Below are 117,830 nucleotides of genomic sequence, written 5' to 3'. Positions count from 1 at the left end.
CTAGTCAATCAGCCAAAGCAGAATGATAAAGAGTGACCTTCCTCCGTGCCCAGGCTGAATACTAAGTAGCCGGTTGCTTTAATGTATTCTTGGAAAGACCAATTCTAGCTTCAGATACCGAACACAAGCTCTGGAAATTTCAGCGTGGTGTGGTTTTTGTTGTTGTTGTTGGGTTTTTTTGCAGGAAATTCTTTACTTATTCTTAAATAAGATTCCGTGAGAATTTAAGCATTCTTGCTTTTCTCCCAGCGGGACCAGAAGTCCTAAGATATTTGTGATGCTCCGGTGGGTGGAGCCACCATTTCGCCAACCAGTGACAATATATGGCTGTGTTCTCCTAACACTGCAAAACTATAAGCCCTGATTTGCAAAGTGTACAGGTAGTCCTTGACTTATAACCGTGCATTTAGCGATGGTTCGAAGCTACCATAGCACTGAAAAAACTGCTTACAATCGGTCCTCATCGCGGCATCCCCTTGGCTGTGTGATCGAAATCTAAACACTTGACAACCGGCATGTATTTACCACGGTTGTAGCATCCTGGGATCACGTAATCGTCTTGCGTGATCTTGCCAGCCGGCTTCTGGCAAGCCATGTCATAGGGGTAAACTGGACTCGCTTAACAACCACATGATCCCCTTAACAACCTTGAGCTTCGCTGAACCAGCATGGCCAAGAAAGGTCATAAAATTGGGTGAAATGAAATGAACCTTTATTGTCAAAGCACAACTATGTGTACATTGAGATTTTGTGCTCCCACCCCCCAACACACAGTGACAACAAACCCTCCATCTTACTACACCATGTAACCAACTACACCACACACCGGCCTCCCAAGTCAGTTCTGCATAAAATTCACAAAAGTTCACAAAAGTTATTTCTCATTCAAAAGCCTAACAGCCCACGGATAGAAGCTGTTTTTCAGCCTGTTGGTGCGGCTGGCTTAAGAACTGCACTTGCTTAGCCACAGGAATTCTGGCTCCACGTGTGGCCACAAATAGAGGACCAGCTGCATTAAGTCAATCAGCTAAGCCACAAGTGTTGATGCCCAGAGGTGGTTTTTTTAGGAGGCAACAGGAATTTCTTTGTTTTTCTTTGAAGACCATTTCGCTTCTCATCCAAGAAGCTTCTTCAGCTCCGACTGAATGGTGGAGAATGGAAGGATTTATATTCCTCGCAATCATCGGGTCGTTAGTACTCATTCTGTTGAGGCTACTTGGCGGTTTATTGCGACACATTAGGACACAGATTAACCTCCAAGTGGCTTCAACAACTCTCTAAAACAGGGGTCTTCAAACTTGGCCCTTTTATGACTTGTGGACTTCAACTCCCAGTGTTGCTGGCTGAGGAATTTTGGGAGTTGAAGCCCACAAGTCATAAAAGGGCCACGTTTGAAGACCCCTGCTCTACAAGAATGCAAATGACCAGATGACTGCAAGGAGTATAAATCCTTTCATTCCCCACCATCCAGTCAGAGCTGAAGAAGCTTCTCGGATGAAAAGGGAAACCTCTTCAAAGAAAAACAAAGAAAGTCCAGTTGCCTCCTGAAAAAGCTACTTTTGGGACACTTTTGGGACCTGGATGACTGAGAATCTCCGTAGACACAAGTGTTGGTGCCACAGCACCAGATGGCAAATCTGGGCCTATGACTTAGTTAGTGGCATATAGAACAATCCACGTTGAGGTCATAGACCATAACATATGTTCCGTTACATCACTGGGTAAAATGAAGCACGGAGGCAAACTGCCTCATGAAGTCAGACACAAGTGTGTAAGGGGACGTATGAGTACAAACGTGTGTCATATTTGATGACACATTATGACAATGCGATGCCCGTAGCAGAAAAAATTGAAATCCAGCCCACTTCAAGGCATCTAGTTAATCCATGATTCTCTAGGCAGTGAGCCACGTTTGAAGCACAAAACTGAGTTTTCCTGATGAGACAAACTCAGGAGCTTGTGAGTTTGTGATCTGATCAAAAGCCTTCTCGCTTTATTATATATATAGATTTTATTAGTTTTTATAGGGTTAAGAATAAGGTGGGGTCGGGGTTAGGGTTAGGGTTGGGATTAGGTTTAGGGTTAGGGTAAAAGGGACGCGGTGGCTCAGTGGGTTAGGACGCTGAGCCTGTCGATCAGAAGGTCGGCAGTTTGGCGGGTCGAATCCCGTGTGCCGCGTAACAGAGTGAGCGCCTGTTACTCGTCCCAGCTTCTGCCAACCTAGCAGTTCGAAAGCACGTAAAAAATGCAAGTAGAAAAATAGGGACCACTCCGGTGGGAAGGTAACAGTGTTCCGTGCGCCTTTGGCGTCTAGTCATGCTGGCCACATGACCATGGAGACATCGTCGGACAAGCACTGGCTCTTTGGCTTTGAAATGGAGATGAGCACCGGCCCCTAGAGTCGGAAACGACTAGCACACATGTGCGGGGGAACCTTTACCTTTACCTTTAGGGTTAGGGTTAGGGTTGGGGTTGGGGTTTTCCCACATAACATTTTCAATATTTATCAAACAGCGTAATGTCTGGGTTCATGTGTTTAACAAACAACAATAGACAATAGTTAATTATCATAAACAATATGTTAATTAATCACTCAATAGCCTTCTTCTTGCTAATCTATGTTCAAAATTACATATCAGATCCTTTTCTCTCTTAACTCGCTTTCCTAGCCATTGATAGGAATTTATCCCATGTTCTAAAGTACACCCAGTCTTCTTTCTCTTTCATCTTTAAAGTCAATCTATCCATTTCTGCACACTCTAGAATTTTCTTAATTAGCACTTCTTCAGCTGGTAAGTTTTCATTTTTCCAGTGCTGGGCAGTTCTAAGGTTTCTCTATATTAATCCACATTAAAAAAGAGACTTAGGCCCGTTTCTCACACTTATGTGACCGTTGCAGCATCCCCGTGGGCGTGTGACTGACATTCGGACGCTTGACAACCGACTCACATTGATGTGTGCTTGCAGCACCCCAGGGATTCACGCAATCCCTGGTTGCGATCTTCTGACGAGCAAAGTCAATGGGAGGCACCAGATTCGCTTAAGGACCGTGTTATTCACTTAACGACTGCACTGATTTGCGTCACAACAGTGGCAAGAGAAGTCGTAAAATGGGGCAGAACTCACTTAGCCCGTGTCTTGCTCAGCAGCATAAATATTTGGGCTCAAGGGCGGTAATAAATAGAGGAGTCCCTGCACAAAATAATCTAGTGCTAAGTAAATGGTCTTTGAGGACTTCTCCTTTGTGACTCCTCTTTTAAGTGTGGCAAGAGTCCGATAACCAATATTCCCTCCCATTAGACCCCCCCACATTCCTTTTACTCATCTCCTTTTGGATTATCCTTTGAAAACGACCCAAATAGACAACTGTTTGTTACTGCTCCTATTATTATTATTATTATTATTTCAGAAACGGTCCAGGGCTGAAAGGAAATTATGTGTGTATTTGTTATGACGGGTGCTTCCCCGGCTTCTAACTGCCAGTTAGATCTTTTGCTTATAAAATCTGAAGTGTTTATTTTGGTGTAATAATACAGGAGGGAGACAAAGCAAGGGGGGGGAACCCAAACCCATCTCCGCCTTGTCAGGTGAGCTGAGGATTTCATTTCCACATCAAACTGTAGCATTTATTCCTTCACATCGCCCATTTTGAGCACGCTCTACTATAATGAAGCTGAAAAATTTTTTTTTATTGTCCTCGGTTGGAGCCGAGAGACGCCTGCGTTTGGAAGCACACACAGGAAGGAATATGTGGGGGAACGCAAGGCGGACACATGCCCGTGTACATAGGGACCCAAATTTGGTACTGTGCAAATAAAGTAAAATAAATCCCAGGCATCAGATATGTTCAAATACGTTGGTTTTTTTCCCCTGCCTGCACCATCCCCAGGTTGAAAATTGCCATGGTTTTAAGCCAGAGGTCTTTCAACTTGGCCCTTTGATGACTTGTGGACTTCAACTCCCAGAATTCCTCAGCCATGCTGGTTGAGGAATTCTGGGAGTTGAAGTCCACAAGTCATGAAGGGGCCATAGTTCCCCCATGCTGGCTGAAGAATTGAAGTCCACAAGTCATGAAGGGGCCAAAGTTCCCCCATGTTGGCTGAGGAATTCTGGGAGTTGAAGTCCACAAGTCATCAAAGGGCCAAGTTTGAAGACCCCTGCTCTACACGGCATTGCCTTAAAACCTTATCCATAAAGATCCAGCTTCTTCATTCCCGGGACCCAAGGGAAAGAGATTTGTCGCTAAGTCTGTGTTGGTTGGATGGGGCCTTGGATTACACAATTTTTTATTTTTATTTTTAGGCGATGATTGAAACCCTTTCCCCCACCCCCACCCCCGCTCTCCCCCCCCCCAGCAAAAATCCAGGGGAGGGAAGGCAAACGCTGAATGCAAAACACCCGTAAAAAAACCCCTGTCTTTCTCTTGTCTTGTAACTCGCTTGCGTTCCGTGTACTGGTGTGCATTGCATGGCAACTGCGTTCACACTTCTCTATAATAAAAGACTGAAGCAGATGGACCGACTATTAAAGTCTATCCCCATATTTGCATAATTATTATTCCTGCCAAGATGGAGCAGGGCTGATGTAAACTCAACAGGGTTGAGTTTTAAGGATAGGCAGAGAGGGAGGAGGAGGAGGAGGGCAGCGGTTCAATTGGCTTCCTCAGTTCCCCAATTCTTAAGCTAGGAACTGACAACGTCCCCCAGCGTTCTCTCGCTTTACCCCCAACTGAATTCCTTTCATTTCTTTTAAGGAAGATTTTAATTAAAGAACATAATGCAGGGAAGACGTCTGCTGCTGCAAAGCAAAACACCAGCTTTTAGCATGAGCTATGTCCCCACCAAGAGCCCAAGGCCGCGTCTAGACCCCTGTGGGCCCTTGCTAAAATGAAAATTACAGGGGACTTGGAAGTCACGGTTTTGTTTGAGAGGGGCCCCCACCTGTGGGAGAAGAGCACCTTGAGCCAGAAGGCTCAACCTGGGACCAGGTAGCCCCACGTAAGGCAAAGAGGAGGAGAAGGAGGCTTCCAACGAGGGCACTTAAGGTGCAAGGTCCAACTGAAAGGAGCAAGTCAAAACCTCCAGGATCAGAAAGAATTGCTTATGGTGCCCATCAAGCAACCTTGGAAAGGAGAGGAGAACCTTAGTGACATCTGGGGGAGTGGGAAGGAAGCCCTTGGAGTAGATCATACATTCTTGGGATTCTTAGCTGGTGCTTCTGAGTGTTCTCCAGGTTCTTGAGATTGGTTCTTCTTGAGACTGTTGGAGCTTGTTCTTGGGGTTCTTGAGGTTCTTGAGGTGGGTTCTTGAGGTTGTTGCAGTTTGTCCTTGGAGTTCTTGAGGTTCTTGAGGTTGGTTCTTCTTGAGGTTGTTGGAGTTTGTTCTTGGAGTTCTTGAGGTTCTTGAGGTTCTGGTGGTTCTTGAGGTTCTTGAGATTGGTTCTTCTTGAGGTTGTTGGAGTTTGTTCTTGGAGTTCTTCAGGTTCTTCTGGTGATTCTTGAGGTTCTTGAGGTTGGTTCCTCTTGAGGTTGTTGGAGTTTGTTCTTGGAGTTCTTGAGGTTCTTCTGGTGGTTCTTGAGGTTTTTGTGGTTGGTTCTTCTTGAATGTGTTGGGGTTTGTTCTTGGAGTTCTTCAGGTTCTTGAGGTTCTTCTGGTGGTTCTCGGGGTTTTTGAGGCTGGTTCTTCTTGAAGTTGGTCCTTGAGGTTCTTGAAATTGGTTGAGTTTTTGGGTTCTTGGGCTTCTCGGGATTGGCTGTGGGTTGATTTGAAGTTGGTTGGGGAAAACAAACTACGCTTGTTTTCCTGCAGACGTTGCATGATCAGGCTAGGCAACCTCATCAGTGTTCCCTGGGTGTTTATACAGGGTCGTTCTTCTCCACTCTAGATCAGTTCCTCCAATTCAGTTTGGAACATTCATGCCACTTGAATCGGATCCCTAAATCAAACCCTTGCGTCCATCCCCATTACACCGAATGTGATCTACATTGATTTGATTTAGTGACTCAGTTGGATTTGATGGCGAATCGAACCGTCGAAACGCCCTCCGTTCAGATCTGAAAATCAAACGCTGCCGCCACCAGCAACCTCCCCACTTTCTTGATCGTGAAATCTGCATTTCTCCGAACACTTGCCAGGACGGTGGCTTCCTTCCCAACACCACTCTGGAGACCCTCCTTCGTTTTTGCACGGGTGGGAGAAATAACTGTTTGAATTAACACCTTTACGGCTGCCGAAATTAAGTGAAGGCAACGTCAAGGAAAGACCTCGTCAAAGTCTCCATTTCTTTTCAGGGAGGCAGAGGGAGTTTGCCCGCATACACGGCAAGGAGATTGAAAATGAACCCAGGGCATTTCCAAGCAAGGCAATTTGCACGTTTTATTCCTTCTAGTTTTGACTTGCCATTAAATCTACTCTTTCCTCTCCAACGTACTAATGACATCCCTTCCATTCCGACGGCAAACGCCACCGAGTCTTTAACCAGTTAGGGAAAGGAGGGGAAAAACTCTTTTTTGTGGGACTATCGCTTTGGAAAGTACAAAAGCAGAAAAAGGCTGTGCTTTGATTCTTGCTTGTTCTCGTTGGGCTTGATTAAAAGAAAGGGGGGGGGGGAAACAAAATCCAGGAAAGAAAGATAGATGGTTTATGACTTCATCTGCAGAGGACAAGGGGATTTCAGTGGAGCTATGCTGAAGGTCTTATTATGGGGAATGTTACAAATGACGTCCAAATTGTTTCTTTGTTCGGTGGTGTTTAAATCATTTCTTTATTAAATGACATTTAAATCATTTCTTTATTAAATGACATTTAAATCATTTCTTTATTAAATGCTGTTTAAACCATTTCTTAGCCAAAGGGTTGGCTAAGAAGAAATTTATTGAGATGCTGTCTGAGTTAAGTTTAAGGCACCAGACTGGAAACCAAGAGACAGAGAGTTCTAGTCCCACTTTAGGCATGACAGCCAGCTGGGAGACTTTAGACCCATCACCAGGAGACGGTGAGTTCTAGTCCTGCCTTAGATATGAAAATTGGCTGGATGACTTTGGACCCATCACCAGGAGACGGTGAGTTCTAGTCCTGCCTTAGATATGAAAATTGGCTGGATGGCTTTGGACCCATCACCAGGAGACGGTGAGTTCTAGTCCTGCCTTAGGTATGAAAATTGGCTGGATGGCTTTGGACCCATCACCAGGAGACGGTGAGTTCTAGTCCTGTCTCAGGTACGAAAGCTGGCTGGGTGACTTTGGACCAATCACCAGGAGATGGTGTGTTCTAGACCTGCCTTAGGCATGAGAGCCAGCTGGCTGACTTTGGGCCAATCACCAGGAGACTGGGAATTCTAGTCCTGCCTTAGCTATGACAGCCAGCTGGGTGACTTTGGGCCAATCACCAGGCGACCACGAACTTGGAGTCCTGTGATTGTTTTCCTACAGATGTTTCATGATCCGGCCAGGCAACATCCTCAGTGTTTATTGGGTGTTTATATAGGATCGTTCTTCTCTGTTGTAGATCGCGTTCCTCTAATTCAGTTTGGAACATTCCTACAACTTGAACTGGGCTCCGTTGCGCCCGTCAGCGGAGCACTGACCTGCAGGGTTGCGGTGTAGCAAAGCAATTCTTCACTTTTTAGCTAGAATCAATCTGGGGCCTTGTTGTTGCCGTGAAGCTGAATTGAACCAAAAAGCCACACCGCCTTTCTTTAAGCAGTGACCTTTACCAAGTGGTGATTGGAAACAGTGTTCAATTTGATCATTTAAGGAAGGCCTTCTGTTGCTTACCATTTCCCAGCAAGCCTAAGGACGCTTCGCTTCACTGACGGGCGGGCGAGGCTGGGAAGACCACCCCTAGTCAGTTGGGGGAAGATGGTGCATGACTTCATCGGATTTGGAAGCGGCTTCTCTTCCAGAATCGTCGCTTTTCAGTCGCTGCGAATTCTTCCCCACGCTGATCCGATCCCTTCCCTCCCGGAGCAGAGTGTGAACTGAAGTCGCGTTCCAGGCCGGCCTCCTCACTTCCCATATGTTCAGATGCAGTTCTTGGCTTCCAAAGGGGAAGAAAAGGGCCGAGATACATTTTAAAAATGCTTATTTTGAGAGGAGACACGTGCCAAACTGCGATCCATATTTTGATCAAGAAGGCAGGCTGCTTTGAAATTTTTTATGCGCTGAAGAAAAATAAGGAGAAGAAGATGGGGAGGGAGGGAGGGAGGGAGGGAGGAAAGAAGGAAGGGAGAGAGGGAGGGAGGAAATGAGGGAGGGAGAGAGAGAGGAAGGAAGGGAGGGAGGGAGGAAAGAAGGAAGGGAGAGAGGGAGGGAGGGAGGAAAGGAGGGAGGGAGAGAGAGAGGAAGGAAGGGAGGGAGGGAGGAAAGAAGGAAGGGAGAGAGGGAGGGAGGGAGGGAGGAAAGGAGGGAGGGAGAGAGAGAGGAAGGAAGGGAGGGAGGGAGGAAAGAAGGAAGGGAGAGAGGGAGGGAGGGAGGAAAGGAGGGAGGGAGAGAGAGAGGAAGGAAGGGAGGGAGGGAGGAAAGAAGGAAGGGAGAGAGGGAGGGAGGGAGGGAGGGAGGGAGGAAAGGAGGGAGGGAGAGAGAGAGGAAGGGAGGGAGGGAGAGAGGGAGGGAGGGAGGAAAGGAGGGAGGGAGAGAGAAAGGAAGGGAGGGAGGGAAGGAGGAAGGAAGGAAAAGATGAAAGGAAGGAACATCACCAATGCTAGAAGGGAATGGGGGATGTGAGGAGGAGGAAGAGGAACAGGAGGAGGAGAAGAGCAGAGCCCTTGGTGCTCTTTGAGCTTGGCGGTTTCCTTGCAGATGTTTCATGACCCAACTAGGGAACGTCATCAGGGCTCAAAGGGAGCAGGTTGTGTGGAATGGAAGAGGAGGAGGAGGACTGTGGGGTCCTCGGTGCCCTCTGAGCTTGTTGGTTTTCATGCAGACGTTTCATGACCCAACTAGGTAACGTTATCAGTGCTAGAAGGGAGTGAGGTTTGGAGGAGGAGGAGGAGGAGGATTGTGGGGACCTTGGTGCTTGTTGAGCTTGGTGGTTTCCTTGCAGATGTCTCATGACCCAACTAGGCAACGTCATCAGTGCTAGAGGGGGGTCTGTTGAGTGGAGGAGGAGGAGGAGGACTGTGGGGACCTTAGTGCTCGTTGAGCTTGGTGGTTTTCCTGGAGATGTCTCATGACCCAACTAGGTAACATCATCGGTGCTAGAAGGGAGTGAGGTTTGGAGGAAGAGGAGGAGGATTGTGGGGACCTTGGTGCTCTTTGAGCTTGGCGGTTTCCTTGCAGATGTTTCATGACCCAACTAGGGAACGTCATCAGGGCTCAAAGGGAGCAGGTTGTGTGGAATGGAAGAGGAGGAGGAGGACTGTGGGGTCCTCGGTGCCCTCTGAGCTTGTTGGTTTTCATGCAGACGTTTCATGACCCAACTAGGTAACGTTATCAGTGCTAGAAGAGAGTGGGGTTTGCAAAGAGGAGGAGGAGTGGGATTCACTACCAGAACTGATGATATGACCTAGTTGGGTCATGAAACGTCTGCATGAAAACCACCAAGCTCAGAGAGCACCGAGGACCCCACAGTCCTCCTCCTCGTCTTCCTCCTTCTCAGCTATCATGTCACCCCCTAGTCCTTCTCTTCGTGAGACCAGACATAGCTGGTTTCCTCAACCGTTTATCCTATGGTTGAACCCCCAGACTCTTCGTCATCTTTCTGGCGGAGATCATAAAAGCCACGTGCATTAAAGAATGTGGCTAACTCAGTGACCGCTTCATTGTTCAGTAGCTCCGCTGAAAACAGGACCAAACAAAAACCATCCCTGCGTTGTTATTTCTTCGCGGCGGCCTGGAATCACGGCAGAGCCCTGAAATTGGATTAATGCTGCAATATCGGTTGTGAATCAAGAGTGAAGGACACAAGGTCATCCTTTATGGCTAGTTTATTTCCGGCTCGGTGTCAAAGAAGGGGGAGATAGAAAAGAAAATGTTTTTAAAAGGGAATATTTTTTTTCACACCAGGGAGGTGTGGCCCGTTGGACCAGCGCAGATTTTTCTTCATCTTCCATCAAAACAGGGAGAGAGAAAACATTTCAGTGGCTTGTGATCAAATTAGGAGGAGAGCTAAGTCGAGGCTTGGTAGCTCCGGCCCCAGATTTATTTGTTTACTTATTTCCCAATTTTATTTATTTTTTTAAAATCGATAAAGGCAAATGTACTTCATCCTCTTTCCTCCTCCTATTTTTTCCCCCCACAGCAACAAGCCTGTGAGCTGGGATGGGCTGCTAGAGAGTGACATGGTTTGAGGTCACCCAGCTGGCTTTCATGCCTAAGGCGGGACTAGAACTCACCGTCTCCTGGTGATTGGCCCAAAGTCACCCAGCTGGCTTTCATGCCTAAGGCAGGACTAGAACTCATCGTCTCCTGGTGTTTGGCCCAAAGTCACCCAGCTGGCTTTCATGCCTAAGGCAGGACTAGAACTCACCATCTCCTGGTGATTGGCCCAAAGTCAGCCAGTTGGTTTTCATGGCTAAGGCAGGACTAGAACTCACCGTCTCCTGGTGATTGGCCCAAAGTCACCCAGCATCTGGCTTTTGTGCCTAAGGCAGAACTAGAACTCCCCAACTCCCACTTTCTGGCCTGGTTCCTTCGACAGTAGACCAAACAAAAGTACATTTCCCACCAGTACTGGGGGGTGGGGTGGGGATGACAGAAGCTGTAGTCCATCTCCAGGGCCAGGCTCAAGAAGGCTAAATTGACAAAGTATCCCTTACACCTGAGCAACAGGTTAAAAGCAGAACTGGATCCCCATCAGCAGTCCTACACCCAAGAAACACAGTTTGAGACACCGTGCTGATTCAAACCCCCATCAAGCCATGCAGCAAACTACGTACCCTCAGCCCCCCGGTGCTTCGCCAAAACTCAGGTTTTAGGGATGCGAAGCCCACCTACTCCTGGGTGGTCCAACAAACCAGGATCAAGCAAACATGGCTAGAGGCGATCTCCCCTGCTGCTGCTTTTTTCTCTGAAGTCCTCTGCCCTTTGCCTAGTTGTTCCCTGACTCATTTCTCCTCTCCTGCAGCTCGAGACTGGCAGAAAACGAGGGCCAACAAAATATGGTAAAAAAAAAAAACGCCGCAAGAAACCGAGCGATGGGAGGCCTCTCCAGGCCCCCCCCTCCCCTCTCCTGCCGGCAATAGCGCTGGGATCTTTGCAGTCTTGTTAATATTCAGCAGACATATCGCCGAAACGTCAAGAGTTTAAAATATAGCACTGCAAACGGGCAAATTCGGGAAATTCGGTTCTTAATTGTGGGGAGGGAAGATGGCTAGCACTCCCCCCCCCCACACCCACACCCACACCAGATTTCCTTGGCCATCCAAAATGGCAAAGGGGAAGCTGGGCTTTGGGGTTAAAGCAAAGGCAATTTTTGGTTCCGTTTTGGCACGAGAGGTGTCGGGTTGCCTACGTCTGCAAGAACCCCAAGAAAGAGAGAAATCTGTCTGGTAAATAATCCCTTTCTCGCCTCCCTTGCCCTTGAGGATAGTGGCAAGCTTGGTGCCGGCGTTCTTGCATGTGTAGAGGGTTGCCAGGACCTGCCCAGGCCCCTTCCTCCTTCCCCCACCCCATTTTTATTTTCCTGGCAGAGTTGGGCCCCAATTCCATTTGAATGTCCCTCCAGGGTCTGCAAATGTGACATTACAGAACATTTAAATTCTAGGAAAGTGCACAGGCAAGCTTTACACATCAATAAACGGTTCTTTGCCGTCCTAACCAGATTCAAAGACTTGGGGATGAAGGAGAGTGGAGGGATGGAAGAGCAATAGTACCAAATCCATGCAGGTAGGCCACAATGGAGCCCGACATTTATGTTTATTTATTTAATCCCATTTATATCCCGCCCTTCTCCAAAGACTCAGGGCGGCTTACAATTTAAGCACAAACCAATGTGCTTAGCAATAGCCTTCATTCTATGTATATGCCTGCTTATTAGGGCTTTCGGGGGGGGCCCCAAGCGGCATTATTACAAAGTCAGCTTATTGCCCCCAACAATCTGGGTCCTCATTTTACCTACCTCAGAAGGATGGAAGGCTGAGTCAACCTTGAGCCTGGTGGGACTCGAACCTGCACTAATTGCAGGCAGCTGGTGTTACTTAAGGAGGCATTAGCCCACTGCTCCACCAAGGCTCAGTTGCTAAGCGAAACATTTGTTTAGTGAGTTTGGCCCCGTTCTACAACCGTCCTTGCCCTGGTTCTTAAGTGAATCTCTGCAGTTGTTAAATGAACAACGGGTTTGTTAGGATTCCCCAACCGGGTCTCTTCCGTACCTGTTTGCATTTTAATTCCCAGAATCCCCATGTCACCGAAGGATTCTGGGAACCAAAGTCCAACACCACTTGGAGCACATCATGCTGGGGTGAAGATGGTCCTGTGGATTGACTTCTCCATCAAAATGTTCGTCTCCTTTGAATTCCCATTCAGAGTCCGGTCATTTAGGGAAGGGATGCATTTTAAGTCCTTATTTAACAGCTACACTTCTTCTAAAGACAGAATTTCATCTCCATGCTCCATGCTCCATGAAGTCACCTTCTGTCCAAAACCCTATCCAAAATTGGAAGAACTTGAAGGCAGGAGAGCTGACTTTGGTGTTGTCACAACTTGGGTTAAGAGCTGCCAACTCCATCTCTTACCTAACTGGTTGTTTACACCAGAAATTAGGATGAGTGTCTCATATTTTGTTTCAATCCTAGCAACTGTATCTAAGTTTAACTGAATGCATATGGATAAGTAAAAAAGCAAATTGTATTTTTTTTTATTTTGCCAAATGTGGGCTGACACCCAAGAGAGCAAAGATGTAAAAGTTACCTTGGGTTACCTTACAATCTCCTTGGGGATGATCTGGTAGAATAGAATAGAATAGAATAGAATAGAATAGAATAGAATAGAATAGAATAGAATAGAATAGAATAGAATAGAATAGAATAGAATAGAATAGAATAGAATAGAATAATGGAATGGAATGGAATGGAACGGAATAGAAGAATAGAATAGAATAGAATAGAATAGAATAGAATAGAATAGAATAGAATAGAATAGAATAGAATAGAAAATAGACTATAGAATAGAATAGAGTAGAGTAGAGTAGAATAGAATAGAATAGAATATATACAGAATAGAATAGAATAGAATAGAAAATAGACTATAGAATAGAATAGAATAGAGTAGAGTAGAGTAGAGTAGAATAGAATAGAATAGAATAGAAAATAGACTATAGAATAGAGTAGAGTAGAGTAGAGTAGAGTAGAGTAGAATAGAATAGAATATATACAGAATAGAATAGAATAGAATAGAATAGAATAGAAAATAGACTATAGAATAGAATAGAGTAGAGTAGAGTAGAGTAGAATAGAATAGAATAGAATAGAATAGAATAGAATAGAATAGAATAGAATAGAAAAGAATAGAATAGAATAGAAAATAGACTATAGAGTAGAGTAGAGTAGAGTAGAGTAGAGTAGAGTAGAGTAGAATAGAATAGAATAGAATAGAATAGAATAGAATAGAATAGAATAGAATAGAATAGAATAGAATAGAATAGAATAGAATAGAGCTGGAAGGGACCTTGGAGGTCTTCTAGTCCAGCCCCCTGCTCAAGCAGGAGAACCTATACTGACTCAAACAGGTGAATATCTAGTCTCTTCTTAAAAATCTCCAGTGATGGAGCACCCAAACGTTGGGGGTGTAATCAAGTAGAAACTCAAGTAATCGTTCTGTTGATTAAATAGGCCTAGAACTCACAATCTCCCAGGTTCTAGCCTGGTGCTTTAACCATTAGGCCAAACCGCCTGTCCGGATTAAAATCTATCCAGCCAACACATGCAAGGAAAGGAAAACTTTGGAGACCTTGGGTTTTAGTGTCGAACTGCTTTTTCTTCCTAGGAACTTATTTGTGCACAGAAATTAGGGTAGACTTTTTTTTTTAAACCAGAGAGCTATCTTTATCGAGGAACAACTAATACTTTTTTTTTTTTAAAAAAAGGCTTTAAATACCAATCTTTGAAGGACACAAGTCCTTATTTCATGTTTCTTTTCTGCCAGAAGACTGCAGACTGCATTAGTTCTGAAAACCTGAAGGCTCAAAGACTGTGATCTTAAAGAACTGCCTGTTTGTAGCTGGGGAAAAAAAATATGTCTTTCCTGTTACTTGAGCATCGCACTTTGCTCCTTCCCCAATCCCAAGAGGAAGGCAACTCATAGTTCAATGTAAAGGATTCTTTGTTGTTTTACAGTAAATAATGGATTGCTAATGGTTTCAGAAGCGTTTGTTCCCACTCAAAAAAGAGCGATGGAAACCTGAGGCTAAGTTATTCTGAAAACATTTTGTGTAACATGGATTTCTTTCTTTCTTTCTTTTTTAAAGCTAGTTACAAAGTTTGCCTTGAGTCAAACTCAACTCCTGGTACCCAGAGGGCCCTAACTGTGTACTTTTCTCGGCACAATTATACAACCGCTTTGTCCTTAACTTGCTCCTAAGAAGTCTTCCAGGTTTGGGGCTGCAACTTATGAGAGGACTTTATTTATTTATTTTTTGCTGGTTTTTCCTTTCGGGAGCTAAAAGTAGGTCTGATCCCGCTCATCTTCCAAGCAAACGAGGTGGACCAAGTACAGGAAGTTTTCAACTTGTGACAGTTTGTTTAGTAATCCAAGTCACCCCGGGCGCTGAAAAAAGGTGACTTATGACCGTATTTCAACATTACGATTGGTTGCGTGATCAACATCCAGGCGTTGATTCGTATTTATGACGGTTGCAGTGTCCCAGGATCATGTCACACTTTTTCGTAACCTTCTGACGAGCAAAGTCAATATGGAACCAGATTCACTTAACAGTGGTGTTATTAATTTAAGAACCGCCGCGATTCTCTTAACCATTTTAGCAGCAGAGACGGCAAAACGGCGCAAAGCTCACTTAACAGCTGTCTCACTTAGTGACAGAAATTTGGGGCTCTACATGGAGGGCTGCCTGGAGCCTCCTGCTTGAAATCAATAAAACAATGTGTGCCTCTTTAACATTCCCTCACACACAGAGATGTTAACAGATGGAGTTTGGTTTGCTGGCTGTTGCCAACAACCCATTTATTCTTTCAAATTGACAGGAGGAATGTTGTAAAACTGAACTTCTCCAGGGAGGCAAAGTTTGGCTTTTAAACTGGATCTTACCCTTTTGCACTGCGAAGGAGAGATTGCTTCCATCTTAATCCCTGGAGGACCTTGGTACTGTTGTGATATCCGGGTGTGTTCTTATTCTTTTTAGCTTTCTGTTTAGAAGGCACGCTGCTCGGAGTGGGCTGGAATGGAGGGAATGCAGTCCTGGGAATGCAAAGAAAGGGCTAAAATTCTGCAGCCCGCAAATTAATCTGGCTGATGTTTTATTTTTTTTATTTTAGTTTATTTTTTAAAAAATTTTTACTGTAGTTGTATCCTGCTTTTATTAAGTTTACAAATAACTCAAGGCGGCGGACATAACCAACACACCTTCCTTGACCTGTTTTCCTCACAACAACCCTGTAAGGGTTGGGATGAGAGAGAGGGACTGGCCCAAAGTCACCCAGCTATCTTTTGTGCCTTGGGCAGGACTAGAACTCTCCATCTCCTGGTGATTGGCCCAAAGTCATCCAGCTGACTTTTGTGTCTAAGGCCAGACTAGATCTCACAGTCTCCTGGTGATTGGCCCAAAGTCACCCAGCTGACTTTTGTGTCTAAGGCAGGACTAGAACTCACTGTCTCCTGATGATTGGTCCAAAGTCACCCAGCAGACTTTTATGCCTAAGGCAGGACTAGAACTCACAGTCTCCTGGTGATTGGCCCAAAGTCACCCAGCAGACTTTTGTGTCTAAGGCAGGACTAGAACTCACTGTCTCCTGATGATTGGCCCAAAGTCACCCAGCCAGTTTTCATGCCTAAGGTGGGACTAGAACTCAATGACTCCCACTTTCTAGCCTGGTGCCTTAATCACTGTACTAAATTGGTCTCTATGCAACCTTAACCTTCTATGCAATGAACTTATTCTCAACCTGGTGTCTTTCTAATCTGTTGAATAGCTGCTATAATTCCCAAGCTGAGTGTTCCTTCTTGTTTACTAAGGTGGAAAGAAATTCTGGTTTGGAGGGGTTTTTTTATTGAATAATTTTGTGAGTTTTCTTTGTGTTGGATAAAAGCAAGGCTTGGCAAGATTTCATGAACAAAGCACACCTTGTAATCTGTATTTTCTGCCATCTGGTTTTTTCTTTAATCCATCATCATTTCCAACCAGCAACAATTCTGAGGTTTTTCCCCACCCCCCCTATGGTTCCTGATTTTTTTCTTCGTCTTGTTGCGGAATAACTATTTGTTACTTCTGTTATTTCTGCTATTTTTTAGTCCTTAAAAGGACTGTGGAGTTGTGTGTGAAGCCAGGAGATCCTTGCGGATGTCTGGCTACCAGTTCGTCTGTTACTCATTTAGCACCACCCAGGAGACACGTGTGGCTTAAGGTTTGCCACGGACGCGAGTAACTTTGCCCCCCCCCCGGAATAACTATAATTATACTTGAAGAAAATGGTGGGTTCAAATCCTGAATTCTCCGGCCCATGAGCTGACTTCAGGACCCTGGACAGCAGTACTCCCCAGTGCCCTGTTGGAACAGCAACCCAACACTTGATAAAAAAAATTATCTTTTAAAATTATAATATTTTACACGCTTTGGCTTTTAAAATTGTTTGCGTTCCACTCTTTTGTGGATCCATGAGTGTAATAAAGCTTTGATTGATCGGTTGATTAATTATAGCTTCTTAACATAAATTATAGGGTCGCGGTGACTCAGTGGTTTAGGACGCTGAGCTTGTCGATCAGAAGGTCGGCAGTTTGGCGGGTCGAATCCCGAGTGCCGCGTAACAGAGTGAGTGCCTGTTACTCGTCCCAGCTTCTGCTAACCTAGCAGTTCGAAAGCACATAAAAATGCAAGTAGAAAAATAGGGACCACTCCAGTGGGAAGGCAACAGCGTTCCGTGCGCCTTTGGCGTCTAGTCATGCCAGCCACATGACCACGAAGACGTCCTCGGACAAGCGCTGGCTCTTCAGCTTTGAAACGGAGATGAGCACCAGCCCCTAGAGTCGGAAACGACTAGCACGCATGTGTGGGGGAACCTTTACCTTTACCTTTAACATAAATTATAACATAACCTATATGTAGATTACAACACTTTTCTTGTTATGGGCCCATTCATAACTGGTTTGCTTCTCTGCAATCTTCAGTCAGTTTTATTTCTTTTAATGATGTAACCCAGTTTGCAAACAGGCAAACTGTATATTACTGGAAAGCCAAAAGTATATTATTGGATAGCCAAGCTGTGGTGTTACCAGCTATGATTTCTGAGCTAAACTATACTGGGTTAAATTCTGTAATCTTCTGTTTTCTCTAAGAAAGATAATCCTCTCTCTCTCTCTATTTTTTTTTAAAGAATCCTATTAAGCAGGGCATGTTACTTTCCTGAACTCTAAATGTTGAATTTGTTGCATCATGTCTTTTTATAACAAGCAGCTCTTGAGGGCTGTGCCACCAATCTCAGTTTCTCCATGTTACAATTACCCGGGCTTGTTTCTATATACTCGCGGAAGTGACCTTCTTTAAAAATAGCCCTTAAATTTTTTTAAGGTGAAAAAGTGAAACCAGGAACTGTGTAAGGCAAACACAGGTTAACATACTCCCTTCGTTTCTCCTAGCCTGAGTTTAAACTGGAGCTGAAGCGAGAGGTTTGCAAGTCCAGCTTCAGTCTGGGATTTGAGATTTACACAAAGTCCCCCGGCTTACGGCCACGATGGATCCCCAAATTATGGTGGCTACGACCTTTCTAGCCACAAGTTGTTACGTGAACCCCTGCAGTTGTTGTTCGTAACATGGCAGTTATGTGAATCTGGCTGCTCCGTTGACTTTGCTTGTCAGAAGGTCGCTGAAACGGACCGCGTGACCCCCCCTGGGACACTGCGACCATCATAAATATGAGTTTGTTGCCAAGCGTCCGAATTTTGATCACATGACTGTGGGGGATGCTGCAACCGTCGTCAATATACCGAGAAAGGAGAATCTTTGTAGCTAAGGGTTGAAATGAGGGGTCCTTGGTGCTCTCTGAGTTTCTTGCAGATGTTTCATGACCCAGCTAGGTGACATCATCAGTGCTAGAAGGGAGTGTGGGAGGAGGAGGAGGAGAAGAAGACTGGGGTCCTTGATGCTCTCTGAGCTTGGTGGTTTTCTTGCAGATGTTTCATTACCCAACTAGGGAAGATCATCAGTGCTAGAAGGGAGTGGGGTTTGGGAAGAGGATTGTGGGGTCCCTGGTGCTCTCTGAGCTGGGTGGTTTTCTTGCAGATGTTTCTGTGAGATGATCTCATGAGGTCGATGGATCGTTAAGGTGCTTCCAAGTAAAAGGCATCACGCAGAGATGCAATCATATTAGCTTTATTCAATGATAGATTAAAGAGAAAGAAATATTTGGCATGAAGGCATTCATGCCTGCATGTGAGAGAGAACAAAAGAAAAGAAAAAAGCTAGCATAGCATAACTGGAACAGAACCAGAACTAAACTGAAGAGAGACTAGAACAACGAGCAGCCCCTTTGAGCAGAGGTATTTATGGGGGGTCTGGGCCCCTCCCTAACCATAAAACTCTCTCGCCAATGGGGCTGTAGGGGTCTGAGACCCTTGGCTCATCAGTGGAAGCAAAGAAGCCTCTTTGCTTCCATCTGATGACCCTTTTGGGTAACTGCCATGGCTGGCACTAATCATCTAACAGTTTCATTACCCAACTAGGGAAGATCATCAGTGCTAGAAGGGAGGGGGGTTTGGGAAGAGGATTGTGGGGTCCTTGGTGCTCTCTGAGCTTGGTGGTTTTCTTGCAGACGTTTCATGACCCAGCTAGGTGACGTCATCAGTGCTAGAAGGGAGTGAGTGGGGTTTGTGAGAAGAGGAGGAGGAGGAGGACTGCGGAGTCCTTGATGGTCTCTGAGCTTGCTTATTTTCTTTCAGACATTTCATTACCCAACTTGGTAACATCATCAGTGCTAGAAGGGAGTAAGGTTTGCTGAGAGGAGGAGGAGGAGGAGGAGGAGGAGGAGGGAGAGATTGTGGGGTCCTTGGTACTCTCCAAGCTTGCTTTCTTTCTTTCAGACGTTTCATGATCCAACACTGGAGGTTTTGAAGAAGAGACTGGACAGCCATTTGTCTGAAATGGTATAGGGTGTCCTGCCTGAGCAGGGGGTTGGACTAGATGGCCTCCGAGGTCCCTTCCAACTTTATTATTATTATAACTAGGTAACATCAGTGCCAGTAAGGAGTGTGGTTTGTTCTCAGTTTATATCCCAATGTCTTGCCCTGTCAGTCTTGGTGGGGGAGGTCTTAGATATTCTTTGGTTGGGCTGTTTACTGTCGGCTCTTGGGCAGTTTCTTGAGTGTGGTATTGTTTACTTGATTGTTGGTCTGAAGTTAATCTATGCCGGGTGCTGATTGCTGGGGGAAAGGTGATTTTTGTTCCTTTTTTGGCTGGCCCATTGTCTCTTTTGCATAGTCTATAGATGTTGTTAATGTCTAGGTAAAGGTAAAGGTTCCCCCGCACGTGCGTGCTAGTCGTTTCCAACTCCAGGGGCCGGTGCTCATCTCCGTTTCAAAGCCGAAGAGCCAGCGCTTGTCCGAGGACGTCTCCGTGGTCACGTGGCCGGCATGACTAGATGCCAAAGGCACACGGAACGCTGTTCCCTTCCCACCGGAGCGGTCCCTATTTTTTACTTGCATTTTTACATGCTTTCAAACTGCTAGGTTGGCAGAAGCTGGGATGAGTAACAGGCGCTCACTCTGCTATGCGGCACTCAGGATTCGACCCGCCAAACTGCCGACCTTCTGATTGACAAGCTCAGCGTCCTAACCCACTGAGCCACCGCGTCCCCTGTTAATGTCTACGTGTGCCAGGCAAGGATGGTCACATGTTCCCAAATGAAACTTTGGTTAAAATATAAGTATTAGATAGATATAGAGAGATAGAGAGATAGATAGATGAGAGATAGATATAGATATTAAGAATATATAAATATATTCTTTCCTTCCAGCCATCTGTAGAGGCTGTCATGTGCTTGTTCTCCGTTATGTTTTTCAACAATTTCTCCAGGTTCTTCTGGCAGGCGTGTGTGCATATGCTGTACTCAGAGGGGAAAGAAAGGATTGCTACGGACTTATGCAACGTCAGAGGTACCGAGTGCCAAGGAATACTTATGAATTTTTATTTCCATGCAAATTCAAATCAAGCTCTCTTCCCATCCCGGCAGATAAAAATCTGGGCTCGTACAAAAGAACTTGCTACGTTATTAAATTTGGAAGTCATCCTCTGATTAGGGCACCCTTTCAACAACAACAAAAAAAAGTACATATTTCTGATTTATTTTTATTTTTTTTGGCAGAACCCTCTATTTTTAGCGGCAACAGTGGAAAACAGATATCGGGGAGAGGTGTTTCTTCTTCTTCTTATTGATAGCCCCAAACTTTTGGGGTGGGGTGGGGGACACAGAAATGCTGATGGGAGGGATTAGGCAGGAAATGAAAAGAGGAAAGTGAAATGAGCAATAGGAAATGAAAGGGATAGACATAATAATAATAATAATAATAATAATAATAATAATAATAATAATAATAATAATAATAATAATAATAATAATAATAATAATAATAATAAAAATAATAATAATTAATAATAATAATAATAATAATAATAATAATAATAATAATAATAATAATAATAATAAGAAGAAGAAGATAGAAGGGACCTTGGACGTCATCTAGTCCAACCCCCTGCTCAGGCAGGAAACCCTATACCATTTCAGGCAAATGGCTGTCCAGTCTCTTCTTCAAAACTTCCAGTGTTGGAGCATTCACCACCTCTGGAGGCAGGTTGTTCCACTGGTTAGTTGTTCTAACTGTCAGGAAGTTTCTCCTTAGTTCCAGGTTGCTTCTCTCCTTGACTAGTTTCCATCCGTTGCTTCTTGTCCTGCCTTCGGGCGCTTTGGAGAATAGCTTGACTCCCTCTTCTTTGGGGCAGCCCCTGAGATATTGGAACACTGCTATCATGTCACCCCTCACCCTTCTCTTCGTTAAACTACACATCCCCAATTCCAGCAACCGTTCCCTATATGTTTTAGCCTCCAGTCCCCTGATCATCTTTGTTGCTCTTCTCTGTACCCTTTCTAGAGTCTCGACATCTTTTTTACATCGTGGTGACCAAAACTGGATGCAGTATTCCAGGTGTGGCCTTACCAAGGCATTGTAAAGTGGTATTAGTACTTCACTTGATCTTGATTCTATCCCTCTGTAAGAAATAGTTGCCAACGATAGGATAGGCAAAGAGTTTTCAAAGACTGTCTTCCTGGAGTCCCACCTGCTTGGAGTTTCGCAGAAGGAGAAAAGAGAAGTTTGAAACAAATCAGCTAAAGCTGCCCTTACATATTTCGGCGAATTTGGAGAAGAATCGGTGTCAAAAAGTCCTATCTCTGATGCTGCTTCTCCCCCCCCACCCCCTCCCTTCTTCGCAAATACGTTGCTTTTTTGGATTCGACTCTGTTCTTGGCAGGATTCCCTTTGTGCAATCAATAGAAAGGGGAATAAATCTGGAGCGTTTACAAAGCACCGCTGGAAAATATTTTTGCTGCTTGAATACCAATTGTAACCCTGAAACCTTTCAGCGGATGAAAATATGGGCATCGGAGCTAAACGACGGGCCTGATTCTGGAGCTCTCCGATTATTTGGGGGGCTAGGTGTGCGATGTGAATAAATTTGTTTTTTTTAAAAAAAGCACTTTTTTTAAAACCAAATTTCATGAAACTGCACTGGTTTTTTTTTGCCAAGTTAGTTTTATGTTATTTCTGGCTTTCCCCGCCTTTATTGTTTTTGCAAATAATTATATATATATATATCCACGGCTGCCGATTATTTAATGGGAGTGGTCCCCAAACAGCCGAAGGGCAAAAAAATGAGTCGAAGCCCACCTCTTGATGGAACGAAGAACACATATGCTTCAGAGCCTTTGGGGGAAAAAAGCAGAAAAGCAATTCCCCCCCCCCCCACCCTCATTTGGGAGGGAGATAAGTAGATTGACTGCAGTTGGGATTTATATCCAGACCATCTGTGAGTTCTTTTTGCCTTCCCTCCCCCTCCTTCAAATGTCTTCACAGCTCTATTTTCAAGCGATTATTCCGCCTGGATAATAATAATAATAATAAAATATTTCACTCTTACGACGGGCTAGATTCTCTCTCCTAAATTCCAGAACAATTTGCTTATTCTTGCGCTTTTGGAGTTGTTGTTTTATTTTTTTCCCCTGGCAAACACCAAATCATTTTTATAATCCACTGCAGTCTGACCGTGAAACCAATTACCGCTGCCGATAAAAATGCCCAAATATTTGAGGACCGGGCCCTTTGCCTGCAGAAATAGTATGACAAATACTTCTTCGAAAGTCGGGCTATTTTTAAAACCAGCTCATCCCTCCTCGCGCGAGAGTGTCATCTGGAAAGGATAGGTGCGAAGCTTTTGCGGTGACTTCAGATGGCAAGGATTTGAGGCTCAAAGTAGTTGAGGGGGGGTGGAACCCCTGAAATTTCAAAGCTGTCCCTGAAAACGGACTTGCATCCGCCGGGGGTCTTCCCTAGCCATGACCGCTTTTGAATCATTCGATTTAGACCAGTTTTCTTACACATCGAAAGGCGGTGGGTTGCCGGGAACAGAAAGGGCGGAAAACAGAGGGCTAAGCCGGTGAAAGCCTTAAAGAGGGCTTTGCATATAATCTGCCTTTTTGGAAGGATAGACAGTCGCAACCTTAGCTGACATTGGAGGGAAAATATAAACAAGGCTAAGCAGGGATTGAGCTGGCCTTTGCATGGAAGAGAGACCGAGACAGTCCTCAAACTTACAACATTGAGTGACAGTTCGAAGTTACTCTTGTTGTTGTTGTTAGCTGCGAAGTCGTGTCCGACCCATCGCGACCCTATGGACAACATTCCTCCAGGCCTTTCTGTCCTCTACCATCTTCTGGAGTCCATTTAAGCTCATGCCTACTGCTTCAGTGACTCCATCCAGCCACCTCATTCTCTGTCGTCCCCTTCTTCTATTGCCCTCGATCTTTCCCAGCATTAGGCTTTTCTCCAGTGAGTCCTTCCTTCTCATTAGGTGGCCAAGTATTTGAGTTTTAGCTTCAGGATCGAAGTTACTCTAGCACCGGAAAAAAAGGACTTACGACCTTTTTTTCACCCTTATGACCGTTGGTCCCGTGATTTACACTCAGATGCTTGACCACTGACTCACATGTGTGACGGGGGCGGTGTCCCAGAGTCCCTTTTGCCACCTTCCGTCAAGTCAATGGGGAAGCCGGATTTGTGACTTAACAATTGAAGGGATCCCATTATCGACCGTAGCCAGAAAGGTGGAAAAACGGGGTGAAATTTCTCACTTAGCAACGTAAATTTTGGGCTTCGTTGTGTGGTCGTAAGTCGAGGAGCGCCTGTACAGATAGTCCTCGACTTACGAATGGTGGCTAGACATCCCCTTTGTGATGCTACAGTGAAGGTGCCCAAGAAACAGCAGGGAGATGTTGGATCCTATAAGCTCGGAGGGTGAATTTCGGCCCAGCTGTACTTTGACCCTTGATTTTGTGTCCCCAATATTTGCACATCTCCAGACCTTTTATCCCAGAGAATCACTTATCTATTTATTTTGTTTGTTTTTTGTTTGTTTTTATATACCGCCCTTCTCCCGAGGGACTCGGGGCGGTGTACAGAGCAAGGTAAGTATACAGTTGAACAATAGTAAAAAACAAATGAAACCCCAAGAGCTATCAGGCCAGGCCGGACTGCTGGAACAGGTAGGTTTTTAAGTCGCGCCGGAAGGTGCGAAGGTCGGGGGCCATCCGGATTTCGGTAGGCAAGCAGTTCCAGAGGGTTGGCGCACCCACTGAGAATGCTCTCCCCCTGGGGGTCACCAGCCGGCATTCTTTGAGCGGTGGCACCCTGAGGAGGCCTTCTCTGTGGGCGCGCACAGGACGGAGGGGTGTTGACGCCGGCAGTAGGTGCTCCCGTAGGTAATCCGGACCCACGCCATGTAGGGCTTTGTATGTCATCACTAGCACCTTGAATTTCACTCGGAAGGCAACTGGAAGCCAGTGCAGCTCACGGAGGAGAGGTGTGATATGGGAGTATCGGGAAGCCCCCAAAAGTGTTCGTGCAGCTGCACTCTGCACCAGCTGAAGCTTCCGAGTGGCTCTCAAGGGCAGCCCCATGTAGAGAGCGTTGCAGTAGTCAAGGCGAGAGGTCACAAGTGCATGGGTGACTGTACGCTCTCTATGCTCTCCTCTGTGTTTCTTAACAGGCAAAGACAACAGGCTGTGTAGGTATAACACAACAAGTCTTCTCATCTGCTCTACAGAATGTTGCCGGGAACTTTTGTTCCATCTGTTGTCATTCAGCGCAAGACTTTACAACCTTTTCCAGGTTTGCTTCTGCGGTAGTTTTTTTAAGATACAGGAATCGGCTGGCATCAATTCTGGGGTTTCCCAGAACGTGAAAATTAGACCTCCTTTTGGAAGTCAGGAATCAAATTGCTGAATTACTTCAGTAGAAATACTGGATTAGTAGTAGAATTATTAGTGGAGTCAGTTTGGCCCAGTGATTAAGGCACCAGGGTAGAAAGTGGGAGATGGTGAATTCTAGTCCCACCTTAGGCATGAAAGCTGGTTGGGTAACCTTGGACCAATCACTCTCTCTCTCTCTCTCAGCCCCCCCCCCTTAAGCAGGAGAACCTATCCCAGGGGTGTCAAACTCAATTTCACTGAGGGCCGCATCAGCATTGCGGTTGCCCTCAGGGGGCCGGGTGGGTATGGCCAGGGTGGGCATGGCCTACTGGGTGGGCGTGGCTAGAGTGCGTATGGCCTACTGGGTGGGCATGGCCAGCTCTACATCATTGGCATCAAGGGTGCCTATGGGGGCCTGGGCAGGAGTGGGACAGATCTGAGGGTCTCTGGCAGGAGGAGGGTCTCTGGGCCAGGGCCAAGGCATTGGGGGCCGTTCCCTCACTTTCCAGGATGACTTCGCGGGCCACATGAAACCACTTCGCGGGCCGGATCCGGCCCCCGGGCCTTGTGTTTGACATGTCTGACCTATACCATCTCAGACAGGTGACTGTCTAGTCACTTCTTAAAAACCTCCAGTGATGGGAGCGCCCACGATTTCTGGTGGCAAGCTGTTCCACTGGTTAATTGTCCCCACTGTCAAGAATTTTCTCCTTAATTCCAGGTTGCTTCTCTCTTTGATCAGTTTCCAACCGTTGTTTCTCGTCCTGCCTTCAGGTGCTTTGGAGAATAACTTGAGCCCCTCTTCTTTGTGGCAGCCCCTCAAATACTGGAACGCTGCTATCATGTCTCCCATATTTCTTCTTTTCTCTAGACTAGGCAAACCCAAGTCCCGTAGCAACTAAAGTAGCAAACCGGAAAAATTAAAAAAAAGGGCAAATACAAATGTTACGAGTGAAACCAAAATACAGATCGAGGAACTCCTTTATTTGAAAGTAACCAAGCTGAACACACCAGAAGTAACATAATTCCTGGAAGGAATAACAAGAAGAAAATGAAACAATCAATGCTGGGATAAGAAAATAAAAAGTCAAAGCAAGAAAGCAAGAGAGAGAACTGCAACTAAAGTGGCAAATTCAGGCAGAGGAAACAAAGTAGGGAGTGGATTGAGATGGCAATTTGAGCCCAAACAATGAAAATTAGAGGTAGGAAAGAGCAAATCATTAACAGCAAATAATTAAAGACATTAATTTAAGTTAATGCAGCTTTCTCAGAAGCAGCGTTCTTGTCTGCTGGGACCACTTTTTAGCATCGTAGCTTGAACAGGTTTAATTCTGTTTAATTTCCGAGGTTAACCAAAGTTGGTTAAGCACTGGTCCTTATTAAGAAGGCAGCAGAGTTAAAGCCACTTGAATCCAGCCAAATCCCTGCGATAAACCCAGCAATAAATCAAAATAAAGCAACAAATTCAGGAAGAGAGAGAGAGAGAGAGAGAGAGAGAGAGAGAGAGTCAACGTTAATTTCCCTAAAATGAATGGGAACCCCAAAGGCAGAAGCCAGGAGCACTTGTGCACTACATTTCCCGGCGGGCTCCGCGGTGGGCGAGGAAAAAAAAAAAAAAAAAGCCCTCCGCTGGCTCCCAGGCTGCTTTGCGCGACGGCCGCTTTCCCGCAGCGCGAGCCGCCCGCCTGGCTGGGCTGGCTGGCTGGCTGGCTTCCGCCGGAGGGACTACACTTCCCGGCGCTCCCCGCGGCTGGAGGGAGCCCTGGTTCAAGATGGCGGACGGGGTGCTGAGCGCCGGCGTGAACCTGGAGGCTTTCGCCCAGGCCATAGCCGCCATCCAGGCGCTGCGCTCGAGCGTGACGCGGGTCTTCGACTGCCTCAAGGACGGCCGGCGGCACAAGGAGGCCGTGGAAGGCCGCGAGAAGGGCTTCCTCGCCAGCTTCCAGGAGAGCCTCCACTCGGTCAGCCGAGACTTGGGGTGAGGAGGCAGCCCAGCGGGCGGGGCGGGGCGAGCAGGGAGGGCGGGGCGGACGGGCGGAGGCCACGCCCCTCCTTTCCTCTGCCTCAGCTGGGGGGGGCGTGGCCAGGTAGGGTAATCAGGGAAGGGGGCGGTGCTGGGGCTGCCTCGCCTGGTTCCTTGGCTACGCAGGTAGTGGGACCACGTGGCCCATCATCCTCTTCCCCCCCCCACTTTACTGGCAAGGTGTGGGAGCTCCGTGCTGCATTGCAGCAGAGGGCCTTGGTCGCTGGGCCTCGTTCTGGTGGTGGTGGAGGGGAGACCAGGCTGGTCTGTCCCTTGTAGAGCCTCCCCAGCCAGGCGCAGTGCAGCTGCGGTTGAACCCCAGTTGGCAAAGACGGGCTTTGCCCCGCTTTATTATTGTTGTTGTTGTTGTTAGCTGCGAAGTCGTGTCCGACCCATCGCGACCCTATGGACAGCGTTCCTCCAGGCCTTCCTGTCCTCTACCATCTTCTGGAGTCCATTTAAGCTCAGGCCTCCTGCTTCAGTGACTCCATCCAGCCACCTCATTCTCTGTCGTCCCCTTCTTCTCTTGCCCTCCATCTTTCCCAGCATGAGGCTCTTCTCCAGTGAGTCCTTCCTTCTCATTAGGTGGCCAAAGGATTTGAGTTTTAGCTTCAGGATCTGGCCTTCTAAAGAGCAGTCAGGGTGGATCTCCTCTAGGACTGACCGGTTTGATCGCCTTGCAGTCCAAGGGACTCGCAGGAGTCTTCTCCAGCACCATAGTTCAAAGGCTTCAATTCTTTGGCGCTCAGCCTTTCTTATGGTCCAACTTTCACTGCCATACATTGCAACTGGGAAGACCATAGCCTTGACTATACGCACTTTTGTGGACAGGGTGATGTCTCTGCTTTTTAGTGTGCTGTCTAGATTTGCCATTGCTTTCCTCCCGAGGAGCAAGCGTCTTTTAATTTCTTGGCTACAGTCCCCATCTGCAGTGATCTTGGAGCCCAGGAAAATAAAACCTGTTACTACCTCCATTTCTTCCCCATCTATTTGCCAGGAATTGAGAGGGCCGGATGCCATGATCTTGGTTTTCTTAATGTTTAGTTTCAACCCAACTTTTGCACTCTCCTTCTTCACCTGCAACAAGAGACTTTATTATTAATTATTATTATTAATTTTATTTGTATACCGCCCTTCTCCCGAGGACTCAGGGCTTGACGGCCTTCCTCGCCACGGTTGGTAAGTGAAACCCTGCAGTCGTTAAATTAGTCACCCGGTCGTTAAAGCTTGTCAGAAGGTCGCCAAAGGGGATCGCGTCACACATACACACGCGTGCGCACACACCCGGGGACGCTGCGACCGTCGTCAATGTGAATCGGTTGTCAAGCGCCCGGGTGTCGGATCGCGTGAGCCTGAGGAGGCTGCAATGGTCATAAGGGTGAAAAGTGCGAAAAACGGTCATTAAGTCACGGTTGTATCTTTGAACTGTCACTTAAATGAACGGTTGCAAGTCGAGGACGGCCTGTCTTGTAATTCCTGGTTGCCTTTGTACGTGGGGTGATTTGAACAGATTCCAAACAGAGAACAAGAATCTCCTTGATTTGAAAGGAACCAAACAAAACACAGCAAAAGTAACATAAGGGCTGGAAGAAATAACAATAAAATGAAACACTCAAGTGTTATGATAAGGAAATACAGGTCAGAGTGAAAAAGCAAAAAAAAAAAAAACAACGCAACGAAAGTAGCAAATACAGACACAGCAAATAAAATAGGAAGTGCTTTGAAAGAGCCAAAACAATAAAAATAGAGGTAGGAAAAAAGGAAAAGGGAGTAAGTTGACTCTTGATAATAATAGAACAGAATGCAGAATAGAATAGAATAGAATATATGGAATACAGTAGAACAGAATGCAGAATACAATAGAAAAAATGAAATAGAAATAGAATGCAGAATAGAATAGAATAGATTATATGGAATAGATTAGAATGCAGAATAGAATAGAAAGCGCAGCTGGATTATTTATCAAGTTACAGCGCAGATGAATTTCTGGGAAACGAAGGGTGTAAAGCTTCCTAACGATGGTTTTTCTCATTATTTGTTCTTAGTGAATTGGAACGCTTGAGTAACCTCGTGGGCAAACCGTCCGAAAACCATCCCCTGCACAACAGTGGTCTGTTGAGTCTCGATCCTGTCCAAGACAAAACACCCCTTTATAGCCAGCTGCTCCAGGCCTATAAATGGTCAAATAAGGTAAGTAATCCATGGCTTTATCTGTAAGGTGTCAATGTGAATTGTTACTGACATTCAGCAAACTAAAGAATATTTTGCCTTTGGCGTTTCTACAGGGAAGAGAAGGGAAAGGGAAAATGCCCTTTGAGAAATGTGTACACCTGTTCTAGGTTTTATTTAATTACATTTTGGGTGTTTATTTATACACACACACACACACACACACACGAGTACAGGTGGTCCTTGGCTTAACTCAGTGACCTCTGCAGTCATGTGGTCCTGATCTGGGCGCTTGGCAATGTGCCCTGTGATCACGTGATCACCTTTTGTGGACTTTTCCTGCCGGCTTCCCCAATGACTCATTGGGGAAGCCATGGGGAATGTTGCAAGTTGCTGGGGTGAGTCTGCCCCACTTGTGTGCCCTCCTCCAGCCCCTCTCCAGACAGGCTGTGCAGGCCACCCCTTTCTGCAGATGTTGGCCACGAGAAGATGATTTGCTAGGTATGGGTAGGATGTGATTCATTGGAATGGCCAAGGTGATTTTAATCGTTCCTTTGTTTCTCCTCAATCTGAAAGGTAGGAAACGTTTACACAAATATTACTATGTCATTAGGTATTTTCTGCCGATGTGTCTGTACGTGGTATAGTCATTCACTAGAAACCACACTCACTAGCACTGAGGATGTTAGCTAGCTGGGTAGTGAAACGTCTGCAAGAAAGCCACCAAACTCAGAGCTACTGTATAGAAACGGAGCAAGTCACATTCACTTGGACTGATGATATTACGTAGTTGGGTCATGAGACGTCTGCAAGGAAAGCACTAAGCCCAGAGAGCACCAAAGGACCCCACATTCATCCTCCTCCTCCTCCCCCTCCTCCCCCTCCATTCAACAGACCCCACTCCCTTCTAGCACTGATGATGTTACTTAGTTGGGTCATGAGACGTCTGCAAGGAAACCACCAGGCCCAGAGAGCACCGAGAGCCTTCTGGTGGTCAATGTATCAGCAAACCAAAGTCAAACGATGACTTAACCTCAACGATGGGCCCATTTGAAGCCTAACCTTGGCCAAGAGGCTTAAGTGTGTTTTACTTGATTTTAAATCCACCCCTACTTTGGGATTCCGTTAAGGCTCTCCCCCACCCACCCACCCCGCTCTTCCAGAGCTTGCCGGCAAAGCATTTCTCTCTGAAACTCCGAGATTTAACGTAGCCTCCTGGCTGGCTTTGGGCTTTGGCTGGGTTCACGATGCAGTTGCATGATGCAGCACTTTTGTGTGGCTCACGAGGTTGCGTCGCTTCTCCGCTCGCCTCGCCTTCAGCAGCTGCTTTAAATAAGAGCATCTGGAATAACAGAGCAGCCTTTTTTGAGACATGTTTGGCCCGGCAGCTCGCAACCGTTTGAAAGGACGGACCGGACCGGGGAAGTGCTTTCTGTACTTAATTTTTAATTTTCTAATCCTTCGTGGTCGGCTTCTTGTATTTTTGATGAGCTGAGGCAAGGCAATTTTGGCGCCTACAAACCGGGCCGATCTTCCGTTAACGATTGTATTTTTAAACACAGGGCTGAGATCAGACTGGGGCCGAGAGGGAAGGGGATAATTCTCTACAGATCTAATAATTTTGCCCTGGGAGGCGTCAGCGGATGGTTTTGATGTTTTGCATTACTGCCCAGGGAACAAAAGCCTCTGAGTAACACACAAGGGACCACAACCCAAAGCAAATTCACAAGCCGCTTCTATTTGCTAAGTTTGCGATATGTGAGTAATTGGAATTTGCAGTATTTTTATTTATTTTTTCCCATGCAACAACGTTGGGCAAAAAACCCCCTCAGTCTTCCTATCATTCACGAGAGATCTGGGGCAGCTCACCAAAACCTCTAAAAATTACTTTTGCCTTGCAATGTTTAACACAGGTAGTCTTCGCCTTAACAACTGCTCGTTTGAGGACCGTTCAACGTCACAACACTAGGAAAAAAGTGACCTAACTGGTCCTTACACTTATAACAATTGCAGCATCCTTTCGGTCATGTGACTTACAAACAATCCTCAGGGTTGGGGCTGTTGCAACGCCCCATGGAGACGTGATCAGAATTCGGGCTCTCGGCGACTGGCATTGAATTGATTCTGGCCCCAATCGTAGTTGTAAGTCGGGGACTATGTAAAATCGAAGAGGGTTGAAATTCTACAGAAGAGATTTGCATTTACTCCGTTGTTGAAACGAATCAATCGGAGACTTTGCCGTAGCCCCGCTCTTTTGAGGACGGTGGGCTGAAATCCCTCCTCGTTTGTGGTAAGACTAGTTCAGGAAGCAGATTACGGTACTAAAAGCTCTCTTTTATTATAGGGTGTGATAACAGAAATCCGGTAGAGATGCCACCAAAATCTAGATGTTATAAGGAGGGAGGTCTGGAAAACCGGTGGGGGTGATAAAAGAGATCACGGAGAGAAAGGGATTAGAAGAGAAATGGGAGGAGAGAGAGACAGAGAAAGAAAGGGAGGGAGGGTGACGGAGAAGGAAGGAAAGAGAAAAGAGAGGAAAGAAAAGAGGAAAGAAAAAGAAAAAGAAAGAAAGAGAAAGAAAGAAAAGAAGAAAGAAAGAAAGAAAGAAAGAAAGAAAGAAAGAAAGAAAGAAAGAAAGAAAGAAAGAAAGAAAGAAAAAGAAAGTAAAAGATGGCCAAGGATGGTGAAGAATGGGAAGAAGGATAATGATCTGGAACCATTGAAGGCTGTTGAAGCAGCCCATAGAACTCTGCTAAGCTTTGGATTCAGTTCCTGAGGATGATTTTGAACTGCATGAAAGCAGAGGCGTAGATTTCCCTCCCACCCTATAAAAGTCTTTTTAAGATGCAGCTGCTTTAAAGAGTTGCAGGCCGCTGCCACGCTCTCTCTCCGAATCCCTTTCCCACAGTTCCCTCCAGAGCACGGCACAGCTCCCGTGTACCCGCCCTGTTTCAACGTCCGTGTCTTGTTTGCAATCCGGCTGCTCCGTATGTTGGCCAGGTTGCCTGTCCTTATTTGGACCTGTTTGCCAACAGACCAAGCCCCACACGGATGCTTCTCCGTGGCACGCATGGAGCAAGCGCGTTAAATCGAAAGAGGGGAAGGACGAACCACCCGCTTTGCAGCAATTGCGTTGTGCCATTTGTTTAGCATGATAAAGGTACAGTGAGCTAATTGCTTCCCGAGCATATGGGAACAGCCATTTTATCGCTGGACTTCATTTCTAGATTTATTTATTTATTCCCCCACCCCACCACCACCACAAAGGAAAGCTACTTAATTTCAGCCGTAGTCGTCTTTCTCTTTCTATTCGGGGGCTTGGAATATCCCAAAGCAGAAGTGTAGAGTCTTTTTCACAGGCCAGGTAGCCTGTGACGATGTTGGGACCCGTCCTTAAGTGAGCAGCAAGGGGACGGAGGGACGCTGGATGTCGGTTTCCATTGAACTAAGAAGAAGCTTGTTAATTGCCGTCAATGTCATCGCTCCCGTACATTCAAGAATTCTCCCCCCCCCCCCGGTGGATCTTCTAGATCTGGCGACGTTGGTACAGAGGCAGCTGGCAGAGTTACTGTCCTTTAGCAGTAGTGATGAATATCTGTAGCTCAGCTGTAGGATGAGGAGTGGGGGGGGGAGTTAGTTCTCCGAGCTGGTGGGTTGGTTTCCGAACGTTACGTTTCCAGGCTAGGTAACATCTTCACTAAGGGATGTCAGTGAGTTTCTTTCTCTCTCTCTCTCTCTCTCTCTCTCTCTCTCTCTCTCTCTCTCTCTCTCTCTCTCCCCCCTTTTGAATTCAGGAGAGGGCTGTTTCTAAATGCCAGGCCGAGGGAGCGAAGGGAGGATCTCTCCAACTTATAATTTAAGCCATAAATTAGCATTGTGGGTAACGGGTGGATTTTAAACCTGCCAAGGCACCTTAGATTTATGTTTTCCCCCCAAAGCAACGTATCCTGCTGTTTGGGTTTCTCTGAAAGGCTTGGTAGACTCATAATAACAGATTCGGAGACTCTAAAGGTTGAATTTTTTAACATTTCTTTTTAGAAAATTCTGTTTATGCTCACGCGCTTTCTCCCCCCCCCCACCCCCCTTGAATGGAGAAGACGCCTCATCTCCTGAGACTTTTCCATTGTCAAGCAGCCTGTTGTTAGATAATCCATCCAAACTGACTTCCTTCTCATTAAAACCCATGATTTCCCACCTCGCTTTTAAGAATGTCTGGAGGGTGGTTTATAGCTTGCATTGATTAAGGTGGGTGTTGCCTCAAAGTGTTGTCATCCTAAGCATGTTTGGGGATGGGTACAGGCATCCTCAACTTAACGACCATAATTGAGAGCTGAATGGAGGCTGGACTAGAAGACCTCCAAGGTCCCTTCCAGCTGTATTCCATTTCTATTTCTATTCTGTTCTCTTATTTCTTGTATTGTATTGTATTGTATTGTATTGTATTGTATTGTATGATCTGATCTGATCCGATTCTGTTCTATTTTATTCTATTCTATTCCTGCAGTCATTAAATGAATCATGCAGTTGTTAAGTGAATCCAGCTCCCCCCTCCTTGACTGGGACAGTCACAAGGCAATCACATCACACACACACACACACACACACACACACACGGCTACTGCAACCGTTGTAAATACACGCTGGTTGTTGAGCGCACGAATTTTGATCCTGTGACCCTAAGGATGCTGTGACGGTCATAAGTCTGAGGACCGGTCGTAAGTCACTTTGTGTCATATTTATGACGGTTGGAGCATCCGACCTTCCGGCAAGCCGAGTCAACGGGGGGTGGAGGGAAATCCAGATTCCTCTTAATAACCGATTTACTAATTTAACAATGGCAGCGAGGTTCATTTAACAACTGTTGGAAGCAAGGTCGTAAAACGGGGCCAGGCTCACTTCGCAGAGGTAGGTCAGGCAGGAAAATCCCCCGAGGTTGTGCCCTCTTCTTCTTCAACCTCTTTTCTTCCTTTTCTGCCCTCGTTCTCTTCTGCTCGTGCGACGTTCCTGTGGATTTTTTTTCTTTCTTCGTTTTTTTTGGGGGGGGGCGGCGAAGGCCGTAGTCACAACACCTTCGTCGCTTCTCGCAGATCAGGGCGAAAGCCGGCTAATCGGATGTGAATAGTTAAGAGGGAGCTTTGCAGGGCGACCCCCCCCCTCTCTCCTCGGGAGCCTTGCGGCCTCTGCCACTTTCCGAAATGGATCCGTCACCCCGCCGCCTTCAAATTGGTTGTGACTGGCAGACGGAACAAGTTGTCCCTCGGCTGCTAAATGACTGAGAGAATTGACCGATCGGCTTTTCTCGGTTCCCAGTCAGCAGGATTTATTTATTTTTTCCAATTCCTGGGTGACTTTGCACCAAGGAAGGGAAAACTGCTTTATGTCGGCTTTCGGGAGGATCGTCGCTGGAGGAGGCTTCCTCTGGCTTACCTGGAGATGCCAGGGTGGGGTGGGGTGTATGTCTCCTGGCTGAAAAACCATCCCTTACGTCCTTGAGGGGATCCTCTTCGTGGCAGCACAAAATAACAACAACAACAACAATAATAATTTAGTTAATTCGCCATTAGTCAATTGCAAAAGGCGGCCTTACTAGGAACTGCTTCCATCCTGCGACGAGATCTGTAATACCATCAAACATCCACATCTGCCTATCCTAGGTCCTGGATAAGGACTCAATAGGCAGACAAAAATGCCAAATGCAGTCTGAACATCTGGTTGACTGTGCGACGATCAATAATAATAATAATAATAAAAGTGGGAAGGGACCTTGGAGGTCATCTAGTCCAACCCCCTGCTCAGGCAGGAAAACCTATACCATTTCAGACAAATGGCTGTCCAGTCTCTTCTTAAAAACCTCCACTGTTGGACTGTTCACAGCTTCTGGAGGCAGGTGGTTCCACTGGTTAACTGTTCTAACAGGAAATTTTCTCCTTAGTTCTAGCTTGCTTCTCTCTTTGATCACTTTCCATCCGTTGCTTCTTCTCCTGCCTTCTGGTGCTTTGGAGAAGAGGTTGACCCCCCCTCTCTTCTTTGGGGCAGCCCCTCAAATATTGGAAGACTGATAGTGGTGAATGTAGCTCAGGTATAGGATGAGGGTGTAAGTTAGTTCTCCGAGCTTGTGGGGTTGGTTTCCCAACGTTTCATTACCAGGCTGGGTAACATCTCCAGCGGAGTTTAGAGGACACCAGGGTTGGTATTCTTCTGTTTATAAGGGCCTGTGAATGGAGGGTCAACTCAGGTGGGGGGTGGGGTGTCTCCTGATGGGTCTTGTGATGGGTCTATAGATATCAGTCTTCCAATATTTGAGGGGCTGCCCCAAAGAAGAGGGGGGGGCTCAACCTATTCTCCAAAGCACCAGAAGGGCAGGACAAGAAGCAACGGATGGAAACTCATCAAGGAGAGCAGCAACCTGGAACTAAGGTGGAATTTCCCCGAGAGAACAATCCGTCAGCGGAACTACTTGCCTCCAGAAATTGTGGCCGCTCGCATCACTGGAGGTTTTTCGAAAAAACGAAGTCAGGGACTATCTGTATTCATGCACAAGGTGACGTAGCAGTGCCGCGACCTGAATTTCTGCATTGTAAACCGCCTCGACTTCCAGATCCTTTTCAAAGGCGCCCCCAGCCCCAAAACGCGCATCGCTCTTAAACAATATCTTGGATTTATTGGAGAAATTTCTACGTAGGTAGGGTTTGTTTGTTGTTTTTTTTTTAAATTATGGGGATCCAGCCCACCCTTTCATGAAAGCTCAACCTGTTTAATACGGTACTGGCAACGGATGAATTCAGAACGTGTTTTGAAGTTTGTTTTTGCCTTTTTGGGAGGGAAAGTTCAACTTTCCCCCGTTGCCTTGAAAATGTTTGCCTGGTTTTGGTGGAGACTAAATCCTCTTTCTTTGAACGTTCACATGCGTTGGCATATGGCGGCTTAAAACCACAACATAAACAGTGAGATGGAGCATCCTTTTCAAACAGCAGCGTGTTTATATGCAAATATTTACATTACATGTTGATTAATTGTGTTTGTTTGAGACTTTTGAATAGGCAATAGCCCTCTCTACCTTCCTATTTAGTTCCTTCTTGCAGCAGGTGTGCTTTCAGAAAGCGTGGGAGATTTGTGTGTGTGTGTGTGTGTGTCTGATTTCTTTAGGGAGAAGCTCCTGACCGGGCTGACCTTGGATTATGGAAGTTGTAGTCCCAGCACTAGGAGGTTGCCAAGCGGGGACAGTCTTTATGAATGTCCTAGGGTCAAAATTCAAATACGCCAATATATTAGGGCAGTGTTTCTCAGTCTTAGCAACTTTTAGATGGGCGGACTTCAACGCCCAGATTTCCCCAGCCAGCATGGTTGATTGACTGGGGAATTCTGGGAACTGAAGTCCACCCACTTTTAAAGTTCCCAAGCGGGAGAAGCACTGGATTAAAGGTTCTTGAATGATCTGCAAGAACCTTAGTCCATTCCAACTCCATTCTCTCCTATTTTGGATATGTTTGCCAATGTCACTCACAAGTCGCTTCCTTCTCCTGCTTTGCGTCGCTCGCACTTAATTTTGGACAACCCAGCCTTTGCCAGAAAAAGAAAACATTTGCAATTCTCCAAATGGAGGGGATGCCAGCAAGATGACAGGGTATTTGTAAGTTGTGAACCTTTGCAGACTTTCGTTTCCTGAGGGGGTCATTATCACAACAGGATTCCCCGACAGAGAGAGCCTGCAATGCTTGCAATTCATCTTCTTATCTTTGGGGACTGGGATTGTGGCTTTTGTTCACCACTGCCACAAACCTTTCCTTAATTGGAGCGCAAAGCTGGCGCAAAACAGGTGGGTGGACGCTTTTGTGAAAGGGAGCCGTGGGTAGTTAAAAAAAAACCTCACGCAAGGATCCGATGGCCTTCACCAAGTGGGTCAAGCTGCTTAGGCACAAAGCTTGGAGTTTAATGACAGTCACACCATACACAAAACCCTCTCCTTCCCCTCTGGGCCATTTTGGCCATTAATGGCGCCGTACTGTTTTTCACCGAAATTGGGTTTACAGGAGGCTGTTGTTCTCAGCCGCAACTGGCTAGGCGAGTGGACTGCTTTTGCGAAGAATCATCTTTGCCGAAGGCCAAACAAAAGCCTGCCGGGGTTGCCATTTTGGCCTCACGTGCATGCACCGTGTTTTTGGCTTCTGCCCAGCTTGCTTTGGCTTAATTTGAGCCTTTGTCTCCAGGTCACCCTCCAGATTTCAGCAATTTAGGACATTGGCTTTTTCCACCGAGGATAGAGGGGTGCGTGTGTGTGTGTGTGTGTGTGTGTGTGTGTGTGTGTGTGTGTGTGAGACTTGCAGGGTGTTGTTGTTTCTGTAGGTTAGCAACCTTTGCGTCTTAAATCACTGCACTTTTGTTACGATCGCATGGTCCAGGGTGGCGGAATGCGCAAAAAAAAAAGAAGCGGCAACTTAATTCGTCCGGATGAAACGACGTTTGAACGATGGACGGTTGTCATCTCCGCCAGATCGGCCCGTTTTCAGAGTTGTGATGATTTGGGATTGATCTTTTTTTTTTTTTTTTGGAGGGGGGGAGGTTTGGGGGAGAGAAACATCTGCATTTTTAGGTAGAAGGAAAATGCATTCTGGGCCTGAGTTTGCAAAACCTCGTCTGTTCCTTTTTCTAAGTCTTTCCCTTTTTTTTCTTTCAGCGTAAGCATTACTTGATTGAATTGCCATGTGTTCAACCATTTCAATTATCCTTTTTCAAATGGAAGCTTGAATTTTCTCGAGCAGGTTTCTGCTCTTCTGTACCAAACAGCCCCTTCTTCTAAAAAAATAATAATAATACATATTCATGGCTTAAAGTTTGGGCTTTGAGGAATCTCTCTTTTTTTTTTAAAGAAAAAAAAAAGGTTCTAAAATTAGCCTGCGCTCTTCCTTCTCAGCTGCACCAAGCTGCAACTTGGTGCTCAGGTATTCTTAAAAGTTGGAGAAAGGTGGGAATTGGCACTGGCGACGTTAACGCAAGTCGCCTGTCAGCGCTGCTAACATCGGATGTTTGTGCATTGACAACAGATGGAAATGTCGCCATCTTTCCCCTTTCGCTTTTAGAGTTAGATGATGCTGGGAGGGGGGGGGAATGCGAATGAGAGTCCAGCTAGACATAACAACACTAAATGTAGCCTGAGAATCAAGGTTACTGAGCCCAGAGCTGATAAAGAATTTGGCTAGCTGGAGAGGAAGCCCACGCTTCAAGCTAATTGGGGAATGTGATTTATGACTGTTAATTGGAGGAGGGAATTGTGCTTTGATACGACGTGCCCAGGGGAGGGGTAAATTCAGTTTTTGGCTTCGATTATGTAAGTGCCGACATTCTGCTACTCGAATAAAAGATCCTTTAAGGTCAACGATACCTCGAAGTTCTTTTGAAGAGTTTCATCTGTCGGAACCAGGACATCGCCTATGCATTTTGCGAAGTTTTGCCAACTTCAGTGGGGGACATTTGGGCGCCATTCTGCTCGTACCTGCACATCTACCCTTTTTAGCTGTAAAAGCCTCGAAGCAGAAAGCAGACATGTGATCAGGAAAGATCAAGTCTAGCTCTATATGGTACTACTCAGCTTTGATCTCATTCTTGCTGAGATTGCAAGCCGGGGCATTAAAAGAATCAATAAGGGGAGCTTTAAGATTTTTTTTTCTTCTTCTCACTTTTAGAGAACAATCTTTTTCTCTTTAAGCCTCGGATACCCTTCCTACATATTATGTAAAACGCAGCGTTGGTGGCGATGCACAGGAGAAGCTCGTCAACAAGAATCTAGGCAGATTTCGGGCCCAAAAGGGGTGGAAAATACTTCCTTTTTTGTCTCCAAAATTTTATCTGTACCCAGTCTCTCCCTCCCCCTTTCAGATAGCCCTCGACTTGAACAATTGTTCATTTAGTGACCATTCAAAGTTACAACGGCAATGTAAAAAGTGATCCCCGCGATCACGTGATCAAAATTCGGACGCTTGGCAACTGGCTCGTGTCCACGGGGTCCCTTTTGGCAACCTTCTGACCATCAAAGTCAACGGAGGAGGCCAAATTCGCTTAACGACCGTGTTAACTAACTTAAACGCCGCAGGGATTCGCTTACCAACCAAGGCAGGGAAGGTCGTAAAAGGGTCGCCCAGCTTTTCCTGCCTAAGACAGGACTAGAACTCCCCCTTCGCCACTAGACCAAACGGGCTAAAAATCAATTTCTTTTCTAAAGCAGGACTGTAAATTTTCCCAGGCTGCAGAGAGTGTCGATGAGCTTCTTTGATTTCCTCTTTTAAGGCTGACCGTTAACAATAAAAATGCCAAATACTGTAAAGTGGGGTTTTTTTGGTTTTTTGTTTTTTAAAATGCTTAAAACGTACCTGGTACTTGACAAGCTTATTTTTCGGTCGCCTAATTCCCTTAGAAGTGGCTGCTGTTTCTCCATAAAAGAGTAGATTTTTACGGAAATGGTGACGGTCGGCCTCGTCTTGCACGAAAAATACAGCAATCGGGGTTGTCTGGGTTTTTTTGCAAAATCGTTTCTCCTTTAAAATTCCACTTTGTTTCCCTCGATGGCCGAGTTACTTTCCAGCTCTTTCTCTTGCTGTAAATGAATTTTTTAGTTTTTTTGGGAGGGGGGTGTTTTTTTTTTAAGCTTAAATGCCTCCCTGATGTGGGTGCTCCATCACTGGAGGCTTTTAAGAAGAGACTGGACAGCCCTTTGCCTGAAATGGTATAGGGCAGACATATCAAACACAAGGCCCGGGGGCTGGATCCGGCCCGCGAAGCGGTTTCATGCGGCCCGCGAAGCCATCCTGGAAACAGGGAGGGAACGGCCCCCACTGCCTTGGCCCTGGCGCAGAGACCCTCCTTCTGCCAGAGACCCTCAGATCTGTCCCACTCCTGCCCAGGCCCCCATAGGCACCCTTGATGCGAACGATGTAGAGCTGGCCACGCCCACCCAGTAGGCCATACGCACTCTAGCCACGCCCACCCAGCAGGCCATACACACTCTAGCCACGCCCACCCAGTAGGCCACGCCCACCCTGGCCACACCCACCCGGCCCCCTGAGGGCAACCGCCATGCTGATGCGGCCCTCCATGAAATTGAGTTTGACACCCCTGGGTAGGGTCTCCTGCCTGAGCAGGGGGGTTGGACTAGAAGGCCTCCGAGGTCCCTTCCAACTCTGTTGTTCTGTGTTCAGTTGAAGACCCCCTCCCGTTATATTCTTACTATTCACATCTTAGAAGATGGTTTTAATATGGAGCCAGTTTTCTTTTTAAAAACAAAACAAAACCGTTTGACGAGAAGCCTGTTCAGCACCCTCCCCCTTGTCAGCCTGGTTCAGGTTTACGTTCCCTTCCATTCCCCCCCCCCCCAAGTTGGATCTCAACTTTTGCTGCTGAACCTGGGAATCCGAACAACAGATGGTGCTGTTCCGAATTAAAAGAATTCAAAGCAGGCTCCGTCAGCTGCCAACATGAAACACCCCTTTTTCTTTCTGAAGGAAAGGAGCTCATTATCTAGAGTATTTAAGCCGAGGAGGTATTTAATCTTCCTTAATCATTTGCATTCTTGAGGAGAAGGGAGACCAACGGGGCACCTGTCGTGCCCGGCCGAGGCCCATGGAACGCTCTGGCTTATCATTACTTTGACGAATCTATTTTAATTCCGCTCATGCTGAGCACAATCAAAAGCCCCAGTCCGAAAGTAAGAGAAAATGTTTTTGCAAGCTTCTTATATCTAATTAATTTGATGGCTTTTCCAGTCTTTGTTTTCTATTCCTTCCTCGTCCTGCGGTCGGGAAGGAATAGGAAAATTCTTACGAATCGGGTGTGAAATTCAAGAAGAAGTACAGTATATCCTCTTGCTAAGATGGTAGGGTGGATTTCTGTCCCTCACTTTTATACTGTGCATTATCCTGGAGCTTTTCACTTTCCTGAAACCATCAGCAGGATACAAATGATTGCATTTTTTCTATCTATCTATCTATCTATCATCTATCTCTATCTATCTATCTATCTATCTATCTATCTATCTATCTATCTATCTATCTATCTATCTATCTAATCTATTCTGACTTTGACTACCATTTATCATTTAATCTATCTATATCTATCTAATCATCTCTCTTTCTCTTGTCATTCTATCTTTCTATCTCCATCTATATCATCTCTCATCATCTATCTATCTATCTATCTATCTATCTATCTATCTATCTATCTATCTATCTATCTATCTATCTATCACTATCATCTCTTTCTCTTGTCATCCCATCTCTCATATCTCTCTTTCTCTTGTCCTTCCTATCTATCTATCTATCTCATGTCTCTTTTTCTCTCATCTTTCTCTTTCTCTGTCATTCTCTCATCTCTGATCTATCTATCAATCTATCATCTCTCTTTCTCTGTCATCTCATCTGTCTGTCTGTCTGTCTGTCTGTCTGTCTGTCTGTCTGTCTGTCTGTCTGTCTATCTATCTATCTATCTATCTATCTATCTATCTATCTATCTATCTATCTATCTATCTATCTATCTATCTATCTATCTATCTATCTATCTATCTATCTATCTATCTACAGTATCTATCTATCTATCTATATCTAATTTATTTGGCTGCTATCTCATTTCGAAGCCAGTCTGGGCATTTCAGCACTTATTCAGCTGAGGATCGTGGAGTTTCGTCTCAACCGTGTCAGTCCTACCGTAGGACGTACCCAGAAGTTTCAGCGCCTGGTTCTGAACAAGCAGAGTTGAACAAGCTCTGATGGCAGCAGAAAAGGAAGGGGAGGGTGGGGGAACCCATTAAGCATATTCCTGTTCTAAATCATACTTCTGTTGCCTACATCTAGATATCCTTAAATGCGATGCTGAAAGAGCTCTAATACTTCGTAAGCGTTTTACGTCGGGCCATATTTCAAGGCCTTCGTAAGGAGCCGGCTGGCCTGCCAAGATATAGGATGTGTTGGGAACTCTGCGATCGGTTTACAGCTAGTTCGTGACTTGTGACAATTTTACGCCAGGAAGGCCGTAAAATGGGGGCAAAACTCACTTAAGAAATGCCTCGCTTAGCAACCGAAATCTGGGGCTAGCTTGTGGTTGTAAATTGAGGACTACATATAAAACTCTAGTCTTTTGGTGCACCAAGTTGGGTAATCCCTTGGTTGACTTTGTGTTGAGGAACAAAAGAGACGCCCACCTTGCAAATTGGTGACACCATCCAGGTTAGGATGGTGAATCACCATAAGGTCTCCTTTTGGAGCTGAATTCCAAAAAAAGCATGGTTGATCCTCCTGAGAACTGACGGGAATGGCCCCAATTGGGATTTCTCCATGAATTCCAAGGAGGCCGAAGAGAGTATAGCTCCAAGCGAGGAATAAAAAAAAAAATTTAATAAAAAGGAGAGTATATCGGCATACATTTAACATTTATTCCGCATTTGTCACCGGTTGGAAGCCTTCATACCAGCTGTGGTGATTAAACAGTCTCCCGTTCTGCATTTCCAAGTAGGCATTAGAAATTTAGATAAATAGATTTATGGCTGAGAAAATAGGAAGGTGTTCTCATTTTGATAGCACCCCGCCATCCTACCCTCTGTGTAACCCGAAAGCTTTTTTATGTTAACTTCTTTTTTTTCCTTTCGCCAAACCTGAAATAAATGTATTTGAAATCATAACGTGCCAGGAAGAGCAGGATTTTATCTTTATTTATATCTTTTGGATCGTTATGGCTTCAGCCATTCCAACCGAGAGACTCTGGGTGTGAATAAATAGCACATTGCAAAAAAAAAAAAAAAATCCCGTGAAACTTACAACAGCTAGTACATTTTCGGTGTCAGCCTTAGCTTTGATCGTTTGGTGATGAAGACTGACCCAAACCGGCAGCTTTTAAATGATTCTTGGAAATGCTCAGATAACGATAAGAATATTGGCAACTTGTCTTTGATCAAAGTCAACATTGTCTAAACAATGGTTTGCAAAGGTTTTTACAGGAATCTGGGATTTACTTCCAGCTTCTAGCAAAACAAAACAAAACAAAAATGCCCGTGGGAACAATGGACTTGCTTAAAAATCGGGTGTGGTCATATGGTCACTGCTTAAGGACCAGCATGTGGGGTGAGAAAGGTCATAAAAACAGGGCAAAACTCACTTAAGGAATGCTTCGCTTGACAACGGAAATGTTGGGCTGCGTCGTGGGCCGTAAGGCGAGGACCGCCTGTATCTGCGGATTGTGTTTCACAATATTTGACAAGAGAGTAGTTAAAAGGGAGAAAAAAAGCCTCCCTAATTTGACCGGTTGCGTTGCGCACGACCGTGTTGTGTCACACATCGCTTGTCCATCTGTGACGGAACCAAATGAGCATCCAGTCACTCGTGGTCAGTGGGATTCCAGCCAGGATTTACATGGAAACCTGGCTAGTTACCGCACAACGTGGGAGGCATTTCATTAGCGCCTGGCATCATGGTGGGGGAAAAAAATGACTTACTGATTTCATTGTGGGGGGCCTTGTCCTTTGGGCCGCGTGCCGAACGCAGCGGCGAGGCCCGTCGCATTAATTGATATTTCCGTCCTCCTCGTAGTAGTCACTGCGGATACCTGCAGCAAAGACAAGTGTTCATTTCCTCCTAGTTCATGAATAATGAACCACGGAGCAGGATGCAAAGCATCACCACTTGCTCAGGATCCCAGCCTGACACGCTGAGGCAGCTCTCCTCTCTACTTCTCGCTTTGTGTCCACGGCTTAAAATTTACGAGTTATGTAATACTGGGTGGAGAACAGAGAAGGGAGGGGGGAAAAAACCCAGCCCAGCCTCTTACAGAGTTGCGGTCTACCGACTGGAAGAGATTTTAGTCACCATATTATAAAAAATCCAGAAAGTGGGCAGAGAAGAGCAACAAAGATGATCAGGAGGCTAAAACATAGGAAGGACGGCTGCAGGAATTGGGTATGTCTGGTTTAATACAAAGAAGGAGTAGGGGGGCCCATGATGGCAGCCTTCCAATATTTGAGGGGCTGCCCCAAAAGAAGAGGGGGTCAACTTATTCTCCAAAGCACCTGAATGCAGGACAAGAAACAACAGATGGAAACTAACCAAGGAGAGAAGCAACCTAGAACTAAGGGGAAACTCCCTAACAGTGAGAACAATCAGTCAGCGGAACGACTTGCCACCAGAAGTTGCGGGTGTTCCATCACTGGAGGTCTTTAAGAAGAGGTTGGAGTGCCATTTGTCTGAGATGGTGTAGGATCTCCTGCTCGAGCAAGGGGCTGGACTAGAAGACCTCCAAGGTCCCTTCCAGCTCCGAGGCCCTGTTATTCTACTATTTGCGTGCAGCTAGTCCTCGGTTTCCAAACACGATCACCATTCTGGTTCCAACAAGCAAAGCGGTTGCTAAGTGAGTCAGGCCCACCTCTTTGCCACGGTTGTTAAGCGACTCTCTGCAGTCCTTAAGTGAATCACATGGCCATTAAGAAAACCCAGCTTCCTCCGTCGACGTGGCTTGTCGAAAAGTTGGAAGTCCTCCGGGCCCTCTGCTACCTTGACCGTGGAATGCACGTTCCTTATTTTCCCCCCCCCCCAGACTTTTATTTTTAGGAATGACAGGGTTGGGTGCTTGCGGGGCATAAAATGAGAATTTAAATTGGCCTTTCCAGCTAAAGATCTCCTTTCCCCTTTCCCCGGCCTATTAAAGGCTCCGATAATATATACAATTTCATTTCCTTTCAGGCTGGCTTGTATCTGTTAATGTTACATTGCTGCTGTCCCTGAGACCTGTACTCTTTTATTATTAATAATATAGCAGAGCGATCCAAGAAAGCGTCTCGCAGTTTAGGACAGATGATTGGGGAGGTTTGAGCTGCCTTGTGGGAAAGTCTCAAACTGAAATTGAAGAGGGTATAAAAATTCTAACAGCGCCTGGTAGCTTTGGACGTGGGGCCTTCTGAAAAATAGCTGTAATTTGAGGCAGAAAGGCAGAATATATATATATATATATATATATATATTGAGGCAGAATATATATATATATATATATTGAGGCAGAATATGTATATATATTTAAAAGGGCGCGTCTTCTCCTCCCCATTGCCCGCGATTAAAATTACAGCATTATCTTTAGATGGTTGATTTAAATATGTTTTCTGTAGAGAGGTTGGCACAGCAAGCTAATTCCAAATGTACTTATCGTGGGCTTGTTGAATAAAGCACAAAAAACTGGATTCATTCCATGTTCAAACTCCTCGATATAAGAAAACAAAATTCTAGATTCCTCCTCCTCCTCCTCCTCCTCATTTCTTCACCTCCTCCATTCTTCTTTCTTCTTCTTCTTCTTCTTCTTCTTCTTCTTCTTCTTCTTCTTCTTCTTCTTCTTCTTCTTCTTCTTCTTCTTCATTCTTCTTCATTCTTCTTTCTTTGTCTTCTTCATTCTTCTTTCTTTGTCTTCTTCCTCCTCCTCCTTCCTCCTCCTCTTCCTCCCCCCCTCCTCCTCATGGTTGTAAGTCCAAGCGTACGGGACCTTGGATGGAACATCTGAGAAACCTTCCGAGTATTTCCTACCTCAACAGCATCTTCTTCCAACCAAGCTGTTTACGCCTTTTCTTTCCCAGCTAAATATTTGCCCTCTTGTACCGAAGGCGTAAGACTTATCGCCTTTTCCTAAAAAAAAAAAACTTGAACCAAGAAGGATTGTAAAAGGAACATCTACCCACCTGTTAATTGTTGACAGCTTATCGCAGGGTGTTGTTTTTTTTCCTTTTTTCTTTTTTTTAAAAAATTTCGAGTTTTGCTGCAATCGTTAAATGGCGGGTTTTTTGTGTTTTTTTTTATAACAAGAGCAGATGCCATTTCCTCCCACGTATCAATTAATTTGCGAAATGTTGCTCAGGTTCCCTGGATAATGAAAATGCCGAACGCTTTCTAGTGGCAAAGCAGAGCTGCGTGGAGGGAGCCACGAGTGTAGGCGACAGGCGGAAAAAAATTGCGCGGCCGCCAGCCCTGGCCATTAATTCCTTTAGAAACATTAAAAGGAGGGGGGGGACCCACAGCGGGGGGGGGAAAGACCCTTGAGTTTGCTCTTTGAGTTTGTTTCTTTGTTTTATTTCTAGTTTGTTTAATTTTTCTTTCTTTCTTATTATTTTTTAGACTTCGTTCCTTTTCATTTTAGTTCTTAATTTTTTTTTGGGGGGGGGGAACGATGGACACTTTTTTTTAAAAAAAAATATCCCAAGCCTGTTTTTAACTCAGTTACTGGATGACTTGACACCCCCCCCTTCCTCTGCTGGAAGTTGGTTCTAGGTTTCCGCTACATGCCGTCCTCGTTTTACGGCCGTTTCGCTTAGCAACTGAAGTCACAACGGCACTGAAAAAATGTGATTTCTGATCTTTTTTTCCCCCCACGGTTACAGCTGTGGCAGCATTGATCAAAATTCGGACGCTTGGCAACTGGGAAGTACTTACACGTACGTGTGTGTGTGTGTTTCCATTTGCTAGGACAGCCTTCATGTAAAGCCCCGATGCCAAACTCTTGGGCATTGCGATCCAGACCATGCCACCTGGTCTTTCGTATTTGGACCTTTGTTTTCTTAATCCGGTATATCGTTATTTCTCCAAAGTCATTGTGTTATTTCTGGCTTGGGTTACTTTCAAACAAAGTAGTTCCTTGATGATTGTTTTGGTTTCGCTCATTACAGTTGTACTGGCCTTTCTCCTCCAAGAAGCTTCAGAAGTGAAGAAGCTTCTTGTATGAGAAGCAAAATGTCTTCAAGGAAAAAAACCAAAGTTTTTGTTTTGGTCACCACGATGTAAAAAAGATGTCGAGACTCTAGAAAGAGTACAGAGAAGAGCAACAAAGAGGATTGGGGGACTGGAGGCTAAAACATATAGGGAACGGTTGCTGGAATTGGGGATGTCTAGTTTAATGAAGAGAAGGGTGAGGGGTGACATGATAGCAGTGTTACAGTATCTCAGGGGCTGCCCCAAAGAAGAGGGAGTCAAGCTATTCTCCAAAGCGCCCGAAGGCAGGACAAGAAGCAACGGATGGAAACTAGTCAAGGAGAGAAGCAACCTGGAACTAAGGAGGAATTTCCTGACAGTGAGGACAATTGATCAGTGGAACTACCTGCCTCCAGAAGTGGTGGATGCTCCAACACTGGAAGTTTTTAAGAAGAGACTGGCCAGCCACTTGTCTGAAATGGTATAGGGTTTCCTGCCTGAGCAGGGGGTTGGACTAGATGACCTCCAAGGTCCCTTCCATCATCATCATCATCATCATCATCATCATTATTATTATTATTATTATTATTATTATTATTATTATTATTATTATTATTATTATTATTATTATTATTATTATTAAACTGTCCAGTGGCCTTTTGAAACAAACAAACAAAGAAACCAACAAACTTTTAAGGCAACCGGGACTTGGATGACCGAGAATCTCCATTGCTAGTAGGGATTGATGCAACAAAGTTAGTACTACTTTGTAGTAATAGTAATGGTGGTGGTGGTGGAGGAGAAGGAGACTAAGAGGAGGTGATTGGGAACATCTGCATTTTGACGTCCTAATCTGCTTTTTAAAAGAAGAATATTTGCACCAAGAAATATTCTCTTCCGGGTTTGTAGCTTCTTATTAAAACATCCTGATGAGTTTGGTTGGTTTAATTCAGCCCCATTTGGACGGCAGAGAATCGCTTCTTAAATTTTTTTTTTAATCTCTCTCTTTTTTTTTTTTGGAGAGGCGGCTGTTTTCACATTGAGAATATTATGGATTCTGTAAATAATTTTGAAATGCCAGGTGGTGATATATGGTCTTCTAAGCACTTCTTTGATTTATGACCTCTACATTGGGGGCGGCCGTGTGTGTGTGTGTGTGTGTGTGTATGTGTGTGTGTGTGTGTGTGTGTGTGTGTAAGCAAGGGAAGCAAATTATAAAGAGCTGGGGGGGCATGTCACCTTTTCCCAGCAGTCCTTAAAACCTCTATTTCCCCCCCCCCAATCAAACTTGATGGATTTTTAAAACAAAAAAACAACGAAAGTCACCCGTTTTAACTCCTCCGAAGAGCTTGGTGCTAAATTTAGACCCGTTTCCGGCAGGCTCCTCTTTTGAACAAGTCTGCCAGGCAAATGGTATCCTGGAATTTGATAACGCTGAGATGGCTAAAAGAAAAGGAAAAAGAGTGATTTCCTCCCCCCCCCCCACACACACACACCAGTTTTCAGCAGCCTTGTGGGTTTTCTGTGCTGGGTCTAATCCAAGATGTTGTGTTTCTAGATAGATAGTCCCCGGCTTACAACAGTTTGTTTGGTAACAACAACAACAACAACAACAACAACAATAATGATGATGATGATGATGATGATGATGTTGGAAGGGACCTTGGAGGTCATCTAGCCCAACCCCCTGCTCAGGCAGGAAACCCTATACATTTCAGACAAATGGCTGTCCAGTCTCTTCTTAAAAACTTCCAGTGTCGGAGCATTCACCGCTTCTGGTGGCAGGCTGTTCCGCTGGTTAATTGTTCCAACTGTCAGGAACTTTCTCCTTAGTTCTAGGTTGCTTCTCTCCTTGGTCCATCCGTTGCTTGACTCCCTCTTCTTTTGAGCAGCCCCTGAGATATTGGAAGACTATTATCATGTCTCCTCTAGTCCTTTTCATCAAACTAGACCAGGGGTAGGCAACCTCGGCTCTTTTATGACTCATGGACTTCAACTCCCAGAATTCCAGCTAACTCAGGAATTCTGGGAGTTGAAGTCCATCAGTCATAAAAGAGCCGAGGTTGCCTACCCCTCAACTAGACCTACCCAATTCCTGCAAACCGTTCTTCATACGGTTTAGCCTCCAGTCCCCAAATCATCTTTGTTGCTCTTCTCTGCACTCTTTCCGGAGTCTCCTAAGCAACTCCTAAGGAATCAAACTACCAAATTTCCTTTGCCACAGGCCAGTTTCTCATTCACCTCGGGACTAAACGTTAAGCAGGACCTCAGCTTTGCAAAACCTGTGTTCCCAAGCAACCCTGTTATTTATTTTGTCCAAATAGGCTGCCTTCCTTTTAGCTGCAGTGTTTTTTCCGCTGGTTGATTGACGGTGGAAAAAGTGAACGTGAAGTTGGCGGAGTAACACGGGGTTGAAAGGTGCTGAGAGGAAGATAAAAACAACTCTGGGTCAAAGACACAGTTTGGAAAAACCTCTGCCTTGTCCTAACGGTGAGGGGTAAACTCATCTGTTCTACAGATTTTTTTTCCACTAGGATTCCAATAGCTTTTTTTTTTTAATCTACGTGCATGGATCTACGCCGCGATCTGAAAACATACTTGTTCGAGCAAGCCGGCCTGGCCTGAGGGGGGATTGGTGGGGTTTTTACTATTTTTATTGGGGTTTTTAGTATGTATTAACTGTATTTTTTAATTGGGCATGTATTTAATTATCTTTTATCTTTTGTAAATTTCTGTGTTTTATTCTTGCCCTGTACACCGCCCTGAGTCCTTCGGGAGAAGGGCGGTATAGAAATATTAATAAATTAAATTAAATTAAATTAAGATCCCCGTTGGCAGCCTCGTCTGCTTCTCCTTGTTTGCAGTTTGGCCCGTTCCCCACTTTTCCCAACATCTGCTAAACAAAAAATGTTGGTTACTGCAGAATTTTCTCTTCCCCCCCCCCCTTTTTCTGCAGATATCGCTCTTCTTTCCCTAAGCAGCTGTTCCCATCGACTGCTAAGTCTCGTTTTCCCAGTGTCGAATTTACACAACCGCCCCTTTGATCTCACGTTATTTTTTTTTTTAAAAAAAAATTGATTACAATTGTCACCCTAGACAAACGGCGGTCTTGTGAGCAGCACCTGAAAGAATTCCCCACCCAGTCCCACCAGCGGTGGAACATTTTGCTGAGTGAAAATGTAGCCTGTGGTAAAAATGACGTGAAAAGATGGTTGGGGAAGGAAAGTTTACAGCAAGGTCAGCTGCGCGTTCAAACCCTGGGGTCTTCCCACCCCAAAATAAGAACACTTTTCAAGATTTGACAAGAGTTGGGCATTTATATGTTTGCCCTGTTCACCGCCCTGAGTCCTTCGGGAGAAGGGCGGTATACAAATAAAATAATAATAATTATTATTATTATTTGCCAAAACTGTCCCCAAAAGTGCGTTTTTTCCCCAAAAGGCCATTGGACTTTGTTTTTCCTTGAAGGCCTTTTGCTTCTCATCCAAGAAGCTTCTTCAGTTCTGACTACGCTCTGTTGAGGATTTTATTGTATGGTGAGTCACCCAGAGTCGCTTTGGTTAGCGAGATGGGTGGCCTATATGGATATGGTGAAATAAAATCAACCAGGATCAGCCGTGGTTTAGACGGGGCATCTAACTGTAGTTAGAGGGGCATCTAACTGTAGTTCAGCTTCAGATGCTGGCTTGCTGCTTACATTTTCACACAGTCCTGCGAAGCTGCCTGAAGGGTGGAATATTAGCACTTGGGAAAGAAGAATAAGAATCATATCTTTATTGTCACTTTAGAAGAGAATAGGAGATGGAAGGGACCTTGGAGGTCTTCTAGTCCAGCCCCACCGCTTAAAGCCGGAGAAGCTACACCATCTCAGACAGGTGATTGTCTACTAGTCTCTTCTTAAAGATCCCCAGAGATGGGGCTCCGGTGTGTACACTAGTCGGGCATGCATTAAAATGAAATTTCGTTGCCTTCGGCTCCCCAAGGGTCACCACCTCTGATAGACACTACGCAACTATGACAATGAATGAATGAATGAATGAATGAATGAATGAATGAATGAATGAATGAATGAATGCAAAATGATGCACGTACCCACATATATATTATAGGACACAGAGGAAACAACAGTCTCGTTTGGGGCTGTTACGTCACGGGAATCTTTAATCAACCGCGAAATACAGCCCTGCAAAATATTTTCGACTCTTGCTCTCTGTACTTCACTTGTGTTTTACTGAATTGGCTGCAGTCTAGGGAATTTGCCTAGGTCCCCAGGGCTAAGAAAAAAAACGTCTCCAGCAGCAAAGGAAGGCCCCCATTCTCTAAACTACAGCACGTGCGGGGCGCTTAAAATAAGATATAAATCGGGTTGGACAAGAACTGCCCATCAGTTTTATTAACTTTGACCTTTTCCCCCCATTATAAAGATGGCTTGGTAAATATTTAATGGGCTCTTCCAGATCTTGACAATGGAATCTCTGTTCCTGGAAGCCCAAGTTGTTGTTGTTTGGGGGGGGGGTGTTCCTACATGATTAACAGACATTGTTTAATCAAGAGGGGTTGGCCACCCAACACCTTCTGTTTTTTAAATAGAAATAATAATAATAATAAAAAAGTTTGAAATCCTTCCACAGGAGAAATTCTGCGGCGACGACTTTAGGAAAGTTGTAGCCAAGTAGAGAGGATGTTAAAAAGCAGAGGTGTCCCCAAAGCTCCCTGCAGTCCAAGGTGTGGTTCCCCCAGTATATGTAATCCTCAACTAACGGGCCGAACGGAGCCCAAACTTTCTGTCACTAAGCGAGACACATGCTAAGTGAGCTTTGCCCCATTTTATGACCTGCCTCGCCACCGTTGTGAATCACGGCAGTGTTAAGTTAGTAAGTTAATAATCAGGCTTCTTCCCCATGGACTTGGCTTGTCAGGAGGGGGCAAAAGGGGATCAGCTGACCCCGGGCCGCTTCAACCGACACAAGCCCGCGCCAGTTGCCAAGCCTCCAATTTTGATCACGTGACCCTGGGGCCGTAAGCGTGGCAAACTGTCACGAATCCCCTCTCTCAGTGCGAGCCCGTGGCCAAGCCTCTTTGAGTTTTGATCGCGCGACCAGGGGGGATCGTGGCAAACGGGCGCGCGGGTGAAAAAAAAACGGTCCGAAGTCACGATTTTCGGTGTGCCGTTGTAACTTCGAACGGTCGTAAGTCGGGGACTGCCTGTCTTTCTTTCTCGTCACGAAGGACCAGAGCTAATCCTCGTCTTGCATCCGTTCGTTTAGCGCCCATTCTAAATTAAAAAGAGAGAGAGAGAGAGAGAGAGAGAGAGAGAGAGAGAGAGACTTAACGAGCGGTCCTCCTACTTAACAACCATCCCCGCATCCCCGCATTCCCGCAGTTGCGTTATCAAATTTCACGCAACTAGGCAACTGGAAAGCATTGTTGACCGTTGTGCGTCCAGGGTTAAGGGAATGACTGTTTGCAGCCTTCCCTGACAGCTTCCTTCCACCCTCTCCTGTTGTGGCATTCCTTTAAATCCCCTTTCCCGAGCCACTGTATGCCTAGGACTAATAACGATCCATTATTTTAATGGTCCAGTTACTTTCCTTCCTCTGCTCTCCAGCTCCAAATTATAATGGCAGACGTCTAATCCGCGCATTATCTTAATTGAGCTTCCGATTGTGAGGTACGTAGAGTTTCAGAAACCGGGACCGCTTAATTTATTGTTTTTAGATTGGTCCAATGGGCCTGCTCCAAGATGAGGGAGGCGCTTTTAGTGGCATATTTGCTGACCCTCGGAGTTGCAATGGGCTTGATTTTCTTCAAATTGGAAGAAAGAAAGACATCTTTGGTGGCGGTGTGGCTGTGTGCGCGCTAAATCTTTGGCCAACAAAATAAGGAATGCGGGGAGAACAAAGTTAGTCCGCTCTCTCCAAGGCATCTAAATTGCTGAGGGAAGAGTCGAGGTTAGCCAAAAAGAACCGGGCATTTCCACAAATGGGTTCGAACTTTGGCTTACGACCGGTCTTCCCAGAAAAAGCAGGCTTGATTTTTTCCTAAGGCGATTCAAGAGACAGAAAGGAAGATTCTTGACCTTCTCAAACCAGGTTTGGGATTGTGGTTAAGCCAACAGCGTTGGAAGCGAAGTTGGAAGGAAAGGGGGGGGGGAAAGTGACAAAATGTACAAGTGGGGAAAAAAAATGGGTCCCCTTGTTAAATTTAGATCTCACTTTGCGGCATGTTTTAGCCTGACACAAATAGCCCTTGACTTACAGCCACAATTGGCAGGACTAGAACTCACGGTCTCCTGGGGATTTGGCCCAAACTCATCCAGGGGAACTAGAACTCCCAGTTTCCCAGTTTCTAGTCTGGTGTCTTAACCAGTAGACCAAGCTAGCTATCCTACTGTTATACTATCATCTGTCCAATAGAAAGCGTTGTTGCTATTGCCAAATCCAAGATGAAAGCAGCCGGATTCTTTACTAGAACTTTGTCCGTCAACCTCATGAGATTCTAATGTTTTTATTCTTATTTCCAGCTACAGTATCACACCGGCCTGGCTTCTAGTCTTCTGAACCAGCAGTCTTTGAAGCGGTCAGCCAATCAGATGGGAGTTTCTGCCAAGCGAAGGCCGAAGGCTCAGCCCACCACCTTGGTGTTACCACCGCAGTAAGTGTCCAGCCTGTGCACGGGGGAAAGGCATTGGAGTGAAATCTGGTTTACAAAAGGAATCCTGATTTTTGTGAGGTCAGAGGTCCTGATGGCTTTCGTCCTGACAGCAGTACTAGAACTCACAGCCTCCTGGTGATTGGCCCAAAGTCACCTAGCTGGCTTTCGTGCCGAAGGCGGGACTAGAACTCACCGCCTCCTGGTGATTGGCGTTAAGTTACCCAGCCGGCTTTTGTGCCTAAGGCAGGACTAGAACTCACCGTCTCCTGGTGATTGGTGTTAAGTTACCCAGCTGGGCTTTCGTGCCTAAGGCAGGACTAGAACTCACCGTCTCCTGGTGATTGGCCCAAAGTTACCCAGTTGGCTCTCATGCCTAAGGGAGGACTAGAACTCACCATCTCTTGGTGATTGGCCCAAAGTCACCCAGCTGGCTTTCATGCCGAAGGCGGGACGAGAACTCACCGTCTCCTGGTGATTGGACGTTTACCTGTCATTGTATTAAAATAATTTAATGTATTTCTTGTGTCTTTTAATAGTATAACATGATAAAATGAATGAAAGAATGAATGAATGGGAGGGAGGGAGGGAGGAGGGAAAGATATGGGAGAAGAAAAGGAAGGAGGGAAAGAAGGAAGGAAGGAAGGAAGGAAGGAAGGAAGGAAGGTCTTAGGTTCTCAATCACTTTTAACACTATAAAGGGCTCCTTCCTTGTGGTGATTGCCTGTTGGGGCCCGAATGAAGACCATCGTCCAGAGGCTCCTGTTGCATTGTGGGATAGGATGGAGCCCCTGTTTGGAAGTAGCTTAGATGGGCAGAGTCTCCTGAGGGCATTCAAGGACACAGTTTCCATTCGTTTTCGGCTTTCCACCTAGCTGCCATCTTTTGCAGACTGACAGATTGCCATGGGTGTGTGTGTATACATCTGTGCACGCACACGCGTGTGTGAATTTTTCAGCCGTCCTCCCCACTCGACAAAGCCAGCTCCGTGCTCTGCTAGCAAGTTTCTCTCCATTGCTCATTATTCTCCATCAGGCTGACAAGAAAAATGGAACGATGGCTGAAATTAAATAATTGCTTAAAACCCCTCGTCTCCCGCCCCCCCCCCGGACTTTCCTACTATGTGAGGAAATAGGTTTTGTCTGGCTGAGAATCCTCCAGTCGGGATGCGATTTAACAAGGAGTCTTTGGCACTTTGCGGGGTGGGGGGGGGAGAGAGAGAGACCCGGAGAAGAGGGAATAAGAGGAAATTTTGTGGGATTGCTTTTTGGTTTCTAGCCCTCTCTTTCGGAGATTTTGGGAGCACCGTGGAAGGTGCGTGATTAGATCTTGAAATTTGACAGCTCACATAACCAGGTTTCATCATAGTTTGAAAACGGGGGGGGGGGGGAAATAGGGCAAGTGCTGCCCACATTTTACGATTAAACAATCTGATCCAGACAAGCAGATTTTCCAGATCTTTGGCTAGCCCCCTCCCTATCTTTTTTTTTTAAAAAAAATATTACGATCAAACATCTTTGTTGACCATCTCCCCGAGGTGACTCTAGCTGGCGTACTGCCATATGATTAAAACACAATATAAACAGTAAACAGAAATGTACATTTAAAATTCAGTTAAGTTTAAAATTCTTTTGGATGGACCGTGGGAGAATAAATTAGGCTCACGTTCACGGATGAGGACTAAATTCGGTCTCTACCATCTGAGATGGATGGATGACATGGAAGGATGGAGAAAGAGAGAGATGTTCAATGAATGAGAGAGGTGACATAAATGGATAGATGGGGGATGGATCAATGGATCAGTTGATCGATAAATGTGTGTGTAAGAGAAAGTAGATGGATGGATGGATGGATGGATGGATGGATAGATAGATAGATAGATAGATAGATAGATAGATAGATGATAGATAGATAGATAGATAGATAGATAGATAGATAGATAGATAGATAGATAGATAGATAGGATTGGTGTGAAGGACAGAGACAGACAGATAGATGGAGGAAGGAAGGAAGAGATGGATGGATGGACAAATAGATATCTCAATTCTGGATTTAAAATATATTTATGTACTTATTTATTTTTTATATAGCCACTAAAGGGCTTTATTTATGAAAGGCAAAATGGAGATTTCCCCTGGAATCAAAATTAATCAAACCTCAACACTGTCAGCTATGTTTAAATGTGTAATTCCTTGAAATGGGCTGAGTCTTCCCCCCCCCACTTCTTTGCTCTTCTCTCTTTCCCCCCCCCCCGCAAAACACACACACACACACACACACACACACACTTTTCTCTCTTTTTGTCTGCAGAGTGAGAGTCGGAAGCAACTTCCCCCTTCAGATTGTAAAAGCGTTTAGAGACCAAATCCACTGGAGAATAGATCCATCCTCTCTTGTTTTATGTCGCTATCCACCTTGAGCTGATAGCCTCCCACTTAATCAAATTTCCCAGTCATTCTGATCAGTTTTATATGCAACAGTCACTCGGATTCCAATAACTCTCTTTTTCAGAAGTGCCAAATTTAGTCATGTAATATGCAAGACGCGCAGCCGTTGGATTGACATGCTTAATTAATTTCGCAACTAATGCTCGTTTTATGTCTGTAATGTGTCATTGGCCGTAATAAAGAATCTCTCTGAGCTTTCCATGGTCATATCAGCCTGAAGTAGATTAATCTATACTGCTAGCAGGTTTTTTTTGCGGGGGGGGGGCAAAGTACAGTTGAGCATGTCAGTAGAAAATGGGAGAATTTCTTATGGATGGATGGAATGGACGGAATAGATAGATTGAAAGAGAGAGAGAGAGAGATGGAGAGAGAGAGAGATAGATAGATAGATAGATAGATAGATAGATAGATAGATAGATAGATAGATAGATAGATAGATAGATAGATAGATGGATGGATGGATGGATGGATGGATGGATGGATGGATGGATGGATGGATGGATGGATAGATAGATAGATAGATAGATAGATAGATAGATAGATAGATAGATAGATAGATATAGATGAGAGAGAGATGCATATAGATAGATGAGAGATATAGATGAATAGATATAGATGGTAAATGAGAGAGAGAGACAGACAGACAGACAGACAGACAGACAGAGATGGATGATAGATAAGATAGATATAAATAGATATAGATGATGGATGAGATAAATAGATATAGATGAAAGAGAAGGATATAGATAGATGATAAATATAGATGATATAGATATATAAGATAGAGATATAGATGACTGATAGATATAAATGATAGATAGATAAGATAAGATGGATAGATCTTAATTTATAGATAAAATTTGTCCTGTATCAAGCCTTTGTTGTCTTCCTCTATCTGTACAACTTTGTTGGAATTTTGCACAATCCTAGCTGTGGGTGCAAACAAGTCGCAAATGATATCTGACAAAGTAAAGGCTTCTATTCCAGAGAGACAGAGAAAGCTAAACTTTGAGTAATAACTTCTACTCTTCTAAATCTCTTTGCTACAACACTGATTTTGCCTTCTCTCTCTCTCTCTCTCTCTCTCTCCTCTCTCTCTGTCGCTCTCTTTCTCTCGCATTCACAGACCCTTACTGGCAAATGCTGCATTCTGTAACAATATTCATTAAGCACCGCCGAGATAATATGCAATAAAAGAATAATCCACAGGCCTGGGTCGCTGCTTCCTCCTGGAAGAGTTAATATAATTAAAGATTAAAATACTGTGTGCTTTTTTTCGAGACGATCCCTTTTTTATACAAAAGGGGAATTGCATTAATAAGGAAGAGATCATTTTCCAATAACGGGCGGTATGAAAGGAGATGTTTTTGATATCCGCTCGTGCGGCTTATCATGCCATTCCTCACAGATTGCATTTTTGGGACATTAAATTAGCCAGTGTTAAAAAAAACACAACAGAGTGGATTTTGGAGGAACGATACCAGCTGAGGGAAGATACCTCTGCGTTTTGTTCAAGTCGGTCTATAGAATCAACTTAGGGGGCTATCTGATGATGGGGTGGCCAGTAATTTAAATGATTTTCAGCAGGACTTTAGGCGTAAAGGTAGTCCTCGACTTACAGTGATGCATTTAGGGTCTGTTCGAAGATACAACCTTACTGGGGAAAAAAAGACACTTATGACCGTCTGTGTCTGCGGTCTTCTGTTTTTATTTATTTTTTTATATAAAATTGTTATTGATTTTTTTTTTCATACATTCAACAATACCTGTTCCAACAAACGTCTTGTCTGAGTTTTACATTCACTAACACAGATTTAATTCCTAATCCTTTATTCCTTGTCTCTAGCCATGGATAAAATAAGTCCCAAGTTGGATGATATTCTGTTTCTCCTTCTTTTCTTTCAACCTCAAAGTCAGTCTGTCTGTCTCCGCACATTCTAGTTTTGTTTTTTTTTAAAAAAATTATTTCTTTCTCTGACGGCATTTCTTCATTTTTCCAATATTGTGCAGATATTATTCTTACCGCCCATTATTACAGGCAAAATCAAATACGTGCTTTGTTTATCGGTCTTTTCTGGCATTATACCTAATTTTTTTTAAAAAAGTTCAGGTTTAAAATCTACAGGTTTTTCCCAACCTCTCTGCTAGGTCTTCTCCTTTTAATCTCGCTCCCGTTCAACCTGGTTTGGCCTCCTGTTCCGTGGAATCTTGCCGATTTGTTAGTAAACGTTTCATCTCCAAAAGTGTATCATCCATCGATAAATCGATTCCTTGAAGTATTAAGGCGTGTCCTATTGGGTCAGGCCTTCGGGGTGGGGGGGAGGAGAAAGCTGCAACACCCATCTTCCATCTTCTTTTATTTTTATTTTTATTTTTTTTAATTCCATTTATATCCCGCCCTTCTCCGAAGACTCAGGGCGGCCTACAAGCTTAGCAGTAGCCTTCATTCTATGTATATGCCTGCTTATTAGGGCTTTCACACACACACACCCAAGCGGCATTATTACAAAGTCAGCTTATTGCCCCCAACAATCTGGGTCCTCATTTTACCTACCTCGGAAGGATGGAAGGCTGAGTCAACCTTGAGCCTGGTGGGACTCGAACCTGCACTAATTGCAGGCAGCTGGTGTTACTTAAGGAGGCATTAGCCCACTGTTCCACCAAGGCTCTTATTTTATTCCCGAAGAGCACCCACCGTCTTCGGCTGCGTTCAGATTTCGCTTTGACACTTCTGCTCACGTACGGAGTGACTGCATATTTTCTTAGAAATACATTTTTCCCCCACCCCACCCTCCTAAAAGAACTGGAACCCATCGATCCACTATCGTCCGTTCATGGTGTCTCCACGAAAAAAGATTTGTCATTTGCCAGACGGTGTGTGTGTGTGTGAGAGAGAGAGAGAGAGAGAAGGGGAGGGGAGGGGAGGCAGAAAAAAAATCACTATAAGTATTTTGTTGTTGTTGCAATAAATAACCTAATGAATGCAGCGCCCGGATTAATGGTGGTGGGGGTGGGGGGGGTCTTCGACGGTGATGCCAACGTGAATGAACAGAAAAATGGGGTCTGATCATTCACGAAGGACAGGGATGAGAGAAGAGGGCGCGGCGCGCGAGGCAGCTGAAAGCAGAGAGAGGTTATGGATGGTTAAATGAAGGGAAGAAGGAAAAAGAATTCGAGAGGATGAATGGCGGGGAATAGCCACATCCATTAGAAAGCAAGGGAAAGAAACTTTACAAAAGGGATAGATGAAAGCCGTTTTTTCCACGAAAATGCCACTGTGTCAGATTTTATTAAACGGGAATCGCTGGCTTCTAAGAGGAAGATGGACGGTATTAGTGGCTCGGAAACTGGGAGACGTGAGTTCTAGTTCTGCCTTAGGCAGGAAAGCCGGCTGGGCGACTTAGGGCCAATCACCAGGAAACTGGGATTAGTGGGGAATTAAAGAGCCAGTTTGGTGTAGGGGCGAAGGCGCCCGGCTCGGGACTGGGAGACATGAGTTCTAGTTCTGCCTTAGGCAGGAAAGCTGGCTGGGTGACTTGGGGCCAATCACTAGGAAACTGGGATTAGTGGGGAATTAAAGAGCCAGTTTGGTGTAGGGGCGAAGGCGCCCGGCTCGAAACTGGGAGATGTGACTTCTAGGCCCACCTCAGGGATGTCTTTGAATTAATCTCCAGGAGAAACAGGATGGGGAGGCAGAGAAGAATTGGGATTTTTCGATTTCTACCAGGTTGCCTGGCAGGGCAACGCCAAGCAAGCGCCGAGGCTTTGCGGGTGCCACCCGAGTGTGCATAATAAGAGCAGGATTCTCCATGGAAAACTGCACTTTTCTCCTAGCCAGGAAGCATTCAAAATTCATGGGACATCAGAAGCCTACAAGGAAACACTCCTTCCTCTGTTTTTTAAAGACACTTGTTGGGAAGGCGATCTGCTCGCTGTCAGCTCTTCCTGATAAGTGCGGTATGATGTACGACTCTGTGTTCCTTGCCATTTCTCCGTAGCTACGATTTCAGAAACAGAAAGTCAGAGGGCAAACATAATCTTGATCCGGCAAACTTAGATGGAGCCTCCAGGTCTGGGTCCACCTTGACCCTGTAAATCACCTGTTCAGCTTGTCCCCTAAGTAAGTGTGGTTTACCCGCAGGGCTCTGTGCAGCTTAGTCCTCGACTTACGACTTAATGAGGCTTGGCAGAACTCCCTCGAAGGCAGAGAGCAATTCCACCAGGCCATTATATTAACTCACGCTATTTAAGATTGCAGTTAGAATTCAGGGCGAAAACATTGCTTGGCTGATGTACAAGCTGTTCTCGCTGTTGCTTCCTTAATGCATCCCCTGCAGAAAATTATGTAGCAATGATTTTAAAGAAGGCTGGGATGAGATGGTCTTTATTTGAGAAAAAAAAGTATTCTGTGGACAATTATTGCTAGCTGTCCAAAATTGTATTCTATTCTATTCTATTCGATTCGATTCTATCTACTCTACTCCTATTCTATTCTATTCTTCATTTCTTCTATTCTATTCTATTCTATTCTATTCTATTCTATTCTATTCTATTCTATCTACTCTACTCTACTCTACACTACTCTACTCTATTCTTCATTCCTTCTATTCTACTCTACTCTACTCTACTCTACTCTACTCTACTCTACTCTACTCTACTCTACTCTACTTTCACTCTACTCTACTCTACTCTACTCTACTCTACTCTACTCTACTCTTCATTCCTTCTATTCTACTCTACTCTACTTTCACTCTACTCTACTCTACTCTACTCTACTCTACTCTACTCTACTCTACTCTACTCTACTCTACTCTATTCTATTTGGTCCCTAAATGAACAGTCGCAAGTCGAGGACAAGTGTACAGCTTTGTTGACTCTTTACAGTTCCGTCCCACTCCGTTAGCTTTGTCCTTCTACTCTACTCTACTCTACTCTACTCTACTCTACTCTACTCTACTCTACTCTACTCTTCATTCCTTCTATTCTACTCTACTCTACTTTCACTCTACTCTACTCTACTCTACTCTACTCTACTCTACTCTACTCTACTCTACTCTACTCTACTCTACTCTACTCTATTCTATTTGGTCCCTAAATGAACAGTCGCAAGTCGAGGACAAGTGTACAGCTTTGTTGACTCTTTACAGTTCCGTCCCACTCCGTTAGCTTTGTCACAAGACAGATTCTCGTTCAGCTCTCACGGCCTCGGAAAGCATTACTACGGTAGCTTCTATTTATTTTGGATGGGCAAATATGTCTCTGAATTATGACTTATAAAATTGTTTGGCTGGCAGTTCCGGCTGCGTCAGCAATTTCCCAGGAACAAAATCATTCGTCTGGAGAGCCGAGTCTTTCTGTCTTAATAGAATCTTTTGGAATTGCAAATGGACTAATAGCATCTTTGGAGCAGGGAGGAGATTGGGGCTCTTGTGCAGGAGACATTTTTAATCTCTGAGCACTTGTGTCGAGTCTCACATTGGTAAGGAGACCAAGAGGTGCTGGAGGAAAATATGGGAGAGGCTTAAGACTGGTGGGGTGGGAAGGAGATGGAAGAATCAGGTAGATTTTTTTTATTTACTATCCTGTTTGTTTATCTATTTCTTTGTAACCCGCCTTTATTATTTTTATAAGGCACGGAACATGCCTAATGCTTCTTCCGCCTCCTATTTTCCGCACAAAAGCCCTGTAAGGTGGGCTGAGCTGAGGGAGAGCGGCTGGCCCAAAGTCACCCAGCTGGCTTTCATGCCTAAGGCAGGACTAGAACTCACTGTCTCCTGGTTGTTGACCTAGAGTTACCCAGCCAGCTTTTGTGCCTAAGACAGGACTACAACTCACCGTCTTCTGGTGACTGATCCAAAGTCACCCAGCTGACTTTAATGCCTAAGGTGGGACTAGGTAACATCATCAGGGCTAGTAAGCACTCTTTATCCTCCTTACTAGCACTCTCCTTACCAGCCCTGATGATGTTAGCTAGTTGGGTCATGAAACGTCTGCAAGAAAACCACCCAGCTCAGAGAGCACCAAGGACCCCATCTTTCAACCCCGAGCGACAAACAATTCTCCTTTATTCTTCAAAACTTTGCATCTCTTGTTCACTCATTAAAGCTGCCACATCCTTCTCGCAGAATTGCTTTTTTTTTCCCCCTCCCTCTGCAGCTGTTTTTCAGAAACAGGCTTGAACGAACTCACACAGCCTGAATTTCTAACTTAGCAAGATAATATTCTAACTGGATGGAATAAAGACTTTCAAAACTCAACGGTCAACAGGCGTTTGCAGCGGGCTTCTCCTCTGGCGTTAGCCTCAAGGAAAAACACCCGCACCCACGCACCCACAACTCCGATAACTTGTCATTTTCTCAGAAAAGGATGTCGTAATTGATAACGGCAGCTCTAAACCTTTTAAGCTGCTAAGACTGTTTTGCATTCTTGGGAGATTTTCCGACTTTTAAAGGTTACAGCCTGCTAACGTTTTTTTGGTTACGATTTGTTTTAAAAAAAAAAAAGCTTCTGGGGAAAAAATAATCAGAAAAGTATAAATTTTATTCTGCCGTATCGATTAACAGATGGTTGATGTGGCTTCTGGCAGAAGACGAGTTCCAGCTATGACAGTGTCCTTACAGATTTATCCTTAAAGTTATTTAATGGAAAGTTATGTAAACTTACAACTATTTGTAGACCCATTACGTAAGGGGAGGCGAATAAGCGAGGACCCAGATGGTTGGGGGCAATGCAAGCAGTCCTCGACTTACAAGGGTTTGTTTACTGACTGTTCGAAGGTGCAATGCAGGGGGTCTTCAAACTTGGCCCTGTTATAAGTTGTGGACTTCAACTCCCAGAATTCCACAGCCAGGCACGCTGAGGTCCAACGGCACTGAAAAAATTAATTTAAGACCATTTTTCACAGTTATGACCCTGGCCGCATTCCATGACCACGTGATTTACATTTAGATGCCTGACAACCGACTCACATTTATGACAGTCTTAGCATCCCGGGAGGGGGTGTGTCACATGATCCCCTTTTGCGGCCTTCTGACAAGCAAAGCCACGGGGGGTGTCAGATTCACTTAACAACCTTTATTACTAGCTTAACAGCTGCAACGATTCACCTGACGACCGGGGCAAAAAAAGGTCGTAAAACAGGGCCGAGCTCACTTAGCAAATGTCTCACTTAGCGACCTAAATTTTGGGGCTCAACTGTGGGCCTCACTCGAAGATCCACCTGTATGCCGACTCCGTAAAACCGCTGGTTCTCCTTCAACGACTCTTGAATCTCGATTAGGGTGGGATGTTAACTCTCTCCACGCGCCAGTCGGAGACGCTGGAAAAGCGGAGAGCTATTTTCGTCGGGTCTCCATGAGAACCAACACGACTCCTTTGTGGCGAAGTCGATTTGCAGACTTGTGCTCGGATCTCTCCGTTTGGCAGGAGAATGATTGGAAAACAATCTTAACATTTCGGAGAGCCGCTCCCCGAGGCCGTCGGCCTCTTCCCTTTTCCCAAATTGCGCTTGATCTAGGCAGTCTCCTTCTCCTCAATTTGATTCCTGCCCGCCTCGGCTCCGATGAACGCCGGGTTTTAAAGAAGCAAGTGAAGTACTAATACCACTTTACAATGCCTTGGTAAGGCCACACCTGGAATACTGCATCCAGTTTTGGTCACCACAATGTAAAAAAGATGTCGAGACTCTAGAAAGAGTACAGAGAAGAGCAACAAAGATGATTGGGGGACTGGAGGCTAAAACATATAGGGAACGGTTGCTGGAATTGGGGATGTGTAGTTTAATAAAGAGAAGGACAAGGGGGGACATGATAGCAGTGTTCCAGTATCTCAGGGGCTGCCCCAAAGAAGAGGGAGCCAAGCTATTCTCCAAAGCACCTGAAAGCAGGACAAGAAGCAACGGATAGAAACGAATCAAGGAGAGAAGAAAGCTAGAACTAAGGAGGAATTTCCTGACAGCGAGAACAATTAATCGGTGGAACAACCTGCCTCCAGAAGTGGTGAATGCTCCAACACTGGAAGTTTTTAAGAAGAGACTGGCCAGCCACTTGTCTGAAATGGTATAGGGTTTCCTGCCTTAGCGGGGTTGGGCTAGATGACCTCCAAGGTCCCTTCCAACTACTACTACTTCTTCTTCTTCTTCTTCTTCTTCTTCTTCTTCTTCTTCTTCTTCTTCTTCTTCTTCTTCTTCTTCTTCTTCTTCTTCTTCTTCTTTTCTTCTTCTTCTTTTCTTCTTCTTCTTCTTTTCTTCTTCTTCTTCTTCTTCTTCTTCTTCTTCTTCTTCTTCTCCTCCTCTTCTTCTTCTTCTTCTTCTTCTTCTTCTTCTTCTTCTTCTTCTTCTTCTTCTTCTTCTTCTTCTTCTTCTTCTTCTTCTTCTTCTTCTTCTTCTTCTTCTTCTTCTTCTTCTTCTTTGTAAATCTCTGTTGCAGGCTGCGGTGCCAAAGGAGTGAGTTTCTTCTCCCTTGCTCATCTCGGAGAAGCTGGACATGTGGGAGATTTTGAGGCCGATGCTGCGTTGAAGGGTGTGAAACCCTCCGCTGCGTTCTACCAAGTTCTACCAACGTCGTCGTCTTCTTCTTCTTCTTCTTCTTCTTCTTCTTCTTCTTCTTCTTCTTCTTCTTCTTATTATTATTATTATTATTATTATTATTATTATTATTATTATTATTATTATTATGTTTTCTCCCCCACCCCCACCCCGAAAGCCCCTTCCTTGACGTATCATTCTACCTGGTTGAAAAATCGCAACGTTCTTAGACACGGCTTCAAAAAGTTTGGGATTTCCGAAATTGTCCCGATTAAGCTTATATCCTCTTTCTCCCCCCCCCCCACCCCTAGGAGGGTGTTTTTCCTTTGTGCTGGATATTTTAACTCTCATAATCCGCTGAGTAATAATATGCCTTGGAGGATGGGGATGATGGGGGTCGACGTCCAGCAAATCTTGGAAAGAAGAACATCAGAGGCTAAAAAGGCAATTCCTTTGATCAGGTGGGTCGCCCTTCAATGTCTTCTCTTATTGGGCAGGAAGGAGGAAGAACATGGATATTTTTGGAGGCTTTTTGAGAAGAGACTGGACAGCCCTTGGTCTGAAATGGTGTAGGGTTTCCTGCCAGAGCAGGAGGTTGGACTAGATGACCTCCAAGGTCCCTTCCAACTCTGTTATTACTATATTCCGTGCAGAAAGGCAAGCATTTTTAAGCTCCGTTATTTACCCTGCTTTTTTTAAAAAATAAGAGGATGGGAACGTGCCAGGTATCTTCCAGTTGCTGAAGAAGAAGCTGAATCGAAAGCCGGCCTCGCAAAGACCGTGAAGAATGCCTGATTGATGGACGCCTCGACAAAAATCATCCTCTCCTCGTCTCTTCTTCCATTTTTGTTTCTCCCGGGAGGCATCAGCGACGCTGTTTGTTCCCCGCTGGGAACCGAATCGTCCAATTAGCCGTCTATCGCTTTAGAGGCTCGTGCCATTTTTCACCCTAATCGGATTGCACCTAAGCGCCAATTAATTACACTTCCTTTTATTAACCTTGATGCGATCGCTAGGCAGTCTCCTCGTCTTACGGCTGTCACTGAGCCCCGACGTTTCTGTTGCCAAGCGAAGCGCTCTTCGTTAAGGGAATGCTTGCCCCGTTTTGCGACCTTCCTTGCCCCACCCCCACCCCCTCGTTACGGGAATCCCTGCAGTGGGTTAAGTTGGCAGCACGGCCGTTAAGGGGAACCCGGCTTCCTTCCTTGACTTTGCTCGTCGGAAGGTCGCAAAAGGCATTGCGTGACCCCCGGGATACTGCAAACCGTCATAGATATGAGTTGTTAAGTGAAACTGGCTTTGTACAATGCCTTTAGTGGTTGAATGCAGAGGGGGCTCCTCAGTTTACAATCATTCATTTAGAGAGCAAAGTTACAAAGGAGTACAAGTCACCGTCTCCTGGTGATTGGCCCAAGATGGGACTAGAACTCACCGTCTCCTGGTGATTGGCCCAAAGTCACCCAGCCGGCTTTCATGACTAAGGCAGGACTAGAACTCACCGTCTCCTGGTGATTGGCCCAAAGTCACCCAGCCGGCTTTCATGTCTAATGCAGGACTAGAATTCGCCGTCTCCTGGTGATTGGCCTAGAGTCAGCTGCTCACCGTCTCCCATTTTCTAGCCTGGTGCCTGAACCACTAAACCAAACTGGCTCTCTTACCCTTTTTGTGAGTCAGTTCGGGGATTATGGGTGCTGTATTCCAACATGGATGTGGCATGCCATGGAAGAAGCGCGGACAAAGCTTAATGGGTAATTTCTCTTTCTCTCTTTCTCTCTCTCTGTCTCTCTCTCTCTCTCTCTCTCTCTCTCTCTCTCTCTCTCTCTCTCTCTTTTGTGCAAAGTTGCAGTCTGCAGAATTAACTCTTCTTTGTTCGAGTGCCAAGTTGCTAATAAGGAGTCCGGCTTCACCGGTCAGCACAATCCCTTCCCGTCCCCATCCGATCTGTCTGAAAGGGTTCATGACAGATGAGGGCCCTTCAGGCCACTATTAAATCCTCTTTCTCTTTAAATCAAGCGGCATTCTTATCGGTTTGGAAATTTCTGTCCTTGAGCAGTCTGGATTCCACCGATAGCCCTGCTCCTCGGCTTTAATGGGATCGATTTTCTAATTGGCGCTCATCAGATGGAGAGCCCCAATATCTTCTCATTTTTCTCTCTTCCTGCCTTCCCGCTAGGCTCCCAGCGGGTGCAAAGCTGCACGTTTGCGTTGCCTTGTGTCAAAAGCGGGCCTGGCCCTTCCTTAATGGGAATGCAGGATTTGTGTCATCAAACGAAGTAGTAGCCGGAAGGGAGACAACATCCTATATTTTCTGCTTATCCCCTGCCTTTGTTTGTCCTTGTGCTGTCCAAGAGCGTAATCAAGATTTATTCAGTTCCCTTTGTCAGCCACAGCTAGGAAGAGTTTTCCGGATGTGTGCCTTAAATGCTTGTGCTACAGAAATATGATCCCTTGCTGCGATCCAGGGATAAAGGAAGTCAGAGCTGGCACTGGCTTAGCAAACAGGAGCGTTGGGCGCAGTCCGAGCCAGCAACGAAATAATAATAATAATAATAATAATAATAATAATAATAATAATAATAATAATAATAATAATAATAATAATAATAAAAATGGCACTCGCAAGAGGTCGGAGGCAAAGGAGCCACGGCGCTCACAATTTAAGGTTAATTTTCGTGCTAACACTTTCAACCTTTAAAGGATTGCTCGCGTTTGTTTTAGGGATGGCAGATGAGTTTCATAATCAATCAGTAACAAATCGATAGAACTCGGCCCTCCGGGGGGGGGGCTACAGGGACACGTGGACGAAAGCTTTGGCAAGCTGTCCTCAACTTGCAGCCGTTGGTTTCGTCGCCATTCGAAGGTTGCCGCAGCTCTGGAGGAAAAAAAAGTGACCTTCCTAGGACGCCTTTTCCACAACTTCACAACCTTTGCAGCTGGCGTGATCAAAATTTGGACACTTGGCAACTTGGGCTCATATTTATATGACCCTTACAACTCTTTAGGGACGCGGTGGCTCAGTGGGTTAGGACTCTGAGCTTGTCGATCGGAAGGTCGGCAGTTTGGTGGGTCGAATCCCGAGTGCCGCGTAGCAGAGTGAGCACCTGTTACTCGTCCCAGCTTCTGCCAACCTAGCAGTTCGAAAGCACGTAAAAAAATGCAAGTAGAAAAATAGGGACCACTCCGGTGGGAAGGTAACAGCGTTCCGTGCGCCTTTGGCGTCTAGTCATGCCGGCCACATGACCATGGAGACGTCCTCGGACAAGCGCTGGCTCTTCGGCTTTGAAACGGAGATGAGCACCAGCCCCTAGAGTCGGAAACGACTAGCACGCGTGTGCGGGGGAACCTTTACCTTTACAGCTATTGGTAGGAAATGAGAAGGGGATGTATAAGGAAGACAGGGACTTCTGCAAAACTTTCAGTTGAATATCATAAAGAAAAACCCTCCTGGAATAAATAATATTTCAGTAAAGCAGATACGTTTTACTTGAGCCTGGGCCTTCTTTTGCTTTTTAAGATAACCGCGTTTAAATGTCGGCAGTCCAATTTTCCACTGGAAAATAAAACCAGGAAGGCTGAACTCGAACAACCGGCTGAATTGACAACGCCGGATTCAACCTCAGCCTTTCAGCTCTGCCTTTTGTTGGAATTACTGGGGATGGCTTTGCTGTGGATATTTTAATATTTAATGCGGTAATTTAATATTAATTGCGGACCGGGGCCCGTTTCCCATGCTTTGCTGCCGCTGACTTCTTAATTATCATTGTTATTGTTACTATCCTTGTCCGGAGCGGCCGCAAACTGTCTCGCTTCAGCGCTAGAACAATTAATGAATTTAAACCAGGCCATTTTTTTTTTTTTGCAATATCATTTCAAATGTTTTGGGGCCATAGCCTAGGGGCGTGAAAAGTCTCACTGAACTTGGTTAAGGCAACCTTAGAATTTTAACCTCTAGGTAAACCCAGCCAATAAATAAATAAATAAATAAACAAATAAATAAAATAAAGCAGGCTTGCTTTCCTATAATTTATTTATTTTTAAGTCAAATGTCACTGCGATCAGGAGTCAAGAAAGCATAACTTGTTCCGCAGGCATTACTGAAAACCCATCTGAGCGTGCAAAAACATTTTCGGCCCGTTGACAGAAAACTGACACTAAGAAATCGAAAAGGAACGCATCCTATCCTGAGCTCGGGGTGGTAATGGGATTTTAAGAGAACCAACTATTCGTGTTATATCAAACAGGCCTTTTTTTTCCCTTGAAGTGGGCTGAAATCGCCGGGGTGGGGGTGGGGGGGTAGAAAATCAATAAGCATTTTAGCTACAGGCAGTCCTCGACTTAACGACCAGAGCCAAGGCCAAAATTTCTGTTGCTAAGCGAGACATTTGTGAAGTGAGTTTTCTCCCCGTTTTACGACCTTCTTTGGCTCAGTTGTTAAGTGACTTTGCTTGTCGGAATGTCGCAAATGGGGATCACGTAAACAACCCCCCCCCCGGGCATTGGAACCGACATAGGTACACGCCGGTTGCCAAGCGTCCAATTTCGATCACGTGACCCTGAGGATGCTTCAATGGTCGTAAGTGTGAAAAAACAGTCACGAAGCACCAATCTCCAATGCCGGCGTAACTTTGGACAGTCACTAAATGAGCTGCTGTAAGTCAAGGATAGTGTCCTTATTCTGCTGCGCTATAAAGAGTCGGAAGTCAATGTTTTTCTTCCTCTCTCATCCCCCCTCCCTTTTCTCACTGTTTCTTTTGTATTTTATAGTTTGCTAAACTTTAAAAAAAAGGCCAAAAAAAAATAAAATAAATCTCCAACAAAACACGCGCCAGCCTCTTAGTGAAAGGACTTCAGATCCGACACATTTTGTTTTTTTGTTTTTATATATATATAAGTTCAGAGAAATTAAGTTTTATTTTTCTGCCTTTTAACACAACACCGTGAAGGACTTTGCGATCCCCAGGGCTGGTTTCGTGATGCTGTTGTGGAGTCAGATTTGACTCTGTTTTCCTCTGTTTGGGAATAAATTAAGGAGGTTCTTAAACTGGGGGTTTGGGTGTTCAAATCCTACAGAGAGAAAAAAAAATCTACCTAGCTAATGATTTACCTCTGAGCCAATTATGGTAGGTTAGCTTTGCAGGTCAGTATCTCGGTTCAATGTCCCGCGTAATATTTTCTCTCTAAACTTCAATGGCCCCTGAATCCTTGTTTGATGTCTGTTCTTTTCCTCCTCAACCTACCTTGCAGGAGCAATAACATCGGTGTCTTTTTTTTTCAAGAATGGAACGCATTTGAGGTTACAGCTCTTTGGGGGCATATTTAATTGTGACTTTGTATGGCTAGTTAGGCCCAACATTTCCTAGCTCTGGCCACAGTTCTTATCCTTGTTACATGTCGGCTGAAGGTGATTTGATGCATCTTCAGGGTATCCCATAACTGGATCAGCTCAATGAATGTTCACACGCGCTTTACCTTAATGCCTTACTAATAATCTAATAGTTTGGCTAGTTTAGGGAAAAGAAGGACCAGGGGTGACATGATAGCGGCGTTCCAAGGTTTGAGGGGCTGTCACAGAGAAGAAGGTGTGTGTGTGTGGGGGGGGGGGTCAGCCTCTATTCCAAAGCACCAGAAGGCAAGATGAGAAACCCTGGATGGAAACTCATCGAGGAGAGAAGCAACCTAGAATTCAGGAGAAATTTCCTGACAGTGGGAACAATTAATTGGTGGAATGGCTTGCCTCAAAAAAAAAATTGTGGCTGTTCCATCACTGGAGGTTTTTAAGAAGAGACTGGATAGCCATTTGTCCAGAGTGGTATTGGGTCTCCTGCTTGAGCAGGGGGGTTGGGCTAGATGACCTCTGATGGACCTTTCCAATTCTGTAATTCCGTAAACTCCTTGAAACCGCTTGGACCTTCTTCTTTTTTATGATAGGAAGTGGCATTGAAATGCCGTTTAAAAGCCTAATTGAACTAATTGAGCATATTCAACCACAAATGTATAGGGTTTTCCTTTTAAGATTCGAACGTTCTCCATTTTTTTTTTGTGGGGGTGGGTGGGTGGGGAATAGAATTGGAGGTGGCAAATAATTGGAAACAGTCTTTTGGCCCATGCAGTACAAATGGCCACGTAGGTATCTTAAAAAGCTAGTTGTGTTCCAAGTAACACCACGCTCTGTGCCGCTTTTTAACATTTCTTCTTCTTGTTGTTGTTCTTTTAATTAACCACGACAATCAAAAAATAATAATAATTGCTGGAGAGAGGGACAGGATGAGAGCCTTAGGATTCTCCCACCTCAATTTTTCCCTCCCCCCACTTTACCTTTCGGGGGGGGAAAAAAAGAAAAGACTTGAATTTATGTTACTGTTGTGGGGAGGAAGAAGGGATGTTGAGCTTCATGCGTGGAGTTTTAAAATGAACAGCATGTATCTTACAAACTTGTGTGGGAGAATGTGCTTTCCACGGCGCCTGGGCTGTTAAACATAATGCTCACACTGGATCCCTGGACGAGATCCAGTTTTTAAAACAGGTCAGGCTTGAGAACAGAGCCATCTGTCCAGTGTAAAACTCAAAACCATCAGCGGAGGGAGGGTGTTAGCTGCCTGCAATCAATTTATGGGCGCAGAGGCTGCCGTCTCTGCAGCGTTAACACACTTGCCCCAATAATAATAATAATAATAATAATAATAATAATAATAATAATAATAATAATAATTATTATTATTATTATTATTATTATTATTATTATTATTAATTTTATTTGTATACCGCCCTTCTCCCGAAGGACTCAGGGCGGTGAACAGGGCAATACATGTTGAAAGACAAAATACAAAAATTAAAAGAGATTAAACAAAATGCCCACAACTCTTACAATAAGTTAAAACACATTAAAAATATGTTAAAACAGACTAATAAAATAATGAAGGGGTTGGGAGCCTTTCTGCAAAAATACCTCGGCAAGACCGCACTTGAAGCTCTACATCCAGTTTTTGGTCACCGCGATGTTTAAAAAAAAAAAAAAGATGCTGGGACTCTAGCAAAGCGTGCGGAGAAGAGCAACAAAGACGATCAGGGGACTGGAGGCTTAAAATATTTCAGGAATTGGGTATGTCTAGTGTGATGAAAAGAAGGAGCTGGGGGGGGGGTGACAGGATAGCAGCGTTCCAATATTTGAGGGGGCTGCCACAAAGAAGAGGGGGGTCAACCTTTTCTCCAAAGCGCCTTCTGAAGGCAGGACAAGAAGCAACGGATGGAAACTTTCCAAGGAGAGGACCAATCTAGAACTAAGGAAAAACTTCCTGACAGCAAGAACAGTTAATTAATGGAATGACTTATCTCCAGAAATTGTGGGTGCTCCATCTCTGGGGGTGAGATTGGACAACCATTTGCCTTGCCTGAGCAGTGGGTTGGACTAGAAGACCTCCAAGGTCCCTTCCAACTCTGGTGCTTTCAGGGATACTACGTCAAGTCGGGCCAAGTGAAGCAGGTAATCCTCGACTTAACGACCAAAATTGGGAGCAGGATTTCCGTCGCTAAGCAAGGCAGCAAACTCTGAGGTGTGCCCGATTTTACGGGGTATTTTGTTTGTTTTTTGGCCGCAATTCTCAATCAAATCACGACAGTTACGTGAATCACATCGCTGTACCTCGGCTTTCGATCCCCTGGTTAAGCGAGCAAGGGCCTGGTTTTTACAACTTCGCTGGCTACGCTGCCGTCGGTTACATTTTTTTTTCCTTTTATGCGTAATGTAAATTGTTGAGTTGCTGCTGTCGCTCACCTGCAATGTGTTGTTTTTGTAGCTACGTGGACGACGTGATCAACCGCATTGACCGAATGTTTGCTGAGATGTCTATCCAGCTGTCTCGGCCCAACGGGACCTCGGCCATGTTGCTGGTGAGTTAAAAACTTTGTTGTTGCTGTTGTTATTGTTGCTTCTGCTGTTGTTGTTTATAAAGCTTAGAGGCCCGCTGGTGTTAACGGAAAGTACCCTTCCAAATGTGGGGGGACACCCTCTCCGTTGCTGCGAAATTTCAAACGCATCAGAATAATACATAAACTGGCAAATACTTTCATTTGTTTGCTTATTGCTTAAATTTATTTGCCAGCCATCTCACGGTGGAGCTACTCTGGGTGGCTTGCAACAATAGAATGGACGGGGAAAAAAAATACATAAAAATAAAAATACAGGTAGTGCTCAACTTACACAATTGAGCCCAGCCGTCTTAGGTGTAAAAAATGGTCCTAAGTCACATTTTCCAGTGCCGTTGTAGCTTTGAACGTCACGAAACAAACTGTGGCAAGTGGAGGACTGCCTATAGGAAAGGAATGAAAGAATAAAAAGAAGCAGAGTTTAATCAAATAAAAATGCCTATAAATGCCTATTTATATCTGTTTATTTCAACTCAAGGCCATTTCCAGGAATGTTTGTAATGGGCAGGAGATGTCTAGACTGCCTTGAATGCCTTTTTTCTCTCTTCAATATACGTAAAAAAGCTGAAAACATACAGTTATTCTCAGATTTCCCAAATCTCATTGATGCAAAGATTGCTCTTTGTGGGCAGTTTTGAAAATGAAACAGATTTTTTTCCCCTTTCTCAAGAAAACCATTGGCTGTCTCCTTCCTTCCTTCCTTCCTTCCTTCCTTCCTTCCTTCCTTCCTTCCTTCCTTCCTTCCTTCCTTCCTTCCTTTCTTTTTTCTTTCTTTCTTTCCTTCCTTCCTTCCTTCCTTTCCTTTCCTTCCTTCCTTCCTTCCTTCCTTCCTTCCTTCCTTCCTTCCTTCCTTCCTTTCTTTTTTCTTTCTTTCTTTCTTTCTTTCTTTCTTTCTTTCTTTCTTTCTTTCTTTCTTTCTTTCTTTCTTTCTTTCATATGGCCACCCCTTCACTTTAAGTGACTCTAGGCAGCTTACAAAAATAAAGAATTGATGTTTTTGGTCATTTACAATCTCAGAGCCATCAACCCCGGGGTTCAAACATTATAAGAGCCACAGTGGCCTCCAAGTTCACCTTGAAATGTTGATCTGTTGGAAACGGGTCAGAGATCAAACCGAACCATTTTTCCCTCTAAACTCTGCCTCAACATTGTGCTTGGGCGTCCCTTCTGCCCTTGCTTTGCTTTCTCTCCTGTCCTTGGATTTCATTGTCGGTTAATTATGTATTTTGCTTTGTCTTTTATTTATAAGCCACCCTGAGAATCCTGTTTATCGAAGGGTAGCGTATAAATTCTTAAGTTAAACCCAAAGTACCTGACTCCTTCGCTCTGGGGCTACATTTGCAATGTGACTTTTTTTTTCCTCCCACCAAAGTTTGTACTGGAGGAACAATTTACAGAAGCAGTTTCCCAGAAATAACTGACATGTAAGAGAGACACAATGTTTAAATCCTAAAGATCTGCTGAACTGCAGAATCTGTAAAGGTGGGATTGAATGCAGCGAATATTAAGAGGAGCCCTGGTGGTGCAATGGTTAGAATGCAGTATTGCAGGCAAACTCTGCCCCCAGCTAGGACTTAGATCCTAATGGGGCTTAAGGTTGACTTGGCCTTCTGAAGTTGATAAAATGAGGACCAGATTGTTGAGGGCAAGATGCAAATAATGCTTTGACACTGTAAACCACCCAGAGAGTGCGGTAAAGTGTTATGGGGTGGTATATAAGCCTAACTTCTGCATTTGGGCACTAGGGTTTAAATTGTTTTCAATTTCTGTATTTGGGCATTTTGATATTTATGTCTCTGTTCACCGCCCTGAGTCCTTCAGGAGAAGGGCGGTATACAAATAAAATAAATAAAATAAAATAAAATAAAATAAAATAAAATAAAATAAAATAATAATAAAATAATAAAATAAAATAAAATAAAATAAAATAAAATAAAATAAAATAAAATAAAATAAAATAAATAAATAAAATAAATTTATAGGAGCTAAAAATGACAACCTGTACATTTTTTAAGAGATTTCTTAAACTACGTTAGCAATAATCTTCACGATCAGAGTGATGGGGCTGTTAGCGCCAAATTCATCAGAAAGACAATCAATTGCTCAGTCTTCTAATACGACGGTGGGCCAACTCTGGAACCGACCACAAGTTTAAAGCTGAATTTCCCACAGCTGCATCTCAACTTTTTCCTTCCCGATACATTGCTGAATCACCACTCATTGTGCAAAGTTACAGCCATTTCATTTAGTGACTGTTCAAAGTTATATCGGCCCTGAAAAAAAAAATGACTCTTTTTCACACTCAGGAACGTTGCAGCAAAGTCAACGGGGGCGGCCAGATGTCACTTAACTAACGGCGTTGCTGACTTAAAACATCTGCCGTGATTGACTTAACAATTGTGGCCAGAAAGGTCATAAAATGAGGCTAAACTCACTGCGACGGTCGTAAGTGTGAGGCCTGGTTGTGAGTCCCTTTTTTTTCAGCCTTGTTGTAACTTAAAACAGTCACTAAACGAACGTCGTAAGGAGAGGACTAGCTGAAATTCTGACAGTCATTGTAAAATTATCTGATGGGGTGTAGAGAGCCAGTTTGGTCTCTTAACACTTAAGAACCAGACTAGAAAGCAGGAGATGGCGAGTTCGAGTCTCGCCTTAGGTATGAAAGCCGACTGGTTGACTTTGGGCCAATCCCCAGGAGACGGCGAGTTCTAGTCCCGCTTAGACATGAAAAACCAGCTAAGTGAACTTGGGCCCGTCCCCCTCTCTTACTCCAACGAGGATTCAAATAATTCAAATAAAACTTGCCAGCTTTGCCTTCCTGCCCGGAGTATCTGCAGCCGATTGCCAAGGGGAGTGGCAACGTGAGAAGTCATCAGCTCGTTTTTTTTTTAATATCAAGAAATCACTCCTGGCTCTTGATTTATGTTGACTTTCGAGCAGGCAATTAAGCCAGATTAATGAAAGGTAAATTCCAGCCTCTCCGTTTCCCCCCCCTTCCCCCCCCAAAAAAAAGAAAGAAAGAAATCCCTTGCAGAAGGGCCTAATTAGCATGCTTGTTTATTTAGCCACTAATGGCTTAATTGCAGCCTATCGGTGCTATTTACAAATAGGCATCATTAGAAGAGAGCGCCTTGATAAAACAAAGTAGAGTTTGATAGCCACAGCTGAGGAAGCGGGAGGGGGGGGGATAGTGATTAGAAAAATAGCTAGGAAAAAAGAGGACGGTTGGTGGCACAAATAGGATTTTCAGCCCATTAAGAGGGCATAGCAATCCAGGGGGGGAAAAAACTTGGCAGCTCAGCTGCTTTTGCAAGGTTTAAATTGTCGGCTGCTTTGAGGTAGCCCAGCTGTGTTTAAGCACTCAAGGAGACTTTGGAGACTTCTAAACCCAATACCGTCCAGTTGTGTCTCTCTCTGGCCAAGGTACAACAGTCCCAAGTGCTTCCCCTCGGCTCACAACGCCACTGAGCCCAAAATTTCTGTCGCTAAGCGAGACGCTTGCTCGGTGAGTTTTTCCCCGTCCTAACGACCTTCCTTGCCGCGCCCGTTAAAACGAATCGCTCCGGTTGTTGAGCTCGTCACACGGTTGTTGAATCCGGCTCCTTCCCCGTCGACTTTGCTTGTCAGAAGGTCGCAAAAGGGGGACACACACACACACACACACACACACACATGGGGACGCTGCAACCGTCATAAATACGAGCCAGTTGCCAAGCGTCCGAAGGTTGCTCATGTGACCGCAAGGATGCTGCGACGGTGGTAAGAGTGAAAAACTGTCATAGGGGTCACCATTGTAACTTCGAACAAGCACTAAGCGAAGAGTTGCAAGCTAAAAACTACCGTATATAGGAAAGTAACACCAGTCTGTGTTTCAGCACCCTGGATAGCGTCGTGAAGATCTTTGGCCTCCTTTGACCAAAATTCCGGTTGCCTTATGTTGACCTTGGTTGATCTCCAAAAAAGCTAAGCAGAGTCCAAGTTAATACTGGGGTGCGTGACCACCAGAAACATTGCAAGAGAAGATTGTGATCAATTATTATGACCAATAATACAGATGGTGAAGATGGGGCGGGGGGGTGGGGTGGAAATGACCTTTCGTTACTTTGAAAGCGACAAATTTCTGTATACTGCAGCGTTAGAACTTCGTGTGTCAAGTTCTGGAGAATTCTTCAGACAGCAAGGATGTCCAGTTTGAACGCTTGGTTTTTACACTTTGAAAATTTAAATTTTTCAGAGTCTTAAATCCTCTATACAGTTAGACGGGTGCAAAAAAAATAAATCATTCCTCTCTTTCCATTTTGGAGCAAGGCTCGTGTCGAAATACAAGGTCCTGACTTTGAAAATGTTAAGGTTGGGTTATAAGGCTTTAAAAAAAGTGTTTTGTTTTGTAATCTGTCTTGCTTCCCTCTTTTCTTTCCTTGCGCTTGTTAGTATTCACACCAGGTAATTCGGATCTCATTAAGTCCAATGACAGTGCAACTTTGCTTAAAAGGGCTCTTTTTTTTCTTTCTTACAAATTCCAGGTCCCTTTGGGGAATTTTCACCAAGCCAATTTTCTTTGTTGTTTTGATGTTTTTTTGCTCAGTAAGTATTTAAGGAGAATACCGATCCGATTGCCTTTTGTCCTCTAGAATCAGCCCAGGAGCCTTAGATCTTGACAGCAAACACATTAGCCTGATGGTGTTTAAAAGCAAGCTAGCACTGTAGCATAATAGAAGGCTGCATGCTGGCTTAACGTGCCGCCGTGCCGTTTGCGGCTCGAAGAAAACGTGGGGCGTTTGCCCTTCCCCACCCCCTCCGTTCGTATTAATTGAATTTTAGATCGAGCTAGCAGGTGTATCGATTTGAATTAAAATTTTCTACATCAAGGTCAATTTTGAACATATCCCACAGGCGACATATTAAAAAGCCGAGTATTGTGTCTATCGATGGAAAAAAAACAGTCAAATTTAACGAGGGGAAGTTGGCCTCAAGAGTTTTTCTAAATGTAGTTTAAGCAACGCCCAGTAAATGGAATACAGGTATTCCTTCGATTCATTTAGCGATCATTCAAAGTTATCAAAGTTAGCGATCATTCTACAGCACCGGGGGGGGGGGAAGTGACTTATGACCGTTTTTCGCACTTACGACTGCCGCAGCCTCCCCAGGGTCAGGTGATCAAAATTTGGATGCTTGATCGCCTTTTGCAACTTTCTGGCATACAAAATCTGGGTGGGTGGCTGTGAATTCAATAAAGGTGGGAGGGGGAATGGATAAAATCTTTAAAAAATCCTTCTCCTTTCTCTCCATCATCTCCTCTTTCTCTCCGTCGCCTCCTTCTCCTTTCTCTCCATCGGATCCTTCTCCTCTCCATCGTCTCCTCTATCTCTCCATCATCTCTTCTCCTTTCTCTCCATCGCTATTACGATCTCGTGCAACTGTCTCTTCTATTTCCAAATCCTCCCTCTTGGCTTCCTCAGTCGGCACAACAGCTGCTGGTTTTTCCAGGGTCAACACAACCTTGGTGTGAAATTGGGAGCTTTTCATGTTGCTGCACCTGTTGTGAGGAATGTAAGCAAGTGTTTACAAGCTTAAGTGAGCACCCGCATTGCCTAATTGTTTGGCAGATCTTAGTGTACGGGGCGGACGTTCTCGCTGGCATGAAATCCAGCATTCAGAAAGCAATTTTTAATCAAGTACGCCCTTTTCAAAGTGAGGGTGAAATCACGTGTTGCAAAAATGGACACACACACACACCTTACACGCCTTGCTAGAGGTGAGGTGGTCTCCATATACACGGAGTCCTCGAATTAACAAACAGCTTGTCACCAGAAATCGTGGGCGCTCCATCACCGGAGATTTTTAAGAAGATTCTATTTATTTATTTTATTTTAATTCCATTTATATCCCGCCCTTCTCCGAAGACTCAGGGCGGCTTACAAGCTTAGCAGTAGCCTTCATTCTATGTATATGCCTGCTTATTAGGGCTTTCACACACACCCCAAGCGGCATTATTACAAAGTCAGCTTAATTGCCCCCAACAATCTGGGTCCTGGTTCTAGACAGTCACCTGTCCGAGATATGGTACAGGTTCTCCTGCTTGAGCAGAGGGCTGGACTAGAAGACCTCCAAGGTCCCTTCCAGCTCCTATTCTATTCTTCTTCCTTAAAACTGTGGCACTGGGTTCAGATCATACCTAGGCATGATAAGTTAAACCCTTTTAAGTTTGCGGGTAGCTTTCCACTTACAACCCTTCGTTTAGCGACCGTTTGAAGTTACGACGTGACTGAAAAAAAAGGGACTTAGGACCAGTTCCTCCACTTACGGCCCTCACTGCAATCCCCCACAGTCACATGATCAAAATTCAGACGCTTGGCAACTGATTCGTATTTACGACGGTCCCGGCGTCCCGTGCTTCCCCATTTGCCACCTTCTGACGATCGAAGCCCATGGGGAAGAAGCCGGCTTTACCTAACAACCGTTTGCGACTTTCCCAGCCAGCTTCCCAGAACCAAAGTCAGTTAGATTCGCTTAATGTCCGTCTGGTTCCCTTCACCATCGCAACGACCCGTTGAACAACGGCGGCGAGAAAAAAGGCTTGCAAAAAAAAAATAATAAAAATCCGGCGCGGTTCCCTTAACGGCCGCCTCGCTTAGCAACGGAAAGGCTGGCCCCCAAACAATTGTCGTAAGTCCAAGGACTTGCCTGTATTGGATAACCTGCCGCCTTCTCGGTATTGACATGTTTACGCTTTCCCTCTTTTTTTTTCCTTTTCTTTTTTTTTCGCAGGTCACTTTGGGAAAAGTATTAAAGGTTATCGTGGTCATGAGGAGCCTCTTCATCGACCGGACAATAGTCAAAGGTTTCCATGAAAACGTCTACACGGAAGACGGCAAGGTAAAACATCCCTTTTGCATCTCAAATTGAGGCTGGGGGTGGTGGTGGAGAAAGTGACTTAGTCTGAGCGCGAGTGAGTGAGACTTGCTCCTTGTTTATATATGCGGCAGCTCCGAGCTTGGCGATTATTTTAATTTGTTTTTCCTTGCAGACGTTTCACTACCCAGCTAGGCGACGTCATCAGCGCTACAAGCGAGCAGGGTCTGCATGGTGGAGGACAAGAGAGAGGAGGAGGAGGAGGAGGACTGTGGGGTCCTTGGTGCTCTCTGAGCTTGGTTGTTTTTGCAGAGGTTTCATGACCAAACTGGGCAGCGGCAGCACACTGTTGCTGTTAGCTAGTTTGTTAATGAAACCTGTACAAAAGACTCACGAAGCTCAGAGAGCAACAAGGACCCCACAGTCCTCCTCCTCCTCACAATCCCACTCCTTTCAAGCACTGCTGACATAGCCTAGTTGGGTAAAGAAATGTCTGCAAGAAAACAACCAGATGCAAAGAGCACTAAGGGCCCCATAGTTGTCCTCCTCCTCCTCCTCCTCCTCCTCCTCCTCCTCCTCACAATCTCACTCCTTTCAAGTTCTGATGACGTAGCCTAGTTGGGTAATGAAATGTCTGCAAGAAAACAACCAAATGCAAAGAGCATTAAGGACCCCATAGTTGTCCTTCTCCTCCTCTTCTTCCTCCTCCTCCTCCTCCCAATCCCACTCCTTTCAAGCTCTGATGATGTAGCCTAGTTGGGTAATGAAATGTCTGCAAGAAAACAACCAAGCGCAAAGAGCATTAAGGACCCCATAGTCCTCTTCCTCCTCCTCCTCCTCCTCCTCCTCCTCCTCCTCCTCCTCCTCCTCCTCCTCTTCCTCCTCCTCCTCCTCCTCCACCACCACCACCACCACTGCCGTGCAAACTCCACTCCCTTCTAGCACTGACGTTGGTACCTAGCTGGATCATGACATATCTGCAAGAGGAGAACCCTGATTGCTCAGAACAGCCCCCTGAAGCTCAGAGGGCACCAAGGACCCCCCCCCCAATTCAACCCCGATTTTCAAATATTCTCTTATCAATTCCAAGCTTGCTCCAGTAGGCATCCCGTGGGCTTCCTTCATTGACCTTTGCCCAGCGTGCCAAACGTCAACAGCCTTGAAAGAAACCTTGTTGGCTTTTATCCCAACACCCCCCTCCCTGTGGCTTTCTACACACTCTCTCTCTCTCACACACGCACACCCCGGTTCTAAACATCTTTCTGTTGGGAGAGAGAGAGACTAACCCTGACTTGGCAAGTTCAGGATTTATCTTCTTCATTTATTTATTAAATTTGCATGCCGCCCACCTCACCCCCCCAGGGGACTCTGGGCGGAGGTAGGGATTGCAAGCCTCTTAACACCTTGGCGCCAGGTAGGTCTCCTGGAACATTAACCCACCTGGGTTATGTTAATGCTCTGCCTTCGTTAATTACCCAGCATTCGGTAAGCAAAGGCTGCTTTGTGCCTTCCAGCGTTGAGCGTTGAGTCAGTAGAAGGCCTGGCTGTATCAAAGCCAGAGCTTCAAAGGTAGGCAGAGTTGTCTCCCAAGCAATTTCTGATCCCTGTATTCTTCCCACTTCAAAGCCGAGCTGTATGTGCGTTTGGGTGAAGGGAAGGGGGGGGGCGGGGAGGGGAGGGGGGGGCGCACGAATCGGATTCCTCTAATAAGTGTTGGCACCAGCTCTGTTTGATATGAGATGCAGCGAACATTTTGATTTGTGATCGCCTTTGAAATCATTCAGACGACCTTCAGAGAAGCGGCCACTGGTTTCTTGCGCCGGGGAGGGGTGTCGGGGGGGGGGGTGGGGGGTACGCAGGGAGGAAGAAGGCGAGAAAAGAGAGAGGAGGAGGGAAAGGGAGGAAGAGTGAGAGGAGGAGAGCGCGAGAGAAAAAGGGAAAGAGAGGAAGAAAGAAAAAGAAAGAGGGAGGGAGAGAGGGAGAGAATGAAGGAGAAAGAGGGAAAAGAGGGAGAGAGATGAGAGCAAGAGGGAGAGAGAGAAAAAGAGAGGGAGGGAGGGAAAGAGATGAGAAGGAGAGAGATGAGAGCAAGAGAGAGAGAAAAAGAGGGAGGGAATGAGAGATGAGAAGGAGAGAATGAAGGAGAGAGGGAAAAGACGGAGAGAGATGAGAGCAAGAGAGAGAGAGAAAAAGAGGGAGGGAGAAAAAGATGAGAAGGAGAGAATGAAGGAGAGGGAAAAGAAGGAGAGAGAGAAAAAGGGAGGGAGAGAAAGATGAGAAGGAGAGAATGAAGGAGAGGGAAAAGAAGGAGAGAGAAAAAGAGGGAGGGAGAGAAAGAGATGAGAAGGAGAGAATGAAGGAGAGGGAAAAGAAGGAGAGAGAGAAAAAGAGAGGGAGGGAGAGAAAGAGATGAGAAGGAGAGAATGAAGGAGAGGGGAAAAGACGGAGAGAGATGAGAGCAAGAGATAGAGAGAGAGAGAAAGAGAGGGAGGGAGAGAAAGAGATGAGAAGGAGAGAAGGAGAGAGATGAGAGCAAGAGGGAGAGAGAGAAAAAGAGAGGGAGGGAGGGAAAGAGATGAGAAGGAGAGAAGGAGAGAGATGAGAGCAAGAGAGAGAAAAAGGGAGGGAATGAGAGATGAGAAGGAGAGAATGAAGGAGAGAGGGAAAAGACGGAGAGAGATGAGAGCAAGAGAGAGAGAAAAAGAGGGAGGGAGAAAAAGATGAGAAGGAGAGAATGAAGGAGAGGGAAAAGAAGGAGAGAGAGAAAAAGGGAGGGAGAGAAAGAGATGAGAAGGAGAGAATGAAGGAGAGGGAAAAGAAGAGGGAGAAAAAGAGAGGGAGAGAGAGAAAGAGATGAGAAGGAGAGAATGAAGGAGAGGGGAAAAGACGGAGAGAGATGAGAGCAAGAGAGAGAGAGAGAGAGAAAGAGATGAGAAGGAGAGAATGAAGGAGAGAGGGAAAAGACGGAGAGAGATGAGAGCAAGAGTGTGTGAGAGAGAGAGAGAGAGAGAAAGAGAGAGAAAGGGAGGGAGGCCCGGTTTAATTCGCATGCGGGAAAGACGCCTTGAAAATTGTGCTTTTCAGCAGCTTTCCCCCACCCCCCACCCCTAAGTTACAAATGGGTCCCTTGATTGAAAGTGAAAAGTTGGAAGAATAATAGACCCGCAAGCCTGCACGGTGTAGCTCGCCCACTTCATTTCGACCGGAGGAGGCCGGGGTGGGGGCGGCGGTTAGGATGGAGGCTTTACGAGCCCTGCATATGCTTTGCCTTCTTTCAAATAAAATAAACCTTGGGGAGCATTAAAAGCTGACCTGATTGAATTATGCGGGGCCTTGTCCATCTGGATGTTGAGGAATGGTTGAGTACCTATTTGGACGATACAATATTCTTGTTCTATATACAGTTCAATTCCTTTCAAAATTAAAGAGCCCAAAATGGGGGGAGGGGGAGAAGGAGATTTATCCAGTCTGAGGTCCTCTAGCCAGGATATCTATCTATCTATCTATCTAATTGTTATATCTATATCTATCTATCTATCTATCTATCTATCTATCTATCTATCTATCTATCTTCTATCTATCTATCTCTATCTATCTATCTCTATCTATCTATCTATCTATCTATCCATCCACTATCTATCTATCTATCTATCTATCTATCTATCTATCCATCCATCCATCCAATCTATCCATCCATTATCTATCTATCTATCTATCCATCCATCCACCCACCCACCCATCCATCCTTTATCTATCCATCCATCCATACTCTTATCTATCCATCCATCCATACTCTTATCTATCCATTCATCCATTATCTGTCTGTCTATCTATCTATCTTCTATCCATCCATATCCATCCATCCATACTCTTATCTATCCATCCATCCATACTCTTATCTATCCATCCATCCATACTCTTATCCATCCATTCATCCATTATCTGTCTGTCTGTCTATCTATCTATCTTCTATCCATCCATATCCATCCATCCATACTCTTATCTATCCATCCATCCATTATCTATCTGTCTATCTATATCTATATCTATCTGTCTGTCTGTCTATCTATCTGTCTGTCTGTCTGTCTGTCTTGTCTGTCTGTCTGTCTGTCTATCATCAATGAATACATTTTCAAGAAAAGATTGGACAACGCTTTGTCTGAGAACCATCATCCCTTGAGAAGGTTGGACTAGAAGACCTCCAAGGGTCCCTTCCACCCTTACGATTCGGTGCTTGTAAGGAATATAGAAACAACAGTAGACTTGCAAGATTCTGTTGCTATAACTCTCGGGACAAAGCAGGATCCCAGTCCCCTGACGGAGTCCCTTTCCTAATCTGGTCTACCTCGCAGGCTTGGCAAGACCGTGGGGAGCCACCCTTGGTCCGTAGGGGCAGTTTTCTCTCTCCCTCCGCCCCTGCCTCTCTCTCGTCTCTCCCCTATGTCGGTCGCAAGGGCTCCTTGTCCGTGACCCCTGTTCTCGTGTGCCTGTCCAGGGCCAGGCACGTTTGGGAGAGCTTGATGAATAAATAATAGCAATAACTAAAATATTAATTGAGCCATACATCTGGACAGGAATGGAAAACAGATATTTGGAAATGTGAAAAAGAATTAGGCCAGACGCCTTCACTGGGACGGAGCGGGTTGTGTAACGGGTGGTACAGATGTCGCGATTTTTTTTTGACTACGTAAATGGAATTGCAAGCTTAAATAGGTACAGCTAGTCCTCCACTTAAAGCAGTTCGTTTAGTGACTGTTCGAAGTAACAGCGGCAGTGAAAAAAACTGACTTATGACCGTTTTTCGCACCCACACCCGTTGCAACCTCCCTGTGGTCATGTGATCAGATCCAGACACTTGGCCACTGGCTCGTACTTATGACGGTGGTAGGTGTCCCAGGGTCACGTGATTCCCCTTTTGCGACTTTCTGACGAGCAGACCAGAATCTGGGGAAATTAGGGTCACTTAACAACCGTCTTCCTCACTTAATGGCTGCCGTGATTCGCTGGCAAGAAAGGTTGTAAAACGGGACAAAATTCACTTAACAGTGATCTCACGTAGCGACAGAAATCTTTTGGGCTCCTTTGTGCTCCAAAGTCGAGGATTACCTGATCAAGTGACTGCAGGTAAGAATGTATCTGAGAATTTTCTAAATAAGATTTGACTTCCCACCTTATCAATCACAAGTGGTTCTCCTACATTTCATTCTTGGTTACATCTCACGATATGCAAATAGTTTTATTTGGGATAAATGCTCAGCTGGACTCCAAACTATTACATAGAAATCCATATTATCCAATATTTTGGGGAGGGATGAACAAAAGCTACTCTTGATTTACTCCCCACTTTTCTGAACAAAGAGGAAATCTCTCCTCGGAAGGGTGATTAAATGGCACACAATTACTTAGCAATGTCTAATTTAATTGTCTAATGTTGCCCTCTCCCTAATCCCATTTATCAAGATAAAGGTTTCTGGCCTTGACATTACAATCTGAAAATATCCAACTTAAAGAACGTATAACTTTGCTCCCTGAGTTTTAACTCGGGCATAATATCCATCCTCACCTCCCATCACCGGATCTAAATGTAATATTTAGCAGAGGTGTGTGTGTGTGGGGGGGATTTTATTTACTTCCCGCAGGGCAGAATTCTGCCTTAATTCAGCTAAATGTTTTCTGTGTCACTTGTCACTGAATTACTTATGTTGTGGACACAAGGATGCATCAAAGCATTGAAAGATGCCCTTGTTATAAGCACCGTTCGGGGGCTGTGAAATATTCATATGGATCAGCACAATCTGTTCCAACTGAGTTGAAGCAATCTTGAAACTGCAAAGCATCACAACAGCCCCGCCTGAGTGAGTTCATCCTGGACCCAGGAATATGTCAGTCCGGGAGAAACTTTGGAAGGGCTGAAGGCCAAGGAGAGTTGGTCTTTTAGCTCCTGCTACAAAAGAAGGGACGCGGTGGCTCAGTGGGTTAGGACGCTGAGCTTGTCGATCAGAAGGTCGGCAGTTTGGTGGGTCGAATCCCTAGTGCCGCGTAACAGAGTGAGCGCCTGTTACTCGTCCCAGCTTCTGCCAACCTAGCAGTTCGAAAGCACGTAAAAATGCAAGTAGAAAAATAGGGACCACTCCGGTGGGAAGGTAACAGCGTTCCGTGCGCCTTTGGCGTCTAGTCATGCCGGCCACATGACCACGGAGACGTCCTCGGACAAGCGCTGGCTCTTCGGCTTTGAAACGGAGATGAGCACCGGCCCCTAGAGTCGGAAACGACTAGCACGCATGTGCGGGGGAACCTTTACCTTTACCTTACAAAAGAAGGCAATGGAATAACAGAGATGGAAAGGGACCTTGGAGATCTTCTAGTCCAACTTCCTGCTCAGGCAGGTTCTCCAATCTCTTCTTGAAAAGCCTCCAGTGATGGCGCAACCAGAACTTCTGGAGGGAAGCGGTTCCACTGGTTAATTGTTCTCACTATCAGGAAATTTCTCCTTAGTTCTAGGTTGAACCTCATCTTCCGGCCTTGGGTATACTGATAGGACCTCAGCTAAATGCCTGGTTGTTTAAAAGTTAGGTTTATGTCGAGTTCCCATTGTTTTGTTTCGTTTTCAAGAATCATCAAATTAATTGGTCTTGGATGCAAGGTCAAGAGAAGTTAGTAGACAGATAGGAGATGTGTTCGGGGTGTCATCCTCTGTGGTCCCCTCCTCTTTTCACCTTCAATGTTTCCCAGCATCCGGGTCTTCTCCAAAAAAACCCTCTTTTCTCGTTTGGTGGCCAAAGTATTTCAGCTTCCGCTTCCGAATCTGTCCTTCCCAAAGGGCAGTCAGGGTTGATCGATCGATCGATTGGATCCCCTTGCAAGTCCAAGGGACTTGAACGTTGGGTTGTACCTACAGTGCATGATGGTTGTTTGGAACAGACAGTAGCTCCAATGACAGTCTCTCTCTCTCTCTGGGTCTTAATGGGGAAGGATCTGTCTTTGAAGTCTTCCTGTCGAAAGAAAATACGGATTGCCTTTTTATTATTATTATTATTTTAACGGAAAGAGTGAAGTCATCCCATTAACCACGTTCTACGCAGGTCAATTTTAGGGATTCAAACCGTGCAATCGCACAACTCATCCTGAACGTCCACAAGCACGCTTAACCGACCCTGCAGTGTCTTCCTCAGCCCAGCCCTTCCTACAAAGTTGAAAATGTTAAGTTTCCCTTTGGTACCCTGCGGGCACACCAGGAATAATTGGGCGTAAAATAAGCCCGCCCGGAGCTTGAATGAATCTTGAGTTGTTAGAAGTACGCTAATGAGGATTCTCTTTTTTCTTCTTCTTTTTTTCTACTCTAGCTTGACATATGGTCGAAGTCCAGCTATCAAGTCTTCCAGAAGGTAAGGTTCTTACACTTCTGAGAGGAACGCCTCATTTCCAGAAACGGGATTGGGTGATCCTGTCGAACTGAAATTCCCAGGATTCTTATTTTGGAAGCCGAACCTCAAATGCAAAAAAAAGAAAAAAGCTTTGACCTTGGAAAAATTCTCTCACATCAAAAGGGGAAAGAAACTTTGGGGCGGTATGAAACCACCCAGTCCTTAACTAGCATTAAAACCAGAAGAGCACGCTAGTTAGTCTGTTACTCTGGAGACAGGGTGAGAATTAAAGGATTAGACACTTTGTTTAATATATTTCTTCTCCCTTCTCAAAATGCAAAAGGCCTCGCTTCCACGAGAAGAGGGTTTTTTTTATAATGCAAAGCAGCCAAAGAACAGAGGCCACGGTGATAATCCTTCATCAATAACGCCTCAAACTTTCTTACGGCTGATGAAATTGCTTTTGTTCGGGCGGTTAAAAACTTTTTTTCCCCCACCTCCCTGCTTGGACCTCTTTTTAAAATCCATACCTTTACAGCCATTTGTTTAGGGACCGTCCAAAGTTACAACAGCGCTGAGGAAAAGTGACTTTTGCTCATTTTTCCACCCTTAGCCTCCTCCCTGCGGTCAGAGGAACAAAATTCAAGACGCTCGACAAACTGACTCACACTTCTGACGAGTCGCGGTGTCCCGAGGTCACGTGGGGACAGAACTCCCTTAGCCACCGTCTCGCTTGGCAACACAAACGTTGGGCTCAATTGTGGCCGTAAATTGAGGACTATACCTGTATATTAAATGAACAGATCATGCAAATTGCCCTTGAATGGGACTGTAAATTGGAAGTGAAGTCAATAGTTGAAGTAAATGACTTTCTTCAGCATACATGCTATATTGTCCTCATCACGCCCATGTCTTTGTTTCGTCCTGCCCACTTTCTCCTGAGCACTGCTCCTGGTGATTGGTCCAAAGTCACCCAATCAACTTTCGTACCTAAGGCGGGACTAGAACTCCCTGTCTCCTGGTGATTGGCCCAGAGTCACCCAGCTGGCTTTCATCCCTAAAGCAGGACTAGAACTCCCTAATCTCCTACTTATAGTCCCCATCTCTTGATGATTGGCCCAAGGTCACCCAGTCAACTTTCAGAGCTAAGCTGGGACTAGAACTCACCATCTCCTGATGATTGGCCCAAATTCACTCAACTGGCTTTTCTGCCTAAGGTGGGACTAGAACTCACCATCTCCCAGTTTCCAGCCTGGTGCCTTGATTGCTCTGGAATTTATAACAGAAGACTGGAAGGTGCAGAGACCCGCCTTCTGCTAAGCATGTATATCCTCGTCTAGAAAGTAATGTGTGGAATCACCCGACACTGTTTTAGCATTCAAAGACAAAAAAGATTTCATCTATTTCTTCTGATTGGTTGGGTAGCCTGTAATAGGCACCTTTATGGCAATGTCACTTTTCCATAATAATAATAATAATAATAATAATAATAATAATAATAATAATAATAATGATGATGATGATGATGATGATGATGATGATGAAGAAGAAGAAGAAGAAGAAGAAGAAGAAGAAGAAGAAGAAGAAGAAGAAGAAGAAGAAGAAGAAGAAGAAGAAGAAGAAGAAGAAGAAGAAGTTGGAAGGGACCTTGGAGGTCATCTAGTCCAACCCCTGCTAAGGCAGGAAACCCTATACCATTTCAGACAAATGGCTGTCCAGTCTCTTCTTGAAAACTTCCAGTGTTGGAGCATTCACAGCTTCTGGAGGCAGGTTGTTCCACTGACTAATTGTTCTAACGGTCAGGAAGTTTCTCCTTAGTTCCAGGTTGCTTCTCTCCTTGGTTAGTCTCCATCCGTTGCTTCTTCTCCTGCCTTCAGGCGCTTTGGAAAATAGCTTGGCTCCCTCTTCTTTGGGGCAGCCCCTGAGATATTGGAACACTGCTATCATGTCACCCCCTCACCCCTATTGACCCATATACCTTCTGGAGAGATTTTATCTTTGCAATTTCTGCAGCTATGTCGTGTTCCCTTACATATAGTGCAACTCCCCCTCCTCCTTTTTGTAGACCCGTTTCTTTGGAACACTTTCTATCCATCCACCAGTCCATCCCATTCATGGGTCTCGTCTCACCAGGTTGCTGTTATAATCAAACCCTCCCTCGTGTACTATCGCTTCTACTTCGCCCTGTTTGTTCCCCAGGCTTTGAGCATTGTCATAGATAAATTACATCTATTTTACCTCATTTCCCAGGGAAATCAGCCCCTGGTTTATTTGGGGGGTTTGTCGCAGACGTGCGCGCAACGTGTATAAGAAATATTACCAAGTGTTCCCCCTGTGCCTTGATTATAAGAGATCGATGGTTACCTTGGCAGACGATGTTATTAAGTTTTAAGTTTTTATAACTGGTTGATTTGGTTTGGATTTTTGTTTCCTGGGTATCCATATAGCTGCTTGCGTGTGGGTGGGTGGGTGTTTTGAACCTGGAGAGAAATAAAATAAAACTATTATAAGCTCACTTCCCCTCCTGCTGCAAAGATAACTCGGAGACAAATAAATCAGGAGGATGCTTGAACATCTTGCAGAAACCTGCCACTCCAGACATGATTAACGATGTCATTTTAATATTTTTTTTTATTAATAATTTCAAGGGGTCCCTTAAAACTTCACTTGATTTACGAAAAAAAACACGGTTTTTCTTCCCTTTGGGTGGGAAGAGAATTAAGACGAACAAAGTTTACCTGCAGGTCCCAGATCCTCTTAGTCTGCTTCACCCCGAAACCTCAGAGTCGATTTCGTATTGTGCTTCCAAAATTGGGGAGAAATACCCCCCCAAAAAAAAACCTTTTTCCGGTGCTGTTGATTGGGACTAATCCTTGCCCAAATGCTCAGCACGCTTCTCTGCCTGACGTTGAGGTAGTTGTGGGGATGAGAATTTCCATCGCCAAGAAAGGCGGTCTTTGAATGAGTCATGCCCAATTTTATGAGCTTTTTTTCTCCAGGGTTGTTAAGCCAATCACTGCAGTTGTTAAGCGAAACACAGGGTCATTAAATGAATCCAGCTTCCTCCCGTTGACTTTGCTTGTCAGAAGCCAGCTGGGAAGGTTGCAAATTGTGATCACGTGATCCCAGGATGCTACAACTTTCATAAATAGAGGCCGGTTGCCAAACACCCCAAATTTTGATTGCACAAACCGTGATAACACCAGCTGCCTGCAATTAGTGCAGGTTCGAGTCCCACCAGGCTCAAGGTTGACTCAGCCTTCCATCCTTCCGAGGTAGGTAAAATGAGGACCCAGATTGTTGGGGGCAATTAAGCTGACTTTGTAATAATGCCGCTTGGGGTGTGTGTGTGTGAAAGCCCTAATAAGCAGGCATATACGTAGAATGAAGGCTACTGCTAAGCTTGTAAGCCGCCCTGACTCTTCGGAGAAGGGCGGGATATAAATGGAATAAAAAAAAATATAATAAGGCTGCAACGGTTGTAATTGCGAGGACCAGCAGTTTGTCACAATTTACAGCACCATCGTAACTTTGAATGGTCACTAAACAAATGATTGTAAGTCCAGGACGACCAACAATATAGAGCAGGGGTCTTCAAACTTGGCTCTTTGATGACTTGTGGACTTCAACTCCCAGAATTCCTCAGCCACACTTTGCCGAGGTCTTTTCTCGGGTTATTAAGCTCCGCAGAGGTGCTTAATTTGATGGCACGGCGGGGGGGGGGAGGTGGTCAGCTTCTCCAAAAGACCCATTATTGTTGGAAGCGTTCAGGTTTTGACCGAAGTTCGCCCCCAGAGGTTTTCCCCAGCTCCCGTGCAGGGTGGTTGGGCTTTTGTCTTGGCAAAGCAGCAGGGAGAATTGGGGAAGAATGGAGCTGCCAGACGGCGGAGCTGGACGCGCTAAAGAGCAGCATCACAAAAGGGCCGAGGGAAGTGGGAAGCTTCTCAGCCTCTTCCTGACATTTTCAACTCGGCAGGGGGAGAAGCAGGGTGATCTCTGTAACCTTTGTGTGAAAGCTCCCAGCGCTGAAATAAGCAAAAGAGAATAAATACCCTTGCCGAAATAAACAAGGGAAAGAAACCTTGAGGTGGGCCGAGTCCTTTTCTCTCTCTCTCTCTCTCTCTCCCCGTTCCAAAGGCCGCCTCTTACAAAAGACTTTTGCAATATTGATCGATTTCATATCCTCATGTTGTCGTGCGTGTGTGGGGGGGTTGGTGGTGTGGGTTGTCGTTTTTGGTTGGGTTGGGTTGCTAAAATATCCCTGTGGCGTTTTGCGGGAAAGGCCGGCTAGCCCGAGAAAAATCAAGGAATCGTACAGCTGGCCCTACAACGTACAACTGAACAATCATTCGTTTAGTGACCATTACAAGGTTACAATGGCGTTGGGGGGGGGAAGGGACTGGCGGCCATTTTTTTCACGCTTAAAACCATTGCAGCGTCCCCCTGGTCACGTGATCGAAATGCAGCCGCTTGGCAACTGTCTCATGTTGAGGGCGATTGCCGTGTCCCCGTTTGTGACCTTCTGAGAAGCAAAAGTCAAAGAGGGGAAGCCAGATGACACTTAACAGCCCATGTTCCTAACTTAAGCACTGCAGTGATTCCCTTAACAACTGTGGCAAGAAAGGTTGTATGGGGCAAAGTGGATGGATGGATGATTGGTTGGTTGGTTGGTTGAGGGGATGGATGAGTGGATGGATGGATGAGTGAAGGGATGGATGGTTGAGGGAATGGATGAGTGGATGGATGGATGAGGGGATGGATGGAGGGAGGGAGGGATGGTTGAGGGCATGGAGGGATGGATGGATGGTTGAGGGGATGGATGAGTGGAGGGATGGATGGTTGAGGGGATGGATGAGTGGATGGATGGATGAGGGGATGGATGGATGGTTGAGGGGAGGGAGGGAGGCATGGAGGGATGGATGGATGGATGGTTAAGGGGATGGATGGATGGTTGAGGGGATGGATGAGTGGATGGACGGTTGAGGGAATGGATGAGTGGATGGATGGATGAGGGGATGGATGGATGGTTGAGGGGAGGGAGGGATGGAGGGATGGATGGATGGATGGTTAAGGGGATGGATGGATGGTTGAGGGGATGGATGAGTGGATGGACGGTTGAGGGAATGGATGAGTGGATGGATGGATGAGGGGATGGATGGATGAGTGAAGGGATGGATGGTTGAGGGAATGGATGAGTGGATGGATGGATGAGGGGATGGATGGATGGTTGAGGGGAGGGAGGGAGGGAGGGATGGAGGGATGGATGGATGGATGGATGGTTAAGGGGATGGATGGATGGTTGAGGGGATGGATGAGTGGATGGACGGTTGAGGGAATGGATGAGTGGATGGATGGATGGTTGAGGGGATGGATGATTGAGGGGATGGATGATTGAGGGGATGGATGGATAGACGGATGAGGTGATGGAGGGATGGTTGAGGGGATGGAGGGATGGATGGATGGATGGTTGAGGGGATGGATGGATGGATGGTTGAGGGGATAGATGGATGGATGGTTGAGGGGATGGATGAGGGGATGGATGGATGGTTGAGGGGATAGATGAGTGGATGGATGGTTGAGGGGATGGATGGATGAGGGATAGGTGGGTGGAGGGAGGGAGGAATGGAGGCATGGGTGGATGGATGGATGGATAAACAGATGGACACTCACATGCAGGCAGCTAACTTGCCCAGAAACTGAAAGATTTCAGCAAGACATCTAAGCATCCCTATCAAGAGAGGTACATTGTGCCCCCAAATCCACTTCTTCTGCTGCTGGGTGGCTGTTCTTCTTTCTACGTTTGACGAAGGAAAAACTCTGCTTCGTCCAGTCCCAGGGGCTCTGCCGTTCTGCACAGCCCAACCAAAATAGCGTCGCGTTGGCACTCCGTTTCCCCCCCTCCCTCAAGGCCACCCTGGCAGACTAGCTGGAGGAGCCGAATCCGCCTCGGCCTGAGAAATTGATCACAAATACTCAAAAGAGAAAGCGAGGGAGGTTGTGCAGATGATAGAGACAGATTTGAGGATGCTCGGCCTCCTTTTATGTCATTTTATTTTCACCATCCATCAGCTGGGCCTTCAAGCTTGGAAGAATTGTCTGCTTTTGATGGATGTTTTTAGCCACCATTCTTTTTTTTTTTCCTTGGTGGCTTTTAATGTTTCCTCCTTTCTTTTTTTCTTTTTTTTCTTTCCTTTTTCTTCCCCCTCCGAGGGCGTCACGAACGTTCGCTTTCGGGGGAAAAAAAGCAAGACGCCTCATCGTTAAGCAGAAGGTGCTCGTAACAAGAGTCTCGACATTTTTCATTATTATTATTATTTGTATTTCACATCGGGGCGACCCAAGCGGGATGCAGCATGCCGAGTGTGGTCTTAGCAAGGCATTATGAAGTGGCGTTAACCCTTTCACGTGATTTTGATTTACAGTTTGGCGCAAAAAAAACCCCCTTCTGCTCTCTGAAGTGGGCCACTTCAAGCCCCCGCCCTTCCATTCCCCAGTGCCACAAGGGCACCCCAACCGTACCCTAATATATGAAGATGCGCTTCTGTCATTCATCTCCCCAGGATAAGCACGTACTGAAAGCCTGCATCATCAGTTACTCAAACCTAGAACTAAGGGGAAACTTCCTGACAGTGAGGACAATTAACCAGTGGAACACAACCTGCCTCCAGAAGCGGTGAATGCTCCAACCCTGGAGGTTTTCAAGAAGAGACTGGACAGCCATTGGTCTGAAATGGTGTAAGGCAGGGGTGTCAAACTCAATTTCATTGAGGGCCGCATCAGCATGGCGGTTGCCCTCAGGGGGCCGGGTGGGTATGGCCAGGGTGGGCGTGGCCTACTGGGTGGGCGTGGCTAGAGTGCGTATGGCCTACTGGGTGGGTGTGGCCAGCTCTACATCGTTCGCATCAAGGGTGCCTATGGGGGCCTGGGCAGGAGTGGGACAGATCTGAGGGTCTCTGGCAGGAGGAGGGTCTCTGGGCCGGGGCCAAGGCAGCGGGGGCCGTTCCCTCACTGTTTCCAGGATGGCTTCGCGGGCCGCATGAAACCACTTCACGGGCCGGATCCGGCCCCCGGGCCTTGTGTTTGACATGTCTGGTGTAGGGTTTCCTGCCTGAGGAGGGGGTTGGACTAGATGACCTCCAAGGTCCCTTCCAACTATAGTAGTAGTAGTTGGAAGGGACCTTGGAGGTCATCTAGTCTACTACTTCTTCTTCTCCTCCTCCTCCTCCTTTTCCTCCTCATTATTATTATTATTATTATTATTATTATTATTATTATTATTATTATTATTATTATTATTATTATTATTATTATTTTGACCGTCTCTCCACCTTCCGCAAAGGATAAGCGAGGATCTGCTTCCAAGGACAGCCGGTTAAACTGACCCCTGGCTTGGTTTCACCAAATGTGCCACAGGCTGCCGCAATTTTAGCCCTCTTTTTCCTCCCCCCCCCTGCTTTTTTTAAAAATCGTAAACTTTTAATTAAATTCCACGATAAAACGACAGGGTGGGAAAAACCCCAGAAAAAGGTAGAAGACAGAGAAGGTGGGTCCTCAAAGGCATCCCGTGCCTTGGCTCTCGACTTGCCTGGTTTTAATCTTGGAAGTTGACGAGAGAGGACATTTTGCTCCTCTCCGCCCAGCCCAAGCAAGCCGCCGCGTAGAAAGACAAAAGAAATTAAAATGGAAATCTACCAGAACGAAACGGGAGGGGTGTGTGTGTGTAAATATAAAAATAAAAGGGGGGGGTCTTTGTCGCTAGGAGTCTTTTGAGTCCACCCATTGACGTAAGAAATGACCTCGTCCTGGATGGCTGATCATCGGCCAGCTCACCCCCAAATTGGGAGAATTTCCTTCAACATAAAACCAGGTGGAGGGCAAAAGAACTCGGTGGAGGCTGTTTTTTTTTCCCCGGGGGGGTGGGTGGGGGGAGGCAACAAAGCTGGAATATGTTTTGTGTTTTGTTTTGGATTTTTTTTCTTCCCGCCCGTTTGTTACCGATGGGCCGATTTCTCTCCTTTCTTTTCTTCTTCTTCTTCTTTAGCATCTCCTTTGATGGCGTTCAAAACGCCGCGTGTCTCTCTCTCTCTCTCTCTCTCTCTCTCTCTCTCTCTCTCTCCTCCTGGCCGCCCCTTGTTCTGTTTGGAAAATACGATTATAAAAGTTTTTACCTTCCAGCAACATCTCATTAGGCAGCGATTAGGAACTCGGTGTGCTGGGCGCTCGACTTCAGCTTGTTAAATGGGGCTGCCTGTTTCTCTCGGAAGCAAATTAGCGGCAGTAGTGTAGTTGTACTACCACTACTACTACTATTAGCAGCAGTAGTAATAGTAGTAGTAGTCGCCTCCTTGGTGATGGATACAGAATAACAGCTGGAAGGGACCTTGGAGGTCTTCTAGTCCAACCCTCCCTCCCTCCCTTCCTTCCTCTCCCTCCCTCCCTTCCCATAACTAGATTCCTTCCTTCCTTCCTTCCTTCCTTCCTTCCTTCCTTCCTTCCTTCCTTCCTTCCTTCCTTCCTTCCTTCCTTCTTTCCTTCCTTCCTTCCTTCCTTCCTTCCTTTCCTTCCTTCCTATAACTAGATTCCTCCCTCCCTTCTTTCCTTCCTGTAACTAGATTCCTTCCTTCCTCCCTCCCTCCCTCCCTCCCTCCCTCCCTCCCTCCCTCCTATAACTAGATTCCTCCCTTACTTCTTTCCTTCCTTCCTTCCTTCCTTCCTTCCTTCCTTCCTTCCTTCCTTCCTATAACTAGATTCCTCCCTCCCTCCCTCCCTCCCTCCCTTCCTTCCTTCCTTCCTTCCTTCCTTCCTTCCTTCCTTCCTTCCTTCCTTCCTTCCTTCCTTCCTTCCTTCCTTCCTTCCTTCCTTCCCTATAAATGAATATCTTTTTCTTTGTCCCAGCCATCTATCTCCTGCCAAAACCTCCCATCCTGCTTGACTCTCTTAAAGCCGGCTGGGAGACGTTGGGGCTCTTTAGCAGAGGATTGGCAAAGATCTCTGACTCGCCACGAGGGAAGAAAATTACCTGCCCTACAGCAGAGCCAAAGGCCGGGGTGTGTGTGTGTCTGTGTCTGTGTCTCTGTGTGTGTCTGTGCGCGCTCCCACTGATGAATTGCACCCCCAGCATCAGGGCCGGCATTTAAATTGACAGGAGCTGAAGGGCGCAATGAACAGGCAGGAAAGGCCGCCATCTGTATGCGCCACCCGACCCGCCTCTGCCGGGCTTGGAGGATTTGAAGCCCAGCCACTCTTCAGCCAACGCTGCACTTGCTTCCTTCCCGCTTTGGCCCCCTACAAACCTGCGACTCTTCTGGGGCACCCAAAGCAACAAATTGTGCAGGGAGCGGCCATCGCAAGCCACAACACGAAACACCGTGCTGGGTTTTAGACTGGCTCTAAAGGCCATCTACCAGCAGCCCTCGACTTACGAGCCCACTTGAGCCCAGAATTCCCCCTTCCTAAGTGAGGCCGTCCTTAAGTGAGTTTGGCTGCCTTTTTTACCACCTTCCTTGCCGCCGTCGTTCAGCGAATCGCTGCAGCGGTTAAGTTAAGAACAGGGTTGCTTTCCCCCCTAGCGATGCTAGCTGAGGAATTCTGGGAGTTGAAGTCCACCAGTCATGAAAGGGCCAACGTTTGAAGACCCCTGGCCTAGGCTTTGCTGGTCATCAGGTCGCAAAAAAGGGGATCACCTGATCCCAGGACACCGCAACCGTCCTAAATATGGGTCGGTTGGCAAGCTTGTCTGAATTTTGATCCCGTGGAGGACGTGATAAGTGATAAGCGGAGGACTTCCTCTATTTGATCTTGTAGTCTAGCAGTCGCTGGAATGACTTGGGTTGGTGTTTCATAGCTGCCCTTTCTTGCTTCCTCGGCAGGTGACGGATCACGCAACCACAGCCCTGTTGCATTACCAGCTCCCACAGATGCCTGATGTGGTTGTCCGGTCCTTTATGGTAGGTTTTATTTCTTTATTACTTTGATAGGCTGTCCGTCTCGCCGATAAAGCCACTTTGACGATGTCACCTATGTGGGTCATCAGACGTCTGCAAGAAAACCACCAAGCTCAGAGAGCACCAAAGACCCCACAGTTCTCCTCCTCCTCCTCCTCCTCCTCCTCCTCCACAATCCCACTCCGGAGCACGGAATATCAGAGACTCTCTACCATTCCAGACAAATAACGGTACGATCTCCATGCCAGGCTCTTGATGAGTGCGAGGCCGGTCAGATGGAGCTCAAGTAAGCCACCATTGGCCAGTCCCGGTTTGAGTGCCATTCTCCTCGATTTGTCTACTCAGAGAATACTCTGAGGAGGCGAGAGGAAGCTATTGACTGCTGAGAGAGAGAGAGAAGCAACTCCCGTCAAGACTGAAGGAATTCATTTTCAGAAAGGCAGTCCACAATTGCCTTCAGACAGCCACCTTCTCTGATCGATATAATCCACCTGGACCTCTCGTGAGAAGATTCATCAGCCCTGTGCCTAGTTCGAATCTGATTGCACCCGAAAGTTGGCAAAAAAACAAGAAACTTGTTTTTTTGTTTTTTTGCCGCATCTCTCCTTGAGCCTGCAATTCAGTCCGGATGAGAAAACTCCCATTTTAAGCCTTAACCTTAGTTAACTGTAGAAAGCCATCCTGAACATTCTTCCCTTTCTTAGCACCCAAGTCATGGTTAACCTTAATTGTCTTAACTGGTCTTAATTGTCACAGCGTTGACATAGTCCTCGACTTACGCCAGTTCCTTGAGTGGCCTTTTGGAAGTTGCAACGGCCCTGGGGGAAAAATAAAGGGATTTCGGACCGTTCCTTACGCTTAACGGTCGTTGCGGCCTCCCCAGGGTCATGCGATCAAAATTCAGACGCTTGGCAACCGACTCGTCTTGATTTGATTCACCGCTGCGGCAAGGAAGGTGGTTAAAAACTCACTTTGACGAGCGTTTCCTTTAGCGGCAGGGGTTGAGGACCCCGCCCGCCGTCGTTTTATCACTTGAATTCTCCTTTTGCCCGCATGACCAACGGGTCCCTTTCTCTTCGTGGACCGCAACGTTTCAAAGCCTCTGAAATTGGAGAGGAACGGTTGAGGAAGACAGCGGGACCAGCGGAGGTGGCAAAATTAATCAGTTTAATTAGAAAAAAGAAAGATCAACAGCTACCTTTAAGGCCCACCTGGAAAGCCCCATGGACTTCTTGCAGAGAGAGAGAGAGAGAGAGAGAGAGAGAGAGAGAGAGAGAGAGAGAGAGAGAGAGAGATATTTATATATAGAGAAAGAGAGAGCGAGAAAGAGAGAGAGAGAGAGAGAGAGAGAGAGAGAAAGATATATATATATTTATATATATATAGAGAGAGAGAGAGAGAGAGAGAGAGAGAATGGAACCAGTGATTTATGAGTTTGAAGATTAGAAAGGCTTAGCTTACGGAGGAAGGAAATTGTAATATAACCTTAGAGAGAGAGAGGGCACAGCACAAATGTTTTGGTGGCTGCTGTCAAGGAGAGTGGAAATATAATCCCTTTCCCCTCCTTTCTCCCCCCCCCTATTTTTCCCTATGAACCGTTCTTACGATACAATACGATAATCTTTATTGTCATTGTCCCATACAGAACAACGAAATTGAAAAAATCCACATCAACCCCACAAAACCCAACTAAAACAACAAAATACATATCAACATACCACCCACCCCACATTTACATCGTCTCTATTTTCTCTTTTGTTCCTTGGACAGAAAGATTATTTTATTTACAAGGTAGCCCTCAACTTAACAGCAGTTCGTTTAGTGACCCTTTGAAGCTGCAGCGGCACTGGACAGGGCGACACCTGACCGCTTTTCACACTTAAGGACCGTTGCGGCCCATTCCCCGTGGTCAGGCGGTCGCCAAATGGACTGTTGTAACTTGAGGACTGCTTGGCAGGGCTGTTTCTGCCCTTGCCTCTTGAGAAAGTTGGAAAAGAAGAACAAGCATTCCGGGCGGACACGAAGCTCAGCTAACCCTTCCTCCAAGTCATGTTTTGAGGATGCTGAGTGGGCCTCTTGTTAAATCATCTCCCGCTTTCTTTTTCAGACCTGGCTGAGAAGTTACATCAAGCTGTTCCAAGCTCCGTGCCAGCGTTGTGGAAAATTCCTGCAGGATGGCCTCCCCCCAACCTGGAGGGATTTTCGGACCTTAGAAGCCTTCCATGACACGTGTCGCCAATGACCCAACCTGGAAGCTAATCAAGAACATCTGGAAGTAGAAGATGGATCTGAAGAAACTCAAAGGAGAGGTCAACCTTCCGCAGAGCTATAAGTTCTGATTTCTCCTCGACCGAGATCAATCGTTCCATAAACGTCAGAAGGGTTAAACGCAGGTTTTGGTGTGGCCCATCGTGACCGCTTCCACGATCGTGACCTCGTTCAACCAAGAAGTCCACCTCTCAAAGTCAGCCTCAGGGCTTGATATGAATTCCTGGATGGCTTTCAAGAAGGTCTAAGCCGGCCAACGAACTAGTCTGCTCTTGAACATCTGCTGATACGAATAAAAACTCACTCTTCATTTCTTTTCTTTTCTTTTTTACCTTTCTGTCCCTTTTCTACAATTATTATTTTTTTTGGGTGGGTTTTTTCCCCCCCACCCCACTTTCCATCTTAGCATTATGACTGCAGATCAGAACCTGGTGCTTCAAAAGGAATCTCATTTACTTACTTTCGGAAAAGGTAGGTGTTCTTCATGGTTTCTGAAACCTGTTCCTCACCTTCTCAAGATCTACTCCTGGATCCAGTCCTGGGACCAAACGATCCCCAGTGGAAAGACTCCACGAAGCATCCCTTTCCATTTGTCTCGGTGTTATTTCGCCTGCGGACTAAAGCTAGACAAATGAATCGAACTCTTCACCCTGGGCTTTTGGTTTTCCCCTTTTTGTTAGGCTTTCGTTATTAAAACAGGAGACGGCCTTGAAAAGAATCTTGTCTCTCTTTTACTCACTTCCGTGCAAAGTTCAGAAGGAGGCGTCTCGTGGAACTGTTGGTTCGAGGGATTCTCACGTCCCATGAAGCAGATTATGGTTTGATTTAGGCTGGATGGCTTGTGTTGTTTTTTTTGCTAGTATTATTCGATTGATTTGTGTGGACCTTAGTGCTCTCTGAGCTGGGTTGTTAGCTTGCAGACGTTTCATGACCCAACTAGGTAACATCATCAGTGTTGGCGATTGAGACTTGCTTCCTGTTTGTATACAGTAGCTCTGAGCTTGGTGGTTTTCTTGCAGACGTCGTATGACCCAACTAGGTAACATCATCAGGTCTAGTGAGTGTGACTTGCTCCCTGTTCGTATACAGTTATCTCCAAGCTGGGTTGTTTTCTTGCAGACGTTTCATGACCCAGCCAGGTAATCTCATCAGTGCTAAATTTAGCACTACATTTCCACCCAGTACATACCCAAGACAACTTGAGTTGAAGGGAAAAAGCAAGAAAGTCAAACTTGGGATGGGAAATTTCTCCTCCTAAAGACGAGGAAAAGAGACCGATGGATTGAGGCCGATGTGTGAGCCCAGTTTATTCCCTAAACTGCGTCTTAGAGCAAATTGAACTCAGCCAAAAACAACAGGATGCTCTGGAGGTAGGATATGCAATTGCAGCCCCTTTTCTGCCCCCCCCCACTACTTTTGCTAAAACCAGAGTGGCCTCTGGTCTATTGTACGTATTAAGACGTGGCAAGATTCATTGGGGAAATTTTGTTTTGTTTGGCTGATAATTTTATTTCTGGGAATTCCGTTATCCGCTCAGCTTCTCTGCGGTTCCCAAACTGATGCCCTGTTTAGAATATGATTTATCTTTTGCATTTCTCCCTTCTCTGTATTTTACAAGGCTGCCTGTCCCTCTCCCTAATGCACCCCACTTGGTTGAACGTGCAGATTTTGTAATGAGAAAATGCTTACCGATGTGTGCTCTTAAGACAGAACACATTGTGTAAAGGCCCTTCGTATTCACAACCAGTTGTGCATTTTTAAAAAAACAAACCAAAAAAACAAAACATTGATTCATAAAGAAGCAAGGATAGCATGAACAAACACAAATCCTTCCAAAGATTTCAAGTCATCCATCCCTAATAAAAGTATCTGAGGGGCTGCCCCAAAGAAGAGGGGGGGGGGTCATGTTATTCTCCAAAGCGCCTGAAGGCAGGACAAGAAGCAACGGATGGAAACTAATCAAGGAGAGAAGCAACCTGGAACTAAGGAGAAACTTCCTGACAGTGAGGACAATCAACCAGTGGAACAGCTTGCCACCAGAAATCCTGGGCGCTCCATCACTGGAGGTTTTTAAGAAGAGACTGGACATTTACCTGTCTGAGATGGTACAGGTTCTCCTGCTTGAGCAGGGGGCTGGACTAGAAGGCCTCCAAGGTCCCTTCCTGCTCCCGATAACCCAATTCCCTTAAGAAGTAATGGATGGAAACTAATCAAGGGGAGAAGCAACCTGGAATTCAGGAGAAATTTCCTGACAGAGCAATCAGTGGAACAGCTTGCCTCCAGAAGTTGTGGGTGATCCAACATTGGAGGTTTTTAAGAAGAGATTGGACAGCCGTTTGTCTGGAATGGGGTAGGGTCTCCTCCTTGAGCAGGGGGGTGGACTAGATGCCCTCTGAGATCCATTCATTCAAGAGAGATGCAACCTAGAACGAAGGAGAAATTTCCTTGACAGTGAGAACAATTAATCGGTGGAACAGAAGTTGGCTCCAAGAAGGTGTGAATGCTCCGTCACTGGTGGGCTTTCAAGAAGAGACCTTTGTCTGGGATGGTATAGGGTCTCCTGCTTGGGCAGGGGGTTAGACTAGATGACCTCCAAGATCCCTTCAAGCTCTGTTATTTTGTTAATTCATCTGTGTAACAGCTCTCCTCCAGAAGGTTTTTAAGAAGAGATTGGATAGCCCTTTGTCTGAAATGGTATAAGGTTTCAATATAATAATAATAACAACAACAACAACAACAACAACAACAATAACAATAACAATAATAATAATAATAATAATAATAATAATAATAATAATAATAATTGTTCTAGCTGTCTGGAAACCTCTCCTTAGTTCTAACTTGGACACCATAGCATCATGCCAGCCTAAAGTGCCATCCCTCAAATCAAGAATCCCTTGTCTTAATGATCTTCTATCGTCTCCATTCCAACTCTTAATTTCCTATCTAAATCTAAAGCCACGCGGGGTCCTCCCACGCCCATCTTCCATGGAAGGTCGTCTTGGTTGCTTTCAAAACCAAGCGGTGTCTTCCAAGCCCAGAAAAAGTCCTCCTTTCTTCCTCAAGACCAAACTTAAGAGGAAACCGCCGTGTAGTTTCTTGGATCTGAGTTCCATTTCTTTCTTTCTTTTTCAAAAACCAAGCAAAAAAAAAAATACAACCAACCAACAACAACAACAACCCAGCCTTGCCGTTGGCCATTATCCAGTTCTCCGGTCCCAAAGACGCTTTCGAAGATGTGATGCATATTTTTGACAGAAGGTCTTCTGCTTCCTGTTTGCTTCTTGAAGACGCCTTGGACGGTTGCCACCTGCCCCTTGCGATCTGTTTGTTTTCAGCTCATCAAGGAGCTCTGGAATTGTAGTTTTTCTTAGCTTCCCCCCTGCATAAATTATTTCAGCGAAAGAGGGAGCCCTATACACCTCCTGCAGGGAAGCAGATGGCACGTGTTCATTTGGTTTGTGTTGGAATATTGGAAGCAAAGACTGTGAAAGGAGTTAAATAGGACTCCGGAGGCCATCAACCTCACTTCCCTGCCTCACTTCAGGAATTTACATTCAGCAGTCTGGGTATCCCTGACTCTAGAAACCCAGAACAAGTGTTTTCCATTTGTAAAATCAGATGTGGGGTCCTCGGAGGCTCTCTGAGCTTGTTTTCTTGCAGACGTTTCATTACCTAACTAGGTAACGTCATCCGGGCTACAAAGAATTGTGGTTTGTAGAAAGGAGGAGGAGGAGGAGGAGGAGGAGGAGGATGACGACGACTGTGGGGTCCTTGGTGCTCTCTGAGCTTAATGGTTTTCGTGCAGACATTTCATTACCAAACTAGGTAACATCATCAGTGCTAGAAGGGAGTGGGGTTTGCTCTCGATTTATATACTACTCACTTGTCCTGTCAGCATTGGCGGGAGTGTTCTTGGTCTTTCCTTGATTAGACCGTTGTTTATTGTTAGCTTGTTTGAGCTGGTCGTTCCTTGATTGGAACTAATGCCCCAAGTGTTATAAATAGGAGATAGGATTGACTTTTGAATAAAGAGACGGGTAGATTTGTGATGTCTGAAACAGCGTCACTCTGAAGTCGGCCTTTTAGTCGTTTTGAGGGCTGAAATTCAGAGGGCTAAACTCCTACGATCCAGGTTAAACCTCTGGAAGGTAGTTTAAATTCAGGTTGCTTCGGTACCGCAAAGCTTCCATTTGCCTCCTCGGTATTCACTTAGCATCTTTGGAAAGGCTTGATTATTCTAGAGGAAATTAAACAGAAACAACAACGGCGTTGTGTTTTTGTTTGTCTGTTTTCCAAACTGTTCATTTGCATTGCGAAAATGCTTGGTTAATTTCACGACCCGAGACGAATACACGATTCCGTTTATCTCAAAAACTAGATTCAGGCGCCATTCTTTTGTCTCTTCTCCCGGTGCGGCACGCCGGGGGTGTCAATAGTTAATTATGATCTGCAAAAACAGAAGAACTTTGGGTGCTGATGTTCTTCCTCTTTCCATCAGAGGATATCGGGGTTGTGTTGTTGTTTTTTTAAACAACAACAACAACAACACACACACACACACACACACACACAGACAGACAAACACATCTTCAAAAGGCCTGTGATCAAAAGGGAACGCAACGATCTTATTTCTGTGTTGGAGCGCAAATGCTGGGCAGCGAGGTTTTCGATGGCCTTTTTTGTCTCCTTGAGCCTTTGAAGTTAAGATAGAAGCAGCAACCAGTAAGTTGACCCTTAATCAGTAATGAAAGCTGGTGGGGAAGTCAGAAAGTTAACAAAGATGGTCTACAGCCTTTTAAATAGACCAGCCTCCTTTATGGAGGAGAAGAGCTGAAAATTGGCATCTTGTTTTTAGCATGTCCTTTTTGATGGGCATTTTGTGGAAGATAGAATGCAACTTTCTGGTGGGCTTCCATAACCAACGTCAAGAACAGGGGGCCTTCAAACTTGGCCCTTTTATGACTTGTGGACTTCAACTCCCAGAATTCCTCAGCCAGCGGGAGGTCAAGAACATCCAGACTCAGGTCAACTTACTCTTTTTTTTGAGAAGGAGTACAGAGAAGAGCAACGAAGGCAGGGGTAAGGCAACCTCGGCTCTTTTATGACTCGTGGACTTCAACTCCCAGAATTCCTGAGTCAGACTCAGGAATTCTGGGAGTTGAAGTCCATGAGTCATAAAAGAGCCAAGGTTGCCTACCCCTGAACTAAGGTATGGTTAGGGGACTGGAGGCTCAAACATATGAAGGACGGTTGCAGGAACTGGGTAGGTCTAGTTTGATGAAAAGAAGGAACGAGGGGAAAACGTGATAGCAGTCTTCCAGAGAAGAGGGAGGGAGGGAGGAAGGAAGGAAGGAAGGAAAAGAAGGATTGAAAGATGCTGAAGACAGGGAGAAAAGGAGGGAGGGAGGGACAAAAGGAAGGAAGGATTGAAAGATGCTGAAGACAGACGGAAAAAAGGGAGGGAGGAAGGGAGGGAGGGAGGGACAAAGGAAGGAAGGAAGGATTGAAAGATGCTGAAGACACAGGGGAAAAAGGAAGGAAGGAAAAGAAAGAAAGAGAAAGAAAAGAAAGAAAGAAAAAATTCCTGGTGTCTTTGAACCTTCTTATTTGACCAGCTTCTCGCTTTTCTGCTAGCAAATATTGGGATGCATTTTTTGGCCTGCCTCCTCCGATCTTGGCAGTGGTCCGTCCCCTCCTTTCCCAGTGCCTTCTTTCCGAACCGCTTCAGCCGGGCGGGCTTCTGAATCCCCTTCCTCTCCAAAGTGCTTGTTGTAAAAAAAGAAAAAAGAGGCCTCGTTTGATCGCCTAAAGATTTCCAATGGACAAGGATTAACCGCTCTCCCCTTGAAGGCGGAAAGCGGAGAGGGAATCGCCCGGTGGAAGGAGATGAAAGGGGCCCTCGGGAGCCTCTTCTTCACAGGCAAACGCACACCCCAAAAAGTCAGATCGATTTTCTTTTCTTTTCCAGAGGCCAGGAAAATTCTCAACGAAACGTTGCAGCCCGATCCAGGCTCTCCTTCCTTTCGAGTCCCTCCCAAGGAACTTGGGCAAAGCTCTGGTTTATCTTCCCATGGCTTCAAGGGTTTCTCACGTTTGGGGCCAAAAAAAAATAATAAATTGTGAATTTCAAGCCGGCCAGGTGGGAAAAATGGGTCCCTGATTTCTCTGAGGGAAGCTGGGAGTGTTTCTTGCCAACCTGAAGGACCATTTCAGCTAAACGAATGGCTGACGTAGCTTGCAAGAGCCGTCTCATTCGCTAACACAAATTAAATTCCTAATCCCTAAATCTTTTCTCTCACCGTTGATCAAAGAGGGCCCAAGTTGGAAAATGACCTGTTCCTTCTTTTTTCTTTCAACCTTAGTCTGTCCATTTCCGTATTTTGTTTTTTAATTATTTCTTCTTCTGGGGGTGTGTCTTTCTTCTTCCAGCATTGTGCAAATATAATTCTTGCCACCGTTACCGCATGTAAAATCAAGCATCCACTTGACTCGTCCAGTTTTTCTGCAACCCGCTTCAAAAAACCCACCGCATAAAAACCGGGCACCCCTGACTTCCCAACCCTCTTACTTAGAGCCCGGAAATGCCAGTCCCAGTTGCGCCGTAAGTCGAGGACTAAGCTGTACGTAAACTTGCAGACATCCCTCAGTGTGACATACACACACACACACACACCATGCGCAGGCCTGCAGAGACACGGGCATATATAAATAGAGAAGCTGTTTTTATAAATAGATCATTGCAAAGCGATAGTTTCCAAGCGATGCAGGATTTCACTTTTCGACGTGCACAGCTGCGCCGGCGAAGGAGGGGAGGGGGCGCGTGGGTGGGTGGGTGGGTGCCAAGCCTCATGCATTATGTATTGGCGCTCAGATCGATCCTTCAGCCAGCTGTCAACCGAAAATCAAAGCTCAAACAAGCTGCTTGTTGCAGGGTACATGTCCCCAGCCCTGCGTTGGTGGGATCGCTTCTCTGCCTTGAACTGGCCCGTGGTCCTCCTTCGGGTGCTGTAAACGCTCCCTCCGTCTTTGCCAGGAGCAGACCTGGGTCGGGGAGGAAAAAAGGAAAGAAAACCACGACCACCACCACAACAAAAAGGATGCTGGGTTGTTGTTGTTGTTTTTCTTTCTTTTTAGATGAAAAAGATCACACAGGTAGAGAACCGTTTTGGAGCAGGGGCTGCCAAGGTCCTGTAGATTAATAATGGATATCAAAAATAGACGGTCTTCTTCTTCTTTTCTCTTTCAGAAGAGAGAGAGAGAGAGAGAGAGAGAGATGTGGCAAAGTCACCTTGCAAGCAGGGGAGGTTTTATGGAAAAGGAGACCAAACAAAGTGTGGTCTTTTGTTTGGTTAAAAGCTGGGGTGCTAATGGTGGGACGTGAAGGGGGGAGGGATGCTTATATTCCGCTAATAGACTGTTTCATTTGCCTGTCCATGCTGTCTGTCTATCCATTCATCTATCCATTCCTCCCTCTCCTCCTTCTCCTTCTCCTTCTCCCTCTCTGTCTGTCTATCTATTCTATTCCATTCCATTCCATTCCATTCCATCTCATCTATCATCTATCCATCCATCCATTCTGTATCTATCTATCTATCTATCTATCTATCTATCTATCTATCTATCTATTCCATTCCATTCCATTCCATTCCATTCCATTCCATCTATCTCATCTATCATCTGTCCATCCATCCATTCTGTCTCATCCATCCATCCACCCGTCATCTATCTATCACTCTTTCTTTAAGACCATTCTTTTAGCCACCATTCAAAGTTACTGCAGTGCTGAACTAAGGCCTACGACCAGATATTTAGGACGGTCACAGCATCCCCACCATCGCGTGATCAAAATTCAGACCCTCAACAACCTGCATATGTTTACCACCGTTGCAGCCTCCCATTGGGATTTGCGACTTTTCCAGCTTCCGGCTTCTGACAAGCAATGTCAGTTGGGAGTCCAGGGGGGGGGGGGATTCAAAGTTCTTTAACAACCAGATGACTCCATTTTGAAAAGTGTCGAGAAAGTCATAAAATTGGATACCAACTCACTCAATTGGCCACAAGGAGGAGAGATCAAAACCAGGGGAGGGACATCCTAGGGCCAGGAGATGGGAAAGCATCGAATGCGTCCTGTTAAAGCTGGCCAACGGTGTTTCTCCACCTTCTTTTTAAGCAGGCAATCGATCTGCACCCACCCGAGATGGATTTGCTTGATGACCCAATAAAACCTTCAACCCACCCTCTCTTTGGCCCGGCCGTTCCCATTTGTAATTTTCTGCGCTGGGTTTTAATCAGGTGTGCCTCGCCTTGTCAACAGAACATCTGAATCCCTCTGGGGAGTGAAAAGCTCAGCAAAAATTATTGATCGATCTTTGCAGAAGATTAATCCATCTGTGGCTCTCTGAGGTGGATGTGGACAGAGAAGACCCACCTCCTGGTGGAAGACAGAAGGGGACGCAGAAAGAACCGCTTGACTCCTTCTGAGGACCTGTGCCAGGGTCTGTGCTGGTAACCAATTAATTTTCCCAGCAGCAGTCAAAGCATGGGTGACGGTTTGCAGAAATTTCAAGGATGCCCGCTAGGAAGTTCTCCAGATGTTATTAACAGAATGGCATAAATACGGAGTAGTTGGAAGGGACTCGGTGTTATTCCTTGATGAAACAAAAATAGCTCGTTGCAGAGTCAGCCAGATGTTCAGACTGGATTTGGCAGCTTTGTCTACCTGTCACAGTCCTTCCCAAGGACCTGGGACAGACAGATGTGGATGTTGACTATGGTTTCATCATCGCAGGATTTCAGCTGTTCCGAGCAAAGCTGCCTTCTTGCAACTGACAGATGGTGAAGTTTGTCAACGCCGAGGGTGTTGAAGTGGTGGCTCTGATTGTATTTTCACGAGGGGTGTTCTCACCGTTGTCACCCTAGCGACAATCGTAAGTCGTTCTCCTTTCCTGAAAGGAGAGACAGACGTGAAGAAGAAAAAAAAACCTAGTACAAAAATATCTTTTTAAGACAGAAGCATCAAAAAGAAAACGACGTCAAGAAAACCACGGGGGTAAAGAGGCAGGTTCTCAAAACCGGCCGTTACGAGAAGTCAGTCGAAGAAGTCCCCTTTTGCCTTTGCTGACATAAAATTATTCTGCCACAATGCTAGCCTTTCATTATTGAAAGACAAGTTAGTGGACAGGGCAAAGGTGAAGCAGCCTCTGAAAGATGCTCACTCATCAAAAGCAAACCAGGAAAGATGACTCAGCAAAGCGCTTGGCCATCGGCAGAGAAAACATCCTCAGACGCTTGCCCCAATGCCTATCACGATCAGAAGGTAGAATGACAAGATTGGAAGGGACCTTGAAGGTCTTCTAGACTAAACTTCTGCTCTAGCAGGAGACCTTATTCTATTTGGGACAGATGGTTGTCCTATCCCTTCTTGAAAACTTCCAGATGGAGGATCCACGACTTCTGGAAGCAAATCGTTCCACTGGTTAATTACAGAATACAAAATAGCAGAGTTGGAAGGGACCTCAGGGGTCTTCTGGTCCAACAACCCTCTACTCAAGCAGGAGACCCTATATCATTTCGGACAAATGGTTGTCCAGTGTCTTCTTAAAAGCCACCAGTTTTGGAGCACCCACAACGTCTGAAGGCAAGTCATCCTACTGGTTGATTGTCCTCACGGTCAGAAAATTTCTCCTTAGTTCTAGGTTGCTTCTCTCTTTGATCCGTTTCCATCCGTTGCTTCGTGTCCTTCCTTCAGGTGCTTTGGAGAATAGGTGGAAACCCCCCCTCTTCTTTGTGGCAGCCCCTCAAATATTGGAAGACTGCTGTCATGTCACCCCTAGTTCATCTTTTCATTGAACTAGACGTACCCAATTCCTGCAACCGTTCTCCATACGTTTTAGCCTCCTAATTGTTGCTCTACTCTGCTGCTTTTCTAGAGTCTCGACATCTTTTTTGTGACCAAAACTAAAAATTGGAATATGAGCCCCCGAATGGATATTTAGACCCTCTTTTGAAGACACCCAAAAGTTCCTCCACCAATAGAAGAGCTGGAATATTCCAGCTTCATCCCACAAAGAAGAGGACCAGCGTTTCTGGGGGGGGGGAAATCCCGCCGAGTTGCATCTTCTCTTCTCTTTCTGACATTTATGGTGGCGTCTCTTCGGGGGGGGGACCAAAAAAACAAATTGTGTCATAATGCATATGCAAAGCAAATGCTGCAAATTTATTGTTGGCATTACATGCTAAGCGTGCATGTTCTTCTTTTCCTCCTTCGTCGCGCTCAACCATCTTGAGGGATGGATTTTTTTTTTAATTTACGAAATTTATGCATAGTCCATTCCCTGAACAACAGTGGGCAGTTTCCAAAAAATACAATAAAAGGCATCATAGAGCCGTAATTAAAAATGAGAGATATGAACGTATTAAAAGGCTCTAAGCCAATAAAGTCAGGGAACATGAATATATATTAAAAGGCCAGAGCCAAGAAGCAAATTTTTAGCTTCTTCTAAATTGCAAAGAGGATGTCTAGGACGTTCCCTAGAAGAAGGCTGACCTATTTAGGACAATGTCAAGTTTGTGGAGTTCCTGATTCTCTCTGAGCTGGCTGGCTTTCTTGCAGACGTTACATTACCCAACTAGGGAACATCATGAGTGTTGCGTTTATGGAGAGGAGGAGGAGGAGGAGGAGGAGGAGGAGGAGGAGGAGGAGGAGGACTATGGGGTCTCTGAGCTGGGTGATTTCTTGCAGATGTTACATTACCCAACTAGGGAACATCATCAGAGCTAGAAGAGAGTGTCGTGTTTAAGGAGGAGGAGGAGGAGGAGGAGGACAACTGTGGGGTCCTTGGGGTTTTTTTCTTTCCTTTCTTAATCCATCCTCATCATTTGCATCCTTGAGTCCAGCCTGGGGTGGGGGTGGGGGTGGGTCAACGCTAACAATATGTTGATGAGGCCTGGCTGATCAATGGCGTTTCGCCGGCTTTAATCAGGCAATCAATCAACCAGCCCTGATTCCCAGCTCCAAAGCGTGAGGTTTAGTGCAAGACATCCTTTGGAAGGCAAGTTGAATTGAGTTTTGAGTGACAGCTTGGCAGGAATGTGGGGTTTGAGGAAAGGGATCTGAGTTTAGCTACACCCTCCTGCCAACACACCAAATATCGGTCGTGTGAACCGAACACAGCGGTGAACAGGGATAAGTGTGGACCGGACCCAGTTTAATTCCATGGATGGATCGGATCCAACTCAAGTTGAATTGGAAAACCACTTTCAGTTTAATTCAACCATTCAGAAGCAAAGCCAGGGCAATATTTTGCTTGATTTTGACCGTAGGGAAGGTAGATGCAACGTGGAGACTGGATTGCGTTGGCTTGGAATTTAATTGCACAATTGATTCTTTGTTCAGCCCTGTAAGGTCTACCGGGGACAATGAGGTTATCTTTCATCTTGAATTATTATTATTTTAATTTCCCTTTGTGGCTTAGAATTGTGTACTGTGTAGAATTGTGTACTGTGCTCGCTGAGTTTGGTCGTTTCCTTGTAGGCATTTCATGACCCAACTAGGCAACATCATCAGGGCTAGTGAGTGTGGCTTGCTCCCTGTTTATATACAATAGCTCTGATCTTCTTTCCTTGCAGATGTTTCATGACCCAGCTAGTTAACATCACCAGTGCCGTAGAGGTGCTGTTTGTCGCAGTGCAAATTGTGTAGAAAGTGCATGGTTCAGACTCTAGAAAAACGAACGAATTGGGAAAGTAGCTTAAAACAATATGCAAAGCCAGCTGTAGTATAATTTCTAAATCTTCCTTCAGAAACCTACCACGGCTCTTTCAAAACGGTTGAAGCATCTCAGTTTTTTAGCAGAAAAACTAACGTCCAGCTTGTAAAGAAATCCTCAAGATCTACAATTTGGGTTAAATCAACCTTCCAAAATCACAAAATGATATAATGGAACAGTGGATCCATGAGCTGGTGAACTTTTCATATCCTGAAAAAGGGACAAGTAAGGGATCAAAAGCATTGCATGACGCAATTCTAAAGCTAACATTAACATTAACAATATTGTTTTATATTTCATTGGAAACCTAATTTTACTTGACCCACAGCCCTGCTTTATGTTATCCACAAGGGGGAGCTACTATATCACACTGAAACAGAATTTTGGAGGGCTGTTGTGTTTTTTTTTTAAAACAACAACAACAACAACAAAACAGCAACTTTCTGTTCTGCGTTTGGCTTGTGAAAATGCAAAACAAGGTAGTCCTCAACTCACAAGCATTGGTTTAGTGCAGGGGTAGGCAACCTCGGCTCTTTTATGACTCATGGACTTCAACTCCCAGAATTCCTGAATCAGCATAGCTGACTCAGGAATTCTGGGAGTTGAAGTCCATGAGTCATGAAAGAGCCGAAGTTGCCTACCTCTGGTTTAGGGACTGTTCAAAGTTACTAAAGCAATGGAACAAAAAAAAAAGACCTAGAATCAGTCATCACAAGTTAACAACGGGTGGCTTTGCCCGCATAGTCCTGCGATGAAAATTGGGTTTCCATCAAGTAATCCTCTTGACTTCCCCAAACTTTCAAAGATCTCCCATCTTTGCCAGCGCAAATGCCCATTCGCCAGTCCTCTTCCCAGCCCGTGTACATCCAGCTCCCTCTTCTTATTCAACAGCCCACTTTGCAGCCGATGGCCTCTTTGAATTCCGTTGCACGTTTTGAAGGAATTCAATACAGAAGGCCCCTCTTCCCATCATTAGCAGATCTAATTGTCACAAAGGGCAAGTGTTAATCAGACTGGGGATGGAAACGGTTCTGGGTTTCTTAATGAGGTTGTCCCAGCCCTACCGGCAGGCTGGATGAAGCAGCCGCTGCATAGGGAGCCCCATTGAATAATTGAGATATGGGTCACCACCTCGAGAAAAGCTATCGGTGTTGATGCCCGGGAGATGAAAAGAAAACCAGATTCCTAAAGGTGGGAGGTTGAAATTGGGAGAGCCTTTTAGAGCTCTGTTTTTTTCTGGCCGTGGCCAAGCTCTTTGTCTCTTCCCCCGACCTCATCCGTGTTTCCAGAATGTAATATCTGAGGGAACATCTGCTGCCGGCATCAAGTTCCCTTCGTCCAGTGCGCTCCCACAGGGAGGGTCTTCTCAGGGTGCCACCGGTAAGAGATTGCCGGCGGACGACACCCAGGGATAGGGCCTTCTCAGTGGGTGTGCCTGCCCTTTGGAACCAGCTGCCCATGGAGCTGAGGACTGCCCCCGACCTCCGTTCATTCCGCCGGGACCTGAAGACCTGGCTCTTCGAGCTCTCTGGCCCAGGCTGAGAATTTTTAATTTTAATTTTTATTTTAACTGGGGTTTTATTTGTTCAGGGACGGATATAATTTTTTTAAAATTGTTTTTAACTTTTGTATTTTTGTTTTTAATCACCCTGTAACCCGCCCTGAGTCCTTCGGGAAAGGGTGGCATATAAATGTAATAAAATAAATAAATAAATAAATAATGCCCCTGAAATTGTAAGGCGTGAAGATGAAGATCTTGAGATCCTTTGAAAATGAAACAGGGGCTTAGAGGAAGTTCGGAGAATGTTCAGACTAACAAAAATGGAGCAACTGCGTTCATCGTTGGAGAGAGCAAGCCACACTTCCGGCACTGATGATGTTACCTAGTTGGGTAATGAAACGTCTGCAAGAAAATTGAGACAGCACCAAGGATGACCTCTTCCTCCTACTCTTCCTCTTCTCCACAAACCCCACTTCCTTCAACATTTATGATGTTCCCTAGTTGGGTCATGAAACGTCTGTAAGAAAACCACCACGTTCGGAGAGCACCGAGGACCCCACAGTCCTCCTCCTCCTCCTCCCTTTCTCCTCCTCCTCCTCGCACAAACCCCACTCCCTTCTAGCACTGATGATGTTCCCTAGTTGGGTCATGAAACGTCTGTAAGAAAACAACCACGTTCGGAGAGCACCGAGGACCCTTCATTTTGACCCTGAGGCCGTAAGTCACTTTTTTCAGTGCTGTTGTAACTTTGAACAGTCACTGAATGAATGGCTGTAAATCAAGGATTACTTGTGGCTTTTGCGGCAAGTCGAAAAATGGAGAGACGGATGTAGGGTTTGACGGTTGTTACTTGGACTTCAGTTGTGTGTGTGTGTGTGTGTGTGTGTGTGTGTGTGTGCACGCTCGCGTGTGCGTTTTGCCTGCTAAGCACTTTTGCTCCCCTGGAGTAGCTGCATGTTGTAAGTCCACAGACTCATCAGAAAGTTTATGGGCAGGAATTAATCATGAGCCCTCAGGACAAATTTGTTGAGTTGTAGCTGGTGGTGCAGGCGAGGTGGAAGGGAGAGGCAGAGATAATGGAGAAAGCTTCACGTCAGCAAACAAGCAAAATGCAGAGTGGTGCATATTCAGGTGGGTAAATCCCAGTTATTTTATTTTATTTTATTTTATTTTATTTTATTTTATTTTATTTTATTTTATTATTCTATTTTATTTTATTTTATTTTATTATTTTATTTTATTTTATTTTATTTTATTTATTATTTTTTATTTTATTTTATTATTTTATTTTATTATTTTATTTTATTATTTTATTTTTATTTTATTATTTTATTTTATTTTTTATTATTATTTTATTTTATTTTACTTTATTTTTAAAATGTCTCAGCTATATATAAATGGGTTAAATTTATACAGCCACCCAATGTGATTCCGGCCGCCTTAACAACCTGAAAACGTTAAACACACGGCATGGTGTATTCGCACAACCTCCCCTTGAATCCGATGACCGGAGAGAGACAATGAAGGTTAGGGGGTTGAAAGATAGCCCTCTCCTGATCCCAAAGGTAAAAAAACTCTTCTTTATTTATTAGCTAGATCTTGCCAAATCTTAATTGATTGGTCTTGAGACGGAGCTGAAAGTCAGCAGTTGTTCACCGCTGCTTAAACATCACCTAACATTAGTTTGCGCTGAATTTGCTGACCGGATTAATGGCTGCACTTAATGGTAGCAATTGCGCATCGCCTTCCATTTTAAAAACCTTCTCAGAGTCCATAGTAAGAGGATGGAGAAAGGTGTGTGTGTGTGGGGGGGTGTTTGTGTTTTTTTTTTTAAAAAATGTTTTTCCTGGGTTGGGTTCAATGCCAGAACGTAGAATAACAGAGCTGAAAGGGACCTTGGAGGTCTTCTAGTCCAACCCCCTGCTCAAGCAGGAGATCCCGTAACGTTTCAGATAAACGATTGTCCAGTCAAATAAAGCCAGGCCTGCCAAGATTTCCACCATCTAAGCTTCTGAGCTGGACAAAAAGAACAAATCCTTGTTTGGCGTTGGCATGTTGGGGACGAAAACTTCCAACGAAGACTTTTTCGGAAAAGTCTTCATCGCTTCCACGGCTGAGATCTTCAAGAGGTGGCCATGTTGCAACAGCTGAGTCCTTCTTTTTAACGTGTCCCCAATTCTTATTTAATTTGGAGGTAATTGCCCTCTCCTGCCCTAGAGACGCGCCCTTCTCTTTCATTTCTGCAAGGAAACGGACGTCTTTCCCCAACCACCCTCCTAATTGGGGCTAAATTATCACATTTGTTCGAGATGCTCTTTTCTGTCCTCCAACAGAACTGGACCAGGGGCTCCGGTTTTCATCCGTTTTACAAGTCAAGAAATTCCTATTCTCCAGCGACTTCATTAGCAAGAACACCTCCAGCCAGAAGAGTGGTGTTTAATTATTCTAAAATGCCCTGATTTCTCCCTTCAATCTTATATGAAGAAACCTCATTATCTAAAACAATGTAGTACATTAAGTGGCTTCTACTAGTTTCAATTCTTCAACCATCTGAATAACAGAGGAGCAGAATTGGAAGGGACTTTGGAGGTCTTCTAGTCCAGCCCCTTGCTCAGGCAGGAGACTTCCAAATAAATGGTTGTCCAGTCTCTTCTTTTTTTAAAAAAAAAGGTTTTATTGATTTTTAACATAATCACCTTAATAGTCGGTAAACCGCGTGTTGTCTGGGTTAGTATTTAAAAAGCAATCAATAACAATTATTTTCTATAATTCTATATAGTCCATGTAATGGCTTTACTTGATTTGCTCTTCTTCTAATAACATTCTCTTTTCCCAACCTTAAATGAATACATTTCTTATTATTCGAATTAAATGACAATTAAATGTAGACATTTTTCTCATGTTTCTGCAAGTAGTAACATCGACATAAAGCTTCTTTTCAAATTGATCGTCTTGATTGCCTCGTCATGGATCCTGCTTACAAAATTTGGAAAACAAACTGACCCCCCTCTTTTTTGTGGCAGCCCCTCAAATATTGGAAGACTATTATCATGTCTCCCCTAGTCCTTCTTTTCATTAAACTAGATGTATCCAATTGCTGCTAAGCTTGTAAGCCGCCCTGAGTCTTCGGAGAAGGGCGGGATATAAATGGAATTAAAATAAAAAATAAATAAATTCTTCATATGTTTTAGCCTCCACTCTCCTAATCATCTTTGTTCCTGTTTTCCGCACGCTTTCCTAGAGTCTCAATATCAAGGGTGAACAAAGCTGATTTTGTGCCTCCAGACTGGCAAAAAAGTCTGTTAATGTAGCTTTGGGGAACATTCAGGTAAGCGAGAGAATAGCCCGAAGCTGCATAAGCTCAGGCTGTAAAAGAGAGGGTGGGAGATTTGTCCTTTCAGACTTGCAAGATTCTACTTTTTGTAAATTAGAATTACTTTGGACCTAGCCTCACCCACTTTTTCTTCAGGCCACACCTACCTTTTGTGCTGCCCCGCCCACTCCCAGGAGTAGGCTTGCTGCAACACAGCCTGGAGTTAGGACTGGTAAAAAAAAAATGCAAAGTCAGAGGCATTCTCCTAACCTGCAAAGCGTTCGAAGCCTGACCTTTTTGTCTCTCTCAGACCGCTGACTAAGTGTGTCTCATTCGCTCGGACTTTTCCACACTTCTCTGGCATCGCTTGTGCACTGCCAAGTGAATTTGCAACCAAAGGTGAAAATGGACAATCCATTTAGTCGACGTTCTCCCAATACTCAAGAGGTCAAAACATCCTTTGATAAACAGCATTAGGGGCCTTTCAGCTAGCTAGTTATTTTTGGGCGCATTGATTTTATTTTTTCATTACTTCCAAGTATTTATAGTTAAGCACGCTTGCCTTCTGCCCAAATATTTAAGCTTCTGCCCCCGGGGGTTATTTTGTTTGTATATTATTTATTGGAAGCACCCCTCTTTCTTTCAGCTCTTGCTTTTGAAACTCATGTTCCAAAGACACAAAACGAAAAATACAGTGATAATAAATAGCAACATCCTAGATATGCTGTCTTGTCCTCTGCTCCCCCCCACCCCCACCCCCACCCAAAAAATCCTTCAGCTCAACATCCAAAGGATCATCAGTAGATCACTGGCTCGGCTTTTCTTTTCCAGAGTTCTGGTTTGTTCTAACTATGGTTTGTTTAAGCTGGGTTCACACAACTTAAATTATTTATTTATTTTTATTTATTTATTTTAATTCCATTTATATCCCACCCTTCTCCGAAGACTCAGGGCGGCTTACAAGCTTAGCAGTAGCCTTCATTCTATGTATATGCCTGCTTATTAGGGCTTTCACACACACCCCAAGCGGCATTATTACAAAGTCAGCTTAATTGCCCCCAACAATCTGGGTCCTCATTTTACCTACCTCGGAAGGATGGAAGGCTGAGTCAACCTTGAGCCTGGTGGGACTCGAACCTGCACTAATTGCAGGCAGCTGGTGTTACTTAAGGAGGCATTAGCCCACTGCTCCACCAAGGCTCTTATAATTATGGTTTGCACAACCCACTGGCTGGATTCCCACAAATGCAAAGCCTGAATAGGGTGACGGATGATCCTGATATGCAGATCTAGTTTCTTGACGTGCCTACAGCCTTGAAATTCATTTGCAAATATGAGGCGACCTTGGTGCTCTCTGAGCTTGGTTGTTTTCTTGCAGACGTTTCATTAACAAACTAGGTAACATCATCAGTGCTAGAAGGGAGTGAGGAATGATGGTGGAGGAGGAGGAGGAGGAGGAGGAGGAGGAGGAGGAGGAGGAGGAGTAGGACTGCGGGGTCCTTGGTGCTGTCTGAGCTTGGTTGTTTTCTTGCAAACGTTTCATTACCAAACTAGGTAACCTAACCAGTACACTTTTTCACTGTGTCTCACAGTTATAAGGAGTTGGTAGAAAGAAACAGTGATGAGGTTACCTAGTCTGGCCAATGAAACGTCTGTGAGAAAACAACCAAGCTCAGAGAGCAAGACAAGAAACAACGGTTGGAAACTCATCAAGGAGAGAAGCAACCTGGAATTAAGGAGAAAGTTCCTGACAGTGAGGACAATTAACCGGTGGAACAGCTTTGCCTCCAGAAATCGTGGGCGCTCCATCACTGGAGGTTTTTCAGAAGAGACTGGACAATCACCTGTCTGAGATGGTATAGGTCCTCCTGCTTGAGCAGGGGGCTGGACTAGAAGACCTCCAAGGTCCCTTCCAGCTCTTAGTCTAGCACCATGGATCCTCCATTTCAACCCCGAGCTACAAACATTCTCCTTTATCGGCATTCGCAAATACGAAATGCCCCCCAAACAGAAACAGAACAGCACACCCATGGCTAGAGGATGGGCTCCAGAAGAAGTCCCAAAGCTCGGAAGACAAAACTCCTGGCCCTGGTTACTGACCCAGACTGGATCCTGCAGCGTTATCTTTGGACAGGTAGATTTGCCTTCATTCGTGAGACTTAGAAGCCACCCGACAGTTTTGCCGGACACCAGGAAAAAAATGCTAGCCATGTCAGACGAGCGATCGATTTTATTCCAACGAGAGTTTTTGGGGTCGTGAGTCCAGTTTGTCAGGATTTATTGTCTCTTAATGTCAGTGGGCTGCCTCCCCTAAGCTCCCGTATTTTGATGGACAATGGAAACCTCAGCGAGTCCTTTGGAGGTTCAATGGGAGGGAGGGAAGGTCTCCTGGAGACTTCTCAGTAGGGTTTCTCCAAGTGGACAATTGCATCCTTTGGGCAGCAGTTGAACGTTTCACAGCCTGAAGTTCCCTGGAATTTCACACACACACACACACACACACACACACACACACACACACACACACAAATCTCTTTGTCTCCCGTCTTCTTTGTCTAGGGAGAAAAGGGAAACGGTGAGCCAAAAACGTGGCACCACGAATGGAGCGTCCCCCTGCTGTGAAGGTCAGGCCTTCCAGCTTCCTTCAGCCAGCCTGGACATGGCTGAAGTCAGAAGGTCAGAATCGGGAAAGGAGGAGAAAACGAGGCCATCCACCAGGGCAGAAAAGGGAGAGGGAGGGAAGGAGTGTGAGAGAGGGAGAGGGAGAGAAAG

At 45.3% G+C, this 117,830-nt stretch overlaps 1 protein-coding gene across 3 annotated transcripts; it reads left to right on the top strand.

The window, feature by feature from the left end:
* Positions 1-25,888: 25,888 nt before the first annotated feature.
* MED27 (mediator complex subunit 27) lies at positions 25,889-99,185 on the top strand. Of its 3 annotated transcripts, none has more exons than XM_081339838.1 (8): positions 25,889-26,593; positions 28,684-28,828; positions 53,024-53,154; positions 71,916-72,009; positions 78,814-78,921; positions 86,241-86,282; positions 96,131-96,208; positions 98,313-99,185. In XM_081339838.1, the coding sequence occupies exons 1-8, from the start codon at positions 26,388-26,390 to the stop codon at positions 98,445-98,447; spliced, it is 939 nt and encodes a 312-aa protein (XP_081195964.1). In that variant the 5' UTR covers positions 25,889-26,387; the 3' UTR covers positions 98,448-99,185. The 3 variants fall into 3 exon arrangements, with proteins under 3 accessions (XP_081195964.1, XP_081195965.1, XP_081195966.1); XM_081339839.1 differs by lacking the exon at positions 96,131-96,208 and adding an exon at positions 96,239-96,435 and having other exon boundaries at positions 98,313-98,423; XM_081339840.1 differs by lacking the exons at positions 96,131-96,208; positions 98,313-99,185 and adding an exon at positions 86,875-87,130.
* Positions 99,186-117,830: the final 18,645 nt, after the last annotated feature.

The sequence above is a fragment of the Vipera berus genome (genome assembly GCF_964194415.1).
Source record: "Vipera berus genome assembly, chromosome: 15".
NCBI lineage: Eukaryota > Metazoa > Chordata > Lepidosauria > Squamata > Viperidae > Vipera > Vipera berus.
This window is presented reverse-complemented; position numbering and strand designations above follow the sequence as displayed.

Excerpts from the sequence above, each read along its gene's own strand:
- MED27 (XM_081339838.1), top strand. The coding sequence starts at position 26,388 with ATGGCGGACGGGGTGCTGAGCGCCGGCGTGAACCTGGAGGCTTTCGCC. Across the intron at positions 28,829-53,023 it reads CCTATAAATGGTCAAATAAG|CTACAGTATCACACCGGCCT; the intron begins GTAAGTAATCCA and ends TCTTATTTCCAG. Across the intron at positions 72,010-78,813 it reads GGACCTCGGCCATGTTGCTG|GTCACTTTGGGAAAAGTATT; the intron begins GTGAGTTAAAAA and ends TTTTTTTCGCAG.